A 144,179-nucleotide genomic window follows, 5' to 3' on the forward strand; every position below is an offset into this window, starting at 1 on the left:
TGCCCAATTTAATACATCTTTTTTTCACATTAGTGGTATTTATGGCTCACTCCTGCTCTGTGTTCAGGTATCATTCCTCAGAGGGCTTGAGAACCATATGTATTGCTGGGATCTATTCTGGTCAGCTGTGTGCAAGTGAGTACCTTGCCCACTGTACTATCTTCCAGTCCCAACTTAATGCTCTTTTTATCGTAATTTAAGAAAGCTCATTTTTTGTTTTATTTAGCTCATCTTTTCCCCCCACACATATGAATAAAATCACATGACATTTGTCTTTCTTAATTTGGCCCTTTTCTCTAAGTATAATATCCAAGGATGTTCTAAAACATACAAAGTATATAGTGAAAGAGAAGGATAAACAATTCAAAGATGCATCTAAAGTCAGAGTTCACTTCAGAATTGAATTTTCAGTAAATAAGTGACTCAGGGTCAATAGTTCTGAAGACAGTGCCCAGAAAACTCTGTGCATAGATTTAGAGGGAAGCTTCCATGACTCATCTTTGACTGAGCTCACAAAATGAAGGGTAGCATAATCTGAACCATCATGTCTCTGAAGCAACACTTAAGAAAGCTGTAACACATCATAGGGTATTCAAATTTTCACTCACAATTTCCATTGAATACCATTCCTATTTGTTCAGGCATTTGAGAGTAACACATTTGTGTCAGAAATATACAGCCTCTTGTAAATTAGTCTTGATACTTCCCTAGGGCTGCATGGTCATGGATCAAGGTAAAGGAGAGGCTTCCAGTGGGCTAGGCAGAACAAAAGTTTGTTAGTTATGGACTAAAGGAATATAAAGGAAAACAACTGAAGATGAGTCATGGGGATGGGAAGTTTAATCAGTTTGCAGGGTCCCTGAAGTGCTCCTTCAGGTTTTAGCTTGGGCAGGTGGTGTTATAATTTAGGAAGGAAAGTCAAGCATGTCTTTTCCTCCTTTGGAGGTCACAGAAATAAGTCAGTTGGCTTGAGAGTTCAGCATGTCCAGAGATAGAGCATGTTGTTGATAAACTGGGTATCACTGTATCACTGTATCACTGTCATCCTGTGATCGTCAATTTGCTCGAGTGGGCCCAGTAAGGTCTCCATTTGTCCTAGCCTTGAGATTTTAGCAGCCTCTCTATACTCGTCCTTCCCAACGGTGCCGCATTAGAGGTTCTTCAGGGTCAGGGGAATGAGACCCATCACTGTTACTGTTTTTGGCATATGAATATGATACAAGGAACTTGCCAGGCTCTCCCGTCAGGCAGTAAACTCTCGGTAGTTTTCCAGGTTCTCTGAGAGGGCAAACTAGGCTATAAGATGTCTCTCGGCCTCGAAGTGCGCTTCCGGGAGCTTGGTTTTATAGTCTCTGTATCTTGGCTGTTAGTGGGATTACACGGCGGCACCAGAGGCAGTTTATGTGTGTGACCGCCTAGCTACTGGAAAAAAGGGGGATCTGGGAGGAAGAAGCCCAGTTCCAGTCTGAGTAGGCTTGGAGACCTCAGCCCCAGGTCCTACACACCTGGGTTCCTCTGCTGATTCCTTCATGCATGAGGCTTGTCCAAATGTGTGGAAAGTGGCCTTGCGCATGGCTGTGACTGGGTTCCAGAGCTTTTCCTGGCACTCTGCTCACGGCAGGGAGGAAACTCAACCTGCCCCCTCCGAGGGGCCTTGGTGAAGACTGCCAGGTGAGGGGGCAAGAGACTCTGAGTAGACTCTGAGGGGGCAAGAAATCAAGCTTTTGATGAGTTGATCTATTCAAATTCCATGATTTCTTATTTAAATCCTGAATGTGTTCTTCAATGCCAAAATACTTTTTATTTCAGAAAGGGTATATGTTGCACAATTTCCCAGCAGATTACATGTGGTTCCACTTTATAATTTTATTCAATAAAACAGTGATATTAAAAAACAGTGATATTAATACTTCTAAGATTAAAAATATAAAATAAAATTAAAATAGTTTCATGGTAGTTAACCTTGAAACCAGAGAAAATGCTTTAATTTTAGGAATTTTTGGGTTTTAATCTTGTGAATAAGGGGCTTTGGACTAATACCAGAAAGCCTTGCATTTATGTGAAGGTTGAAGGTCTTGATATTAAAGTCTGTATCTGGAAGCTAAGAACTCATCTACAAGGAAGCTGCTCACATCAATATCTATACTATATATATATATATATATACATACATACACATATATATCTGAAGGTTTTTAAACAAAGCACCAATTATTTTCTTAATTTTATTTTATAATTATAAAGTTGTTCACAATAATTTATTACATTTAATATTCCAACACCAATCCCACCACCATTACACCTTCCCACTACCATTATTTCCAATTTTCTGAACCACCACCAAAACCTGCCCCAATTGCAGACCCTAAATAATATCATTTTTATTCCTTATTATGAATAATTTGTTAAAAATGATCAAAAAATTTCCTTAAAAGAAAGTGTATAGGGCCTGGAGCAATAGCACAGTGGGTAGGGCATTTGCCTTGCACGCAGTCGACCAGGGTTCGATTCCCAGCATCCCATATGGTCCCCTGAACACCGCCAGGAGTAATTCCTGAGTTCAGAGCCAGCAGTAACCCCTGTGCATCGCTGGGTGTGACCCAAAAAGTGGAAAAAAAAGAGAAAGTGTATAAAGATTGTTGTTTCTCACCCTGGAGCCATTAAACCTTTGTATAAGAGATTACTGACATGTTGTAACAGGTTGAGCCTTGTGTTCTAATATAGACTGCCTTCAACTTACATCACATCCAATGTTGTGTGCTACTTCTGGTACATGAGTGGTTACAATATGAGATGTTATGTGGTCGCAAATGCGACTATGTGCTCCAGGAATTCTAAAATTTTAAATAGGGTGATACAGCTAGAGTTAAATTTTTAAGTAGATGGTGACTTTGGGGTTCAGAGGGAGTTTGTGGGTGTGACTGCCAACATCTGGAAGAACAAGGAGATGGGGGGGGTCACCCATCCCCGACTCTATAAGGGCCTGGAGATTTTGGCAAAGCACCAGTTCTTTCAGCTTTCTGTTAATATTTAGGGTTTCAGTTTTTGTTCATCTATTTTTCACTGGACTGAGTTGTTAAGTAACTCTACAATGCCAGATAATTATATTTTATGAGAACGCAACATTGCAAATGTTTCTCTACTTTCTTCACAGATAATGGCAGCTTGACTGAATAGAAAATAGTTATTCACTCTTAAAATACTACAAGACACTATGATTTCTAGACCATATGCACTGCACATATTCTATATATATGCTACATATAGCTGCCATATGTATGTGCATGTGGCACATAGACCATAATGTTGTAGACATTATAAATCATAATGCTATGGTCTATAGAACAAAATGCTATGGACATTATGGTCTAGACAAATGTTATAGACAGTATGATCTTCAGTAGGAAGCTTACCACAAGGGGCATGGGGAAGGGTAAAGGATGTAAGGGGCAATGGGACAATGGTAGAGGGAAATGGTCACCCTGTGTGGAGAGTATGGTGCTGGAATGTTTAAAGCACAAGACCTACCATTAACAATTGCTTAAACCATGGTGCCTAGAATAAAAATATACTATAGGGATTCCCCTACCACATAATAACAATGTATACTTAATTGTACATAATATTGATTTTTGGGATCTTTTTAGATAACTTCTTTCCTTACCTAATGCTTGTTGAATATTTTCACTTAAAAAGTGTTCAGGGTGTGTCCGGTTACTAACTTTGGAACATCATACATTCTTTAGACATACATTTCACTTTTTTGGAGGAGACACAGATTATGCTCAGGGCCTACTTTTGTCTCTGTGCTCAGGGATTACTCCGGGTGGGGCTGAGGACCATATGGGGTGTCAAGAATTGAACTAGTGGGGCTGGAGCAATAGCACAGAGGGTAGAGCATTTGCTTTGCACTCGGCCAACCTGGGTTCAATTCCCAGCATCCCATATGGTCCCCAGAGCACCACCAGGAGTAACCCTTCTGCATCGCTGGGTGTGACCCAAAAAGCAAAAAAAAAAAAAAAAAAGATTTGAACTAGTGTCTGCTGTTTGCAAGGCAAGTAGCCCACCCCACCCCCAACCCCACTCCGTTACTATATCTCCAGCACCAATGTTTTACTCACATATTTTTTCTCTTTGATTTATTTCTCTGCCAATAGTTTTCATTTCTTTTTAAGGGTCTAGCTACAGTTGTTAGTTTGGAGGGTTTTTTCTTTTAAATCTTATCTAATATGCCTGTTCTATTTCTATTATTTACCTGATCTTTGGGCTGGAGCGATAGCGCAGCGGGTAGGGCGTTTGCTTTGCACGCAGCTGACATGGGTTCTATTCCTCTGCCCCTCTCGGAGAGCCCAGCAAGCTACCGAGTGTATCTAACCCGCACGGCAGAGCCTGGCAATTACTGGTGCCCACTCGAGCAAATCGATGAGCAACGGGATGATAGTGATAGTGACCTGATCTTTGCTTTGTGAAAGAACTTTTTGACTTTGTGCTACATATCATTAAGCATTTTCCACCAGAGTAAATTATTTTGGTTTTAGTAGCAAGTTATTGTCCAAAGACTTTTATTCCCACAGATCACACAGAAAAATAGATCTCATGTTGTTCTTGTTCTTCCATGGAGCTAGGTGTCAATCAAAGCCTTTTCTCAGATTTATAGCAGGAAGGTCAGTTAGCGTACTCAGATCTCCTGTTCTATCAGGGAGTTGTCTTGGGAAGCATTGTGAGCAACTGTGATAGTTCCTTTTCCCAAGTCATGTTTCTCTGCTGCTTTGGGACATCTGGGCATACTGACATAGACTTTTATTTGAGCTCATACAATCTTATTCTATTGTGAACATTCACTTGTGAGGAATATGGTTATTTTAGAGTGGCATGCAATTTTTTGACTCCTCCAATATTCTGTTTACATATTTTATTTTTCTTTATTTTGGGGGAACACATTTATTTTAGAGCTTCCTCTTGGATTTGTGCTCAGGGATCACTCCTGGTGGGGCTCAGGGGACTTTTTTGGGTGTTAGATATTAAACTTGTGTGGGCTGTGTTCAAAGAAAGCCCCTTACCTGCAATACTATCTTTCTGGCCTCTTTCTCTTTGAATGTTATTTTGAATGTTCTGTACATGTAAAAATATGATATAGAAAGGAAGGAGGTTGAGGAGAATGCAGGTAGTTCAATAGCATTTTGCTACTTTAATTCCTGCTCTTCTCATTTTTTGGTAGGGGCCAAGTCCAGTGGTACTCAGGGTAACTCTCATCCTACAGGAGCTCTATTTACCTGGTGTAGTGGGGTAGTTGTTGGCTGCATGCAATATCATATCCTTGGAGTATTGGGATGGTATATGATGCCAGGTATCAAAATTAGAACACACTCAAATTTGTGCTCTATCTTGTGTTTTTATCCTTAACTCCAGAATTCAGCACTTTCATAGGAGTAATTTTCTGTGTTGCTGTTTGCTTTATGAGCTATTAATGAAGAGGAACTTTTTAAAATTTTTTCACATAGGAGGGGGCATTATCTTTTTGAGGAGATAAGTGGTTTATTCATTATTATTTTTTTATTATAGTCTCACTCTTTTTCAAACTGCCGTAATAACTTTTTCTTTCTTTAGTTGATTTTGGTATTATTAGTTGTGATCAGGGGTCACTCCTCCTCTCTGCTCAGGGCCCACTGCTGGCAGGGCGCTGAGGACCATATTTAATTCCAGGAATTGAATTGATCACTGCATGCAAAGCAAATACCTTACCTGTGGTAATTTCCCTTTGGCCTCATACTTTAGTAATATGCGAGGCCTTTTAAAGGACCAATTTATCATAGGTTCTAGAATTTACTTAAAGGACTTTTGTGATAGTGTTTCTCAAAATATATAAGCCTAAAAATCAGGTTAAGCCTGTAACTCTCATACACCGCATAAACCAAAACAAAAGAGCAAGTTAATTAACACACTTTTTTAGGAAGATCAATAAAGTAAGACATAATGTGATATCATGCTACCTATAAGGAATGAAACTGAGTGAACAAAATTGAAATCACGAGGCCCAAACTAACAACCAAACTAAGAAGGTGCCTGTCAAGCTGGCAGGCCGAGGAGTAGGAAGCAATAGGAGAGGGAACCTGGGACTACGGGTGGAGGGAAGTTAGACACTGGTGGCAGACTTGATGCGGGATCAGTGTATGTCTAAAACTCAATCATAAATAACTATGTAACTCACAGTAATTTAATAAAATATAATTAAAATTTTATATGAATCTTTTGAGACGCTAAGCTGTTAAAACTACAAAGCTAGGACCTAACTGGCCTCTTCTCTCCATATTGCCAGATTTAGAAAATAAAATTGCATGACTGACTGCTATTTTCTACAGGCTATATTTTAACATTGTAGCATTGTCGTCCCCTTGTTCATCTGTTTGCTCGAGTGAGCACCAGTAACTTCTCCATTGAGAGACTTGTTACTGTTTTTGGCATATCGAATATGCCACAGGTAGCTTGCCATCCTCTGCTGTGTGGGCGGGGTACTCTCAGTAGCTTGCTAGGCTCTCCAAGAGGGATGGACAAATAGAACCCAGGTCGGCCACGTGCAAGGCAAACACCCAACCTGCTGTGCCATTGCTCCAGCCCCAGATCATATTGTAAAAAGTTTTATTAAGGTTATCCCTTTTTCAGCATTGGTCCATCCCCCTTTGGTTTAAGAAAAAATGAAGAAATCAAGGCAAAAATAAAATTTATTATTTATGTTGTAAATGAACTTTGGTGTAGAATAATGAATTTAATAATTTTACATGTCCTGCAACCACAAATAACCTGATTTACTGAACTTAATTTAGCTGAATGAATGAGCTGAGTGTCGAAGCTAGTCTAGTACTTTATCTATGTCTTAGGAGTCATTAAGTTCTGATGTAGAGTGATCATCGAGAAGAGTAGTGTTGCTCTAATGGATCACAGTGAGTGAGGGTGTGCATGTGTGTGTGTGTGTGTGTGTGTGTTCAAGCATGTTTTCTGTCAACATTATATCTAATTATTAGGATGATGGCATAGTGCTCTATATATAACGAGAACTATGGGAATTCAAGCACCAAGCTATGGTGTAGGAAAAGAAATTTATTTGAAGTTATTAGGATTTCCTATTATGAGACCCAGAGAGAATTTTTAGGATGATTAAATTTGTAATATTTGAGTCTCTTGCTTTTGTCCACATACCCAATGTGTAGAACATTCTCCTTTATTTTAAGTTTAAAGTTTATGAATCCTTAAAATGTTTAAACTATGTGAGTTGACCACAAGAAATAAAAAAGTGGAAGAGATGTTGGATTTAGCTTAGAGTTATTCAGCAGCATATGATATAGGTTAGGAGTGGATTATTGAACGATTATCATAGTCTAGGATAAAAGGGCTTTAGGGCCCCTCTGGTCAGTATGGTTATGTTTGTAGTTGGCTCTTAGATTATTCAAGATCTTAGTTTGAGTACTACTGAAAAGTTTTTTAATTCTGTTTCAGTATGAAATCTTCTGAATTCCAGCATTAAATTTATATATTCACTTTTTTTTAAATAGACACATTTATTCAGCGTCATGATCAGACCATTACATTTAACAATCAACAGCATGGGTGCAAAAAAAATCTACATTAAAACACTTTGTTGGAATGCTTTACACTTTCCACAGGAACTAAAATAACCTGTTATATAATTAGTCACAAATACAGTCCTTGAGTGTTTGCCCATACACACGAGTATTGTTTAAAACATGTCTTCTTTGTAGCAGCGAGGCCCTGACACCACTGTGCTTGGCTGAGATTTGAGTTCCCAAATCTGTTGTTGTTGAGATTTGAGTTCACAAATCTGTTGTAACCTGTAGCTTCCCTGTGACTTCTCTGGCTCTCCTCTCCTGCTAAGCTTTGTTTGCTGGCAATTAAAACCTTCTGCCACTGCCATAGCTGCTGGTACTGCTGGAACCAACATAGCCACCTTGGTTTAGTGGTTTAGCAAAATATTGGCCTCTACCACCATAGGGGCCTGAGCTTTGGCCTCCAAAATTTCCTCCCTTCATGGGTCCAAAGAAGACTGATTGTTGTAGTTGCCAAAATCATTGTAACTTCCACCACCTCCAAAATATTGCTTCCATCATTGCCAAATCCATTATAGCCATCCCCACTGCCACCATATCCACCACCCTCTCGGCTGCCACCAAATCCACCTCGCCTACTGAAGTTTTCTCTTTGATCAAAGTTGTCATTTCTACCAAAAACACCTCCAAGACCACCATCAAAGTTTCCAGAGCCATTTCAACCTCTTTGGCTGGATGCATTGGCCATCTCTTGGTTAGACAGGGCTTTTCTTACTTCACAGTTGTAGCTATTGACAGTATGGTACTTCTGAATGACAATCTTGTCCACAGAATCATGGTCATTGAATGAAACAAAAGCAAAGCCTCTCTTCTTGCCACTACCTCGGTCAGTCATTATTTCAATCACCTCAATTTTCCCATACTGTTCAAAATAATCTCTTAGGTGATGATCCGTGTCTTCTTTAATGCCACCGACAAAAATCTTTTCCATAGTTAAGTGGGCATCAGTTCTTTGAGCATCTTCTCTCGAGACAGCCCTCTTTGGTTCCACAACTCTTCCGTCCACCTTGTGTGGCCTTGCATTCATGGCTGCATCCACCTCCTCGATGGTGACGTACGCAGAGTCTCTTGCCCCCGTGCCTGGCTTTCTTCACTGGGGCCCCGTGGAGTGGGGGCAGGTTGAATTTCCCTCCCTGCCCCGAGCAGAGCCCTGGCAGCTGAAGACCAGCCACAGCCATGCTCAAGGCCCCTCTCCACACGCTCAGACGAGCCTCACGCATGATGAAAACAACAGAGGAACCCAGGTGTATGGGACCTGGGGATGAGATCTCCAAGCCTGCTTGGATCGGGACTGGGTCTCTCCACCCAGACCCCCCATTTCCCAGCAGCTAGACAGTCACACCCACAAACTGCCCCTGGTGCCGTGTACTCCCATCAATGGCCAATATCCAGAGACTATCAAAGCTCCCAGAAGCACTCTTGTAGTCTAGTTCTCCCTCTTGGAGAACTTGGCAAATTACCGAGAATATCCTGCTCACACTGCAGAGCCTGGCAAGCTCCTGTGGCGTATTCGATATGCCAAAAACAGTACTATGATGAGTCTCATTCCTCTGGCCCTGAAAGAGCCTGCAATGCAACACTGTTGGGAAGGACGAGTAAAGAGAGGCCTCAAAAACTCAGGGCTAGGACGACTGGAGGCGTTACTGTGCCCGCTCAAGCAAATTAATGAACAATGGGATGACACTGATACAGTGATTCATTTTCAATATTTATTTAGTCCTATTGTGATTAGGCTAAATATGATTTACAAATATTAAGAATGTAGCAGGGAAAATAATAAAACGATGTTTCTAATGGGGTGTGGAGTCTAGATAATAAACATAAAAATAGATATAATTTCTGATAATGAGTAATAAAATGAGAGAGAAAGAATGACAGAGATCATGGTGATGGTAGTTAGGGTAAAACTTCTAAAGGACATTACCCAAAATACTATACAGATTCAATGAAGTCCTTACAAAGCTACCCATGACATTTTAATAATATTCCCCCATACTCTCAGACCAATGAAATAGAATTCAAAGTCCAGAGATAGATCTTCAGGTATAAAGACAATTAATATTTGATAACAGGGCAAGAAATATAAGATGTAACAAGAAAAGCCTCTTCAATAAGTGATGCAGGAAAAAACTATCAGTCATTTGAAAACAAACAAACAAACAAAAAATCTTTGATCTCTTCCTAAGACTATGCACAAAAGTCAAATCAAGTAGATTAAAAATCTTATATCTTACCTGAATTCATAAATTACATTGAGGGAAACATAGGTAAAACACTTCATGACATTTAAGTTAGAGGTTTCTTTAATGATTCAAAACCATTGGCCAAGCATACTGAAACAAAGATAAACAAATGATGCTGTATCAAACAAAGAACTGTAAGCACTATAAAAATGATGGCCAGAAAAAAAAAAGACATCCCACAGACTGGGAGTGGTATTTCCCCACCAATAAAAGCATTGATGATATTCAAGATATACAAAGCACTAGTAGAACTGTACAGTAACTTAAACAACCAACCCCATAAAAAAATGGGAGGCATGAGATGGAAAGAAATGGAAACCCCATGAAAACATTGGTGGCCAAAAGATATATGAAAAAAGTGCTCTGCATCACTTCTCAGGAAAATTGTAAATCAAAACAGCAATGAGATAACATTTCACAATAGTGATACTAGTACTCATCATCACTGTATCACTGTCATCCCATTGATCATCAATTTTCTCAATCGGGTGCCAGTAATATCTCCATTCGTCCTAGCCCTGAGATTTTTAGCAGCCTCTCTATACTCATTTTTCCTAGTGGTGCCACATTAGAGGCTCTTTCAGGGTAAGGGGAATGAGACCCATCATTGTTACTGTATTTGGCATATAGAATACACCACAGAGAGCTTGCCAGGCCCTTCCGTGCAGGCAGGATGCTCTTTTCTCTGCCTTTTCCCTGCTCCTTTGACATATAAGTGGAAGATGCCTTTAAATCGGATGAGGACATGCATCCACAGTTTAGAAGGAAATTTCAAGTGATTCGAGCAGATTTGTATTTGAAGAATTTTGTTTCTGACCACTCTCATATGATAGATGCCAGTGGGAACTGAAGAGAACCTTCTCTGTCCTATCCATGTATCAGAACCAGAGTACTCATAAGGAACAAAAACAACCAATGTTGGAGATATGGGGGAAAAGTAATCCCATTACTGCTGGTGTGATTGTTGACTGGTCTAACCTTTTGGGAAAACAATGTGGACACTTCTCAAAACTAGAAATTGAGCTTCTATATAGTCAGCAATTATGGTTCTGGGTATTTACCCCCAGGGCCTCAAAATTCAATTTAGAAAAGATGTCTTCATTTTTATGTTCATTACAGCAATATTCACAGTAACCTAAATTTAGAAACAACCCAAGAACCCATGATATGATAACTGGATGAAGAAACTATGGTATATATATATATATATATATATATATATATATGCAATAGAATACTACTAGACTTTAAGGAAAAATAAAATAATGCAGTTTGCTGCTATGTAGATAGATCTGGAGAGTATCGACTGAGTGAAGTTTGATTAAGAGAGACACACACTGAATGATCTCTATTATATGACGGATATAAAAATTAATATACGAGAATAATAAATGCCTGAATATCAGTTGGAAGTCATTCTCACAGGAATGAGAAAAAAGGCATTTGTGATACAGAAGGGATCATTAAGTCAATGATGGTGGGAGGGATCATTCAGGATGGGAGAAGTGTGCTGAAAGTAGACAAATGACCAAACATGATAGGATCTCAGTATCTGTAATACAAACCATAATGTTCAAAATTAGAGAGAGAGTGAGAAGGAAAATGTCTGCTATACTGGACAATTGGTGGTGGAAAATGTACACTGGTGGAAAGATGGGTGTTCTATCATTTTATGACTGAAACTCAATCATGAAAGCTTTGTAACTGTATCTCACAGTGATTCAATTAAAAAACAACAAACAAAACACCTATAAATGCCCAAATGAAAGAGAAACAGCTTGTCTTCAGTAGGAAGCTTCACACAGGGGAGTGAGGGGTGGGAGAGAGACACTTGGACAAAAGTGCAGGGAAGCAGACAACTGAGTGTGGTTTTATAATATTTCATGTATTATACCCTATTTATACAGTTTGTAAACCAGAGTTCACAAAATAAAAGCTAAAAAACTTTTAAGCATATTGTTTGCCAATTTTAGTTTTGGGGGAAAGTATTAAAGTTTAGCTTTTTCAAGGTTTTCAGTAGCTACATGAAAAGACTAGAGGGATTGTATCGGCACCTGCTAGGAATTTAATATGGGAATTAACTTGCATTTATTTTCATGATCTGCATTTGAACTGTCTCTGTGTGTGACCTTAATATTAGTTGAAAAACATAAACACTGTTGATGACTTGATCATGTGCTGTGATATAAATAGAGTTAATATTGGAACTCAGATTCTGAATTCTTTGTGACCTCTATTAATTCACACTATTTTGGGGGAATGAGGACTAAGGGAGGGATGGGCCATACCCATCAGTGCTCAGGCCCTTCTCCTAGTTCTGTACTCAGGAATCACTTTTGGTTGGGCTTATGGTGCTGAGGATCAAACCAGTTTCCGTCATGGCAAAGCAATGAAGTCAAGAGCCTTAACTAACCCTTATGCTTTCTCTCTAGCCCAAAGCACTCTTTACTCTTTTCTAAAAAATTTATTTTATTGAATCACCATGTGGAAAGTTACAAAGTTCTCAGGCTTATGTCTCAGTTATACAATACTCAAACTCCCATCCCTTCACCAGTGCCCATATTCCACCACCAAAAACCCCAGTACACCTCCCACCCCGCGCCCCTCACCCCCGCCTGCGTAACTGATAAATTTCACTTCATTTTCTCTTTACCTTGATTACATTCCATATTTCAACACAAACCTCACTATTGTTGTTGGAATTTCCCCCCAAAAAAGACAGCCCTACTGCCAAGGAAGCATTTGATAATAGTTTTCCAGTACTGAGAATGAAGAGGTATGAAGTCCCGCTGTTCCAAGTACATAACTCTTTTTTTTTTTCCTCCTTCCCGCACCACCAAATTTGTGCCTGCTTAATAGTCCTCATAATATGGCTGATGCCACGCCGCCTGACAAAGGGAAAATAACCAAGAAAGAAGGATATTTCCCATCCTTGGCCGGCGTGGGGCTATGGCTTAGTTCACAGTCTAGAGACATGGCTGCAAGCAGTTTCTGGAACCAAAAGTAGACTAGCTGGCCTCAGATTCTGGTAGATCAGCAGCATAGTGTCCACACAAAGTGTGGCCACCCGGGTGGAATCTCGGCGTAGCGTGTGCTGGTATTGGCCCCGAACTGAGACTGCTCAAGTGTCCCCCTGTTCCAAGTACATAATTTTTTTTTCCTTTTTTCCCCTTCCCGCACTACCAAGTTCGTGCCTGCTTAATTAGACCTCATAATATGGCTGACACCATGCCGCGTTTCTCCCCGAAAAGGGAAAAGAACTGAGAAAGAAGGATATTTCCTCTCCTCAGCTGGCGTGGGGCTATGGCTTAGTTCACAGTCTAGAGAAATGGCTGCTACTTTGATTACCTTCAATATTTCAACAAAAAACTCACTATTATTGTTTGGAGTTTTCCCCCAAAGTCAGACCTGCTAAAAAGGAACCGTTTAACATTGCTGACAATTAAGAGATATTAGGTTGCTGTTGCGGCCGCACGGTTTTGGATTTCTGTATAAAGTCCAGGGAAAATTCTGCCAGAAATTGCATCACTGCAAGTTTTACTTCCCTTTTGTGGTCTCATAAGATGAAAAAGCCTGGAGAGAGAAACCCTGCCCCGCTGGCGCTGCATGGGGCAGTGGCTCAGTTCACAGTCTGGAGGCATTTCTGGGAGCTGCTCATGTCCAAAGTAGTTCAGTTGGCCTCTGGGATTGTGCTTGTGCAGCAGCAGCAGAAAAGCACTCTTTATTCTTATTTTTAATGAGGACTTCAAAAGTCGTGTTTTCATCTCTTAGATAATATTATTCTTACATCCTTGTTTAGTTTGTTCATTTTGGTGTCACATCCTGCTGTGTTCTGTTACTCTTGGCTCTGTGCCCAGGGATCACTCCTGGTGGGGCTCAGGGAACTGTATGGGATTCTGGGGATTGAATCCAGGTAGACCTATTGTATTATAGGTCTACCTATAATACTCCAGTCCCTATTCTTTTAATTTTTTTGATATTTATCCTCTGAGCACTGCAAGGAGGATGTGGTGGATGAGATGTGCTGACTTTAGGAGTTCAAAGTGAATACTTTTGTGGCCATACTCTCACAAAAAGTGCTTGACTATTTAAGTTTTTCATGAGAACAAGATAGCAAAGGCTTTTGTCCTAAAGTTAGGAGACATTTTACTTCCACTTCTATCAAGAGGCAGCTCAGAGCTATGAAGTTGGTTTCAATTTCTGAAAAAATGTCTGCTTGTAACTCAAATATTTTATGAGCTGTTAGGATACTGTCATAAGGAATTTATATTTCTACATATTTCTATGTATATATTTCTATGTATATATCTACAAAATTGCATTTTATAATGATGGCATAACTTACATATGGGTTTTTGATATTCATGCTTTGGGACTTTTATACTGTACAGGTTGAACACATGTACCCAAATGTAGCAGGCAGTTTTCATTTTTCTTTCCTTGCTTTAAATCTCAGCACGGTCTTTCCAATCATAATTACCACACATTGTTCTTTTCTATGATATTTCAGTTTGGTTATCATCAATTTCTCTTTTGGTTATGAATTTTCTATTTTCAAGGACTTCTGTCACTATAATCCCGTTGCTCATCGATTTGCTCTAGGGGGCACTGGTAACGTCTCCATGGTGAGACTTGTTACTGTTTTTGGCATATCGAATACGCCATGAATAGCTTGCTAGGCTCTGCTGCGCTGGCAGGAATACTCTCGGTAGCTTGCCCAGCTCTCCGAGAGGGGTGGAGGAATTGAACCTGGGTCAGCTGAGTGCAAGGTAAGCGCCCTACCTCTATGCTATTGCTCAAGCCCCAGGATTTCTAGGAAATCTTTTTCAAAAACTGACAATATCTTGTGTGTCTTTTTGTGTTCTCATAATTGCTCCTTTTTCCTTTCAGAGAGAAAAAAGGAAAATTGGACAGTTAGACTAGAATGAGAAAACTTTCCTCATTTATTTTCAGAATATCTTTTAAGGTGTTGATTAAGAGATTATATAATAATTTTATAGAGATAAAATGCAAGGTGAAGGAAGTAATTATTAAAGCTTATTATTATAAATATTATCTCTTGGTATCAAATCATCTGAGGTAATGAGAGTGACAAATAGCTATTAAAACTTATATTCTAAGAGCTGTAAATATAAGTAAAAACTTTAGAATATAAATATTTTTCTGAAAATTATCTAAGATTCTTAGATAACTGTTTCTGGTTATTTTCCTATAGTTAACAATTATAAATTTTGAATAAAATAGAAAAAAAACAACTATTCTCAGATTTGAGAGATCTCCTTAACCCAGGCAAAAACTAAGATAAGATATAGACTAAGATATGAAGATTTTTAATAATTTAATAATCCTTAGTTGGTAACTGATAGACCAACCAGACTGAAAAATGAGTAAGAAGGCCAGAGAGATTGCATAGAGAGTAGGATTCTTACCTTGCAGTTCACTGACCCACTTCCATTAATGATATGACATATGGTCTTCTGAGCACCACTGGGAGTGATCCCTGAGCACAGGGCTAGAAGTGAAGTTTTGAGCACCATTGGATGTAGTCCCCAAACCAAAAACTTGAGTAAGAATAGGGAAGATCTAAAATAATTATGGGTCAACATGACCTAATTGACATCAGACACTGAATACCAATGATAAAAGTACTGCCTTTTTTCTTTTCCAGAGGTCTTCAGCCACGGGAGCTCTGCTCAAGTAGGGGAGGTCAGAGCTTCCATGGTCGAAGACCTCTGGAACCCAGCCACAGCCATGTTCAAGGTCCCTCTCCACACATTCGGACGAGCCTCATGCATGAAGGTACCGGCAGAGGAACCCAGGTGTGTGTGACCTGGGTCTGAGACCTCTGAGCCTTCTTGGATCGGGATGGGCCTCTTCCGCCCAGATTTCCCATTTTCCAGTAGCTAGGCGGTCACACCCAGGGACTGCCCCCGGCGCCGTGTAATCCCAACAATGGTCAACATCCAATAGTTCAGGTTACATGGTTATTTTAGCATTAATGGATATGTTTTTGGTTTATGAAGTTACTGTACCTCCAGCACTACCAAAGTGCCCCAAGTTCCTCCAATACTCTCTTTATGTGGCTTCTATTCTGCTTCTTCCCCTGTCAACACCTCATCTCTCTACTGCTTGCGAATCTCAGTTCTGTGGTTAAAGTCCAAGGGTTTGTTATCATTATTTACTGTCAGTTCCCTTGTTTTTTAATTATATATACCGCATATGAATGAGATCATTCAGTATTTGCCCTTCTCCCTCTCACTTATTTCACTCTACATGATATACTCTAGCTACATCCTCATTATAGTAGAAGGCGAAATTTAATCTTTCCTTACAGCTATGTAATTCAGTTGTATACAGTATTTTCAAATTCACACGGAAGATTCACCAAGTAAGTAAAATTCTTATCCATAAAATAAATCTAAAAAAAAACCAAACAAATTCCAGTTTAAGAAACTGAAATTTTGGAGTATATTCTATGACCACAATAGTTTACTTTATAAACCAATAGCAATAAGATATTTGGGAAACTCCCAATTAGAAAAACTCAAATAATACTCTTCTTAGTAAACTATAGATGAAACAGAACACAGAATGAATTAAAATGTATTTAAAATTAATTATTATGAAATATATAAATTGTGGGATGCAATTGAGTTACCTCCTTTCATTGCTTTTATATATATAGAGAAAAGTTGTTACCCTTTAAATCTAGAAAAAGAGAAGGTGATGACAACATAGAATGCAAAAAGAAAGATACAAACAAAATTAAAATTCAATAAAATCAAAAGTTGGTTTTTAAAAATATCTGAATAAAATCAATGAATATTTTCAAAATCTATGAAGAAAAATGAACAAATGTATACAGGAATTAAAAAGAAAATTACTGCATATTACTACCCAGATTTCCCATTTTCCAGTAGCTAGGCGGTCACACCCAGGGACTGCCCCCTGTGCCGTGTAAATAATCCCACAATGGCCAGCATCCAGAGACTTAAAACCAAACTCCCTCTGAGAGAATCTGGCAAGCTACTGAGAGTTTCCTGCCCACATGGGAGAGCCTCGCCAACTCCCCATGGTGTATTCATATGCCCAAACTACTAACAATGCTGTGTCTCATTCCCCTGACCCTGAAAGAGCCTCCAATGTGGCACCGTTGGGAAGGACGAGTAAAGAGAGGCTTCTAAAATTTCAGGGTAGGACGAATGGAGACAATACTGAGACCACTCGAGAAATTTGACAATCTATGGAATGATGATGATGATGATGATGATGATGATGATGATGATGATGATGATTACTGCATATATTTCGTGAATTGAAATGATACTAACAGAATATAATATTTTTTGAGGAATATAAATTTCAGTGGCTTTCTGAGATTTGTAGATGATAATTATTTTTTTTGCTTTTTTTTGGGGGGGGGTCATACCCAGCGATGCTCAGGGGTTACTCCTGGCTTTGCACTCAGGAATCACTCCTGGTGGTGTTCAGGGGACCATATGGGATGCCGAGAATCAATCCCAGATCAGCCGCATGCAAGGCAAACGCCCTGCCTGTTGTGCTATTGCTCCAGCCCTGATGATAATTTATTTTTGAAAAATGCCTTATATTTAATACTTTTGAGAATAGAATTCTAAACTGAACAGAGTTTTATAAAAATGAAAGATATTGATCTTCTGTAGGGCTTCTTAAATTCTTTCAACTTGTGACCTTTACTTGCCCCTAAAAGTTTTACATAACCCAGGGGTTATAGGCATATAAAATAGTGATGCCAATCAAACTCTTATTGGTAGTAAATCACAAAGGAAATTTATTCTAAGCACATTTAAAAAAATTACAGTTAATGAGCTAGTTTTTGATTGTTTTGATCTTAAGTAATCTAATACTATTCTGTTTTTGAGTTTTTGCATATTAGTGCTTTTTATCTGGACACTATTCATATCAGGAAGATATTGTAGAAATAAAATTATTAACTGTTGCTCTTCAGCACAAGGTAATCTTTCAGTTTGAAAAGTATAAGTGTAATAATCTTTTATATAGTTAAATTCTGGGAAATTGTCTATTTTGAAAGATTTTTTTCTTTGTTCTTTTTACTCGTGGTTTATCTACCATTCTTATCCCTCCCCTACAATTTCTAAAAGAAACATATGAACTAAAAAATGATTTTTTGCTTTTTATGTGAAATATTAAAATTTTGTCCTTTTTCTCAACTCAAGAATACTTTATTATTCTATGAATTTTATTTTTGAAGTATAGAATCCTGATTCTTTGACTCCAATATACATTTTATTCCTTAGGCAAAACTTGTTTCTTCTTTATCTTTTTGTTTAACTTTTCAAAAAAATTTATTTTATTTTTATAAGGTTGCTCACAATATTTGATTACATTTAATATTCTAACACCAATCCCACCACCGTTAACCTTAACACCACCGTACTTTGAATGTTTCCATCCCAAACCTTATACCCTGCCCTCAAAGCAGAACTGAAATAATTTGTTTTGTATTGCTTGTTATGAATAATCTGCTAAAAATGATCCAAAAATAGTTTCTAGAGAAAAGTGTGTGAATATTTTTGTATTTCACCAAGGAGCCATTAAGCTCTTCTATAAGAGATTAGTAACATGTTGTTAAAGGTTGAGTCTTGTGTGCATATATTATATATGTATATGTATACATATATATGTGCATATATATGTATAAATATATTTTCCCCTAAGTTTGGTTGCCTTATACTTTAAACCCCATCAAATGTGATATGCTCTTCTTGGTACATCAGTGGTGTTAAGTATGGGATGTTGTGCAGTCGAGAAATCCAGGAATATATTGACTCATTTGAGTGTGGAGAGCGGACATGAGCATGGCGGTGGTTGAGTTCTGGAGGTTTTCGGCTGCTGGGCTGGGTCCATTGGGGTGGGGAGGGGATCTCACCTGCCCCGATCTGGGTTGCCCGGAATGAAACAGCCTGGCGAGGGTTCTGGAGGCATATCTATGGCGTATCATTCTGTGCTCTCTTCCTAGAGATTTATTGTTGAGTCTCTGGATCATGGCCATTAATGAGACTATATGGTGACAGGGTGCTTGTGGGCATAACTGCCAAGCTGCTGGGAATGGGGGGAGATGAGGAGAAGTCACCCATTCCCGATTCCATTGAGCCTGGAGTTCTCTTAATTCTGCTTTTAAAACTTTCTTTCTTAGGTCTTTTTTTTTTCTTGTTGATGGCTTTTAGTTTTTAAAGACCGCAGATGTGTGGTTTACTGTCTAGTAAGGCCCAAAGCTGAAGAAGCTTGGTGGATGGACTTGTTGATATCCAAGGAAATGGAAGTTCACATAATGAAGATAGCCAGACTTCATATTAGGCCTTTTCTCTTGAGTTGATTCAATTTTTCAGAAATGAGTTTTAGTTGTCAGTATTCTGGGAGCTGATAGAGAGAAGTGAATCATTGGCTTACTGTTTTCCAGAATACATCACTAACTTCCTGCTGAAATAGGATGGAAGAAGCTGTATGTATGACTTGTTGGAGCTGGGAAAGGATCTGGGAAATAACTGCTCACTGGAGTGATTTTAAGTCTCACTTCTCACAATTTACACTGTGTACTACGAAATCTCAAGATCCTCATGCTTTCTGGAAGACCAACTGGATTATTTCTTATTGGCTTCTCAACTTCATGCATTTGTGTCTAATTTCTCCTGCTTTTCTAAGTAGTTTTCTGTCTTCTAGAACTATTAAATTTCTTGTCTATATTTCTTTTCCTATTTTTTTGTTCTATTGTTATTTTTCTTGTCATTTAGGAGAGAACAGAAGTAGGGACACAAATTTCAGTCAATATGTTTGATGAATAGTTTCTCTAATATGTTGGAAAGACATTAATAGTTCAAAATCTCAAGGATCCATCATCTGAGAATAGATGCTTAACATTTTGCAATACTATGGAGTAGGAATCTTTTTTTATTGCTCATTTAATCTTTCCTTAATTATACATTTTCTGGTACTTCTCCCCACCCACAGATATCCTGGGGACTTTATCATTTTTTATGTGATATTTGTGCTGATAGGATTTGGGGGGCAAACTGCCAAGACAAGCAGTGATGGAGATACTAGATAGTAATAAAATGATATTCTGATCAGATATCAATAAACTATGTTGCCCATGACTGCATCCAGACAATACAATATTTTTGCATATTACAAACTAAGTGTTCTGTCTGAGCACCTTACTTCTTTGTGAGCTTGTTACTTTAACCATCTTTGTTCTATTCATCCAGTTCCTATAACCTTTTATCTTTCTTCCCTGGAACATTCTTCAGTCGTTTGAGGGTCCCCCATTATTTTATGCCCTTCTTTCTAGTTTTCATTTCTTTTAATATAGTGGTATTAAAAGAATGGTATTATTTTTCATAGAGTTTTTTCCCTAAATTCGATTGCATCCTCAATTTCAAGTTTATTTATTTTTTGTTCTTTTTTTGGAAGGGACATTCCTCAGAAAATAAAAAAACTTACTAATGGATCTGTGGTTAGGAATTCTCTTTTCAGAGCTCATGGGACCATATATGGTGCTGAAGATAGAACCAGATCAGCTGCTTGCAGGGCAAATGCTTTACATACTATACTCTCTCTGGACCCAGTTTTCTGGAATTTTAGCAGTTGAATTTATGGTTTATTATACCAGGAGAAAACTTTTTAGCTATTACAACAAAAGCTTTCTTCCTAGATTGCTGTTTGAATTTTTAAATTATTCTACAAAGTGACCAAAAATATATGGGTGTGCACATGTGTATATGTAAACACATATGCATAAATATATGTGTATGATTGCATTTAAATACATATAAAACAGGGAAATACACATATTAGTAATAGAAACATATATGTATTATATTATACCAAAAAGGATAAAGCAACAGCTGAGCTCCTAGAAACATTTTGACTGTTTACATGTTATGAATCATTGATGACCAATATTGTGTTCTTTATCTAAGTCATGTGAATTTTTTAAATACTCAGTAAATCCTTTTTAAAAAAAAATTCTATACCCAGTGGGACTCAGGGTTTACCCTTGTTTCTGTGCTCAGGGATAACTCCCAGAGGACCAAATGTGGTGTCTGGAATAGAACAAGTGTCCTACCACTATACTATCATACTATCATACATCTCCCGTCCTTCCTTCCTTCCTTCCTTCCTTCCTTCCTTCCTTCCTTCCTTCCTTCCTTCCTTCCTTCCTTCCTTCCTTCCTTCCTTCCTTCCTTCCTTCCTTCCTTCCTTCCTTCCTTCCTTCCTTCCTTCCTTCCTTCCTTCCCTCCCTCTTTCCTTCCTTCCCTCCTTCCCTCTGACTCTGGATAATATTACCTCCTGGACATCTGCTCTCTAGACTTAAGCCTCAATTGCCCGTACTTCCTAGATCCTCAAGAGCAGCATCCAGATGAGGGACTGGATAGACTCAGGGCAAGCTGTGAGCTGAAATGAGCCTGGCCAAAGTGCCATAATGCTTAACTATAAATTCAGAGAATAGTCATGGACAAATTCTGTCACAATCCAAAAAGCAACAACTAAATTCAGACCCTGCTGGGGTTAGGAATGATTAATCTGGCCTGAGCACTCTAGTCTAAGTCTGTGGCAAGATGTCCCCAGGAGAATCACCCTACAGGCCTAAAAGTGTCTATTACTGTGTCCATACATAATGGTAAATACTAAGAAGTAGAATTAAAGATGTTAATTAAGTTTCTGTTCTAAGGAGAGGAGAAATATACCTTAAGTGCTGTTTTGCCCTCGTGGGCTGCAGGTGGTCAGGTGGTCAGGAAGACTTGAAAACCATGTTGATTGTGCTTCCCAGTGGAAAGCATGGTTTGGGTGTGTTTAGTGAAGAGATGGTAAAAGTGGAGGCTAAGGAAAGTAGGGGGACAGAGTAAGAAGAGGGAGAGAGATTGGAAAGAAGAGGTAGAGAGTTCGAGAGAGGCAGAGTGAGAGACAGAGTTAGCAATCGAGAGTTGGGGGGAGAGTTGTGAAAGTTGTGGAGAGAGTTGGAATAAATGGCAACTGTTAATCAACCAGCTTGGCCTTCATTCCTCCTTTGTCCGCCCATTGCAATGGCTGTCCTGGGTGAGGAAGAGGTTGAACATCCATTAACATGAGATCCCTCATAGCTCACCTGAGTGGAAAGGAGCTCACACAGCTTCACATATAGGTGATTACACATATGTACATATATTACCGGTGGTTGATTAATTAGAGGGAAAGATTCCATCATTCCTTTTATTCTCAGAAAAAAGTGTCAGCAACATGATTTTAAATATATATATGTGTGTATATATATATGAGCTGGAGCAATAGCACAGCAGCAGGGCGTTTGCCTTGCATGTGGCCGACCTGGGTTCGATTCCTCCACCCCTCTCGGAGAGCTCGGCAAGCTCCCAAGAGTATCTCGCCCGCATGGCAAAGCCTGGCAAGCTACCCGTGGCATATTCGATATGCCAAAAACATTAACAACAAGTCTCAAAATGGAGATGTTACTGGTGCCCGTTCAAGCAAATTGATGAGCAATGGTATAATAGTGACAGTGACAATATATATGTATACATATATACATACATATATAAGTACATATATATATGTATATATATTATATATGCACTTTTTTTCTGGGAATAAGAGGAATGATAGAATCTTTCCCTTATAATGAATCAATCACTGGTAAAAGTATAAAATGAAGAACTTGAATGTTCCTCTAGGTAGCACATAAATGTCTGCAGGAAAGTGCTTGCTATTAAATCAATCTATGAAGTTAGGTCAAGTAATTCACCTTTTAAAAGTTGATTTTGTGACAGAACTTTCATTAAGTTTTGAAGGTGGTATGTAAGTAAGACAAATGAAAGATAAACTTTAATAGGGAAGCATTAAGCATTATGTTTCTTTTATGCAGTTGAATTTTTTTGTTTGTATTGTGTTCTATTCTTATTTGTTCCATATTTGTTTTCTTAAAAATTTTTAGGAAGCTTTTTGAGATAGCTGTTTTGCCATTTCATCTCATCCAAGGCATTTTGTGTTGTGGCAGTTTTTCTGTTGTCAGATGTTAAAGAGTTCTTCATAGTAATAATGATGTTTTCTTATCCAGTTTATATTTATTTTCATATAATTATAATGGATGCAGTTCATGTTAAGTTATCCCAAGTTTTTTATCCTATGTGATTTGTAGTCACTCACATTCAGTGAAGCATGAATGCAATTGTCTTCTGAATTACCCATATCACCCAACAAGGTCAGTTATGATTTTGTAAACAGTGTAGGGTCTATATAGACAACCTTAATACTTGGACCAATAACTTCATTTTGTCCTCTACAACAAGGGGGTTATATTTCACCCAAGCATGGAGCAAGGCTCAAAGCAGATGGAAATATATGATAAAGAACCTGGTGCATGACCCCAGTTGAGCAGGGAGAACTTGTTTGTACTTTACAACATTTGAAGACCAATTTGTTTAACAACAAATCTCTGCCACGTACTGGTTCTGTGACTTTAGGAAAATCCTCTCTGAACTTCATTTTTTCTCTTCTGTAAACAGATATTTTATATATACATATATATGTATATATTGTCTTGGTGAGATTCAGCTGCAGTCCGACCTTTCCACACTCATGGTTGAAGTCAGCTAGCATTCCTGTCAGTTGCCTGATATTTGATGTTATTAAAACAATGTTATCAGCAAAGTGGAGGTGGCTTAGTTCCCACATCTATCTTCACTACCGTTCCTTCTCATTCTAGTCATCACACGATGTTCTCAGGGGTGGCACTGAAGAGTTTCAGTGAAATGGTGTCGCCTTGCCAAACCCTTCTCTTTACATTGATGATCACTTCCTTGTAGAATAGTGAGATCCTGATGGTGAATCTGTAAAACAGTTTGCAGAGGATCCTGATGTACTGAGTTTGAACTCCTTGTTTGGCTAGGGCTTTGATGACCACTTCAGTTTCAACAGGATCAAAGGCCTTCTTTAAATGGATGAATGTTAGACAGAGCAGCATCTTGAACTCTTGCAAAACTGCAATGATCTTGGTCATGGTGTGGATATGGTTGATCGTGCTGAATCCTTTTCGGAACCCGGCTTGCTCATATTGTTTTTGGTCTAGTGTTCTGCCAATGCTATTCAGGATGACTCAGTGAATAACTTGTAGACAACAGACAACAGGCAGATCGGGTGATAGTTGCTGATGTCATGGATATCTCCCTTTTTGTACAACAGGACAGTCTTGCTGATTTTCCACTGGGACAGAACCTTGCATTCAGACAGGTAGTGTGTGAAGAGCTGAGCCAGTGCATTGACAAGTACTGGCAGCAGATTCTTCAGTACTAGTGGACTACTTCTTGATATTCCATTTGCCCTCAACGGAACGAACATCTCTGAATACAGCAGTTATGTGTACCTAGGTCCAGAACTCAACATGACAAACAGCTTGGCACCTGAACTGCGCGGGAGGAAGAGAGCAGTGTGGAACACCTTCAAGAGCGTTGAAGAAGTGGTTAAGAGGACGAAGAATCTCCGGCTCCAGGCACACCTTTTTGACTCCACTGTTCTTCCTGCACTAACACATGCCTCAGAGACCTGGGCCTTAAGAAAACAGGACGAGAATGCTATTCGGGTATCCCAAAGAGGAATTGAAAGAGCTATGCTTGCAATATCACATTTTATTCAAGTGAGAGAAGGAATCCGGAGTTCCAACCTCTGTCGACAATCGAGGATCAGGGACACTGTCTAGTTTGCCAAGGTGTCAAAATTCGGATGTGCTGGACAAGTGACGCAATTTAGATATGACTGCTGGACTAGAGCCATTACTGACTGGATTCCATGGGATGTCAAAAGACTGCATGGCCGCCCACCTACGAGATTCTTTGTCAAGACCCTAAAAGAACGGTTTGAGGCTCTTCATGTTCCTTGAATGAGCAGACACTATTGGGCTACACTAGTATGTGACAGGGAAGAATGGAGACGTTACTGGCACCCGCTTGAGCAAATTGATGAACAACAGGATGACAAGTGATATAAGTGATGTATATATACATATATACTATGGTGATGCTGACCTTACAATAAAAATATGTGTAATGAATAAAATCTACCCAATATACTTGCTCAATAAAAGTGGAATAAGGAGAGTAAGCACTATTTTAATATTTACTATTTTTCATATTTTCACTTGTAATGATAAAAGCACTTTGAAGATATTGACTAACCATGGACTATGCTGTCTAACCAAAAATAAGAAGGTAGTGGGTGGGAGAGAATTGTTCATCAGGTACAATTCTTATCAGCTAAGCTGACAGATCATCTTCAATATTTCAAATTTTTAGTGCTTCTTTGTAAGTCAGATATCTATTATGAAATCATTAGTACTTAAAACATTGTATTAATAAAAAAAAGAAACTGAAAGATTCCAGAGGAAAAAAGTTATTCATGGGTTGACATAAAAGGCATAAAATCTTAAAGTGCATCACATTCAAAAGTTCTCTTTTCACAAATCACTGAAAGGGCTTTTCTTCTGATTAGATGGGCTATTTTTCTTTTGCTGTCTCCATCTCGATCTGGTGTAGCACTTTGTGGGATTCAATGAATATTCATGATGACCAATTTCTTCCCAGTGGTAGCACTGCATGCAGACAGAACGGGTTTTACTGATCACTAACAATCTGTAGACCAGAATTTTAAACCAGCCTGATAAATTAATAAACTAAAAACTAATATGTGCATAAGGCACTTTACTTAGACCATGCAGATCAGCAAATCCCCTGTTTTCTTTCAAGTAACAAGCACATTTTCAGGAAAAAATTTGTGAATAATTAAAGTAGTTTTTATTTCTAAATCTTAAAGTTTGTGAGGACGTTAACCTCATGAAAGAACTGTGCATATATTATTTCTGAACTGGGGACAATAAAAATCTTTGATGAATTTTTCTTTTAGAACTGTTTACACATTAGACATGTATTGAATGTTAAGAACAACCACAGCCGCACCTCTCACAGCCATACCTGTCTGGGGCTCCATTTCCCTGGAGGTGCCCAGGGCTTCCCACCTTGCTGTGGAGGTCTGCAGTACTGAGGCAGCGAGATATGGGCTCCCACAGGTGCCTGGGCCGAGGGCCGGCCCGTTGCACTTCCAGCTGTCCCTGCCATACTCCTTCTCTGCTGCCCCAACGCCTGGACACCCAGCCCTGGGTCCTGACATTGGGAAGATACTGGTGGGTTGTGGTGCACTCCTCTGCCTTCTCCCCTCACCGGTCCCAGTCCTTCCTGTCTAAGCACAAATTCATGAAGGCCACCACATGCAGCCCTAACACCCCAGCTGATCCTGGAGTCAGCGGAGGTCCCCTGGCCACCAGTGAATAAAGTCACCTGGGTGTGTGGTCTATTATTTAAAAGGAAAAAAAAGGATATGGAAAAATTTCATTAATTTCATTATACCAACGCTATTAATAATAGAGCTAAATCAACAGCTCATCACATAAGCCAGCACCTGTCTAACCTGGTTTAGGTTTTACAATAAAAAATTTTTGTAACTGAATTATTTTCATCTGAATTTAAGACATTGCCTTGGATCCAGAATGTTCCAGCCATGGAGAAATTCATCTCTATCATGGTATGACTCAATTCAGACACACTGAATATGAAATAAATGCAAACACAGGGGCTGAAAGGAGCAAAGAAGATCGAGAAAATGTAAATCCAGCTCAGCAGTGTGCATTGATGAGTTGAGATGTAAAAGTCCAGATAATTTCAAATATCTTTGAAAGGTGCTGTTAAAAACTGTTATAAAACAAAGCAAAGAGGTGTGAATTTAAAAATAATTTACAGTTATTTTAACAGCTTTAAAAAGTCTTATGCTTCATGGCTTTTAAATTCTGTTTGTGTATGTATGTTGTCAATAAGTTCCTAGCACTTTAATTAGAGTCAGATCACACCAGAGTAATATGTTTTAATTAGAAATCTGGGACCAGAGATGATTAATTTGGAAATATATTTATTTTTGGTGCTGCAGAACTTATGAAATGTATTATTAGAGAAAACAGTTGAAGGAACAAAGTATGACAGAAGTGTCTAATGAAGAACAGATATTTTGAGTAGGAAGAAAGTTCACAGAAACTTCTCTAAACTTCTCTAAACAATCAATCAAAAGTTGATTGTTGTTTGCAAAATATATCCTGAAAGCAAATCTTGTTAATGTTAGTTTGGAGATTTCAGAGTATTTCTCAGAAAATGTATTACTAGTCTCTTATTAAGATAGTGTAAATTATGGTTGTTTTTATTTTTGTTTTTTGTTTTTATTTCTTATCAGTACTTTGCTCTTGGTCTGAAGCGATAGCACGCAGGGTAGGGCCTTTGTCTTGCAGGTGGCCCACCTGGGTTCAATTCTTATGTCCCTCTCAGAGAGCCCGGCAAGCTACCCATAGTATCTAGCCTGCATGGCAGAGCCTGGCAAGCTACCTGTAAGCATATTCGATATGCCAAAAACATCAACAACAAGTCTCACAATGGAGACGTTACTGGTTCCCTTCTCTAGCAAAACGATGAGTAACGGGATTACAGTGACAGTGACCTTGTTCTTAAAGTTATACATTTTTTTAAAAAAATTTTATTTTATTGAATCAGAGTGAGATAGTTACAAGCTTTCATGTTTGGGTTACAATCTCACAATGATCAAACACCCACCCCCCACCAGTGACATTCCCCACCACTGATATCCCAGGTATACCCCCTTTCTCACCCTCCCCCTGCCTTCGTGGCAGACAATATTCCCCATAGTCTCTCTCTACTTTTGGGCATTATGGCTTGCAACACAGACACTGAGAGGTCATCATGTTTTTTCCGTTATCTACTTTCAGCATGCATCTCCCATCCCAACTGGTAAAGTCATACGGTTTTAAATCTGATTTTGTAAAAATAAAATAGAAAAAGTTCAGGCAATATAGAAAGCAATATTATGCTTATTATTTTATTTTAGGTTATAATTCAATATCATGGCTGATTTGCTTCACATTGTTCTAATTATTATATACTATTCCCTTCTTTGTACTCAGTCTTATTTCTTTGTCTTTACCAATCTGAAGGTGCTATGTGTTACTCACTTATAATTTTATATTTATTTGCTGCTAACAAATAACTATTTTGTTTGTTTAAAAATCTATATTGGCACTATCACAGATGAGTCATACTACAGATCAATATTTTCATTGATTCTGTTTTTAAACTTTTTCTATGTTTATCCATGAGTCATTATTACCCTAAGTGTTGAATATCCCCTTGTATGACTATACCAAAATTTGCACACTTCCTTATTGACAGAAAATTGTTTCACATATCGTAATTATTCCAGAAAATGCTACATTGCAAAATGTTTCTCCTCTTCTACTGTGTTAGAGATTTTTTGGATCTTCTACTGTGCTAGAGATTTTTAAGATCTGTGCCTAGATATGTGAATGCTGTGTCCTAGTATGTAGGCCATTCCAATTTCAGTAGACATATGCACTAGCACTTAAAGGAAGAAAGGCCAATTTCTAATCCACAAACAGGGTTTGGGAGATTGAGAGGGCATCTTACAGTTTATCTTTGCCCAAGCCACCTGGCATTTAGTTAGTAATTTAGATCTAATGTCTTAGTGATAAAATAATTTCCTCACAAAACCTCTATTCTAACAGAAGAGTATTTCTACTATGCAAATTGTAAAAAGGAGGGTGAGGAAAAGCAAGCCATAGGGATAGGATGGGCTGGGTGGGAGTAAGCTTTATTTTGAAGGTGAAGAAAACTTCACTAGACGAAGTGACATTTGGCTAGAAATCTGAATGAAATGAAGGAGAAATCATATGAACTAGTTAACATAGATCCCACTAGAACCACCAGGAGTGATCTCTGAACATAGAGCCAGATGCAAGCCCTGAACATAGTTGGGTGTGGCCAAAAACAAATACAAAAATAGAGATACAGTATCCTGAAATTTCCCTTATTATAAGTCTGTTCTTCATACAGCTTCCCTTTCTGTGTATACTTGACATTTTCCAATTATTCTTCTTGTTTGAAGTTCTTTGGATATTTTGAATATGAATTATTTATAAATTGTAAGCATTACACTCATTAAAAACTTTTACTTCATTGCCTAGGATTTATATTTGAAAACATTTTCAGAAATTTCTTTCTTTTTAAGTTTTCTTTTTAAAAATTTATTTATTCCCCCCCCCAATTTTCCCCTTGTACTCCATATAAATAGCATAACTTACAAAGTTGTTCATGATAATTTTTTAGAGGCATTCAATATTCCAACACCAGTTTCACCGTTATGCCTTCCTTCCACCATTGTCTCCAGTGAATAGGCATAGAAATCTTTAAAAGGTAAACAAGTACAGAACAAAATTTACACTAAAATATAAGTATGGAACAAAAGTAATTACTTGATCATTTCTGGGTGATACATATTATATAATAAATATGAAAGGAAAATGTTTTTGAAAAAAGTATGTGACTTCTTTAGAATATTTTTATTCTCTATGTATGTGTTCATTTTTAATAAAAATGGTCTACTTAGTTATCTTAATTATATTCATTATCATTAAAAAGATTACCATGTTGCTTATATAATTAAAAAATCTCCAATAGCCATATTAAAAAACTATAAGTATTAGTAAGTACATGAAGAAATTGGAGCCCTGTGCACTGGTATTGGGACGATTCATATTATACAAAGGATGGAAGCAACCCATGTGTCCATCAAGAGTAAATGAGTGAAGAAAACAGTGTGGTATTCATTTATGGGGGCTCTTTGTCTTAAGCAGATTTAATATAGCCCATAAAATGAATAAGTTTAAAGGAAGTAAATTTTTTGTCCTTCATGTTTCTTTAAAATACAACCACTAGAGAATCATCAGGAATGAGAGCATGACACTGCACTAGGGGTAGACCTTGAGCCATGAGCCATGGCTCATGTACCCCCCACTACTCAACCCCCCAAGCACATGATCAAATAATTAGACATTATATAATTAAAAATTATATAGACTTGAAGAGAGGAATAATGATAATCATACTTTCTATATTTAAAGATATGTATGTATGTACCTCTATGTATGTATGTATGTATGTATATATCTATATATCTATCTACCCACTAGAAGTGGTTCTGTCCTCTCAGGCTGAAATCTGAAAAGAGCCTGAGACTATTCTGGTGACAAATTAATATAAAGCCCTAGAGTTATATTAAGCTCCAGATAGTTTCAGCTCAGAATACGGAAGTTAGTGGGGATTGAATGATAGAACAGTGGATTAGGGTGCTTGCCTTATATATTACTAACCTAAATTAAATTTACTATACCCCACATAGTCCTCTGAAACCTGCCAGAAGTGGTCCCTGGGTACAAACTCAGGAGAAAGCACAACCAAGATACAAACAAAAAATGTCAGTACATTGCTATCAACAACAAAATAATTAATAGCATATATGATTTCATTTATTTATTTATTTTTATTTTTGTATCACACCCAGTGATGATTAGGGATTACTCTTGAGTGTGAACTCAGGAATTACTCCTGTTGGTGCTCAGGGGACCATGTGGGATGCTGGGAATCGAACCCGGGTTAGATATGTGCAAGGCAAACGTGCTATCCTCTGTGCTATCACTCCAGCCTCACCCATATAATTTTTGCTTACTTTTATGAACTCAATGAGGAGATGGAAAAATTTTAAGATTTTTTAATTGTAAAATTAACATTAATTTTTCAACATTGTATGTTTCAGTTGTGTATCATTGAGAATAAACACTCTATGAAGTTCATCACTAATGTTATATCCTTCACCATATCACTCTCTTTGTCCTGATTTACCTTTCTCTCTGCGTCTTTTCCTTTCAGGAACCAGGATTTTTTTACTGATGAAATTTTATATTTTTTAACTTAGTTTATCCATTTGATTTCTTTATAGAATACATGCTAGCGAAATTATAAAGTTTTTGCCTTTTTTGGGGGGGTGGTAGGTAGAGGGTGGAGTTGGATCATGCTGAGAGGTACTCAGGGCTTGCTCCTTACTCTGTGCTTAGGGATCAATCCTAGAAGGCCAGGAAATCATATATGGTGCCAGAGATTGAACCTGGGTGGCCACATACAAGACAAAGCTAATGCCTTACCGCCTGAACTTTCTCTCTGGCTCCAATGATGTTTAACTTTTTCTGACTTATTTCTCTAAGCATACTACAATCAAGTTCCATACATAGTGGAAGGATTTCATTTTTTTATTAGTTGAGCATTATTCCTACCTATATATTCATACATCTTGTTTGTGTTAGTTTTTATAGTGAGATTTTTTACCTTAATTATAACTATTTAGGAATTGTTCTTTGCTTGGTATGAGCCAGGGAATTATAGATTATACAGAACAGCTGGTCTCTAGGAAATCAACCACATTAAACCGGTACTTTGGTATTAGGCATGCCAACATGTTGATCATCTCATTTTCTAGTGTGGTCAGAATGAATCTAGTACAAATTTGATCTTCTTCTGTGTATGTAATAAAAAATGTGAAGAAGTCTTAAACTATACTTCATGCTAATGTAATATATTAACATAAGGGTTGAAAATCAATTAAAAACTTCAATTTAGCAAATTTCATTATGGGCTATGGATATGCAAATTGCAATTAGTAATTGCTATGATAAGTGATAGCTTGTGTCAACTCAATATAAATGCCAGCAATTAACAGCACATATTATATGTTTCTATCATCTCCGAAGATGACTAGTCCCTATTTGTTTTGAAAATATGTCACTTTTTGAAGATTATTCGGGCAGGACCTATAACTTGTCAGCATCAATCATTTTCAGATTCAAATACACAGACTTTATGTGTCAGATTTTGCAACGATTGCCAAAGTTTAAAAGTATTTTATTTGGTGGCACAAAATTTCAGTCAGATAGATGATTAATAAATATCACGCACCTTTGCTAAATATTTGGGTTTGCCAAGTATTTCCGCTTATATAATCTCATCTTATCTCATTTCTGTACTTGGTAGTTTTAAGTTTCAGCAACAATGTCTGGTTAAATTAAAATTTATTCTTATTTTATGGAAATGTAATCTTTTCACTTTGTTCATGATGGCGTATATAAATGATATTTCCTTACGTGCCCTTTAATTTGTGCAGAGAGATTGAGAAGGTAAAGACTAAGTGTAATCTAAGTGTTGAATCTTCCAGTAGATTAAGCATTGGAACATTAAAAAAATGTATTTGTGCTGTGCTAATAAAAAAGACCTCTACATTTCTTTTACCATGGAGACTATTGAATTACCCTGTTGGAACCCAGACAATTTTGTGAGAAATATTCAATCAAGGCCGTGAAGTTAAAAATATATTTCCTACCTCATTCTTATCTTCTAAAGAGGTCAAAGGAGTAACTAAGTGACAATCCCTAAGAAATTGCAGGGTGGCGTGGGAAGTTACAGAGCTAGTGATTTGATTATCCATTAAGGATTTCTAAAAAATTGAAAAGGTGGAGCATCAGTAAATTTGTTCATGTCCCTCTTCTAATTCAGGACTACTTCCTGATAGAAGCTTTGTTGAAAAAATTGACAGAAGTAACAGACTTCTCTCAGGTGAAATAATTTGAAAGTGAAAACACATATATATTCTGTTTTTTCCATATTCTTAAGAATGGCAGAGTTTTTATGCATAAAGTAAACTTACACAACACTTTTGATTAAATGAACTAAGTTTTGGGAATCCTAAATTTGCTGTCTCTAAGTGTCACATAAATAATTATTTGACCTGACCAATTGTCCTATGACATCAAACATTTCCCATGTTGTTTCACTTGGCTTAAAATATAATTAAAATGGTATAATTTCTGTATATGCCTGTTGAAGGTTAATAGCACTAAATTGGATTCATCAAGCCATTCTTTTAAGTTCTTTTACTTAGAAAGCAATAGAAATTGCTCTCTCTAAGCAAATTTAGTAAATATAAAGTTACAAAGTAAAAATAATTCACTTGGAATATATATTGGCAACTTCACAATTACTCTCTAGTGGCCCAGAGACATTATGTGAAACAGATAACATAAACCCAGTTTTTATTGATCAGCAATTATATTTTCACACTACCCTGAAAAGGGGCAGTAAGAAAATTCAGAATTTTGGTATATTTTTAATAAGTCTATATAGATCAGGTTATGAGAAAATTGAGTGAATAAAAGCTAAGCACTCAGAAAAAAATAACAAAAATGACTATTTTCTCTTATAGCCATTGGGTATTTAATGGCACAAACACAGGCCAGTTTTTTAGTTTGCTTTCAAATTTGAAAACACTGAACAAAACAGTTGTATTTAATGGAGGTGTTTATTTTCAGTCAGATTTGGTGACAGAAAAGTTTCCCCTTAAGAAGCTAACCTTAAGATAGACATTTATATACAGAAAGTTGATTGAGAAATGATCTAGGGATCAACAACTACTGAGTCATGAAGTAAACAATTTTGAGTTGGGGGAAATGTTAAATTCTTATGTAGCTATGTGATGGTAGCATTCATGTATCAACTTGACTAGTTCATAGTTGCCCAAATATCTGGGTAAAAATTATTATTGAATGAGCCTGTGAGGATATTTGCAGAGGTGATAACATTTTAATTTGATGTAAATGAAAATTAAAGTAAAGAAGATTACCTTCTACATAGTGAACAGGCCTCATTGAATCTATGGGTAACCTGAATAGAACAAGAGATGGAGAATCATTATTTTCCTATCTGACTGAGATAGGGTATTGGTCCTATTGTTCTCAGGATCATCAATGCTATCATCAATGCTCATAGCACCTAGGCTTTCATACTCTGAATTATACCACAACTTTTCTGAGTCTCTAGATTGAAGGTGTTGGATTGACAGATGTCTCAGCTACTATAGTTGGTGAATACATTGATAGATGCAAATTTATAACAGGGCTTTCAGTTAATACTCCAAAGAACTCTGGAGTAGGAATGATTCTTTCAAACTGACTCAAATTAGGACACAAAACGAGACCAATATGTTCTCAGGGAGAAGGTATGATTGTGGGTGACACGGCTCTTTTTAATGAAAGTAAGTCTAGGAAAGGGATTCAGCTGAAAGACATGGACCACCAACACTGTAAGTGGCTTGGGGAATAAATATTTTGTTCTTTAGTGAAACTCAAGGCAGTGTCCACTGCTGTAGGCAACCATTTAAAGGTAATCAAACTTCAGTATGTCATCTTTTGCAATCCTATTGCATTTAAAACTTGGCATTTTTAGCAACACAGATTTTTCCTGAGGCTATTTTCAGTATTTTTTGTGTCTTACTTTGTTAGACAATGTGCAATATAGAATTACAATAATGAGATCAAATACCCAAGAGTGTTGAAATGTATTGAGGAAAGTGAATAGAGCTGTTTTCCTTTTTTGATAGTTGGTTGTTAATATTTGGAGTTGATTGACTCAAATATATCTATGTCTGGGCATCCGTCATAATTACTTGATTCAGACTTTGGTTGTTATAGTTTCTAACACCCCCAAAAGTGTGTGTGTGGGGGTTTGCCATGGGTATTGGATGGATGCAGGGCAAGTGGTAAGGCTATCTCAGCATTGAATGGGACAGCCTAGAGAGCATAAAAGCACGGTCTTGATGTAAGCCATTATGATAAAAGAGACAGGACCCTCACAGGGAAGAAAAAAATATCCCTTAGTCTGAGATTTATAGTAAAAACTTTGCTTGCCCTTAGAGCACAGAGAACTAAGTTTTGAAATCTGACTCTCTTACTGTGTTTATCCAACTGCTAGCAAGTATTAGTAAGAAATAAACTAAATTGTTTAATATGTGTTGTTAAAGTAAAAGCAATATAGATGTTACTGGGAGAGAGAGAGTGTCTCCTTGAGTTAACCCTCCAAGAGAATTGCTTCCGTCAAACGCTTTACCTTTGTTAATGGTCAATCATACCTTTGTGTAATCCTCTATCTCTAGCCCTGTCAGATGTTCTATAAGTATGCTAACAGCTCTTCATTAAATGAGCCATTTTTACTATCCATTTGTGAGCCCCTTGTCTCTTTGTTACTCTGCTTGGGAGATCTGGGGAGGCAGTTCTTAACCACCAAACACACCTACACTTGAACTCATATATCTATGGTATAGCACTGAAGTACTGTCTAGTACTGTCATCCTGTGTCGTCCCGTTGTTCATCGATTTGCTCGAGCACGCACCAGTAACGTCTTCATTGAGTAACTTGTTACTGTTTTTGGCATATCGAATATGCCACAGGGAACTTGCCAGGCTCTGTCACTCGGGCGGGAAACTTGTGGTAGCTTGCCAGACTTTCCAAAAGGGATGGGGGAATTGAACTCGGGTCAGCTGCATGCAAGGCAAATGCCCTACCTGCTGTGCTATTGGTATAATAGACAAAATTACTTTCTGTAATTTATGTTTATTTATACATTTATTTTGGGGCCACGGTTGTTGCTGCTTGGGGCTAACTCCTGGCTCTGCACTCAGGGATCTCACCTGGTGGGATTGGGGGACCATATTAGGTGCTGGGGATTGAACCCAGGTCAGCTACATGCAAGGCAAATGCCCAATCTGCTGTGCTAGCTCTCTGCCCCAAATAGCTTACATATTCTTTTAATGAATCTCTATATTTTGTGTTTTGTGTACCAAAGTATAAAATAAATAACTCTTATTCATTAGTCAGAAGCAAGGGTGTGATATAGGCTTTGGAATCAGAATTACATTTGCATCTGAAATCATCATTATCAAGTACAAAAAACTGCTTTACTCTGGTTTTCTGTTTTGTATAGTTTGTATCATAAGAGGACCAAATGAAGTATTTAATGTAAAATCCTTATGCAAGTTATAAAGACAGATGCAAATGATTGTTTTTATGGGTTTATAAATGCAGGGTGTTTCCCAACCCCCTTTCTTCTGCTTTGTTGTATGGACTGGAGCTTACACACACTTGGTTGCTTGCACACTTGATTGTGGTGCCAGTTGGAGGCTTCACACTTTAGCTGTGCTGCTTGCACACAGTTGGTTGCAGTGTGCTGAAGATCACATGCTTGACTGTGGTACCCAAGATTGCAAATAGCAATGTTGTCAGATATTACTAGGTATGGTGGGGGTTGGGATTGAACCTCATGCCATGCCTGTGAGGCAGGTACTCAACCTCTGAACTCTTCCTTCCTGTTTTGTCTTTATGGGGAATTTGGAGCAGCACAAATGACAATTGTTTCCCATTGTTTTAATAGGAAAAATTAAATAAAATTCCTTAAATGATTTCCTTCAAGTCATATTGGTATTATCTATTTCTTATATTTTTCTGGTCTATAGTATAAGAAAGATATCAGAGGAAGTAGCACTGCACTGTAGCACTGTCTTCCCGTTGTTCATTGATTTGCTCGAGCGGGCACCAGTAATGTCTACATTGTAAGACTGGTTGTTACTGTTTTTGGCATATCGAATACGCCATGGGTAGCTTGCCAAGCTCTGCTCTGAGGGTGGAATACTCTCGGTAACTTGCCGGGCTCTAATATAGTATACATATTTTTGTATATAAATGATCAAGCAATCACCTACTCAAGAAGTCTTAGGTGACATTAGTAGTTATTGAACTGGATACTGATCCGTAAGTAGCATTCTTTATGCAGACCATATGATATATATTTCATTTCTGTCTGTTAATAAGTTTATGCTATTTCTAAGTAACTGGATATTGAGTATTATTCAATTAAGAAGTTTGATTCTTCCCTTTAAGTTTCTTATTATTTGGGTCAGAAGCAGATATATAGCTCATTGTTATAGTTTTGTGGGCAAATGGAGCTTATTCATATGTATTTAGCTATTTACTGATTTTACCTCAGCACCATTTTTTAAAAAATATATACTTTATTTTCATAAAGTAGTTCACAATAGTTCATTGCAGATAATATTCAAACACCAATTCCACTACCGAGCACCTTCCCACCACAACAAGAGGGAAGTGTGTTAAGGTTATTGTATTTTGTCCTGGAGCCATTTAAGCCCATAAGAGAATACAAGCAAGTATGTTAAAACCAAACCAGCACCATTTTCAATTCACATTTTCCTCTATCTCCATTTCTTTATTATTTATCTTTTTCTTTTAAAGATTTTTGAAAGTTTAGTGGGTCATAGTTCCCAAATTAATAAATGATACATGAACAAAAGCAAAGTCTCCATTGTAAGACTGGTTGTTACTGTTTTTGGCATATCGAATACGAATACAAATCGAATAAGTTTGACATAACTTCAGTTCATGAAAATGTTGAGACTTTGTTAGTAATTGTGCCTAATGTTAGACAATGTTCATGTATAAGGAATTAAGAAGTTGTTCAGACATGTTGCCCAAAGAGTATTTACAATTATGTGTCTAGAATTAAATTGTTAGCCTAAAAATCCCTTCATAGGAAAAAAATACATTTAAGATAGAAGTTATAAATAAAGTGGCTAATTGCTAGTAACACTATTCTGCAATTTAAATGACTGTTCAAATAGTATAATGAAATTTCACAAAAGAAGAGGTTTTGTCCTATGGTAGGAGATAGTCAAATTTAAGAGCATAAAGCAAACATGGATATATTTGTCAAATTTTTTATGTTTAAACTACTGAGTTTGCCACTTGTGGTTGCCTTAGCAACTGAGCTGTCTATATGAAGTAAGTACCTAAATTTCATTTCTTCTTGGTGTAAAAATAGCAACTGCTAATGGTTCCTCCCTATGTCAAAGCACATCTATTAACATAATAATGTATACCCGTACACATCTTCATGCCAATTGCAAGCCAAAGTGGATGGCCTACAGGGTGACCAGCTTTTCTTTTCTTTTTTTTTTTATTCCTGGGCTTTGAGGCTTCCAACACAGAACAATGCTAATTCTGAAGCCAGAAAAATCCTGGGCAGACTGAAATGACTGATCATTTTACCAGCCCTCCTTAGTAGTTAGATAACATTTTATGTTGCCCAAAGGCACCGCTCATTTTGTATAATAGACTAAGTTTCAAAAAAAAATAAAAAAGAATAGACTCTGTTTTGAGCAGATAAATAATAGGATGAAATGCTATTTGGGAACATGATCTGGAGCTGACAGGAAGAGGGTCTGGGAGGCTGGCTAGAATGTTAGAGCAGGTCTCCAAGTATCAGGTGATCTGAATCAGTAGGAGATTCTCACTTAAAATGCTATATCATGCACTAATGTGTGATGATAAGATAAGGCCGATTTTTCTTTCTCTACCTGGAATTTGGATGGACTGAGTCTCCACTCCTTATCTAGGCTAGTCTTGATCATTTTGATCCCATTGCAGCTCCATTTGTGCCAGAGTCACAGAAATCAATTTCTCCAAATGGGTTCAGAACCAATGTAGGAGATTAGCTTAAGTCAGATATTGTTCCATTCCTCCCAGAGTCCCACCTTTTCTTTCAAAATCTCTAATGAAAATCTCTTCACTCCTTTACGAAGCTGAACCTCTCATGATCATAAGTGAAGGCAAGTAGGCTGGCTGGAGGAGGGAGATGGGAAAGGGAGAAAAGAGATGTTTACAGTCTCTGAGAATAGATCAGCTTTCCAGAAAGGCCTGATTTCAGGAATGTTAGTAAGAGAGAGAGAGTGATTGGTGCTTCTGAGGCAGCAGTACAGGTAGTGTAGGGTGACCTTGGAATGTATATTTGTATTATTTATTTTCAAGAAACAGCCACCTCCTCTTAGTTCACAACTAAATATGACCTGCGATGTGAATCAGGATGCCAAGCAACTAAAGAAATTATTGTCTTCTTTAGCAGAACTAGAAGAGAGAGACTGAAGTCTGGAGAGATAGTAAAATGTGTAGGGCCATTGTGATGCCTTGGGTTCAGACCCTGGCATCACAATGGCCCTCAAACCCTGCCAGGAGTGATGCCTAAACCCAGAAAACCAGGAGTAAGCTCTGAGAGCTGTAATGTATGGCTCAAAAACCAAAAAACAAAACAAAACAAAACAACAACAACAACAACAAAAACCAGAGAGTGAGAGAGAGAGAGAGAGAGAGAGAGAGAGAGAGAAGAGAAGAAATAGTGGCAGTCTGAAACAGGCTTATTCTGCTTCCTTGGTGACAAGTGGGTCTTTGCTTTACTTTATGCATCATGCCTTCCTCTTAAAATGTGTGTTACATCACTGGTGTATTTACTGGCTCCTCTTCTTGTAGAGAAAGTATACATTTTCCTTTCCAGCACAGCCCAAAGCAGGCAGTTCCATGAGGGCAGCTTCTTATTTTTGTTTTATTTTTGTTTTGGGGCCACACCTGGCAGTTTTCAGGGTTTACTTCTGACTCTGACCCAGGAATTACTCCTGGCAATTCAGTACCAGAGATTGAATCAGGGTCTGCAACCTAGTGCCTTGACTATTGTACTATCTCTTTGGCTTGAGGTCAGTTTATATTTCCAGGACTGTGCCTATTGCACAGCGTGTAGGGCATTTGCCTTGCACGCTGCCAATCCGGGTTCAATTCCTCTGTTCCTCTCGGAAAACTCGGCAATCTACTGAGAGTATCCCACCTGCACGGCAGAGCCTAGCAAGCTACTCGTGGCGTATTTGATATGCCAAAATCAGTAACAATAAGTCTCACAATGGAAATGTTAATGGTACCCGCTCGAGCAAATCGATGAACAACAGGACAACAGTACTACAGCGCTATAATCCTTAAGGAAGTAGAGTTTGTATGGTGGCAAAGACCCCAAATGTAGATGACCTGATTTTATACCCTTACTTTCCACTCTTAAGTGAAGCCTCTCTCTGAAAACAGGGCTTAAAAATAGCAACTACTTAATAAATTTTAACTTTTTCTCCTACTAATCTGATGTTAATTTGTTTTCTCAACTAGTCTTCAAAGAATCCAGAAGGGGCAGGAAATTCCTCCAGAGCCCCAACATAATACATTTTCTTCTTACTTATTTTCTACCTGCCTCTGGGGCTGGAGCAGTAGTACAGTGGGTATGGTGCTTGCCTTCTACCTGGCAGACCCAGGTTCAATCTTTGGCACAAGGTATGATCCCTTGAGCCCTGCCAGGAGTAATGCCCGAGTGCAGAGCCAGGAGTCAGCCCTGAGCATCACCGGGTGTGACCCGGAAACAAAACAAACCAAAAAAATCCAGACTCCTCTTGCTCCTAGTGTCACTTTGGAAGCGACACTTTTTTCCACTGCATCTTTGTGTCTAATATTGACAATATTTTGTTGTACTCTCCAGTTTTGGACTGGAGCGACAGCACAGCTGGTAGGGCATTTGCCTTGCACACGGCCAACCTGGGTTCAATTCCTCCTTCCCTCTTGGAGAGCCCGGCAAGCTACCAAGAGTATCCCATCCGGACAGCGGAGCCTGGCAAGCTACCGGTGAAGTATTCGGAATGCCAAAAACAGTAACAAGTCTCACAATAGAGAGTTAACTGATTCTCCCTGGAGCAAATCGATGAACAGTGCTACAGTACTATCTTTGTTTCTTGTTGTTGGAAGTGGGGTGAAAGACAAGTGCGCAACCATTTCAGCAGCAGCCTTCTTGAGAGGAGTTGAGGTCATGCTCCCCACCCAGGATGTGGAAGGAAATACCCCAGTCGGTGGAGCCACTCCCCAAAGATCCAGCCAGGCCTTGGTTGGTTGCACAGATGACACAGCACCCAGGGGTGCCCCAAACTGGCCCAGACTTCCTGAGGACAATCCCGCGCCCTCCCCCCCCCACACACACAGGGGTCACGGGCTTCTTCCTGGGGCCTCTCCCACCCCTGAAGTGTCCCACCCAGGAAGTGCATGTAGTGGAGGGCGCCCCCCCTTCGGGATCACGTGTGCGCTTGGGGCCTTGCGATTGGCTGCGCCTTCTGGGTGGAGCCAATGAGCAGGGCTCATTTTTCCTGTTGGAGTCTCCTTTTCTCTCTCCTCGCTGGGGGTGATGGGGGCTGCCCCCCAACAGAGCTCCGGCTGCCCCTTCCTCCTCCCTTTGTCATCTTTTCCTCCTGCCTCTGTTCCTCGGGTCTCCCTCTCCCGCCAGAGGCCTTCTCTGTCCCTGCCCTCTTGCCCTCTCCTTTGACAACCACGGCGGTCCCACTTGCCCTCCCTGTCGCGTCCCTGCCCACCAGCTCCAGGTACCCCCAGATCTCTCCTGGGCCTTGCTGTTTGTTCTCAGCAGTAGGATGGGGGCAGGCCCGTGCATCCTTTGGTATCTTCTCTGGGCTGTTTCTCCCTGAATGTCACCGCACCCTGGCTGCTATCCGTGCCAGGTTTTCCTTCTGGGAATCTCCGCTCTCTCTATTTCGGGGCACCCGAGGACCTCCTTTTTCTTCCCTGTGCCTCGCTGCCCCTCGTGTGCTCCACTCAAGCGTCGTCCCTACCCGGAGTCCCCCTGGGCCAATCCCACCCCATCACAAACACTTTTTCAGTCTCTCCGTCACCCCCTCATTCTTCTCAGGCCTTGCTTCTCTGGTACCAGTTTCCTGGCCCATTGAGAGTTGCCAGCCGTGCACAGCACCAGGCGAGGCGTCTTCTTAGCCACTGAGGCACCAGACCCCGAGTGACCCACCGGGAAGTGCAGTGCGGGGAGGACCCAGCCCACAGGATCACGTGTGCGCTGGGGCCCTGTGATTGGCTGTGTCTTCTTCAGACACTTAGGATGCCGCTCTACTACTTTACCACTCCGGTGCCACTTTACTACTCTGATTCCCCTGATATCCAGCTATCTCTGTCTTGACTCCTCCGCTTCCTCAAATCTTTGAGGACTGACTGGGACCAGAGAGATCACACAGCAGGGAGGGCATATGCCGTGCATGAGGCCGGCCGGGGTTCGATCCTCGACCTCCAGATGATCCCCTGCGCATTGCCAGGAGTGGTCCCTGAGCGCAGAGCCAGGAATAACCCGAGTTATAGCTGGGTGTGGCCCCGAAACAACACGAAATAAATTAAGGATTCCCCTGGGCTTCAGACCCCCAGAGGGTGTGCCTGTCTCCTGACGATCTGCTTTTCTCTCGAGTGGACGGACAGTACTCTGAGATTACTCCTGGCCCTGCGCCCAAGAATCACTTCTGGCGAGCTCAGCATGTGTGGTGCTGGGAATCAAACCTGGCTTGGCCGCAGGCAAGACAAGCTCTGGCGCCTGCTCTTCCTCTTGCTTGCCCTGCCCAGTCTCCTCAGTCCTGGCCGCAGCCTCTTCTGCCTCCCACACCCCCACCCACCCCCTGCCCCGTCTCCCATAACTGCACGCTCTCATCTTCGCACTTTTTCATTCAAAGCTTTTTCCTGCATGTTTCCGAGGGCAGCCCTGTCACCTCTTCCTTACGCAGGGGCTGCTCAGGAGTTGGCCCGTCTTCGATACTCTTTCATCTTCACCTGAGCGGCACAATCTACTCTACCCCCAACACTCCTGGGTATGGAGGCCAATGAGGACACACAGAAAGCAGGAGGCAGTAGTGTGCTTGGTGTGAAAACACACCCCTCCTCTCTCAGAGCCTTCACCACCATGATCTGGCCAGGGTTCGGATCATCACCAGCTGCAGGTCAGGGTGGAAATACAAGCAGAGCATTTGGTCAAGATTTAGGGAAGTATTCAGTGTTGAGGAATGGAGCGATACCACAGTGCGTAGGGCGTTTGCCTTGTACGCGGCGGATCCGGGTTCGGTTCCTCCATCCCTCTCGGAGTGCCCTGCAAGCTATCGAGAGTATCCCGCTCTGATGGCAGAGCCTGACAAGCTAACCATGGGGTATTCCGTACGCTAAAAATAGTAACAGCAAGTCTCACAGTGGAGCGGTTACTGTTGTCTGCTCCAACCAATCGATGAACAACGGGACAATAGTGCTACAGTGCTCACTTGGAATTTAATTTCTATGGTAGCAAGGATTTTGTCTGCCTTGTTTCCTGAAGTGGTGGGGAATGGGCACTAGTGCAGGGATAGGTAGTCGATCATTGTATGACTGAAATGTAATCATGAAAATTTGTAAGTCTGTAACTATCTCAGGGTGATTCAATACAAAAATATTAAAAAGTTAAAAAAACAAAATAGCAACTACTTAATAGGGAACAGTGATTGTTAAGTAAATTAATACTTATGGAGCAATTGGAACAGTGTCTGGGCATAGTGCTGCATGTTTGAGTAAGCTTGGTCCTCATGTTGCATTGAAGTAAAGGGGAAAAAAACGGAGAAAAATCACTATTGAGAGGTGCTGTACAGGTAATACAGTAGCAGAAAATAGCTGCCTTATAATACTCTGCAGACCAGCCCTTGGACTAGCAAATAAATGTCTTCTTTTGAGTGAGCTCACTGGGGGTATGAGCAGGAATGACTGCAACATTTTCTTGTTGCCCTTTAATTAAAATATATAAATGGTAACCAAGTAAAGAAACCTTCTGTTTTTTTGTCTAATAGCATCATGCTTTAGCATGGGATAAATCAGATAAAAATGCTCAGGTTATTGGGGGCTGAGAATGTGGCTCAAGTGGTTGAGCACATTCTTTGCATGTGTGAAACCCTGGGTTTGATCTCTGGCATGCATGGTTTCTGGACAGCACAGGATATATGATCCCTATAACAATAACATAAAAATGATATAGATCAAATGAAGTAAAAATCTGAGTTTCCCAAATTGAAGTTTGTGTATGAAACTGAAATTAAGGCATCACCTGTCTGTGGGTACAAGCAAAATTCATAGCAATAATAAAATAATATTAACACATTATTTGAATAAAATATTTACTATAATAATATTTATACAGTAAAGTAAAATTAGCACCAATAACTCGTATTGATGTGACAAAGCCCCTTCTGTGCAGGTTATCTAATGCCACGCAAACCAAATTTGTTTCCGAGAATTTTTAGGAGTGTGCCCACAGAGTGCCTTTCATTGGAATTATGAGCAAGTCCCCTCATGTTTTCCTACTCATTAATGTTTGCTGCTCTGAAGGTGTTTGAAGAAATGTTTCACTATTGTTCTTGTCTGCTGTCGTTCCTGAGAAAAGTGTTATTCATTCAGGGATTGTTTTTAGCATTCCTAACACTCAAATGTTGGAGGTTTCAGAACAATCACTCATTTGTTTCTTCTGTCCCTGGGAGAGTGTCACAGAGTGGCCAAAGCAGAGTGGGGAGAAACATTACCATCCATAGATCTGAGGCTGTTTTATAGGGCAGGTAGGGCTAGTAGTCCATGGTCCTGGAGGAGCTCATGATATATTATTATAGCTGTATTCTGCTAGCTTCCTTTCTTTCCCCTTTACTTCAGTGCAGCATGAGGACCAAGCTCATTCAATCAAGAGAGCAAAGAAGGGAATGCAAGGACCAAAGAATGGGCACTTTGACTGTTCCTATCTCTACATCTAATTTAAAGCAATTACATAGCCCTAGTGTTAGAGTCATTACTAGTTCTTGAGTACGTCCATTTGACTTTCTAATTAGTCCCAAGAGGGAGATGTTCATGATAGGCAGACAGCTTTTCTTTTTTCTGCTAACCAATCTGCATTTAATTAAAATATTTTTCTTCTCATTTTTTTCTATTAAAAGTCTTTGTGGTATTTACAGTTCACAGAAAGTGTACTTGTAAGCTGTTCTTTCCTAAGGCAAGTTAAATGTGTTAGATGATGTTACTTTTCACACAACCATCAATTCTCTTTTCCAAATAACTTTTGATGTTTTTGTTGGAGCCGTAGGCAATCTGCCTATACTGAGGTATACCTTCATTTACAAAATAAAAATATTGCTGAAGATTTTGTTCAGAACTTTCAAATTGAATTCTACTGTCCATTGATTGAGGTATAAAATTGGAATTATATTTCTCTGGGGGAAGAGGGAAATCCCATAGTAGTCTTAATTAAAACTTTTGTTAGAGAAAGGGTAAACATTAAGGTTCGTTTCACTGTTGTTGTAATGCAATGTTTCCAGGGATTATTGGTCTCAGTGGTGGTTTATTTTAAGATTTCACAGTGAAATGAGATTGTTTCTGAACATTCCCCATGGCCCTTTGACATAGCAGAATGATTCTGTCTGTCTTTTAAAGATACTTTTAGTCTGTAGGTTGAGCCAGGGATTAGTTGCCAGTAACCTTTAGCCTTTGACCCCAGAGAAAAGGTATGAAGTATGCAGGATACCATTTTTAAATTTTAAACAATGTCACTTTAGCATAATGGTCATACATACCTTATTTTTGGATATTAAATTTTTCCTTCCACTGTCTCCATGTGAATGCTCATTGTTTCTAACAATGTCGTACCAAGGGGTTCTTAGAGATACTAAGAATATAAATGGAAGGTGAGACTACTGAAATGTGAAAACTATTTATTTATGAGTCTTGAGAACATAACTATGATTTCTCCTAATTTTATTGGCATTGATGAAATTTATATCCACACTTGACTGATTTTTGTTACCCAGAAAATTGCCCATTTCTCTTGTGTATTTGTGAAAAGGGAGGAAATAAACTATACACTTGGCATAGGAGGGAAGCAGATGGGAGCTAAACATAACAATTGTTAGGAATGAGGAAGTACTGATTTTAGATAATATTTTTGCTGGAAGTGCTAAATGGAAATAAGAGAAGTGGCTATTAATTTTCTATAAATAGATTTCTGGTCACATTTCTTTATTCCTTATGTAATTCAGTGTTCTGCATCAACAGTATTTTCTTATTGATAGTATTTTTCTGTTTTTCTATTTTTTGATAGATAACTTCTTCATCTAATAAGTAAACTTTCTGGAGGTTGGTTTGGGTTAAGTTGGGTATCATGCACTTTCCTATATTTTGTGTTGTGAGAATATAAAAAGTCTTAACTATATGTTCCTGAGGATGGATAGGAAAATTTCTTAACACCTCTTCTAGGTCTAAGCTGTGGTCATGGATGAAAACGAAAAAGAAATAGCAAAAAGTTAAAGGAATTACATGGACAGGAGAATAGGAACTGAGTGGCAAAACTAAAAAGAAATAATCAAGAAATGTTAGAAGCTTCAAGTTGAGTTGGTCACAAAGATAGTAAGACTTACTCTGAATGACCCCAGAGCAGACTCAAAATAATCTTCACTCCGTTGCCTTGGGACGTTGCATCAAGACAGCTTGTTCCTGTGGTTCATTCCCTGAGTATCCTAATTAAAAATGTAGACTTTCTAACAGGGGCTGGTTTTTACCAGGAAGACATTCATCTTTAAACACATTTTAGCATGAAGTAATATATTAAGTTAATTCCTTTTAGGTAAATAGCAGTGTTCTGGGCACTGAAGGAAATGAAAGCTTGAATAAAATGATCTCATTTTGCCACATGGCTTTAAATACCATTGGTGTGCTAATGAGATTAGCACCTCATTAATCACATTTTATATCTCCAATTCCTACTTTAAACTCTGGACTTCCCATTAGACATTTCATTTGGGTGTTTATTAGTGTCCCAAACTAGACAAGTTTGAGTTAGCCAAGAAGAAGGTACTAAATGGGATGAGATCCCACTGATTAGGAAAGTGCCTATGAGAAAATTTAGGGTAGGAACTGGGAAGACTCAGGGGTGGGGGTGGGGGGCTCAGAAATGAGGCTGGAATTATTTTTATTTTATCTTTATTTTTAAATTTTACATTAAGCATGGGCTGGGATGATAACACAGCAGGTAGGGTGTTTGCCTTGTACGTGGCTGACCCGGATTCAATTCAATTCCTCCACCCCTCTTGGAGAGCCCAGCAAGCTACCGAGAGTATCCCGCCCGCACGGCAGAGTCTGGAAAGCTACGAGTGGTGTATTCAATATGCCAAAAACAGTAACAACAAGTTTCACAATGGAGATGTTTTTGGTGCCCGCTCAAGCAAATTGATGAGCAACGGAATGACAGTGATACAGTGATACAGTGACATTAAGAATGTTAGTAAATTTTTTTTAGCACTGTGATTTATAGCTCTGTTAATAGAGTTTCATGCATAAAACATTCCAGCATCACACTCTCCACCAAAGTGCCCAGATTCCCTCCACCATTGTCTTAGGTTCTCCTTCATATCACTCTATTTCCTCTGAAACCCCTCCTTCCATAAAATAAGTTTTGTGAATAGTTTCACAAGGTGCATGGCCTTTGGCAATAAAATTGCTTTTGATTGTGATGCAGGATTAAGCTTTATTAGAGAGAGAGAAGGAAAGAAGGTTGGGGAGACGTTGTAGATTTTGATATAATTCTAAGGAAGTTTCCACAAGGTAAATGTGGAAACCTTGAGACAAAATTACTCTCAAAAGAGTCTTGGAGCTGTCACAAATGGTCATGACTTATTGGTTTGTCATCAGCTGGGACTATTCTGGAGAAAGTTTGACCATGGTGAAAATTTGGCAATCTGTGTCCATGAGCTTCTTGCAGTTGTTGATTTGAGACATGTTTTACAACTTTCTTGTTTCCCTAGAGAAATGTTGTTTTAATAGGGATCACTCCTGGCTTTTCTCGGTATAGTGGTGGGGACCCAAAGGCTTGGTTCTTGGCCTAGAGTGCTTGGGGATTAATCCTGGAAATGTCTGAGATGTGTGAAGTCTGTAGCCTACAAACTGAGTCATATATCTAACCCTTAAGGTCTTTGTTACTTGATTTAAAACAAATTTTTTAAAATTAAAGAAATATTGATATATGTAACGACGTATATTTTAGTGGCACAATTACACACCTCTCCTAGATATGTGTCTCTACACTACAACCACAACCAAAGTAACAATGTCCCTTAAGCACATTAATTTGAGCCCCCTACCCTCATCAATACTCCCAATTCCTATTCTGATAACCTCAGTTCTGTGGTGAATGTCTGTGACCTGTTTTCCATATGATTTTATTTGTTCCCTTGCTTTACTTTGTATCTCACATGGGGGTGGAGTTATTCAGTATTTGTCTTTCCTCTTCTGACTCACTTTGCTTAGCATGGACCCCATCAGTTCCAGCCACGTTACAGCAAAAGGTAAAATGTTGTTTTCCCTGATCACTTAGCAGAATTCCACTGTGTCTGTTTATCTCATTTTCTGCCTTTTTGCATAGGAGCTACCCACAACAGTAGAGGTGGTAGATGGGGCCACTCCCTACAGTATTAGTCCTTGAGGGGTGGGATAAGATAATGAACATTTTTTATGTGCGTTTTGGCCATTTGAATGTTTTCTTTGCTGGTGTCTCATCTAATTCTTTTGCTTTCATAAGTTACTTAGATTATTTGAACTTTTATATTTGTATTGGGGCAAAAAAGTTTTTATTGTACAATTTTTTTTTGGGGGGGAGGTCATACCCAGTGATGCACAGGGGTTACTCCTGGCTCATGCACTCAGGAATTACTCCTGGTAGTGCTTGGGGGACCATATGGGATGCTGGGAATTGAACCCGGGTTGGCCGCCTACAAGGCAATGTCCTACCCATTGTGCTATTGCTCCAGCCCTGATAGTACCAAGTTTTTGATTGTATTGATGCACCTCTTCCGGCCTGCACTGTGCATGTTTGCAAGCATTCTGGGCTGAAGTGAACCTCATGCATATTATGCTGCCTTTGCTGTTCATTTTCCCATGGCCCATGAGAGCGGGGTTATGAAGGGAAAAAAGACTTCCCCTTCTTGGGATTGTGATAGGAAACGAATGAGAAAAGCAGGTAAACCACACGTGGTGCCTGTACAGATTCAGTGTCAATAAATGCATCCTTCCTCCCCTGCCCTGCTGCACACACCGCCCTCCCCCCCACCCCGTCTACTCCTTTAGTTGTAATTTTATCTCCATTATCTTGAACTATTCTGGGGATGGTAAACACATTTCACAAATCTTTGAACCCCAAGGGTCAGAGAGAAAGCTCAAAGGGTTGGAGAGCATATTTTGCATGTGGAGTCCCAGCTTCAGTCCTCGGCACCTCCTGGTTCACCAGTGACAACAGAAGACATTTTGAGCATCAAAACACTGCTGGTTGTGACCCCAAAATCAAAAACCAAAACCTTTGGGACCTAACGGACTGCAATGGAAATAATAAATAGTAGCAGTGCTTTGGCTAGTCCATCACTGTTTATTGTAAGATAAAAGATCATATAGAACATTGGTGAAAGTGAAACTCATTTGTCTTTAGCTTGTCTCTGTCTCCTGATTCAGCTCCCTGTTTATCTAGTCCTCTGGTATTTACCTCAATTTCCAAGCCTATCTGAACCTCAAAATTTTAATTTCCTTGGTTTCAGAGTTAGTCAAATAGAGACCTGAGTTTCCTACTGCCCAAGAGAACTTTCAGACATGTTTCTTCCTGGAGTTAATGGGCTGCAATTGCCTACATGTTGTTTAAATGAAGAGTGAACGGAGAGAGCTTTGCATCTATTCTCTTCTGTCCCAAAGGTACTTTGTTGCACACAGTTTTCCTAGATCCAAAAATATTCATACTGTGTTTTACTTAATCACTTTGGGATACCCAGGAAAAAAAGGAATTGTATTTTTCTCTTAAAATCCAGGAGAGGGCCTTCTTTAAAAGAAATATACTCTAAAGGGACTGATAACTGATGGCATTTTCTTTGTTCCCTCCAGATATCCTTTAGAATCATCATGCCTCACTCCCCTTCTCTCTCTCTCTCTCCCCATACAGATAGATATCTAGGTATTTGTATGTAGAAATAAAATAAAATAACCCCCAAACACCATATGTGCCTTGGACAATAAGCCAGAGGACCTAACTCATGAAATCAAATGTTTCATTAAAATATTTTTCTTTCTGTATTGCCAGTATCCATTTAATTTCACTGTGAGCTGGTCTGTTGGGGTTTCTGGAGGTCTCAGTTTAATTTGATACTTTGCTGTGGAACCAGATAGCTTAAAAGAGAGCCCAGAACAATGATTGCTCAGCTTTACTAATTATATTTATTGCGGATGTGTTGAGATTGTGGTCAAGCTTCCCTTTGGGAAATGCTTACTTAATGGGGGACTTAACATTTATAGTTGACATTTCTGAATTAACATAACTATGGTTAGAATCATTTTTCTTTTTTATCATTCTTTGCCATGCCTTACTTAGTCACTGAATGCTGTCTGTTCTGAGCAACCTTGATAGATGAAGGACCATGCTTGTAAATAACATATATATATTTGCAGTGCTTGTCAAAGAAAAAGAAATGCATCATTGCCATTGCAATGTAACTGGAACAGATGTCTGAATATTTTAAAACATAGAGATATGAATTAAAATTTTGGTGATTAGAATAAATTAAAATTACTAATTAATAATTTTATGATGTGGTAGAAAATAGTGTTACTCACATGATAGCCTTCTCAACAAGTTACCATTCATCTAGAGAAGATACAGACACTTCTCTCCATTAATTATTTAAATGTTGAAAAAATATGCAATGTGGAAATATTTTGTCTTCACTAGAATGATAAATGAACTCATTAATCAAGTAATATTGACTCTACCATAGACAATGTAAAATTATTTTATAATAACAGAAAATAACAGCCCTTAAATAAATTTTTGTTGTTTCACTAATTGGCTGAATAATGTATAACATGAATGATTTCAAAATATGTTTAAGAATATAACAAGTTGGTAGGATTGGAGGTGATATAGGGATATGGTCATAGGTCCTGGTCAGGATGTTGGTAGTTGGATACAGAAACTTTGTATATCAATGCCATAAACGTTAACATCATTGTAAACATTTTACTTAAAGTCAAATGAAAAAAGAAGAGAATATTCCAAGAAACATTCAAACTTCAAGATAAGGCAGTCTTTTAAAAGAGAGGAAATAGGGGTAAGAGGAAAGAGAATGCCTCACAGTCAAATGAGGCTTTGAGCAAGTGGCACAAATTAAAGCAATCTCTTATCAGTTTCTGCCAGAGGTGAGTTACAAATTGAGCACTAACCTTTTAATAGTCACCTGGTTACTATGTCCACAAGAGGAATATCTAATCTGTTGATTGAAGATGTATGATATTACTTGAAGTTGAGACGAGAGAATTGACCCCAACTGATCCTCTTGAGAGAACATTGCATAATTAGGAACCAAGATTTCACCTTCAGAAATACCCTTACATTAAATACAGGGGAATAATTTCAGTGGACATCTTTGTAAATTATACCTGAAATAGACTCAGGAGTCATCCATGATGATGTGTGGGAACAGTAGAGGGTGCTGGGAGTTGAACCTGGACTTTTACGAGGGAAGCATGCATTCCAGCTCATTGAAGGATCTCTCTGGTCAGTAAGGTGGCCAGTGGTGTGTGTGTGTGTGTGTGTGTGTGTGTGTGTGTGTGTGTGTGTGTGTGTATGTGTGTGTGTCTAAAGAAATGGTACTGGGGATCAAACTCAGGGCTTCACATATACAAGGCAAGTGCTCTAGCTCTATCACTGAACCACAATCCTGGTTGAAGTCCTTATTTTATGCCTTAAACTATTAGAAGAGAAAATTTTCATGCAGAGTAGCATTTTCTTTTTTTCCATGCAGAGTAGTTTTTCATTATTTTCAATCATGCAAAGAATAGAAATGCTTTTCTTGAACCGAGGGCCATGCTTTAGTTTCTTCACTTTCTATAAGGAGAAACTACAATGTATTTTAAAAATTGTTTATTTTTTTGTAATTTGTTTGGCTCTTTATTTTTATTATTATCTTGTTTTCTAAATAATAAAATTATAAACAACCTATAAAGCATCATTTTGGGGAATGGAATTACTTAACAGAAAAGAGGTTATCTTTATAGTATAGTATCAAGATAAACATTCTCTGCCAAGTCTGCCCTGAAGGATCCTAGGATATTTGCAACAAGTTTTTGAGCGGCAGTAATGATCAAAGCCTCACCTGCTAAACCCAGGCTATGATTATCTTTATTTTAAAGAGTGGTGAAATAAGGCAAAAGTATGAATGTATTAGCTAAATAAACATTTTCACCTCAAACATTGCATTATAGTAACAAAGGCCAAAAACAGTAACAATAAGTCTCTCAACGAGAGATGTTACTGGTGCCCGCTCGAACAAATTGGTGAGCAACGGGATGACAGTATGAATCTTTTTAAATATTTAAAAAAATTCCATGAATTTCATTTGCAGAATTTGTGTTGGTTTTATTTTATTTTTTGGTGGGGATCTACACTCGGTATGAATCAGTCCTTATTTCTGGCTCTATACTCAGGGTTCACATTGGCTGTGCTCATAGGGCTGTATGTGGCGTTGGGAATTGAACTGGGTCTGCCACATACAAGTTAAATGCCTGAACCTTGCACTCTCTCAGGTCTTGCTTTCTCTGTTTTGGCTTTTTGATCACACCCGCTGATGCTCAGGGGTTACTCCTGGATCTGCACTCAGGGATTATTCCTGGTGGTTCTCAGGGGACCATATAGGATGTCAGGGATCAATTTGGGTTGACCCTACGTATGCTGTACTATTGCTTTGGTTCCTCTTTTTTTTTTCTTTTAAAAAGTAAAGGAAGTAAGTTGTGGATGAAGAGTCAGATCTTACATGTAAAAGTGTGTGTCAGAAGAATTTTAATCCATCAGAAACTGACTACTTAAAAAAAGTGTTGCCATATATAGCATTTGGAGTTTACTTAGTTTCAATATTATATATCTTTTAGTGTGGTTTTTTAGTAGTCTATGCAAATTTATCCTTGAGCAATAGCACAGCAGGTAGGGCGTTTGCCTTGCACACGACTGACCTGGGTTCAATTCTTCCATCCCTCTCGGAGAGCCCGGCAAGCTATCGAGAGTATCTCTCTCTCTCTCTCTCTCTCTCTCTCTCTCTCTCTCTCTTTCTCTCTCTTTTTAAATTTTATTGAATCACTGTGAGATAGTTATAAAGCTTTCATGTTTGGGTTACAATCACAAATGATCAAATACCCATCCCTCCACCAGTGCACATTCCCCACCACCAATATTCCTGGTATATGCCCCCTTTCCCACCCTCCCCCTGCCTCTATGGCAGACAATATTCTCCATACTCTCTCTCTACTTTTGGGCATTACGTCTTGCAACACAGACACTGAGAGGGCATCATGTTTGGTCCATTATCTACTTTCGGCACACACGTCCCATCCTGACTGGTTCCTCCAGCCATCATTTTCTTAGTGATCCCTTCTCTATTCCATCTGTCTTTTCCCCTCCACTCATGAAGCAGGCTTCCAGCTATGGGGAAATCCTCCTGGCCCTTGTATCTACTGTTTTTGGGTGTCAGCTCATGTGATGTTATTCTATACTCCACAAATGAGTGCAGTCCTTCTATGTCTGTCCCTCTCTTTCTGACTCATTTCACTTAGCATGATTCTCTTCATGTCTATCCATTTATAAGCAAATTTCATGACTTCATCTCTCCTAACAGCTCCATAGTATTCCACTGTGTAGATGTACCAAAGTTTCTTTAACCAGTCATCTGTTCTAGGGCACTTAGGTTGTTTTCAGATTTTGCTATTGTAAACTGCGATGAACATATAGGTACAGATGTCATTTCTACTGTACTTTTTTGCATCCTTGGGATATTTTTTCCAGAGGTGGTATTGTGGGGTCTTATGGAAGCTGAATTTCTAGTTTTTGAAGGGCTGTTCATATTGTTTTCCAGAAAGGCTGGACCAGTCGGCATTCCCTCCAACAGTGAAATAGCGTCCGTTTTCCCCTACATTCACGCCAGCACTGGTTGCTTTTGTTCTTTTGAATGTGTGCCAGTCTCTGTGGTGTGAGATGATATATAATTGTTGTTTTGATTTGCATCTCTTTGATGACTAGCAATGTGGAGCATTTTTTCATGTGCCTTTTGGCCATTTGTATTTCTTTTTTTGAGGAAACTTCTGTTCATTTCTTCTCCCCATTTTTTTGATGGGGTTGGAGGTTTTTTCTTATACAATTCTACTAGTGTTTTGTATATCCTGCCCACATGGGAGAGCCTGGCAAGCTACCTGTGGCGTATTTGATATGCCAAAAACAATAACAACAAGTCTCACAATGGAGATGTTACTGGTGCCCGCTCAAGCAAATCGATGAGCAATGGGATGACAGTGACAGTGACAGTGATGCAATTTTATTACAAGCAAGTTTGTTATCTGTACACATATAGATATGAGCAGCATATTTTTGATAGTTAACACTTAATGAAACTATCAACATTTGAGGAGATAAAAAATCTATCTGGAATATTCTTTGATAATCGACAAAGAATGATGCTAAAACACATCATCTCTCTAAAGTTGCTGAAGAGCTTCCTAAAAGGAATATCGAAACCAGTGGTTTTAGTTTATGGTCAGTAGAGGTCTCTTACTATGTGGTCAGGATTCATGAGTCTATTATGATGCAATTCTTTGTTCAGCATATCTTTGCACTAATCTTTGCACTAAGTATTGTTACTGAAACTGGTGATCCCATCTCTGAATTTCTGGTCTGTTTCTGTTCCTTCTAGATACTGTGCTTTAGAATTTTGTGAAGCAGTGTGTTTATATTTCACATCTGCATGATAATTAATATTGATACTTGTGGATTCATGTTTTACCTAGATTTCAGGAAGGACACCTTGTCTTTTGTCAGCAAGTTTTAATTTCTCCTGGAAAATCTGAAATTTCGGGGCAAATTCATATATATATTATTTTGTTCTGGATATATGTTGATTTTTTTTTGTGGAAGTTGGGTCACTATTTTACTTGAAAAAATGCTTTTGTTGAAAAGGATAAAAACCTCTGCTTTTAAAAAGATATAAATAAGATTTATTGTCATTAAGTAATTTATAATTTTATAAAAGCATTTTATGTTTTGTTATATTTTTAATTACTTAACATTAAGTGCTACTATTGACAAAGGCTATAGCAAATTAGTATACATTTTCTAAGAATATACAGCGTATCTATAATTTGTTAGGCACTGGAAAATCTTTTAGTAATTATTTCTTTTGGAAAAAAGGTCTGAGATTTTAAAAAATGTATGTATGTAATATTAACTTCAAAGTCATTTATATGTAGTCAAATGCTGAATTGTATATTTTAGTAGTTTAGATATTATGTGGTATAACAACTCAGAAAACAATGGTTTGAGTTAAAAGCAATATGTATGTATGGGCCGCCGAGATGTGACCCCAGGGGCCGCACGTGTGTGCAGCCTCTCCGCAGCTGCAGGAGTGTGAATCCAGACCCAGCTAAACTATTTTCGGCATGGGCAGCTCCTCACAGAATGTCTCCAGCCTGAGAACTAAGCCGTGGCCCCATGCCCGCCCAGGAGGGGAAAGGTATTTCTCTCACCTCTTCCTTTCCGGGGACAAAGGGCATGGTGACTGCCATATTATGATGGGGTTTACAAGCCTCCAATAATGCAATATCTGGAAGAAATCTCTCTGGACTTAGTTGTTAAAGTACAGAAATCCAAAACCGCACGACCTCATTTCTCTTCACAACAGGTCTGACTCTAATGGGGTACTCCTAACAATAATAGTGAGGTTTGTGTTGAAATATTGAATGTAACCAAAGTAAACTGATAAGTAAAGTGAAACTTATCAGTTACAAGGCTGGGGGGGGCAGGATGTGAGGTGTACTGTGTGGGTTTTTTTTTTTTTTGGTGGTGGGATATGGGCACTGGTGAAGGAATGGTTGTTTCAGCACTTTATAACTGAGACTTAAGCCTGAAAGCAGTGTAATTTTCCACAGGGTGATTCATTAAAATAAAATTCTTATTAAAAAAAAGCAATATGTATGGTGAAGAGACCAGTTGATTAAGGTGGGGGTGAAATTGGTAGGATTATATAGTGGGTAATGATGGAAAATATATGTGAACTGATGAGGTATTCAGTGACAGGTCAAAGAGTTTGCTTTGGATTTAAAAATAGTAGTAATATATAATTATGGTTTATGAACTACAGACATGACATAAATGACTTTTGAAAGATTTATATCACAATGATGTTCAGAGATAATGTAGAGAGAGAGCATGTAGAAGTAAGGCAAAATTTTAACAATCATCATTCATCAACTTAGTGATCTTTGTAAGATGTGCTCACTTGTCATTTGTTTGAATTGTATATTCAGCTTTATTTAGGGTGGAGCTATTAACTAATCTTGGATGTTTCGGAGTATTATGATTAGATGTATTACTTTGAAAATGAATTAATATCACTAATAATTGCTGGACTGGAGCGATAGACAGCAGGTAGGGTGATTGCCTTGCACGGGGCTAAGCCAGGTTCAATTCCTTCTTGGAGAGCCCGGCAAGCCACTGAGAGTATCCCACCCGAATGGCAGAGCCTGACAAGCTAACTTTGGCGTATTCAATATGCCAAAAACAGTAATAACAAGTCTCACAATGGAGATGCTACTGGTGGCCGCTCGAGCTAATCGATGAACAATGGGAAGACAGTGCTATCGTGCTATTAATAAATGCTAAAGTTGATCTACAATGCTCTTCACTTATCAGCTCTTCAACATATTGTTGAGGCAGGAAAGATAGTATAAGAGGTAAGTTGCTTGCCTTGCATTCAGTTGACCCTAGCTTAGTTCCTGCAATGCACTGGTTCCTTTAGAGCACTGGGGAAGCTCTAGACCTGGACATAAATCAGAATTAGTTCCTGAGCACCCCAGTATGACTCAAACTGCCACCACCCATACAATTTGTTATTTTCCTTGAATTTTTTAAAATCATGCTGATGGGCCTCAGGGCTTATTCCTGGCTCTGTGCTCAAGGATCACTCCCAGTGGTGCCTGAGGGAACCAAAGTCAGTTTATCTGTACTATCTGGCCATTTATTAGGATTAATGTATTAATTATTATTTTAAATTTAATTTTAATTTAGGCATTGTGATTTAAAAGTGCGTCTATCATAGAGTTTCAGGCATACAGTGCTCCCACGTCATTCCCACAGCTAGTGTCCACATCCCTCAACTAATGCTCCAAGGTTTCTTACTATTCTTTATCCACCACCCCTGCCTCCTCTGCAGGCAGATTTTAAGTTAAATTATTGTGGCTTAGATCCTGAGTTTACAGTAGTGATGACTCTATGGTTTAATTATATAGAATTTTAAAGAATTTTAATAGGATTGTTTACTTGGGACTGGATTTCTAGAAATTTCTAGAACCAATAAACACGATATAAACTCAAATAGGCTAAATTTTCCTTAAAAAATCACCAAATTTCAGTGATTTAACAATATAAAAATATATTTCTGGGGATAGAGCTATCTAGTACAGTGGATAGGACATTTGCTTTGCACACAGCCAGCCCGGGTTTGATTCATGATACCTATATGGTCCCTTGAGCACTTTCAGGAATGATCCCAGAGCACAGAGGTAGGAGTAAACCTACCATGTGTGACCAAAAACCACACACACAGAAATTTATTTCTGACTGATATTTATTTATGCAAAAAGTCTATTATGAGATATTGCTATGACTCATGACAGTCAGTTGAAACTATCTCAATGTGTGCTTTTATACTTGCCAAGGCAGGAGAAAGGCACTTGGAAAACTAGAAACTGTCTTTTAAAATTACTTTGATACAGATAATTTTTAGTCACATTCCTTTGGCCAATGAAAATGACCTGGTTATATCTTACTTCAAAGTGACAAAGAAGTGGTAGGTTATCATATGTGTAAAATAAAAGGAAATAGGATATGTGTGAACATCTGAAAGAACCCTATAGGCAAATGGTCCCCTTTCAAAGCACATATGAGTAAAGGTCTAGAAAGAAAAATATCTTTTAAATAAAATCATTTTACAGAGAAATATTTCATCTACTTTTTAAGTCTATGGCTCATAGGCCCAGAGCAAATTAGAATTTTAATATAAATGGACAAGGTGACCCACGATATGATGAGAATATGATTCTTCATTATAAATTGATACATGTGGGGAGTGACTATAAAAACTCTTTGTCACTGAAGTCTAGTGTTAACTTTTCATTTGTGTCCTACGTATTTGAGTATGGGAAGTTCAGATAGTAAATTATTTACTGGCAAGCTACCTTTGGCGTATTCTATATGCCAAAATTATATAATAAGACCCATCTGTACCTTTATAAATAGATCTCAGATGTCTGTGTATAAAGACATATACACAAACTGTAAAGCCGATATGTAAAAAGCTTCATATACATACTTTGTTACTGAAGAATGTATAATTGGTCATGGCTTGTGGTGACTACAGGTCTCTATAAATTAAGCACATATATATCTCCTGTATCCTTTGGGCTGTAGCAATAGCAAAATGGGTAGGGCATTTGCCTTGCACGTGGTGGACCCAGATTCGATTTCTCTGCCCCTTTCAAAGAGCCCCGAAAGCAACCGAGAGTATCTTGCCCACACTGCAGAGCCTTGCAAGCTACCTGTGGCATATTTGATATGCCAAAAACAGTAACAGCAATTCTCGCAATGGAGACATTACTGGTGCCCACTCAAGCAAATTAATGAGCAATGGGATGACAGTGATACAGTGATCCTTTGAGAGCACAGCATTTGGATTTTGACTTTAAGTTATTAATTTGGGTGATGGGGGTGGGGAGGTTTCTAAGTAGTGCCTGGCCAGCCAGGTCAGTGGTTCATTGTGATGGTTAAGGATACTGTGCTACTCAGGCTTTACAGTGCTGAAAATTCCCAGGGTCATCCTAAAACTCTTTGAGGGACCATATGGAGATGAAACTAAGGTAAATTACATGCAAGGTATGCAACCTGGGCCTTGTACTATCTCTCTGGCCCTAGAATATGTATTTCTAAACTTTCAAGCTTCAAGTCAGAGAGTATTGGAGTGGGATCCACATTTATATTTATTCCATGAAATTTTAGTTATATGCAATATACTGATTTTATTGTCACTTGTATCTTGAAAATTCTACCTCTGTGAAAAATTATTTGATTAAGTTATACTGTAACGTAGGGACAGACTCAGAATAATATCTAAGAAGACTTCTTTTCATCTGCATTCTCCGTTGGCAATGTTGACCCCAGATTTCTAATCAGTGATTTGTGTTTCAGCTCTCGTATCATAGAATATAGCTACTTCCCAGAAAGCCCTTGAAACCTTTTGCTAACACAGGCAGTACTCAGGCTTGAGTTTCTGCCATGGGCATAAAGAAATATAATTTTTTTTATTACAGTGATGTATTATATATAGCTTCATATTTATATTGAAAAAATACAAACTTATTTCTTTGATATTACTTTGATATCCCTAAGATATGATTTGGAAGTCTTATATTCTTTTTGTTGAGATTAGCATTTGATAAGAACTATTGTTTGGAGTGGAAAGAAAGCCCCTAGACTTTTGAGGTAGTATATAAAGGTAGTAATTTGTATTATTATTTTAATGTTACTACATTGATATTAAGGATCCTAATTTCAATATGAGTCATTCTATTTTTAACCTATAAGCATATTTGTGTTGCCTGAGATAGTTATCATTTGATAGCGGATAAATATATGTAATAGTAGTACTATAAAGAGGTAATTTTGTATCAAGGTTCAGAAGGAAATTGAAATATAGAGTTGTGAGTGAATAGGTTTTTTAAGGATTAAAGTAAAGGCATTTGATGAGGTGTTTAATATACCTGAGTTTAGCTTTCTTTTTCAAACTGATTGAAAACAATTTTCTGAGTCTTGAGTGGGGACTGACTTCCAAAGCTCATGAAAACTGTAGAGTACTGCAAAGCACCCAGTATTACTTTATTTACTAGTACCATCAGTGTTGTGTTTGATCTGATCAACTCAGCTTCAAACAATTATGCCACTGTTTTCTAGTCTCATTGGATTCTCATAAAGGTGTCAGAAAAATGTATTTTACAGAACTATTTTTATCAATTTGCAGTCATGTTTTTCGGTACATATATTTTTGTGAGACAGACCAGCAGTAGGGATTGCCAAATTAATTAACAAAACTTTCTCTTTGTCTATCTTTGCTTTTCTCCTTGAGATTTTACACTGGCGAATATATCATTTTGCTTTGATAACTTTCATGTAGGCTGAATGGTGTGATCTTCACCCACACCTGTCATTTCTAGTTTACTATTTCAAGACTCATTTATCTAGCTATGATCTTACCTTCTATTTCTCACTTAATTCCCTATCCAGTGTTCTTTCATCTTCTTACAAAACAAGAATTTCCTGGGAAGTTGCTTTATTTTCATTCTCTCTCACTGATGTTACTTACCAGAATACAGCACTATGTACTTTGGTACTTCTGACAATGCGAGTGGGAGGTGAAGCACAGCAGGACTATTTGAGGCACACTGAGTGCTCATAAAAGGATTCCTGTCTGAGGCATTTTAGCCTCTGTCATACATAAAAATCCAGGTGAGATTAGTAAGGGAGAGAGGCAAGGCCTTAAACTCATTGTAGGCGATGTGAAAGTAACCAACAACTTGGGAGTGAAATCAAGATAGTCCAGAATGAGTGTATATTAGAGCATATTTGCCCCATATGTTGGTGATTATATAAATACATCATCTTACTGTATCAGACACTGTAGCACTGTAGCATTGTCATCCCATTGTTCATCAATTTGCTTGAGCAGGCACCAGTAACATCTCCATTGTGAGACTTGTTACTGTTTTCAGCATATCAAATACGCCATGCGTAGCTTGCCAGACTCTGCCATGCGGGCGGAATACTCTGGTAGCTTGCCAGGCTCTCCTAGAGCGATGAAGGACACTATTAAAGACAGTATTAAGATTAATGCTAAGGAATTACATTTTTCACATTGTAACTTGTTATTCAGTGAGTGTCATGTACCTATAATACTCTACTGTATCTTGCTCTAGCTTACAACAACAAGAACAAAAGCAAATAGTTTTTTTCCACAACAAAGAGGAATGGCTGATCATATTCTTAAATAGTCCAAAACCTGTTCGAGGTTGATCCTTCTTAAGTAATTACCTCTAAAATAGTTCAAAATGATGGCAGTTATTATAAATGATTTCAAAATGATGAGAAATGATCAGTACTGATGACTCCTCAGAAAAATTAAGAAGAGAATTTTTCTATGACCCAGTGATCCCTCTTCTTGGGCACTGATCCCAATACCAAATTATTGATCTGCATGAATATTATGACACCTAAGTTTGTTGTAGAATTATTGTTCACAAAAGCCAAGGTCTAGAAGTAATCCATGTGCCCAACAATAGACTGGTGAATAATAAATCTGTGGTGTGTATACACACACACACACACACACAAATGGAATACTGCCCAGATGTGAGAAAAAGTAAATCATGCATCCTCAACTGCATAGAAATGGAGGGAATGTATCAGACACATTGGGGTCAAATTGATTTACTCCCAGTGAGTATTGGGGGATTTATAGAGATAATATAAACCAGAAATAAAAATTCTTACTGTTTATGTGAATTTGGCGGTTTGATTTTTTGACCTTGCTAGAAGTGCTTAGGAGTCCCAGGGGTCACTACTGGTGATACTTGACCAACTGGGTTAGCAGTACCATGCTACGCTTGAGGATCCTGTACTGCTTGGGTTTTGCGGTGCTGGATTCTGCCTGGGCCAACCCAGTGATGCTTGGGAACCTCTAAGGCCACACCTGGTACTTCTAGGGAGCCTCTAGGGGGGTTCAGGTGCCCTAATTCCTATACTATTGCCCTGATCCTATTTTCTTAAAATTGAAGTTACATTGGCTTACTTGCTTATAGGTATAATTTTGTGCTTTTCCAAAATACACATCCCACTACATTCACCATTACATTACCAATATCTTTCTGCCACAGTTTATTGAACCGTATCAACCCTTCAGTTCCACCTCCATCCTCTATAGCTTCAGTAATGTGGTCTGAGTAGTGGGCTAATTTTAATTTGGTTTTGTTTGTTCCCCCTCTTTGTTTCTCATATTCTAAATATGCAAGCCATCTAGTATTTATCTTTCCTTAAAACTTATTTCTCTTAGCATGACTCTCACTTGTCCTATTCATGCTTTTTCAAAAGATACCATTTCTCCTTATGACTGAATTATTTTTCATCTTACAAACACACACAGGATGGACATGCATATTTTTATTTTTATTTTTTTATTTTTTTTTATTTTTTTTTATAATTTATTTATTTTTAATTAGAGAATCACCGTGAGGGTACAGTTACAGATTTATACGCTTTTGTGCTTATACTTCCCTCATACAAAGTTCGGGAACCCATCCCTTCACCAGTGCCCATTCTCCACCACCCGTAAACCCAGTGTCCCTCCCACCCTCCCCACTCCCATCTCCCCCCCACCGCACCCTGCCACTGTGGCAGGGCATTCCCTTCTGTTCTCTCTCTCTAATTAGCTGTTGTGGTTTGCAATAAAGGTGTTGAGTGGCCGCTGTGTTCAGTCTCTAGCCCTCATTCAGCCCGCAACTCCTTTCCCCCACATGGCCTTCAACTACAATGTAGTTGGTGATCGCTTCTCTGAGTTGCCCTTTCCCCGGAACGTGAGGCCAGCCGCGGAGCCATGGGGTCAACCTCCTGGTACTTATTTCTACGGTTCTTGGGTATCAGTCTCCCACTCTGATATTCTATAGACCATAGATGAGTGCAGTCTTTCTATGTCTGTCTCTCTCTTTCTGACTCATTTCACTCAGCATGAAACTTTTCATGCCCATCCACTTAACTACAAAATTCTTGACTTCCTTTTTTCTAACAGCTGCATAGTATTCCATTGTATAGATGTACCAAAGTTTCCTCAACCAGTCATCCGTTTTGGGGCATTCGGGTTTTTTCCAGATTCTGGCTATTGTAAACAGTGCTGCGATGAACATACATGTGCAGATGTTGTTTCGATTGTACTTTTTTGCCTCTCTGGGATATATTCCCAGCAGTGGTATTGCTGGGTCAAATGGGAGCTCAACCTCTAGTTTTCTGAGAGTCGTCCATACTGTTTTCCAAAAGGGCTGAACTAGCCGGCATTCCCACCAGCAGTGTAGAAGGGTCCCTTTCTCCCCACATCCTCTCCAACAGCGGTTGCTTTTGTTCTTTTGGATGTGTGCCAGTCTCTGTGGTGTGAGGTGGTATCTCATGGTTGTTTTGATCTGCATCTCTCTGATGATTAGTGATGCAGAGCACTTTTTCATGTGCCTTTTGGCCATTCGTATTTCTTCCTTGGTAAAGTTTCTGTTCATTTCTTCGCCCCATTTTTTGATGGGGTTGGATGTTTTCTTCTTGTAGAGTTCAACCAGTGCTTTATATACCATTGATATCAACCCCTTATCTGATGGGTATTGTGTAAATATCCTTTCCCATTCTGTGGATAGTCTTTGGATTCTGGTCACTGTATCTCTTGCAGTGCAAAAGCTTTTTAGTTTAATGTAGTCCCATTTGTTGATCTCTGTTTTTACTAGATTGCTTAGTTCCGTGTCACCTTTGAAGATACCTTTATCTTCAATATCGTGGAGGGTTTCGCCGACCTTGTCTTCAATGTACCTTATGGTTTGTGGTCTAATGTTGAGGTCTTTAATCCATTTTGATCTGACTTTTGTGCAGGACATGCATATTTTTAAATTAGTGTTTTTATGTTATTGGGATGGGGTAAATTTACTGAATCATATGGTAGATGCATTTTAATATTTTGAAAAATCTGCATATTGTTTTCTGGAGAGGCTGAGCCAATTTGCATTTCCACCTACAGTGTATGAGAATTCTTTTCAGTCTGTACTCCTGCCAACACTTGTTCCCAACCTTGCTTGATATAGGTCATTCTCACAGGTATGAAATGATATCATTGTTGTTTTGATTTGCTTTTCCCTGATAATAAGTGATAATTAATTTTTTTATGTGCCTGTTGGCCTTTTTTGGTCTTCATTGGTGAAGTATCTGTTCAGATATAATTCCTATTTTTTATGGTATTTATTTTCTCATTGAGTTATGTGAGTTCCTTCTTTATTTATGATATCAGTCCTTTGTCAGATACATATAGAATGAAATTGAATATACTTTTTTTTTTTTGGTGAGGGCACACCCAGAGATGATCAGTGACTGCTTCTGACTCTATGTTGTATATTCACTCCAACTTAGGGGACTGCACGGTTGTGCGTATTTTTGTTTTAGTGTTTTCTTTCCCACTGTTTAGAAGCTTTCTAGCCTGATATCATCCCATTTGTTATTTTTGCTTTTTTTCCCACTGGAGTGAATCAGTCACCACAGCACAGAAGCCAGTATTGTGTTTTCTTCCTGTTTCCCTGGCTTCCTATCTTCCTCAGCTCCCTTTCTTCCTTCTCTGCCCCACCCTTTCCTCCCGTTTATCCTCCCCTGTACTTCTTTCCCCTCTCTTTCCCATTTCCTTCCCTTCTCCTCCCCTTTTCCCTCTTCTTTTCCTTTCTCTCCTCCATTCCCCTCTTCTCTCCTCCCCTTCTTTTCACTTCCCTTCCCTTCTTTTCCTGTATCATGCAGTAACCAGAGATCAAATCTGGGACCTAATACATGCCATGCTTTAGTCTTTTGAGCTAACTTCATGACTCCCACATTTAACTAAATCTTTGATCCACACTGATTGTGCAGGTCCTAGTTTTAGATGGAAAGGACAGGATTTCAGTCTTAAATTAAGAAATGGTATAAGGTGGCTAGGTAACTCCATTGGATAAAGGGAAATTCATTTATCTTTATTGTTTAAATGAAGATCAGTTTCTCAATTAAAAGTCCCCTCCAGTTAAGCCTACAGCTGGATTACTAACCTTCACCCCTGACCTAACCTTCATTCTTTTTTAGGTAGCAAAAGTGATCTCTCTTTGCTTCTTCCTTTAAGGGATAGGTAAAAGCATCTCCTTACTCCCCAAGGATTTCATTGTTCTTAACTTGAAATAATCTTTACTCCAGAACTGGGTGTCTTTTGTTAAAAAACATTTTTTTAATGGAATCACTGTGAGATAGCCCATTACAAAGCTGTTCACGATGGGGTTTCAGTTATATAGTATTCCAATACCCATCCCTCCATCAGTGTACATTTTCCAGAATCAATGTCCCCTGCTTCTCTCCCACACTGACAGAATTGGGTGTCTTACAGGTACCAATTCAAGGAATTTTGAGGACACCATCTCTGAGAATAGTTGGGGAGAGGTTTGAGCATCTTTATATTCAAATCATTCTGCATTTGACTTTGAAAAGAACTTAAGCAAGAAGTTCAGTAAATTTTGCATATTGCCTTATATAATACAATGAATATCTGTAAATTCATTACTTATTTATTAATAAGTCTTATATGCTTTGCTAATGGGTTGGTTGTCTCCTGATACTTAGTATTTTTTTTTTTTGTCATTTTGTACTTTCAGATAAAGAATTAGACGGTGCTAAGAAGGACAAACATATGCATTTACATCAAAGTGAGAAATAATGCTGAGTTCTTGTGAAAGAAGGTGAAGTCATAGGCATATTTAAATATGTGGTCAGTCAGCATTTTAAGCTCCTGACAGACCATTAACCTTTCATTCCCTGCTGTTAAACCTTCCCCTATAACTCACATAGAGGAATAACATTCATAGAGGCTGAAGCAAGTTTTCTATTTCTCAAAGTAAGTATACCTGTGGATAATGTCACATTATCATAGAACAGTAAATGGATTTTGTGAACTATGCTTGAATATCATGCTCCTGGCAGTGCTCGGGGACTATATGGAATGCTGGGAATTGAACCTGGGTCGGCTTCGTGCAAGGCAAACGCCCTACCCACTGTGCTATCACTCCAGCCCCAGAACTGATATGTTTATAATCTTTGATCTTGTGATTATGTGTTATGTGTTTTCTGAGGTTAGGTTTCTAAAATCATATTTTTTTCAAATGTTTATTCTTAGAGTTAAGTCTGTTCACAGGAAACAATTTAGCAGTAGTTGTTTGAATGCTAATGTAGTTCTTTCAGTCAGTTGTTATTAACAAGACTATATACTGCTGACCAGCAAAATGATTTCATATCACAAGTGCTTTGGAATATTACTGTCTTTTAGGGATAGGACACACCCAGAGATGCTCTGAGCATGCTTGCAGGGCCATGTGGAGCCAAGGATCTAATGCAGAGCTTCTGTATGCAAAGCATGCTCAGCTCTGTACTATCTCCCCAGTCCTAGGTACAGACAATTATAAGCTTAAACCTTTATTATTGCCCGGAATATTTGACTAAATTATTATTTAAATATTTTCACCTTAAGCATACCTCAGAAGCCTCTGCCACAGAGAGGAATGGAAAGAAAACAAGAGACATGCTGAGTGATCACTTTTTCTTCTTCTTTCCCTTCTTTCTCCTCCCTCTCCTCCCCTTTTCCTCTCCTCCTCCTCTTCATCCCTTCTCCCTTCACCTTCCTTCTTCGTTCTTCTTCCTCCTCCTCCATTTTTTAGACATCCCATAATGCTCAGGGTTGGTTCTCCTAGTTCTGCCCTCAGGAATTATTCCTGGCAGTGCTTGGGGGACCATATGGGATGCTTGGGGTTGAGTTTGGGTCAGCTATATGCAAGGCAAGCACACAAGCACTCCAGCCCTTCTGGTTTTTTTTTTTTTTGGTCTTTTTGGGTAACACCCAGCCTTGCTCAGAGCCTGGCTCTGCATTCTGGAATTCCTCCTGGCAGTGCTCGGGGGACCATATGGGATGCTGGGGATCAAACCTGGATCAGCCACATGCAAGGCAAATACCCTCTCTGCTGTACTATTGCTCTGTCGCTTGTTAGTTCTTTTATGACACTTTAGTAGCCAATAACTTTCATGTACTACCCTGTTTTTTAAGTAGCTTATCACCTCTGAAGTTTTCTTGCTTATTTAAGCTCCAAGAAACCAGAATCTTATTTCCTTTGATTTCCCAGAACTGAGACCAGGCTTTGTTACACTGAGGATTTTCAAGCAAAGCCCTGTGTCACAAATGACAAAAAAGAACTCTGTGAGTTCTTATATCTGTCTGTATTTATATATGTATATAGGCAGATGTATATCTGAGGTAACACGCAGCTGGAGCTTGGACTAAGCATGGTGAGGCTCATTTTTTTATTAGTGGTGTTGGTGTGAATAATTTAAGGTAAATGGCTTTGAGTTAGAGCATTTATCTGAGAAATCTAATTTAAAAAAACAAACTTTGTGCATACATACAAAAGGGATCAAATTAGTTCTGCTCATATAAAATATCGGAGTTGAAAAAGTACATAAATTAGAGTTGACAAAAAAGAAGTGGTGTTGCTAATCATCAGATAGATGCAGATCAAAACAACTACGAGATACCACCTAACACCACAGAAACTGGCACACATCCCCAAAACAAAAGCAACCGCTGGGTAGATGTGAGGAGAAAGGGATCCTCCTACACTGCTGGTGAGAATGCCGACTCTGGTTCAGCCTTTTGGAAAACAACATGGTAGCTTCTCAAAAAATTAGAAATTGAGCTCCCATTTGACCCAGCATACCACTTCTGGGAATATACCCCGGAGAGGCAAAAAAAATATATAGTCGAAATAACATCTACACTCAAATGTTCATTGCAGCACTGTTTACAATAGCCAGAATCTGGAAAAAACCCAAGTGCCTGAGAACAGATGACTGGTTAAAGAAACTTTGGTACATCTACACAATAGAATACTATGCAGCTGTTAGAAGAGATGAAGTCATGACCTTTGCATATAAGTGGATCAAGATGGAAAGTATCATGCTAAATGAAATAAGTCAAAAAGAGAGAGACAGACATAGAAAGATTGCACTCATCTGTGAAATATAAAGTAACAGGATGGGGGACTAGCACCCAAGAATAGTAGAGATAAGTACCAGGAGGTTGGCTTCACGTCTTGGAAGCTGGCCTCACACGCTGGAGGAAAAGGCAGCTAAGATAGAGAAGGGAGCACCAGGTAAGGTGTGGTTCGAGGCTCCACTGAGGATGGGGGATGCACGCTGAAAGTAGTCTATAGACCAAACATGATGGCCACTCAATGCCTCTACTGCAAACCACAACACCCAAAAGGAGAGAGAGAACAAAAGGGAATGCCCTGCCACAGATGTGGGGTGGGGTGGGGGGGATAGTGTGGGGAGTGGGAGGGAAATTGGGATCATTGGAGTGTTGTTGAAAAAAATTATAGTTCTGTGTGTGTGTGTGTGTGTGTGTGTGTGTTTTGGGTCATACTGGGTGATGCTCAGGGGTTAATCCTGGTTCTGCACTCAGGAATTATTCTTGGCGGTGTTTGGGGAACCATATAGATGCTGGGATTAGAACCCGGGTTGGCCGAATGCAAGGCAAACACCCTACCTGCTGTGCTATTGCTCCAGCCCCTATAGTTCATTTTTAAGCATTTAATATCATTTCCCCCTCTCAGAGAGCCTGGCAACCCTCTCAGAGAGTCTAGCAAGCTACCAAGAGTATCCCGCCCTCATAGCAGAGCCTGGCAAGCTACCCATGGCATACTTAATATGCCAAAAACAGTAACTTCCCCTGACCCTGAAAGAACCCCCAATATGCCATCGTGTTACCCTAGCTTGCAACAGGGACGAATGGAGACATTACTGGCATCTGCTTGAGCAAATCGATGAACAACAGGATGACAGTGATACAGTGATCCTACTCCTTATGCGCTATGTAAAATTCTGCCTTTATTAGCACTTATATGTAAGTGGCTATATTTATTAAGGGGATGTTGTTAAATATGATCCATAGTTGATGACCCAGCAGTTTTGTTCTCAGATATATACAAGTGAAACTCTTGTACATTTCAAGCAGACACAAAATAAAATTTATACTATAGATGCTCCTAAGTACCCTGGTAATGCAAACATATCAAAGAGAGTTAGAGGCAGTTTATTGTAGTCACAGAGTACAAGTTATGTAGCAATCAAAATGAATAAATTATAGCAATATACAACATGAATTCTTTATTTTTAAAAACAGATTTAAATATATTTTTTCAGAGTAGATTAAGTTCAAAACAAAATTGAGCAGAAATTGAGATTTCTGCTGTTCTCACACATGCACTGTCTCACTGTCTCCCCTCATTACCAACATCACTCACCAGAGTGATTCAATTGCTTTTGTTACCAAGAATTAACCTACTTTAACCTTTTAGAATTAACATGTCCCCAGTATCTTGAAGCTTACAACTTAGGCTTCACTATTGATTTAGGGCATTCTATAAATTGGGAGAAATGTATGGTGAAATGTGTATCATTACAATATCATAAAGTATATTTACTAGTGTAAAAACAGTGACCTCTGCCTATGCATCTTTCCTTTCTCCTACAATCTTTGATCTTTTAATTATCTTTATAGGTTCATCTTAGTAAAGATGAATTTTCTTAACATAAAATTAAGAAGAAAATAAGTCTTAATAATTACATACAAAAAGAGTTCTCTTTTAGTAGGGGTTTGGATTATATCTGGCAGTTCTCAAAGGCTCGTCCTGATTTTCTGCTTAGAAATTATCCCTGATGGTGCTTGAGAAAACTTATAAGATGTCATGGAAGAAGCTGATAAAAGAATCCTAGTTTTATAAAGTTAAAAACTATTTAAATAAGAAATTATTTTTACTAATTCACTCGAGTCATCCTGAATAGAATTGGCAAAACATCAGACGAAGGACAATCATGCGAGCAAGCTGGGTTCCAAAAAGGTTTCAGCACGATTGACCATATCAACATGGTGAACAAGCTCATTGAGATTTTGTGAGAGTTCAACATGCCACTCTGTCTAACGTTCATTGATTTAAAGAAGGCCTTTGATTCTGTTGAGACTGAAGTGGTCATCAAAGCCCTAGCCAAACAGGGCATTCAAACTCAATATATCAGGATACTCCGTGAGTTGCATTACGGATTCACCATCAGCATCTTACCATTCTACAAAGAAGTGATCATGGATGTAAAGAGAAGGGTTTGGCAGGGCAACACCATTTCACCGAAACTCTTCAGTGCCACCCTCGAGAACATCATGCAATGACTGGAATGGGAAGGAATGGGAGTGAAGATAGACGGTCGCCAACTACACCACCTCCGCTTCACTGATGACATTGTTCTAATAACACCAAGTATCAGCCAAGTGGCACGGATGCTGACCAACTTCTACCGTGAATGTGGAAACATTGGACTGCAGCTGAATCTCACGAAGACAAGTTCATGAGAAATAGACTAGTTCCTGATGTTCCATTTGCCCATAACAGAACAAACATCTCCGAATGTAGCAGTTATGTGTACCTAGGTCAAGAACTCAACATGACAAACGACCTTGCACCTGAACTGTGCAGGAGGAAGAGAGCAGCATGGAATGCCTTTAAGAGTGTCGAAGAAGTGGTTAAGAGGATGAAGACCTCCAGCTCCAGGCACATCTTTTTGACTCCACCATTCTTCCTGCACTAACATATGCCTCAGAAACCTGGGACCTGTGAAAACAGAATGAGAACGCTATTTGGGTATCCCAAAGAGGAATCGAAAGAGCTATGCTTGGAATATCACATTTCACTCAAGTGAGAGAAGGAATCCGGAGTTCCAATCTCCGTCCGTCGTCCGTCCATGATCAAGAATCAGGGACGCTGTCTCGTTTGCCAAGGCGTCGAAAATCAGATGGGCCAGAAATGTAATGCAGTTCAGAGACGACCACTGGACTAGAGCTGTTACCAACTGGATTCCACGGGATATCAAAAGACCGTGTGGCCGCCCACCTATGAGATGGTCAGACTTCTTCAAGATCCTCAATGAACAGTTTGAGGCTCTTCACGTTCCTGGAGCAAGCAGATGCCATTGGGCTACACTAGCACTCGACAGAGATGAATAAAGACATTTCTGACGCTTGCTTAAACAAATTGAATATCAATGGGATGACAAGTGATACAAATACACATGAATGTAATATATACACATAAGCCTTTGGAAATGGGGAATGTATGATTCAAGATGCAGTTAATTTTGGTAGAAATTAACTGGGGAATTGGCCAGGTTTGGATCCTAGAACTGGTATAGGTAAATATCAAGGTTCTAGATCTGGTGATTGGTAGATTTTCAGATACTCATTGTATTCTTAAGACTAATGAACTAGCTATAAATATTAGAAATGAATAGCATTGTCCACTGTAGCACTGTCCTCCCGTTGTTCATCAATTGCTTGAGCAGGTACCAGTAACATTTTCATTGTGAGACTTGTTGTTACTGTTTTGTGCATATCGAATACGCCACGGGTAGCTTGCCAGGCTCTGCTGTGTGGGCGTGATACTCTTGGTAGCTTGCCGGGCTCTCCGAGAGGGACAGAGGAATCGAACCTGGGTTGGCTGTGTGCAAGGCAAACGCCCTACCCGCTGTGCTATCGCTCCAGTCCAGAAAAGAATAAATCCTTAATTTGGAGCGATATTAAGTTTTGTTTCAAATCTGAAAAAATCTAAGGTTCTCCTGAAAATTATTTTTTCATAATACTGGCTTTGTTTACTCTTTGTACCATACATGGAGGTGCTTAGAGTTACTCCTAGATCTGTGCTCAAGGGATTCAAGAAACCATATGCAGTGCTGGGGATTGAAACAGAGTTAGTAGATGCAAGGCAATAACTTAACCCTTATGCAATCTTTCTGGTTCCGTCATATTGACTTTAAGAGCTTAAGATCTTTGTTGTTGTACAAACAAAAAGTTACTCTGTTCTGAAAGAATTTTTTGGCTTTTGAACCGTGAGTGGTGGTTCTCAGGGCTTATTCCTGGTCCTGTTCTCATGGATCACTCCTGATAGTGATTGGGAGACCATATGTGCTAAGGGTCAAACCCAGGTCAGGTGCTTGCATATCGTGCCCTACCTGCTGTACTGTCTCTGACACCCAGAATTGTTTGTTTCTTTTTTTGGAGCATTTTGTAATTTGTAGGAAATAAAATGGTCATCTTTATTGCTATCAATTTTCAAAAACATGATGATGGAATTTATTAAAATATATATTTTTTGTAATAAATTTTAGTAGTCCTACAGGACTACAGACATGCTATGAAAGTCATCTTATAAGTATATCTAGTTATAAAAGTTGTAAGAGAACAAATTAAACCCTAGTATCAGAAAATATTGTGAGCTATTTATGCTTATATTATTATTATTATTATTGTTATTGATTTTTTGGTCACACCTGGCGATGCACAAGGGTTACTCCTGGCTTTATACTAAGGAATTACTCCTGGTGGTGTTCGGGGGATCATATGGGATGCTAGGAATTGAACCTGGATTGTCTGCTGTATTATACCTCCAGGCCTGCTATTCAAATTTTAAAGAGCTGAAGGTGAGAAGTAAAATGATCTCTTTCTAAGGCAAGCATAAGACAACTAACAAAAGCTAGAACGCAGTTATTGGATCTAATGTTTCTTTTGAGTCTGAATTACTGGTCCATTGACAGCAGACTGTACTATTAAGAGATAGTTTTCCATATAAGCGATGCAATCTAATCAGAAAACTGTCTGGTTTCTGACTTCCCTTCAAAGACACATTTTACTCTTTTTGTATATTAAGATAACCTAGTACTAAATTTTGCACTATGATAAAATAAATTCTATTGTTTTCTCAGACTAGAATGGCACTGTGTCCATTCATTAATGTTATGCTAATAGAACACCCACATAAACAAAACACATGGTATTATAAATATTAAAGTATTAAAGAATAATATGTAAAATTGTGGCAAATGGAAAACTAAGTCAAAACACAAAGCAAATACGCTTGAATTCAATCCATTTTGGGAAAACTGCAGGGGCTATTATATGTCGCATATTTTAAATTAGCTGTATGAAATGGAATGATAGAAGTGTAAGAATAGTGTAGTGGCACTGCAAATATAAAGCAAGAATTTCAATATTATTGCCAGTGATGATACAGCAAAAAATAGAATAAAAAGAACTTTCTAGATTAAGATCCTTTGGTCTGGATGCAGTAGTAAGTGGGGATAATGATATTCTGCTGATTAGACAATTTTACAGTTAAGAACCAAGTAAACACAAAGGTTTCTTTCTCTTAATGCTTATTTCGAAGATGTGTCAACCTCAGAAAACAAAAGTGTATACAGTTCTCTGACTCACCAAACATACCTCACTCACTTCCCTGCAGCCTCTCCACCCCATTCTGCTTTTTAACTTAATCATTGTGAATTATAAGTTATAAAGATATTTATGGTTGAGTTTCAGGCATATATTGTTCCAACAAAAATCCCTTCACCCACTATCCTCCACCTATGTTTCCAATTTCTCTTCTGTCCCTAGCGTGCATCTGTGGCAAGCACTTTTCCCTACCCTTCCATCATTGTCCTAGTGTTCCCTTCCCTAATTTATCACTCCCACCATCCCCACCCAAGTGACAACTTATTTTTAAATTTTTTAAAAAAAATTTTATTTATTTATTTAAAAATTTTTTATTGAATCACCGTGAGATAGTTACAAAGTTTCATGTTTGGGTTACAATCACACAATGATCAAACACCCATCCCTCCACCAGTGCACATCCCTCACCACCAATATCCCCTGTATATGCCCCCTTTCTCGACCTCCCCCTGCCTCCATGGCAGACAATATTCCCCATACTCTCTCTCTACTTTTGGTCATTACATTTTGCAACACAGACATTGAGAGGTCATCTTGTTTGGTCCATTATCTACTTTCAACACATATCTCCCATCCCAACTGGTTCCTCCAGCCATCATTTTCTTAGTGATCCCTTCTCTATTTCATCTGCCTTCTCCCCTCCACTCAGGAAGCAGGCTTCCAGCTATGGGGAAATCCTCCTGGCCCTTGTATCTACTGTTTTTGGGTGTCAGCTCATGTGATGTTATTCTATACTCCACAAATGAGTGCAGTCCTTCTATGTCTGTCCCTCTCTTTCTGACTCATTTCACTTAGCATGATTCTCTTCATGTCTATCCATTTATAAGCAAATTTCATGACTTCATCTCTCCTAACAGTTCCATAGTATTCCATTGTGTGTAGAAGTACCAAAGTTTCTTTAACCAGTCATCTGTTCTAGGGCACTTGGGTTGTTTTTAGATTTTGGCTATTGTAAACTGCAATGAACATATAGGTACAGATATTATTTCTACTTGTGCTTTTTTTCATCCTCGGGCTATATTCCAAGAAGTGGTATTGTGGGGTCTTATGGAAGATGAATTTCTAGTTTTTGAAGAGCTGTCCATATTGTTTTCCAGAAAGGCTGGATCTGTTGGCATTCCCACCAACAGTGAAAGAGCTTCCCTTTTCCCCTACATCCATGCCAGCACTGGTTGCTTTTGTTCTTTTGAATGTGTGCCAGTCTCTGTGGTATGAGATGATATCTCATTGTTGTTTTGATTTGCATCTCCCTGATGACTAGCAATGCGGAGCATTTTTTCATGTATTTTTAAAATTAATTAATTAATTTCATGAGGGTGCAGTTACAGAGTTTCGTGTCTGTGTTACAGTTATACAATACTCAAGTACCCATTCTCCTCCATCGATGGCCACATATGGCCATTTGTATTTCTTTTTTTGAGGAAACTTCTGTTTATTTCTTCTCCCCATGTTTTGATGGGGTTGGAGGTTTCTTTTCTTATATAATTCTACTAGTGTCTTGTATATCCTGGATATTAATTCCTTATCAGATGGGTATTGGGTAAATATTCTTTTCCATTCTGTGGGCTCTTTCTGTATTTTGGTCACTGTTTCTTTTGAAGTGCAGAGGCTTCTTAGTTTGATTAGTCCCATTTGTTTATGTTTGCTTCCACTTGCATGGTCAGTGCTGTTTCATCCTTAAAGATGCGTTTACCTCCAATGTCATGGAGAGTTCTGCCAACATTTTCCTCTATGTACCTTATGGATTCGTGACTGATATTGAGGTCTTTAATTCACTTTGATCTGACTTTTGTGCCTGGCATTAGAGAGAGGTCAGAGCTCATTTTTTTTGCAAGTAGCTATCCAGTTTTCCCAACAACACTTGTTGAAGAGGCTTTCCTTGTTCCCCAAGTGACAACTTTCTATTGAAACCACTTCTGCTTCTCTTCCTTTCTATTTCTATTGCCATTTTATGAAGTTTCTTTATATTGCACATATGGGAGAGATCATTCCAAGTCTTTGTTCCCCTCTCTCTGACTGATTCAACTTAATATAATGCTCTACAGATCCATCCATGTTGCAGCAAATTGCATGACCTTTACTTCTTACTGCTTAGTAGTACTTCATTATATATATATATATGTATATATGTATATACATATATATAACCATAGTTTCTTTATTCAGTCATCTGCAAACAGGTTATTTCCATATTTTGGCTATTATTTGTAGTGCTGCAACAAACATAGGCTAATCTTTTAAACTAGGCTCATGGATAATTTCATTTACTGTCAAAAATTTTTGCTTTCCAGATGCTATAACATTAAAGAGATGACTCAGTTGGTTGGAGCACTTGCTTTGGATACAGGAGGTTTTGGTTTCAATATCTAGCACAGAATGGTGTCCTAAGCACCACCAGGAATGGCCCCAAGTTGGGAGTAGCTGCTGAGCACCACTCCCAGTATGTGGATGTGTCCACAAACTGAAAATAAATGTACCAACAGAAAATATTGTTTTTAGATTATTTGAGAATGCTTTTTTTATAATTTATTTATTTTTAATTAGAGAATCACCGTGAGGGTACAGTTACAGATTTATACACTTTTGTGCTTATACTTCCCTCATACAAAGTTCAGGAACCCATCCCTTCACCAGTGCCCATTCTCCACCACCCGTAAACCCGGCATCCCTCCCACCCTCCCCACTCCCATCTCCCCCCCACCCCACCCTGCCACTGTGGCAGGGCATTCCCTTCTGTTCTCTCTCTCTAATTAGCTGTTGTGGTTTGCAATAAAGGTGTTGAGTGGCCGCTGTGCTCATTCTCTAGCCCTCATTCAGCCCGCAACTCCCTTCCCCCACATGGCCTTCAACTACAATGTAGTTGGTGATCGCTTCTCTGAGTTGGAGAATGCTTTTAATTTTAGATAAAAGACTTGTAAAAATTTGCTAATGATCAGTTATAATCTGGTAATAATTATCGGTTATAATAATGATAATAATCAGCTATAAAAATGATCAGTTATATTCTGTTCATTGAATATGATACCTCTCAAATTGCCAGTAAGTAAAATGCCTCTTGATATATCTTTATAGCCCTGTTTATATTAGACATAAAAAATTCCAAATATTCAATAATTCCAAATATTCAATCATTCCAAATATTCAATAATTTCATGATATGCAAGGCCAGGGAAAACAGGAGCCAAGAGAAGTCGTCAATGAATGGAAATTACCACAAGTGTCTGTGGGATAAAGGTAATTAAGGTAGAGAAGCATCCAGTATGACAAAAATAGTTGAAATGATCATTCTGGACAAGAACTGAGTGTTGAAAGTAGGAATGGGGATATACAGGATAACCTTTCAGTACCTGTATTGCAAATCATAATATCCAAAAGGGGTGTGTCTGAGAGAGAGACATAGACAGAGACAGAGGCAGAGACAGAGACAGAGAGACAGAGAGAGACAGTGAGAGAGGCAGAAAGGGGGGTGGGGGTCTGGGAGGGAAACTGGAGACACTGGCGCCTGGGAACATACACTGGTGGAGACATGGGTGTTGGAACATTGTATGACTGAAACCCAATCATGAACATCTTTATAATGTGCTTTCTCACAATTATTCAATTAACAAAATTAGTTATTTCTTAGTGTGTACCTGGGTGTGAGTTCATAAAATGCAGAGGTGTTCAACGTGTGCATTCTGTGGCTGAGAAACTCCTCCCAGGCCTTCCCAGCAGAGAGACCAAGAGATGGGAGGCCACGGACTGATGGTCAAAATGGCCCACTTAATGCAGAGCTGCTAACATACTTATAAGAACATCTGAAGGGGTTCAAGATATAGGACTGCACGTAGATGTGATTGATCATTTACAGGGGTAAAGCATTTCTGTGGAGGCAATTCTCTTGAGGGGATTAACTCTCCCAGGGACATCTATATTGCTTTTCTTTTTCCCGTTAGTTGCACATATTAAACAATTGAGTTTACTTCTTATTCATACTTGCAGTTATTTGGATAAACACATTAAGAGTTATAGGTCCAAAAGCATTATTCTCTGGGCTCTGAGGGCAAGCAAAGCTTTTACCATAAATTCCGAGACTAACTCCTCAGGCCAGGTCAGCTTGGCCTTCCCTTTGGGTTCTGTCTCTTAAGTCATAGCAGCTTGCAATGAGACTTCTCTTTCATGCTTTCTAGACTCTCCCATTTCTATGCTGGAGTAGCTTTGCCACTCACCCCAGGTCCATCGCAGTCCCACGGCGTGACGTCCCTTTGGGGGTGTTTAGTACTACAGCAACCGGAGCCTGTGTCAAGTAATTATGAAGGATATCTAGAAGTCTATATATTTCAGAGTCAATCAGCTCCCAAATATTAGGAGCATAGCATTAATGGTCTTTCTGTGTGTAAGCAAAGAACATTGCTCTATAGTAAAATACAAAAGGCTGTAGGGAAAATAGAAAAGCAAGTAATTCACTTCAGATACAAAGTCCAGAGTCATTTAAATTTTGGCTTATAAGCAACCAGAACTGACTTGTGATGATGAGAGGTAAAACAACAAAGGAAGGTTAAAGATAAATTCAGGGGATTATGGGTGCTCTTAAGAGCACTGTAAACTTCTCTGGGGAAAGGAAAAGGCAATTCACCAATGAAGCCTAAAACAATTAGGCTTTATGTTCAACATCGGGAAACCCATGGCACTGCTGGATTAACTCCAGAACCACTAGTCTGAGCAGCACTGCCTAACTGGGTTTGAGCACCAGATCAGCATTAGTGGAGACTCCTGAGCACTGCCTAGGAGCACTCTTCAAATAAAATCTGAGACAAGGTAGTGGCAATATGGATAAATCTACACATAAAGGACTAATATACAAAATGTATCAAAAATTCTCCTATATCATGATCTGCATGTAATACTCATTTAAGAAATTCATATTTCTTGACTTGTGATAGTGTTAGATATTCCCATAGACCTATTTGAAGTTGAAGATATTATAAGGTGAAGATTCATTATGTATTCTTAACTTACTGAATATTGTGGTCTGGAGCAATAGCACAAGGGGTGTTTGCCTTGCACGCTGCCGACACAGGTTTGATTCCTTCATCCCTCTCAGAGAGCCCAGCAAGCTACCAAGAGTATCCCCACCTGCAGAGCCTGCCAAGCTACTCATATGCCAAAAACAGTAACAACAAGTCTCACAATGAAGATGTTACTGGTGCCCGCTCTAGCAAATCAATGAGCAACGGGACTACAGTGCTACCTCAGTGCTACCAGTGCTACTGAACATTGTAGCTTAGCCAAACCTATTCTACATGTGCTCTTACTTACTTTGAAATATGAATATTAAGTATATTCCATAATTTAATGAATATTTCTCTGAGAAGTGAACAGACAGAATTCCCTAATTCAAAATTCATAGTTTCTGCTAAGTGTTTATCATTTTCATATATCACAAAGACAAAATATGGTAAAGCAAGTCATCATAAGTTAAGGATTATCTGTAGTTTAGATTTTTTTAAAAATTTAAGAATTGGAGGAATTTATATTAACTTGATGAGCTTAGAAGAATAGACCTCACTTTTATATTCTCTGGAATAGAATTCATCTTGCCAAGTCAATGACTTTATCCATCAATGTCTTATTCTTCATTATCTGCAGGAGAAATAGTATGAATTATTCCAAAATAAATCTCATAGTTAATGTACATCTGAATAGAGGCAGAAAGAAAAGTTTAGTTTATAAAATTGCTAAAATACCTGTGTAATTCCAAGTGAAGATACAGTTAAGAGGAAGGCAGAAGTTTTGGGTCGAAATTAGGGACAGTAGCTTTAATTTTCCACATTATTTTGTGTGCAACCAGGGCCTGAGAATATGGGTTAATAAAAGAGAATGGATTTGAATAAAACACACTTTTTGGAATTAAATAGTCCTTAGATTTTCATCTATTTATTCTGACTTCTACTTGATAAATAGCCCCTTACAGCGTCTGGGCAAAAGGAAGGAGTAAAATTTTACTTCCTAAACCACTCAGAGGCAATAAAATTTGAGTATGTTCTTTGAGCTGATCCTAAAGCTGTTTTACTTTTTGAATCCGGGATGACTCATAAAAGTGTACAGTAACTTTAGATTTGTACTCTCCTGACCTGCCTTTAACTAAACAACTTGATTGCTTTTTAAATTACTTTTTCATGAGTACAGTTCAACAAAGCAGCCATTTTGTTCTCTGTGAGATCACGAAGAAATAGGTTGTATTGATATATGCAACAAATGAACTGTGGAATTGAATCAATTACTGAATAATTGAAGACAATAAGCACTTCCTAAAATATCTGAGTATTTGTAGACAGAGAAGCCCTTTTCTGTTGACATGAATTATCTAAATGATTCTTGTTAATCTTTTGTTTTGTTTGGTGTGCACACACGCAGCTAAATTGTTCACTTAGTTGTTTGCTTCAGTCTTTCAAATACCATTGCTGCCTCACCATTTTTACCTTCAGTGTAGAGGTCATTGTAAACCTAAGAAGCTATGATTTTTGTCACCAATCATAGAATCTATCCAGCACCAGTTATTGAACTCTTAATCTAAACTAAACTTTAATCTTATTTTGTTGTTCCAGGGATATCGATTTGATATTTCACACCTTGCTTCATTTACATAATACATAAATTTAATTAAAAAACCCATCACTCGGGAAAAAGGCATAGAAAGTGTGATAATGAACTATTTACTAAAACCTATTATGTGCAGGGATTTACATGGGTTATCCAAAGCAATTTTCACAGCAGCTTTATGATAGGTATTACTGTCACAATTCTACATTGAGAGCAATGTCTCTCAGCATAAAGACTAATGCGTTTCCTACTTGTTTTTTTTTTTTATGGCATTCTGTGTTCTCAAATACCAACCTATAGCCGTAGCAGGTTCTTGAATCTATGCGGGGTAATGAAACTGGTTTTAAAATGGAGGCTGTGGAGTCAGCTTTATCGAGTTATTTTCTTGAGGAATTTCTGTTTTATCATTCTTCACTCATTGCAGTATATACCCAATAGAGCTAGAAAATCCTTGAAGTGCTTCAGTAGCGAACATGGAAAGATGGTCACTCTGATTATCTTGCTTGCTACTGTAGAAATTTACCTGGTTTTGTGGGATGGAAATTGAAGTATCTGTCTAGCAAGTTGGCGCTGAACAGGAACATTGGCTCTTGCTTTTTCAAAGGATGGAAATCAATAGGAATACCTTCAGGTCTTTCTCACCACTCCTTTCTTTGTAAGATACAGTAGGGATAATATATAATTGGCTTGCAACTTGACATCAAATAGGTTACAAAGGAGTAATCCTATAAACAATCAAAATGCTGTTGAGCTATTTGAGATAATTTTAAAAAGTCAAGTCAAATCAGAAACCCACAAGATGTTTACATTTTTTTTTCTTTTTGTGCTTCAGAGATTATAGCATCAGATAAGATATCTGGAATTTTTGGCAGAATCTCCTGACCTGGGGTCAGGCTGTCTTCACCGGGGCACCTTGGAAGGGGGGTGGGTGGGTTGAATTTCCCTCCCCGCCTCAAGTCGAATACCGGCAGCTGAAAACTTCCAGAACCCAGCCACAGCCATACTCAAGGCCACTCTCCACATGCTCAGTGGAGCTTCACCCATGAAGGAACGGGTAGAGGAACCCAGGTATGCAGGAACATGGCTGAGATCTCCAAGCCTGCTCAGATCGGGACTGGGCCGCCTCCATCCAGCTCCCCAGTTTTCCAGTAGCTTGGCAGTCACACCCACAAACTGCCCCGGCTCCATGTAATCTCATCAATGGCCAAGATCCAGAGACTATAAAATAAAGCTTCTGGAAGAGAGCAATGTCGTATTTCCTGGAGCACACTTCTGCATTCATGGGTGCGCGACCTGACCTCTTATACTCTAGCCCACTGATGTACCTAAAGTAGCACATATTTGTTTGGTTTTAACATACTTGCTCGTATTCTCTTATATACAGGCTTAAGTGGCTCCAGAATGAAATACAAAAACCTTCACACACTTCCTTCTTATTGTGGTGGGAAGATGCTCGCTGGTGGGGTGGGTGTTTGAATATTATTTGTAATGAACTATTGTGAACTATTTTATGAAAATAAAATGTATAAAAATCACAAAAAAGAAATCAGAAAATTTCCTTAATAAAAATGATGGTCTTATTTTCCCTCCCGCCCGCCCTTCCTTCCTCCCTCCCTCCCTCCCTTCTTCCTTCCTCTCTTCCTCCCTCCCTCCCTCCCTCCCTCCCTCCCTCCCTCCCTCCCTCCCTCCCTCCCTCCCTCCCTCCTTCCCTCCCTCCCTTCCTTCCTTCCTTCCCTCCCTCACCCCTCCCTCTCTTTTCCAGGAATGTTTGAGTCACTTTGATTTACAAAACTGTTCGCAATAGAGTTGTTGTATGCATATAACATGCTAATCCCATCACCAATGTCCCCTTACCTTTCCTGTACCAATACCCCCAGGTGTCCTCCTACCCCCAGCCTGCACCCTTGGCCAGCATATAACAAATTTATTTCATATTATTTGGTCCAATAGAACTTAAAGGAATGGCAAATAGAATTGTGAGAAAATAAATCAATAAGTCAGTTAGTGATGATTAATTGCCATATGTTGTAAACTTTTCTTAATCTAGTAGAGGACAACCATATGAACAATTGACTAGTGCCATACTCAATGCCAAATGATTGGAAGTTTTTCCTATCATTGAAAGGAGATCTTTAATACTTCTCACAAAACTGCTTTTAAGGTTTTAAGTTCCCTAAGTTGTTGCTCATCCACAAAACTCTGTATAGTTTCTTCACATCTGAATGATAATCTAGCTGAATAGAGTATTCCTGGTGAGGTGTTATGTGTTGAGTTTTTGTATTATATCCTTCCTTATTTTTTTCTGGCTTGAAGGGTCTCATTTGGTAGACCTGCTGCGTATCTTATGGGCTTTTCTTTATAAGTTACTTTTTTGGTTTTTCTGTATTCAGTATTCAGTTCCTGTCTTTGGATTTTGTCATTTTGGGTATAATGTGTCTTGGAGTTTTCACAATAGAGTTTATTTTTCACAGGGAGCATTTGTATCTCTTGGATCTCTGTGCCTATAATCCTCAATGTTGGGAAGTTTTATCGATGATTTCTTTAACTGTTTTTTTCATCGTATTTGTCTTCCTGTTCTTTAGGGACTATGATGATTTCTTTATTTTTCCTCTTGAACTGATCCCACAGTCTTTAATATGCTGTTTATTTCTTTTCATACTATTTTTCACCTTCTGATGTTTTCTAGAGGTTTTCTTCTTCTCATCTTAGAGCTCCCTGATCTTTTACTGAGCTTCTGTTATTCTGCCACTCAGAACTTGTACTGACATTTTTCAAATATCACCTGCTATTTCTTCATTTCTGTAATTTCTGACTGTAGTAGTTTTTTCATTTCTACTTTCATACTTTCTTGAGCTGTGTTGATTGCTGTGCTATTGTTTCTTTGAATTCTTTGAATATCATTATCGGGTCACTAAAGACACTTTCTGAGGATTTAATGGTGGTGTTCACATCTTTGGTGATAATGTTTCCACTCATGATATTGGTGTATTTCTGTGCCCCATTGGTTTTCTAGTGTTATTGTTGTGTGGGGGTAAGCCTTTGCAGTTACGCATCCTGGAAGAGAAAGATTAAGCTGGACATTCCTTTCTATTTTCTCTGTCCATCCTCATATAGTTACAGGAAGACTATTTGTGAGTAGCATGTAATTCTCTTGAGCACATATGTTATATAGTCATGTGCTTCAGGAGCTGGAGCGTGGGCCCTTAATATGGCTCAAGTTGAGTATAGAGACTTCTGGGACCTACCCTGTAGGGGGTGTTCTGCCTCTTGTTCCAGAATAGGCCCTATAATATCAGTCAGAAGCAAACCTCACTAGGGGTGGTGGAGCAGCAAGTAGGTCAGTATTTCTTTCTTGTCTTCCTTTTGGATCACACCTGTCTCCTATGTTTGGGGCTTACTCCTGCCTCTGAACTCTGATATCACTCCTGGAAGGGCTGGGGGGGACCATATGGAGTACTGAGGATTGAACCTAGGTTAGTGGCATGCAAGACAAGCTCCTTATTCACTATACTATCACACCAGTCCCATGATTTTCTTCTCTTAACAGTAGACACATGGAAATGATGAAAAAGGTTTAATTGGGTATTAAATACATTTGGGTATTCACTTACAAATGGGAAACTCAAAACGAATTCTGAAAAGCATGACCAGAATTTTTACTTAAAAATATTACTTTTTGACAGATTGAAGAGAGTTTATTAGACTAAGATTGGTTGCCCGACCCATAAATCAGAATTGAACTAATACTTAGTTTTAAGTACTTGAAGAGTGGATTAATATTATAAGATATGAAATGTTAACAAGAAATGTCAGTAAGAGAGCACAGAGGGGCTTGGAAGTTTTTGCTTTGTTAAATACATGTATATAGTCTTAGTTTGTTTATTTTGTACCTAAACCTAAATATAATTTTATTATCCACTCAAATATTTGTTATTTCAGTCTGGGTATTTGCTTTAAAATGTTAAAAATGGTAAATGTAATTAAAATAAAATGTACTTGCATTCTCTCAGACAAAATATTTTCTACAGTTTTAAAAATTAAATGTTTCTATTTCCCACATCTACAAAAATGACTCATAATTTTAGCATTGATTCTACATGGTAGCATTTTTATGTAATTAGAAGATTTTAGACTTAGAAGTATTTATAACATATAAATGTGTAACTTATATAACAAGATCTTTGTAACTCTTAATAGAGTAATGGATGCAGAGTTGATAGCTGAAGATGGCTATGAAGAATAAGGAGACCAGACTGCATATTATTTTAGAAGAAACCTGATCATAGATTTCTAGTTGTAAAATTAGAGAGATTAAAAACGATCCTTTAAAACATCTGCAATGTATGTTTTGTGGCTTTATACAGATTCTTCTTATTTAAAAAGGAGAAACCAAGGAACGTTACTTCTACTACTACTAGCTAATCTTCATTGTGTGCTCTGAGCCAGATTTCTTTTGAAGCCATTTATTAATAATCTCTAGACTATAGAAACCATTATTATCCTCACAGATGACACCTACTTGTGAATTCATTATAATTTAGGCTATTTATTGTATAACTTAAATTTATAAACTTAAACTTGAGTTATGTAGAAATGTTTCATTTAGCTTTGCATTCCCTACCCTTGTGAGGAGGTTTCCCTGCTAACAGTTTTGTATGATCTTGGTTTCAAATGCTGATTTTTATTTTTATTGTCATGTCCTTTTTGGCTTCTCTTCTGACCAGGTTTCTCTTCTTTCTTTGCTGGTCACCAAGGAGAGGGTGTGAATTTATCTTTTACTGGGATGCTGTGATGTGACTCCAGCAGACTTCATAGTAAAGCATAGTAGAATATTCACTGGCAAGCTTATAGGCTCTGCCAACTCTCATGAATAGTAATATGACCTTCTCATCTGAATCAAGGATGTGAATATGATCCTAAATAATCCTCTACAATATCTTTTTTTTCCACTCTAGGAATTGAACCCAAGTCTTATTCCTAAAGGCATACGCTTTACATATGAGCAACATCTCTGGTCCCTAGATAGCACCATGTTTTTTCGTTTTGTTTTGTTTTTTAATTTGGTTTTGTTTGTTTGTTTGATTGTTTGTTTTCAGACTATAATGCAGTTGTGCTCAGGGCTTACTCCTGACTCTGATCAGTGATCACTTCTGGTGGGTTCCAGGAATTCTGTGTTGCTGGTGCTGGTCTAACCAGGTTGGTCTTATGCAAGGCAAATGCCCTGTTTCTTTATTTTTATTCCTTATCCAGATCAAACTTTAAGGCTTGCTATGTGCGTATAGTAAATAAAATTTGCAAAAGCTTGAGATGGTTTCTGGGAATAAAGAGAAATCAGTGTTAAGAGAGAACTTCCTTCGCTGATAATTTATTGATAATCAAAAGAGATGCTTGTTCCTCCAAGGGCAGAAGGTGCCCTCTGAATATAGTAGTGATCAAATAAATATCAAATATTTCCTGTAACCCACCGACCCATGCTATGAGGAAGGCAGATTAATGATTGGAATTTCTATGCAAGGAGAAAAAAATGACACTTAGAACCCACTAATGAAAATAGGTATGGTGATCCATCTGAAAATATGACTTGTGTACAGGAGAATCACTTGGGTTTAGCAATATAGAGGGATTATTTATAGGCTTTTCTTACAGGAGTAAGTTCTTACAGGCTTGCAAGTGACTATATCTGTCTGCCATTTAAACTGCAAGTTCATTGGATCCATATTTTTATGAGAGTAAATGTTAAGCCAACTATGATTAATAGCAAACTTACATAAAAAGTAATTTTGCATCCATTTGATGATTACCTTTATGTTGAAAGATATTTTTGTTATGATTCAAAGTGCTAAGACATATTTGATTACCCCTTTTCAGAACTCTTCTTAGTGAAGATTTTGTTCCGTGTAATTCAGTATCTCAGCCATTTGAAATCAATGAAATGTCTTGTCTCTGCAGGGAGAAGAGGAGCAATTCTCTAAAACTGGTATAAATTCTGAAACTAAAGGACACCTTTTGAAAGGTGTCAATTCTGCCCCAGAAGTGGTGGTGTGCAGATGGGATAGACAAGCATAATTTAATTGAAAGTCTGAAAATTCTCTGTAGGAAAACTATATCCCAGGTGGAAGTTAAAGAGGTAAAACACTTGGTGGTAGAAAGCTATCTCAGTGGTGACTCAGGTTTGTTTTTGTAATTAGTTGTGAGAAAATATGTCAGGTAGCCTCTCTGAGTTCTATTTTTGAAAAAGTGATAATATTTCTCCTATTTCAAAGGTTTGTTTTGAGGACCAAATAGGATGTTAATTTGTAAAGGAGTATTGAAATACTTTCTCATTAAATTTCACACACATGGGATTGTGCAAAGTGTTTTGGGCAATGAAATATGAAAAACACTTGGACTGCCACCTCTAGCTAATCAGGTAGATAAAATAAACATCTAAATAAGCATAAAAATGGATTTAAAACACCCAGTGCATTGTTTCATATAATTTTGAGAGGCTCTCACCATTTCAAATGGGATGTTTCTGGAGCAGGGGCTTTCAAATGTGGTTTTGTGTGAGGATTTTCAGAGAACTTTTGAAATATAAAATCATCCTGCCTCAGGCCCAGAGATTTTTGTATTTGATTAGTAGGATATTTTTCACCTTCCTCCCTTGCACATTCTCATTTTAAAAAAAGAAATGCCCCCAGGTTTTAAAATACTCTTTGCAATTCAAACTTTAATTTTATCAGAATCACCTAGAGCTCTATAGCCCATTTTGTTGGGCACCCTCCTTAGCATATTTTGATTTACTGGAGGTGGCGGGAGGCACAGGAATTTACATTTCTTGTACTTTCTTAAGTGATACCAATTGTCCGCAAATCATTCTTCAATGTCAATATGTGCCTTTAAATTTACCATTAATCTAGTCATCAATTTTATTTACATAAATGGCTAAATATTATTTATTTTAATAAATAAGTGGGGCCAGAATAGCTCGGTGAGCTGAGTGAATGCTTGGCAAGCAGGAGGCCCTGGTTTCAATTATCAGCATCACAGAATCCTCAGAGCATCATGAGGAATGATCCCTGAGCATAGAGCCCAGTAGTAACTCCCAGTACGACTGAGTGTCCCCCTTTAACCATATATTTATATGTTCATGTGCAATAGCCATTCTAAATAAATAGTCCAAAATATATATGTTTTCAGGCTAATTAAAGCAGATAGATACAAAAAGAGTCTGCTGTTTGCCAGAGTAGCTATAGTACTTGCTGTTCTAGTTTGGGGAAATCAACACTGTCTGACCAAACAAGCTTATTATCACTTGATTAAAGACATAGACCTGCTAACAGAATAAAAGTCTTTAAAGAAAAAAACTATGCTTGCTTACAAGTGTGCTAGTTTGAAATTATCGTCTTAGAAGAGATGGCATAATTTAGGGACTGTGTTGTATGCAACACAGTATATTATGAAAGAAAGTATTAGAGTGGGAAGGGAATCCCTTTTCTCTGGAACTATCTCCCTCAGCAATAGAACACATGATTTACTTTTTCAAAGCTTTGGTATCAGAGTAGCTAAAGCAACATAGTATAATTTTCAGAAATAGATACCTATTAAACTTTCACAGCTCATGTAAGATGCCAGTGAGAAAATAGGCAAAATTGATCATCATGTCTTTATTACCTAGAGAAGGATAGAAGGGCATTCAAGGTTGATTTGAGTGTTAAAGTGTATGAATTGTCTTTTTCCCAGAGTATAAATCCTAAATGTTCATGAATAGCAGTTATAGGAGACTCTAGGGCTTTAGTCACCTTGGAATTAGGAAAATGAGAAGCTTGCCTTGCTGATTTCTTCCTGAGGGTGGATAGTTGAGAACTGAGACTTTGCAAATGTGTGGAGAGAATAACAGCAGTGGCTGGGAAGAGCATATACTGTCTTATTTTATCACCTCTTTTCACATAAATATATTTTATGAATAAGAGATAGGAGGTTCCTTCCAGGGCAACTGTTTTTTTTTTCTTTTCTCTTTTTGGCATGCCTCACCAATTACAGATTAACTAGGAAAGAAAGGTTTTTAAAAATCACATTAAAGCAACAATAAGGGAAATTTTTAGTAGGAAAAAATATCCTATTTGGTGAACTTAGTTTTATACATAAATGCAAAACTAAAAGTGTATGAACTTGCCCTTGTCTTCCAAAAAGATAGACAAAATTTACAAGTCTATTTTGACATTCATTTAGATTTTGTAGGTGGGGCAGTTATAGTCTTTCTTGATCTGAATCATATTGGTTCAATATGACACCATTTAAGGCAAAAAATATTAAGATTGGGGATTGCTCGACAGGATACAAGTAAATATGTCATATTATAAAGTAAGCATTTAAATACTTAACTATAAATAGATCAAATCATTTTTATTGACGTTTGTTTTAATTTTTTGATTTTAGGGTCACAGCAGGGTGTTCAGGGATTATTCCTGGTTCTATGCTCAGGAATCACTCCTGGCAGCCTTGGAGGATCATGTGAGATCTTTGGAATTGAACATGGGTTCAATGCATGCAAAGCAATAGCTCTACCTGTTTATCTCTGGGTAAAACCACCTTTTTATATTAAAATGTCTTTTTAAGAGGATATGCTTAAATTAAGGGATTTTAAAAAAAGGATAACACAATTTGTATACAAATACTAAAGTGACATCACAGATAATTATATTTTCTCTTTATCAAATTTATGATGAAAGAGAATTCACGGGAACAAGGTTATTATTTAAATTAGGACTTTGAAAATACCTGTCAGCATCTTTTTCAGGGATGGTTGAATAAAGTCAGACAAGTTGATGAAAAGGAAGCATACATGTGAAATTAGGTATTCTCTAGTAAATATTCCTGCAACATCATGGAAATCATTCTCTTCTACATTTCCTTTCAGATGCTCTTACCTTGTGCAATCTGCAGGACCCTATTCATCCATAACATCATTTCTTTTATTCTGTGCATGTTCCCTTCAGTTATTCTCAGATCATTTGAATGACAATATTTGTGTTGATGACTCACAAACTATAGCCCAGACCCAGGTCATTTTCTGAAACCCTCCATATGACTCACCTGGCTAGTGGCTAGAGATCTCTATTTTGTGGGTACTTTAATTCAGTGCTTCAACACTCAATTTTCATACATCTTTTCCCTTCAAATGGCCATTAGCTTTTGTTAGATACTTCTCAAATGCACTTTAGAACTATTATCATAACTTTTTTTCTTGAAAAGGTTTTGTTAAAATTTAAAAAGTAAGAAAAGTACAAGGAAGAAAAAAGAATTACCCATTTTATCTTATTTTATCTTGTTCCCACTCTCAACCATTTTCACTGCCTCTACCCTAGTCCTCTATTGTTCCAGGAACCTGATTACATTCTCTTTGTTTCGTGCCCTGCTTCCTGATGGCTGGTCTCTACACTATAGGGAGTTGATTTTAAAATATGTCCAGGTCAAATTATTCTTTGCTACAAAACTCTCTCTTAGCATCTTATTCTCAGAGTAAAAGACATACTGATTATAAGAACCCGCAGGACCATTCATGACATTTTACTCTCCCCCTCCTTTTTCCCTACCTTCTCTGAACTTACCTTCTCTGGCCTTCCTTCTGGGTCTCTTTGTGATCTTGACTGATGCTACATACCTTGCAGTCTTTACCCCTTGCTGCATCTTTTGCCTAGTGTATTTTTAGTTCATGGCTTCTTCCCTTGTCCCTATCACTTTCCTGCTCAATTGTTACCTTATCATGAGGACTTATAAGGACTCTCTCTCTGTCACCTGTAGATTATCATTGGTTTGTCCTTTTTCCCTTGCCCCAAGGAGCTTAGGTTTATCGGGTTACACCAATCACAGTGCTCCCAAGTCACTACCATTCCTTTGTTAATCTGTAACCACTTGTCTATGTTCTCTTCCCCAACAAGTTAATCAGCTTTTTCTGCTAATCAGACTCTGTTAATTTGTAAGTTCAGATCTTTCTAGGACACTGAACTTGTATTGTAAGTTAATATTGCCTTTCTCCTCTCCTTATGTCTTTTGAATAGTTTACTTTAAAGCAATGTCCTTTTTGTATGGACAGAGGAAGACAGTTAATATTATGCTTTTGTAACTCGGGATTTAATTGGCTTTGAATATTATTCATTCCCAGGCATCTGCTTTCTCGACTTAAGCCTCAGTAGCCCTTAGTTCCTAGCACCCCAAAGGAACCGAAAGGACCCAGGGCAAGCTGTGAGCTAGACTGGCATCAAAATGGGCCAGGCCAAAGTGCCACAATTCTTAACTATAAGTTAGGAGCTTGATCATGGACAAATTCTGTCATGATCAAAAAGTAACGACAAGGTAAGGACCCTGCTAGGGATAGGAAAAACTAATCGGGCCTGAGCACTGTAGTCTGAGATCGAGATGACCCCAGGAGAGCAATTCTATAAGCTTAATGTATCTCTTACTGTGTCCATACAAAATGATTAATATTGTGAATGCTTATATGTTTGTTGGAGAAGGAGAGGAGAAACACACCCATGGGATTGTGACCACACCTATGTGTAAGCCCCAACCCCTCATGCTTGGGATTTATCTAGGCTGTAAGAGTGGGCTGGGGGTTCCAGATCAAGAGCCAGGAGGAGAAGGAGAATGAGAGAGCCAGAAGGAGATTGATGAGAGATTGAAAAGGAGAATGAAGTAGCATGGGGGAGGAAGAAGCAGGAGGAGAATCAGAGGAGAATGGAGATAGGAAAGGAATAAACTGCAACTGAGACCAACTAGCCTGGCTCCCATTCCTTCCTTCACCTGCCCATTGCCATTGACCTCCCCAGGGTGGGGAAAGCGGTGTGAGACTATCGAACTCGGGCGGGGGGAGATAGAGCGCCACTGCCCCTTTTTGTGTTTACACAGTCACCCACATATAATCTGTCATCCTTAATAGAATACATAATTTTTTTTTTATTGAATCAACATGAGATACAGTTACAAAGATTTCATGACTTTCAGTCATAGAATGCTCGAACACCCATCCCTCCACCAGTGCACATTTTCACATTTTCTACCACCAATGTTCCCAGTATCCCTCCTGCCACCCCCATCTCATCACATACCCCCTGCCTCTTTGGCAGGCACCTTCCTTTTTACTCTCTTTCTATTTTGGGGCACTATGGTTTTCAATACAGATACTGAGAGACCATCAATTTAGTTCAGCAAGACAGAACAAAGAACAATCCAGGCACAGATATGAGAAAGATAAAGGGGAATAAAATGCTGTAATCTGCACGAAGATGGTGTCTTTCGATAGTGACAACTCCTTTGGGTTTGTTTCAATTATCTCCATAGGAATTTCTCATGATGTTTCCATACCATTCTCACTCTGGGAACTGTCTGTTTGGGCCAGTTCTCAAGACCAACTCTGGAGCTCTACCCAGAAACTGAGAGTAGAACTCAGTGCCTTTCACTCCTCATCTGCCCCCACAAATGGGTACTTAATAAATATTTAGATAGCAAATGAATAAATATGTTCATATAGTTAAACATTCAGAACTGGACACTGCAAACATCTTGGTATATTGTCTTCATTCTTTGTAAAATCTGATAAGCATGCATCAAAATAAGTGCTGGGAGTGCAAAAAGTGCACCGTAAAATGAAATACATAGACATCCCAATTTAGTCAGCCTAATTCTAATTATTTTTCATGTAGATAGATAGAACATAAAAATATAGAACTATCTATATTTAGATATAATGGAAATATATTAAAATTGGTATTACATGTACATATACCATGGAAATATCTTTAAATAAACAAAAAATTAAAAACATTTGATATCTTAATTGTTCATAATAGTTTGAATTAAGCATCAGAAATTAATAAGCATAGTATGTACATTTTTAATAAATGTTTTTATATTTTAATGCTTATTTATTTATTCCCTTCCCTATTCTATTTTACCACTTCATCCTCTCCTTAGGAGTTTTATTATTTTGCTGTTTATGAATGGAACAGATATGTACAGTTCCACAGTTCTTTTGGGACTTTAAAAATATTAAGTTGATTTAATTTCACTACCAGTATTTTAATTAAAGTTTACATATTCTCATTATCTCTATTAATTCATGTATTGATTAGTTGAATATCACTCACAAACTCAAACAAATGCTCATGGCTGCTGTATTATTTGATTTATATTTGGGAGTTATATGTTTTTATTGAACTTCAACAGTATTTCTTACCTTCTGTCAATTCATGTCTGGAAACAAAATCTTATTCTTTTCCTTTAGAAAGTTGATCTACCTCTATTCTTTGCTTGACCCTGAAAGATTTTTTCCTTTGGAATTCAAAGATGCAACTAAATTTGTTTTAGATTTAAGTGTTTTTACTTTTAAAACTTTTTTAGTGCATAGTGTGCTCTTTATGTCTTCAGACTCATTTGTTTTTTCATTTCTAGGAAATTTTCTTTTTTGGACACATTTTTTGTTTTCTTTGACAAATTTTATTCCAACATATTCTTTTTATAGATATTATTTTTATTACATTCCCACAAGGAAAGTACAGGAGTTCTAATTTCTCCACCTCCTTAACAACATGAGTTATTTTTTGTTTGCTTGCTTTAAAAGATACCAAATATAACCTTAAACCTAAAGAGTATGACTTCATATGTCATTGTGGTAGTTTCAATTTGAATTTCTCTTTGACTATTGGTGTTAAGCTTCATTTCTTATGCTTATTGTACATTTGTATATCTTCTTTAGACAATTGGTTATTCAAGTCCTTTGCCCATTTTGGGGTGGGGGTTAAGTGTTCATGTCTTAATCCCGGCTCTGGACTCAGTGGTGATTCTGGGCAGTGCTTGGGGGAACATGCATAGTGCTGAGGGTTGAACTAGGGTGATTATGTACAAGGCAAATGTTTTACCTCCTACACGATCTCTTCAGACTCCTTTGCTCGTTTTTGAACTTTCAGTTTTGTTACAAATATGAACCACAACTTAAAAAAAAAACTTGTCCTCAACCCCATTCTCTATTTTTAGTCAATGCTATTTTCATTTTGTATTTTATTTCTATTAATTTTTGCCTGTCACTTTATTCTCTTCTTTGAAGTCTGTGGTTATCTTATGTCTTTTTCTATGTTAATATGATTTTCAGCAATTTCTAATCCACTCCTTGTTGTCCTGTTCTATTATATCCTATTAGCTAGTTTTGAGGCTTTAAATTTTTGAAGTGATATTTTTAAGTTGTTCTGCAGTATGAAACACTCAGTTACAGGTTTTTCTTTATTTCTTTAGGTTAATGTTTTTCTTATAGCTTAATTTCTTTTTCTTGCATTGTCATTCATATTTCTTGCTGTAATATGTCTGCATAATAATCATTTAATTTATGTTTTGGTTTTTGTCTTAATTTATGTTTTATCCTGCTTTATCATGGGAGCTTTGAGTAGGTGATTTATTTACCCTAATATTGATGTAGGCAGACAGGAAAGGGTGTCTATAGCAAGCAATGAAATTTCTAGAATATAATAAAACCACCTAGCCCTAAGGTTATCAGGGCCTCCTTGTAGACAGGAACTAAGGTATGATAAGATTCTCACCTGGTGCTAGTAAAAGACCCAAAGAAGGCTGAACTCCCCTCCGAATGAACCTCCAGCAGGAAAAGAAGCCCAAGGAAAGGAATTTCAAAAAGCCCATTGACCACTCCCAACTCTATTCCCTTGACAACTATCCTAGCAACTGAACTTTTACCTAGGTAGAAGTTCCACATAGGGACAGATTGGAAAAACCCTGTAAAAGTCACCTTAAACAAAGGAAGTGTGCACATATGCTGCCCAAGCCCATTTTCTGCTTGTGTCCATGTGGCCAAGGACATGTAGTGCTCCAGCACATGTGTTGCTTGTCCTCTTTTGAAATGTGTGCTGGGTCTCTCTGCCTCTCGAGAAGCCCGTGTTCTCTCTTGAGCACATTACTCTCTCCCACTTTCTCTCCCAAAAACTCTGAGAATAAAATCTGTTTTACTTCACTGCTTGTCTACTCCTGAAATTCTTTTCTGCAAGATAGTACACAGTACTCTTCTCTCCTAAAAACCCTGGGTAAAGCCTAGGACTGACTTTCTTTCCTGCAAAGAGCAATTTTTTGCTCCAACCAGAATCCCTGGCTCCTTGAGAAATTGGGTTGTGGGGATCAACTCCATGCTGAGAAGACCAAGCAGACTGTCAGGTGTGGCTTGATAGTCACCTGGTGGGAATGGCGGTGTGAGGGGTGGGGTGGGGCTCTTGCCTGTGGTGTACTAGGGTTCATTGCAGATTTTATCAATCCTATCCTTCTTATCCAGTCCTGGTGTGGCAGGAGTGGAGTGGGGAAAGTGACCTTCTCTCTTCTCTCCACCTCACACAAGCCACCCATCTGAACCCACTGACTTCAGTATGGTATGGTTATATGGATGGCTTGATCATCTTCCCAAAATATCTTGAAAGAATTTTTTCCCCTTCCCAAGATACATTAGAGGGGTAGCATTTTATTCTATCTATTTTTCTCTATACTGGGGGAATGGCAAGAAAGGAAAAGAATTTATCATTCTTAATATGAGCTCTTTTCTCCTAAAAGGACATTAATTAAGCCTAGAAACAAAATACTTCAATCTGGGATTACTTTTACAATTTAGTGAGTTTTAAAAGCACATTAGGCCCAGTTGTAACATTACCAGTTTGTTTGTTTACCTCAGCAATGATTCTTTAAATTTTTTTTAATTGAATCACCATGATATTCAGTTACAAAGCTTTCATGTTTGAGTTTCAGTCATACAATGATCGAATGCCCATCCCTCTACCAGTGCACATTTTACACCACCAATGTCCCCAGTATCCCCCTCATTACAACCCTCTCCCTGCCTCTATTGGAACACAATTTCCCCCATACTCTGTCTACTTTTGGACATTATGGTTTGAAATATATATACTGAGAGGCTATCACATTTGGTCCTTTAATTTACTTTCGGTATACATCTCTTATCTGGAATGATCCTTCCAACCATCATCGACTTCGTGATCCCTTCTCTATTCCAGCTGCCTTCTCTCCCAGCTCATGAGGCAGGTTGACAACTATGGAGCAACATTCCCTTGTGTCTAGTGTCCTTGGGTATCAGCCTCATATTATGTTATTTTATATTCTACAAATGAGGGCAGTCTTTCTATGTCTGTCTTTCTTTCTCAGAAGTGATTCTTATATCTTATACAAAGAATAAGGTACAAAGTCTTGTGTAAAAGAAACCCATTTGCTCCACTATCCTTAATTTATGATTACAATGAAGATGTAATCTATGAAACATCAAACTTATTTTAGAAAATGTATTAGTCTTTTTTTAGGGAAGGCACTGTGATTTCCAAAATTATTCATAGGGGCCAGCAAGATAGCACATTGGACAGGGTGCTTGACTTGCATGAGACACATTTGGCACTACATATGGTCCCAGGAACACCAGTAGGGATGATCCCTAAATGAAGAGCCAGGAATAAGCTCTGAATACTGCCAGGTGTGGCCACCAAATAAAGAAACAACAAAAAAGGGGAAAATGTTTAAAATTATTAGTTGTTATTCAGTTGAATCATTAATAGTTGAATTTCAGACATATAATGTTTCAATGCCAGCTCCACCTCCCCCCAAGTGTCAACTCCCCTTCATCAATGGCTGCATGTTCCCTCCTACCCTCCTGATGAGCACATTTTAAAATTTGGTATTGTATCTTGCATAAACATCAATTTTCTTACAGGAGCCAATTGGTCTGTGTCTAGTTGTTAAAACCCCATGTCTCCACAAATTATTTTCCTTCTGCCTAAAGATTCTTTCATTCTCTCCCTTTGTTCTTTTCTTTTCCATTTCTCTTTCTCAGAAGAGAACTTTAACATATGTAATATCATACCTAAAGCACAACACTTTCTTGACAGCTAAATGCTTTCCTCCTTGCATTCTCATAGAAGTAAAATTTGAATTTTATAAAATGGCTATTATAATTTGTATATTCTTTCTTATTTTGGCACTTCACTCTTTACTGAAAATGTACCTTGTGTAGTAGGTCAACAAATACCTGTCAGAAGAGCTAGCAGAGTGGAAATTTTTTGTCTTAAGTACTGGAATATACATTTTATAAAGCAAGAGCACAGCTAAATATAACTTATCAGACAAAAATCACTAAAAGTTTATTTAAAATAGGATAATTAGTATAAAGTATCTTCAATGTAAAAGTACTTAAAATCTGATGACATAATTTAGTTCTTATCTATCAAGTGGTAAATGTGATCTTAGTTTATATATCTCATTCTGAATCAATACCAGCAGACAATAGTATGACTTTTAATTCAATGTAAACTAAACATTTTATAGAAGGCAATAAATTAAAAGCTAATGCATTTGTATGATTTATATTAGAGCAGTAGATTTAGAATAAAATCATGTGCTTCCCATGATAAAATGAATTAGAGCTGTATTTGTTTCTTTGTATGCTTTATTGTATATGAGAAGTAAAGTAGTAAAAATTAGCTATGGGTTTGAGGTACAAACTTAGATTGCTAAATGGATTAGATAAGTATTTATCAAACTTGATTCAAATTCTTATTTCTTTTGGGTATGGAAACAACTAAGATCAAAGTGGATGAATGTATTGATTAAGGCAGTTATATAATGATATTTGGAGCAATTTTTCCTTCAACAGTATAAAAACACTTGAAGATATTTTCTGGTTATGTAATATGTCTAAGTGCCACACAAAAATTATAATTAATTTGTTTTTAGAGATCACTTTGGGCTACCTTCAGTATACGATTAAGCAAGATTGATTCATAAGTTATTTATTTTGTTTTTTGTTTTAGCTATTTTTAGGCTGTCAAATAATATGCTACTTGATATTCAACACACCTATTTACACTTTAGTCCTCAGGAAGCAGGAAAATTTATCAATGGCTCTCTTTTCTCTAGAGCTTCCTCACACTAATACCAAAATTTTATTTACGGTAGTGGTTCCTGCTGACTAATAATTCTGCTGTTAGCAACAGACATGAATATGAACTTGCAAATCTTCAGAAAACCTATATTGATTATGCAGTAAAATGCCTCTTGGTGTCATTTAAGTGAATTTCCATTTGAAGATTGGATTTTTAAACATTTTTTAATTCACTTTACTAGTTCAGGACTATTTCTGTTTTTAATGAGAAAGATTCATGCTCTTTTGGTATTGTGTGTCGTATACTAAATAGCTTTCAGTTTAGCCATTTTTAGAATTGAAATAAATAAGAAATATGTTCCTGCAGAAACAATTTGCAACTAAAGAAGCTTGCTGGACCTTAAAAACACCAAGTTTCTTCTGTAACCAGCATTGTGCTTCTGTATGAATGTCATATTATTCATCCTAGATGTGTCATTTGCTGCTCAAAATCTGATTTATGCATCTATGGAAATGGGGCAATTCCCTTTGCAGCCATGAATAACAAAATTTTGAAAATTAGCCAATAGCATCAAGTTTTTGGGTTATATAAGTGAGGATACAATAGAGTCAGAAACAAGTAAGTGAAGTGTTTTATTTTTACATTAAATATGTATGCTGTAGTATAAAACATCTCAAGGTTTTTTAATGGAAGTTTTTAAAGGCCTGGAAGACATCTCTTTTCATAGTCCAAAACCTCATAAAATTTATCTGACCAAGGAATATACATGTTCTCTTTGAGGTCCAGAGAGAAAAGTGAGTGTAAAGCCATGTATTATATGCACATTTTTTTCTTCAAAGTACTGCTCTCTGAAGTAGTTCATCTTAATGACTACCCTTATTATGTAATTATTACTTTCCTTAATGGATCAGAATGACAATGAGAGATGCTCTGAGAAGGATGACAACTTTTTTACAATATAGTTAAATAAATGTAGAAACTTCCATTTGATCAGAGAATTGCTTTTATGCCCTGTGTACATATTCAGATAAATCTAATAATTTTATTTTGATAAGGTTATATAGTGAAATTGGATATTCATCCTTATTCTAACACACTAAATTGTGGAGCACACTGTGTGAAAAGACATAGATTTCTTTCTTTGTGTTTAGATGAAATATTGGTCTACCAATGATATCAAGCAATGTTCATATAGCAATTTATGCATAAGAATGGTTTATAGACAACTTATTTTGTATATCAGATGAAATCTGATACTTATTCACTAATATTACTTTTATCTAGGTTGAAATGAAGAATTTTAGTTATAAACAATAGGGATTAGTGAAAATAGACTTAGTCAAAATGTTCTGTACAACTGCTTACTACAAAATTCAATCACCTGAGATAGAACATTATCTATTTGTGTAACAATGATGGAGGAAACTAGTCACTCTTGGGAGGGTGTGAGTGAAGAGCTTCTTCTCATGAGAAGAAAGTAAAAAAAAGATGTGTTGTTTATTTTTTTTCTGAAAGTTGCATTGATTTTCCCCTAATCCTGCAGCATGTCTAATTCTATGATTATTCATAAATAGGAGTAAAGTGAAAATAATAATTAAAGTGTAAAAGATAGTAATAAAGTATATCTATAAGAAAACATGCAAAAGTTTTTATTGATGCTTTTTCTCAATAATGTCTGATGACCAACCTGAGTGACTAATTGCCCTTTTTCTCTGGACCTGGTCCCAGAAACTTAGTTTGCCAAGCTTGAACTATTGTTTTCTGCGTAAACAATGCCTGTGAGGATGTTAATATTGGAGGAAATTTAATGACTCCTGCCAATCTTAACATTTTATATACACATATGTGCATTTATAGACAGCATATTGAACTGGTTTGCCTCTGCTCTGAATTAACAAACAGGGAAAATACATACATGCATGTATTAAGGCACAGAGTTATTTGTGACTGCATTTTAGGTATACAATATTCCAACACTAATATGATCACCAATGTCCACTTTTCTCCACCATTATCCCATTTTCTCTCTATCTCTCTCACACCCACACCTATCTCAGCCCATACTTTAAATATTTTTTGTTTTTAGCCACTGTTGTTTACAATGGTAATCGGGTTTCAAGCTGGCACAATCCAGTTCCACACCCTCCACAGAGTGACCAGTTGCCTCCAACATTGTTGCACGGTCACTACTCTTTGTCCTATGTTCTTCCCTATCCTGTGGTCTGAATTCTTCTGAAAAGCCATATTCTTTTCATTATCTATCTATCTATCTATCTATCTATCTATCTATCTATCTATCTATCTATCTATCTATCTATCTATCTATCTATCTACCTATCTATCTATCATCTATCACTCTTTTTCAGAGAATGAGCTGAAAAAAAAGCCAGAGCAGGTTTTCTGGAAACAGTGCCAAAATTCCTATTTCATTCTGACATTGTCTATGTAATACAGCAAATGCTATGTTTGGTTATTCCATTGCAGAAAAGAATCACATTGCTAGAAAGAAGCAGATAACATACCACAACTGGCTTTGGCATAATGTTCTATGCAAATCTGATCATCCTGCCTGTTCCCACTCTAGAATCTTTAGTTTTCCTCTCACCTCTAATTTGGGCTCCATAATGCACCATCTAATATTGTGAAGTCTGGTCATTTTTCTCCTTTGACAACCAGTTTGTATTAACCAGTTTTCACATCCTTACCGTGGCAAGATTTGTTCTTCCCATTCTGCACCAAAGTAAGCTCAGAGACTTTTTACGCTTTCTTTGACCTTGCTATTTCCATTTTTTATGACATTTGAATTCTTACCCTCAAGTGTTAAGTAACAGTAACTTAGAGTTATGTAACATTAGCTATCAAAGTATTTTGGATTCAGGTAGCTTAGTGCATATCTTTCTTTCCAAATCTTTAATATAAGACAAGCTTAAGTGTGAGTGACAGAAAGTCAAACCAAGAGAAAGAAAGAAGCAGATGAAATACATTGGATGAATCTGAGGCACCAAATGGGACACTTGGCATACTGCATGTGATTAACAAATGTTGATTTTTACGGTGACCTAAAATAATTAATTCAACTGTAAGGTTTATTTTGAAGGTTTGTATTGTCCTATAGATCTGGCTTGAATTTAGGTTAATAAAGAAGGAACAGAAAATGCATTTTGTTTAAGCTAATAAACAGGGAATTGCTTTCTGTATCATTGCTCTTCCCCCTTAATGCACTGTAGCGCTACCGTCCCATTGCTCATTGATTTGCTCCAGCGGGCACCAGTAACATCTCCATTGTGAGACTTGTTACTATTTTTGGCATATCGAATATGCCAGGGGGAGCTTGCCAGCCTCTCTCTGTGGGCAGGATACTCTCGGTACTTTGCCAGGCTCTCCGAGAGGAACGGAGGAATCAAACCTGGGTCAGCTGCATGCAAGGCAAACGCTTTGCTATTGTTCCAGTTCTTACTATTTGAAGTAAATAGGTCCAAGGGCACTGCTTGTCCCAGTCTAAGAGCACTGACTGGGTGAGCAGCAGGCATGGCAGTGAAGAAGGAAGCTGAATTCATAGTGAATAGAGAGCAGGAGCATGACAAAGCCACTGATGGCAGATCCTGCTCTTTTTTTGGGGAAAAAAAGGTTTCTGAGAAAGAGAATTAGATAAGGATCATTTGCTAATTTTCCTTCCCAAAACGTATGAGGGGTAGAAGACATACACTAAATACAATTTATTTCACTCATATTCAGTAATTTATTCCTTAAAGAACAAATATCATCTGGGACCTAGTATAAAAAATGAATTCATTTCCATAACTATCACAAAATTTGTTATAATTACATACTTTCCAAGTGACCTTTAAGTTATGATAATGTTTGAAGTTGGCTTTCCCAATGGATGAGTTGCAATTATAAGGCAATAGTTATAACAGTTCAGGTCACAGGTGGAATTATTGAATATCATTAACAATGACATTTGATTATGTCTCTTCATTTTATCGGTTGATATGTCAAATTTCTCATGAAATCTGAGCCCATGGGTATTAATTACCGCTAGAGTTGATAGTACTGTGATTCTATAACCATCTGATAAATTGATATTTAATACTGAGACATTTCATCTTACACTCAGAAAGTTGTTTTGTTATTAAAATTTTTTTCAAGGAGAAGCAAAAGAAATCATTCAAAAAAGAAGGAAATAAGTTCTATCCAAGTAAGATCTTGGTTCTTTGTATTCATTGATTTGTCAGAATATCATTCTGTGGTAAAAATAGAGATGAATTGTAAAAATACAATGGAATCAAAGTCATCTTGACTTCATCAAGTGTGTATCTCACTATTTCTAGCTGTTTCACAGAGTTCTCTCTACATTATGATTATCATTGTTCTCTTGTAGCTCATTTTTCCACTCTAAAGAAGTTGCAAATACATTATATATAGAAACAGGATTTTGTTAGACATATAGATTTGACAAAGCAACACCCAAGGGAAACATTTATTACATTTTTTATTCAATATGAATGATAACACTTGGATATTACTTTATTAGGCAAACATGGTTTAAGGGTAGGACCTTAATGATCTCTTATCATTAAATTTCCTTAAAATTTGGTTTGTTTTTTTTGGTCCTACCCAGAAAGCCTCAAAAACAACTATTGTTTTCAGTGCTTAGACTCACTCATGGCTGTACTCAGGGAATCATGTAATATTGGGGATCACACTGGGGTCACCCACATATAAAACATGCTTTCTAGTTCATTTGGCTATTTTTCCAACCCTTTTGTTATTTATATTTATTTATTTGTGTATTTATTCATTTATTTCTGAGTACACCCCATGCTCAGAACTTACTCCTGGCTCTGCATTTGGGGATCACTACTGGCAAGGCCTTGGGAACCATTTGGGTGCCAGAGATTGAACCAGGTTGGTTGCATGCAAAGAAAAGGTCCTGCCTGGTGTACTTTCTTTCTACCCCCAATCCTTTTGTATTTAGAAATAATAATTAAGCTTATAGTTTGACATAATATTGTTAGAATTAAAGGTTTTGGCTTTCTTCTTAATTTATCGGGGAAATGTATTAGGGGTATCATTTTTATGTAAAATGAAAGAAACAAGTGACTCAGTTACAAGTAGCTAGAATATAAATGTGTGTATGTTTATTAATTTTCAGCATTATCTGAAAGTTCTAGAGTTCAATCTTAATGAAACATTTACATCTCTGGGTTTATGGAAACAATTATAGAATTCTTTGAATTTTGTTAAAATATACTTTACTTAGAGTATTTTAGTTTCCAATCTTTCACAGAATATTTTTATCTCCTTTAGAAAATGTAAAAGATAAATTTGACTACATCAAATATGTAATTGAATATATAATGTGATATTTTTCATTTTATTTATTGGCATTGAGTCCTTTGAAAAAGGTACTTAATTTGCTATTAAAAAGTGGACTATTTACAAAACCACTACAGCATTGTATTATATTGATGTGGTTTTATTGTTGTCTTATTAAAACAGTATATTAGAAAAGTTATATTGCCCATGGAAATGTCAGCTGCGATGTTGTGTGATCTCATGAATGTTTACTATTCTAAATATTTTTCAATGATTGCTTTAAAATTTATGTATGCTTGTTTTGTTTTGGCAATGCTCAGAACTTATACCTGGCTCTATGCACAGGGTCACTCCTAGTGGTGTCTGGGGAAACATACAGGGTGCTAGGGATCAAAACCGGCTTGGCCATATACAAGGCCAATGGCCTATTTGATGTTTTTTTTTTTTCACCTCTTTGGCCTCATGAGCTTATCTTTAATATCATCAAAACAGGGGTCAGCTATAATAACTCAGAAGTCTAGTACTAGCATATGCACATTTTTGGTTCAATCCCCAGTACACCCCATCAAAATAATATAAAAAACAAAAAACTCATTCCTAATTAGATAGAAACTCCTTGAATTTTCGAAGCTGAGGACATTCTTGTTTAATGGTTCACATTTAAAGTTTTTATGTCAAACAGATTCAGTTCTATTGACTGCTACATTCAAACCAGTTAACTATAATGAATTTTTGTTTTATTTTCTTGGGGCCATATCTGGCTGTGCCCAGGCTTACGCCTGGTTCTTTGCATGGAAGGCAAGTGACTTATCTGCTATACTACCTCTATGGATCCAATTATATTAATTTTTACCCATATACTAATCCAGAATCTGACTTCTAGGTACCTATAAAATCTTGCTCCTTATCCCACATGCTCACAATTCACCACCACACTGGTCTCCCATAAACATCCCAAGCTGATTCTTTTTTAGGATTTTTTTACTTAGAATGGTTCAATATAAGCAAGTCAATTAATGTAGCACAGCATATCAATACAAAGAAAAATAAATGCAATAAAATAAAAATATATTATTATATCACTAGGTGCACAGAAAGGTTTTGACAAGATTCAACATTCATTCATGACAAAAACTCTTAATAAAATGTAGATAGATGGAATTTCCCTCAATATAGTATGTCATTTATCATGAGACAGAGTTAACGTCTTATTCAATGGTGAAAAATTAAAAACCTTCCTCTTAACATCAGGCACAAGACGAGGCTGCCCAATGTCACTGATCAATATAATATTGGAAATGCTGTCTATAGCAATTAGTCAATAAAGAGATATTGAAGGCCTCCTGATTGGAAAAGAATGTCAGACTATCACTATTTGAGATGAAACGGTGCTATACTCAGAATTCTAAAGAATCTCGATGAGTTTGTTGTTTCTACTAGTATTTTTACAGATAGTAATGTGTCAGATTACAATATCATCACTCAGGTATCTATGTCATTTATATATATGCAAATAAAATAGAAAAGAAAGAAATAAAAAGCAGTAGTCCCATTCCCAATTGTGCATCAAAAAATAAAATAAATAAAAATAAAATAATCAAGCACTTGGGAACCAGCACAATAAAAGAAGAAAAAGTCTTATATAAGGAAACTATAATTTTCTACTAAAATAAATAAAAGACATAGGGAAATGAAAAAATATCTCCTGTTCATGCATGAATTGAAAGAAATAATACCGTCAACATGACAATTCTTCCCAAAGCAATATATGTATTCAATGCAGTTAATATAAAAATACCCACCACATTTTTAAAGTCACAGACCATATATGCTGAAATTTTTATTCATTAATAATTCCGCCCTCCCCCATCCCACCGTTGAATAGTCAAGGTGATCCTAGGAAAAAGAAGATGGGAATGTCTTCTTTTTTCCAATTTTATACTATAAAGCATCAGTTATTAAGATGGTATGATACTGGAATTAGGACAGACTTTCAGACCAAAGAAATAGAATTAAGATCACAGAGGAAGATCCTAAAGTATATGTTCATTTAGTCTTTGATAGATGCAGAGTATGAGGTGGAGCAAAGAAAGCCTAGTTAACAAACACTGGGTTGTGATGGTCACATGCTTAGTTATGATACTATAGTTGTGGTGCTTACTGGTGGCTGCACATCAGGCTGAGGTACTAGTATACTTGGCTGTGTTGCTCACCTGAGGACACACACACTGTTTAGGTGTGGTGGTAGGTGAGTGTTTCTGGGCAACATGCTTTTTCATCCTATCATTTTTGAGTTGTAGTGCTTGTTGTGCTCTTTAGTAGTGGTGCTCACATACACCTGCCATGTTGCTAGAAATACTTGCTTATAAGTGGATAGACATGGAGAGTATCATGATAAGTGAAATGAGTCAGAAAGAGAGGGACAGACATAGAAGGACTGCACTCATTTGTGGAGCATTAGAATAACATCACATGAGGCTGACACCACCCACGGACAGTAGATACAAGGGCCAGGAGGATTGCCCCATAGTTAGAAGCCTGCTTTATGAGCAGAGGAGAGAAAGCAGATGGACTAGAGAAGAGATCACTAAGAAAATGATGGCTGGAGGAATCAGTTGGGATGGGAGATACATGCTGAAAGTAGATAATGGACCAAACATGATAACCTCTGAGTGTCAGTGTTGCAAGCCATGATGTCCAAAAGTAGAGAGAGAGTATGGGGAATATTGTCTGCCATGGAGGCAGGAGGAGGGTGGAAAAGGGGGGGTATACCATGGATATTGGTGGTGGGGAATGTGCACTGGTGGAGGGATGGGTGTTTGATCATTGTGTGATTGTAACCCAAACATGAAAGCTTGTAACTATCTCATGGTGATACAATACAATTAAAAAAAATCTCATGATAACTGTGAATCATATAAAATTAACATAAAGTAATATTTTATTAGAAATAATTTTTAGCATTTTTTGGGGGGGAGGGGTCACACTTGATGGTGCTCAGGGCTTACTCTTGACTATGTGCTCAGAAGATTATCCTGATCAAACCCAGATCGGCATTATGCAAGACAAGTGCTCTACCTTCGGTACTATCTTTCCAATCCTTTTAAATTATTTTTTTAAAGAAGTCTCTATACCATTTTCCATAGAAGCTACAATAATTTACATTTCTACTAACAGTGTCTAGACCCACAACAACATTTGTTTTTTTCTCTTAGAAATTTTAGCATTTTGATAAAATTTCTCTTTCTTTCTATTACTTTTCTATTGCTAAACCACTTGAATGTACATTGCGGACACTATGACACTTCACTCTCAAATACGTTAGCATCCATTTATACATTCCATAACATCTTTGTCATATATAAGGTGATCAATACTAATTCAGTAAAATTACCTAATAGACATTTATATCAAAATTTTTGTAATTGTTCCTGGAGTATCTTCTAGAGCTGCCAAAAATATCTTGCTGTAATATTTTGTCAAGGGAATCAGTTCTCCAATCTATATGTCATAATTATGTTTTCTCTATACAGTCCTTGGCAATTGGGTTTCCATGGCCCCAAACTGCCAACCTAACTGACTAGAGCAATTTGCTGGAATGAGAAGGCTAACTGCCAGAGCTCAAAGAATGATAATCAGCAACAAGGATGACTATGATTTCCAAGGTGCTAATCACTTGGAAAAATTGCTTCTCATTGGCTCAGACTATAGGTAGTTTTTAATTGAAAAGCATCTAGAATAATAATAAGGTGTGTTAGCATGTTAATAGGTCTTTATGCTCAAAGGCTTTGGATTATAAATTATGAATTCTGCATTAGCCAGATGGACAGGATTAATTAGCATGCCCGAGTTACGTGGCATTCTATGGTCATTGAGGGTAAACAAAGTGGCCATAATCATTTTGGCATTGTTTAATTGTCATTATATTGCTAATGCTTGCTTGTTAGGAATAGGATTTCAGTTCATTGTTAAAGCACTGAGTCAGTTTTGTACCTTAGTTAAAATGAATCTTCATGTGCTTTTATTTTTCTCCCTCTTGAATAAATAAAATGGGAAGAGCATTTAATTTCTTTTCTACTTGGTTTCCTCATGTGATCTAAAGAGACTGAAATAGATATTTCTAAGATACTTTCTAGATTTGAGACTTTATGGAATTGCATAAAGTGATGGAGCAATAGCACAGTGAGTAGGTTGTTTGCCTTGCACACGGCCGACCTGGGTTCAATTCCTTCGACCCTCTCAGAGAGGCTGGCAAGCTACCGAGAATATCCTGCCCGCAGGGCAGAGCCTGAAAAGCTACCCGTGGCGTATTCGATATGCCAAAAACAGTAACAACAAATCTCACAATGGAGACGTTACTGGTGCCAGCTCAAGCAAATTGATTAGCAATGGGATGACAGTGATGACAATGACAGTGATGCAATGATGGAATTGCATAGGTTTAGTCCTGGTAATTGAGCTAGAGTGGGGGGAAGAGTAGGCTCAAAGCAAGTGTTTCAGTAGAGCAATTGAAATTATCATTTCCAAATGAAAGCAACCTATAAAAATATATTAGGGTTGATAGTTTATTTCCCAAATCATGCAGGCTACTTTATTGGAGTCCTATGTTGTTGTCCTTACCAGGTGAGTAAGTGATTCTTTGGTTTATTCTTTACTGGATTCGTCACTTCTGCACAGACACCTTAGGTCTGCAGGGAAGGAAGGAGAGATTCTCAGGTCAGCTTATCTGGGGACATATACACTCTCTTGAGCTTAAAAGGAAGAAGTGATACCACTTCCATTTAAAAAATCCTAATGGTTTCAGTCGTTGGAGTAAACTTTCTGCTGCAGTTGTGATGTGCAATCTAGCCTGTGTTGTGAATTTTTACCCTTTGTGATGGTTATATAACTAAGTGCCTTATTAATATGTTAGAGTGAATTTTCACAAAATACTATGACAGTAGACTCAACTCTAAAGGGTAAAAAAAATTAAAGTTTAGGTCGCTCAACTAAGGGGAGAGACAAAGTTGGAATTTAAACGCAGGGCATGTTCCCAAAATGCTCACTGATGAAAATTATTATTTCAACACACAATTTTGAAGGAAAAACAAATATACAATTAAGGATATCTTATTAGTAGTTACTAATAATAATAATTCTAATAACAAGTTATCAATTATCTCTTCCTAAATATTCTATAAGTATTTCCTCTGTTAATCTTCAAATAACCTGATGAGGTACTTATGTTGAGTTTTAAATATGCCGTAGGATGTGAGAGATATATCAGAGGGCTGGCACACAATGCCTTGCATGTAGGAGACCTGGGTTTAATCCCAGGCATTAGATGTAGCCTGAAAACTATGAAGAGTGAACTCCAGAGCACTACTTGGAGTATCCACAAAAAAAAAAAATCAGTCCTTAAATTTATAAAGCGATGGTTTTTTACTGTTTGAAATTTATTGTTCAAAAATATTTTAAACAGTAAGGGACTTCAATAACAACTTTGCATGTTATTTCTCTCTACTCTAAATTCTACTCTCTCTTTTTGGAGTAAATACCTTTTCATTATTTTGTATTAGTTGGGTAATTATATTTAAAATTTAGGTATAGGCTAATTCTTCTTTTAGCATGTCCAGAATAGACAAAATCATATGAGCAGAAAGCAGTGTAGATAAGGGGGAAGTAAATGTATATGGTGTTTCTTTTGAGTGTTAAAAATATTCTAGAATTAGCATATGGGTCCCATAACAATTGTGTGTGTTTTAAAAGCTATTGAAGTGTATGTTTAAAAATAATTCAAATAGTAAATTTTATATTATGTAAGTTTCACCGGGGCTGGAGTGATAGCATAGAGGGTAGGGCATTTGCCTTGCACACAGCCGATCAGGGTTCGATTCCTCCATGCCTCTCAGAGAGCCCAGCAAGCTACCGAGAGTATCTGCCTGCATGGCAGAGCCTGGCAATCTACCGCTGGCATATTTGATATGCCAAAAACAGTAGCAACAAGTCTCATAATGGAGACGTTACTGGTGCCTACTCGAGCAAATCGATGAACAACGGGACAACAGTGCTACAGTGCTATAGTAAGTTTCACCTAAAACATTAGCTTTTAGGTGAAAACACCTACTTTCTAAAAAACACCTCTTTTATTTTTTAATTAGCAGTGTTTTAAAATTTATAGGTGAAGTTATTTTTAGCGCTCTGTTTTTTGAGTTGTTGATACTGAGATTAAAAGGATTAATTTCCCCAAGATCACTAAAATAGTAAACCAGGGATTTGACCCCAAGTTGCATTTAATTTTTTTAGGACTATCAAAGTGGAACCAACCAAGTTTGGTACATGAAGGGCTATAGTAGCTTTGCTCTAGTGTTCATTTAAAGATCTGAAATGAGAATTAAACAGTGACAAGTTGCTTTTAACATTCATGCATAACCCTTGACTGCTAATTATATGAGTCAACTGCATTCCATTAGTGATCTTAGCAGCAAAGATGTGTAATTGATTGCTGGTGTTGATTAAACATGTCTAAGAAGCAGCTGGAAGTAAAAAGTCTCTGTTCAGTTTCCAAAAGTGATAGAAATAGCCTCCTTTATCATTGCTAAGGAAGGGTGGGAGAGAAGAGAACCACCCTTCCCTCCCACGACCAGTGAAACAATGCTAGGAAATGGTGGTCCGTGATGCCAAAGTCCTGAGTATTTAAAGAAGCCATGAATACAGTGTCTCAGAAAGGGAATGCTTTTCAAAAAGGTCCTTAAAATCCTGCTCTGTTCTATGTTTTGATGCTTTTTTAGACATTCAGTAAATCAATAAGCAAACTTTTAAAAAAAATTTAAATTTTTTAATCAAATCACTGTGAGATAGACCTTTACAAAGCTGTTCATGATTGTATTTTAGCCATATAGTATTCCAGGATTCATCCCTCCACTAGTGTACATTTCTCAGCACCAGTATCCCCAGGTTCCCTCCTATCACCCCCCCCGCCTCCCACCCCCTGCCTTCTTGTATGGCAGGCACTTTTCTTCTCTCTCTCTCTCTCTCTCTCTCTCTCTTTCTCTTTCCCCCTCTCTCTTCTTTTGGGCATTGTGGTTTGCAGTATTGATACTGAATGGTTATCAAGAATATCCCAGAGGACAGGTCAATGGTTTGAACAACCACAAGTATGTTGGGGCTGTGGATAGGTAAGAGAGAGAAGAGACCAGTATGACAATGATAGCTGGGAATGATTGTGCTGGATGAGATCTGAGGGTTAAAAGCAAACACTATTAAGCAAAACTTTGATGCCTATGCTAAAAACCACTGAGCTAAATTTCATAAACATGTAGAACATACCTTTGAGAAATTTTTAATTTAACTTTGCTTTTTGGGCCATAGCTGGCAGTGCTCAGGGCTTACTCCTGGCTCTGTGCAGGCTCAGGAGACCATATGGGTGTTGAAGATCCAACCCAGATTAACTACATGCAAGGCAAGCTCGTGAACCACTGTGCTTCCACTCCAGGCTTACAATCTTTAAGAAAGTAATAGCTATCATATTGTCAGGCAAGGTAATCCATGAAGCATGAAACTCCTTGGGTTCTCTGATTCAGGATAGAATATAACTGTTCTTTGTATTCTTATATGCATGTGCTAATAGGCTCTAGAAACAGAATTCTTCTTTTGTTAAATTTTACAGTTGTTGTTATTTTTAGGGCCACATCTGGCAGTGCTCAGGACTTACTCCTGACTCTCTGATCAGGAGTCAGGGAGAACCAAGTGGAATACTGGGATAGGACCCAAGTCAACCATATGCAAAGTAAGTGCCTTACTAGCTGTACGATCTCTCTGGTCCCCTTATGCAAACACATCTTTGAAAAGAGTTTGTGGTATTGCTTTTTAAGAATATGAACTTTGGGTCATGAAGTCTGGGTCTATGTGCTGTCTATTACCAACTCTTGAAACAGTAAACTGTACCAGCAAACCACAACTTTTATTTTTGTCAAATAGAAGAAAATGAAAGAAATGCCAGTAACGTCTCCATTTGTCCTTGTTGAGTGCTAGTATAACCCAATGATATCTGCTCATTCCAGGGACAGGAAGTGCCTCAATTCGTGCATTCAGGGTTTTGACAAAGAAGTCTGACCATCTCATTGGTGGGTGGCCATGCAGTCTTTTGACATCCCGTGGAATCCAGTCGGTAACAGCTCTAGTCCAGAGGTCATCTCTGAATCGCATCGCATGGGGGCTCAAAACACACAGCAGAAACACCATCTGCATGTCTGTATTCATTGCAGTACTATTCAAAATAGCCAGGATCTGGAAACAACCTGAGTGCCCAAGAACAGAAGAATGGATAAAGAAACTATGGCACATCTACACAATGGAATACTATGCAGCTGTCGGGAAAATGAAGTCATGAAATTTACCTATGAATGGATGGACATGGAGAGTATCATGCTGAGTGAAATGAGTCAGAAACAGAGGGATGGGTATAGAAAGACTGCATTCGTTTGTGGTATATCACTGTATCACTGTCATCCCGTTGTTCATCGGTTTGCTTAAATGGGTGCCAGTAACGTCTCCACTAGTCCCTGTCACATGCTAGTGTAGCCCTATGGTATATTGGGGGCTCTTTCAGGGTCAGAGGAATGAGGACTGTCAGTCATTGTTACTATTTTTGGCATATCAAGTACGCCACAGGTAGCTTGCCAGGCTCCACCGTGCGAACAGGATATAAAAATATATATAATGGAAGACTAATATCCGTGGCCATGGAAAAAAGGGGCTGGGGGACTGGTCAATGGCTGGAATCAACCACAAGTGTACATAGGATAGAGGGTTGGTAGGATAGAGAAGAGACCAGTATGACAATAATAGCTGGGAATGATCATGCTGGACAAGAACTGAGTGTTAAAAGTAGGTAAGGTGGTATTCCTGGTAACATTTCAGTATCAATATTACAAACCACAATGTCCAAAAGGAAAGAGAGACAGAGAGACAGAGACAGATACAGCGAGGCAGAGACAGAGAAGAAAAGTGCTGCCATAGAAGCAGGCCCAAGGGTAAGGGGTGATGGGAGGGAACCTGGGGACATTGTTACTAGGAAATGTACACTGGTGACGGGATGGGTGTTGGAACACTGTACAACTGAAACCTAACCATAAACAGCTTTCTAAAGGTTTCTCTCATAGTAATTCAATAAAAAAATTGTTAAAAAATAAACAAAAACCAAAAAGAACACTGCTTAATCAATCATAATCACTAAGTGATATTTTTTGTTATTTTTCATTCTTTTGCTTTTGGGCTTGGGTTGTACTCAGGTCTTACTTCTGTTTTTGTGCTCAGGGATCTCACTCCTGGTAAGCTCAGGGTACCATGTGCAGTACCAGGGGTCAAACCAAGGTCAGTCGCATGCAAGTCACAGCAACCCTGAATTATTCCTAGTTTTAATTATTTTTGATAATCATAACACTGAAGAAATTCTTTAAAATAGATACATAGTATTCCTAATCTTAATCATATTGTAAACCATAGTATCTAAATTTAAAAAAAAACACAGCAAATTACTCTTGGGACTGGAGTGATAGTACAGCAGGTAGGCATTTGCTTGCATGTGGCCTACTCAGGCTCCATCTCCAACATGCCATTTGGTCCGAACACCACAAGGAGTGATCCTTGAGTGTAGAGCCAGAAATAACCCCTGAGCATTGCTGGGTGTGACCCCCAAAAGCAAGCAAACAGAAGCAAATTACTCTTAAATATAACCTTCAAACTCTACATTTGATATCTTTTACGTATTTGATGATCAATTAATTCCTAAAAATATAATCTCTCCATTAGCTTGAAGAGTTAATCTGGCTGTGAGCAAAATTTTGTTTTTCCAATTGATTTATTTGTTGATAAAATAAATATTGTCTTGTCTCTGTCTTCCATTAGTTACTTTAGCTGACTCCAGCCTTTCATAAGTAAACTTGGGAGTTTCCCACACTGGGCACCAGATAGTCTGTAAACTGTGCAATTGAACTTTGGTGCCCGCCACATTTCTACACTTCACTTGTTAAGGTCATCTCACCTTGCTTAGCCCCAATTCTGAAGGACACTTCCAGTCCTTACCTTCTTCGTTTTGAAGATATTTTGGGTGCCGTTATTGTCTCCTCTAGGAACACATTCTCCAGGTTCTCCTGTTTTCTTTCCTGCCTACAGTCTTCTCCATATCTGTCTCTACCTCTGGTGTAGTGAGGGACTATAATGAGCTGAATTGTCTTCTTGTACCTTGAAGTCTTAACCCCCAATACTTGAGAACTTGAATGGATTTAGAAATAGGTCTGTAAAGACATAGCTAGTATAGTTGGGTCCTAAACAAGGGTCCTAAACTTGTTTAAGTCTGTAAAGAAATAGGTCTGTAAAGACATAGCTAGTATAGTTGGGTCCTAAACAAGTCTGACTGGTGTTTATATAAGAGGAGATTAGGACAAGACTTGTACAGAGCAAAAAGACCACATGAAGATACAGGGAGAAGATGACTTCCCATAAGGCAGGCTAGAGGGTCTCAGAAGAAACCAACTCTGGATGCGTTTCTCCTAGGTTTCTATTTTCCAGAGCTGTGAAAAGATAAATTTCTGTTGTTTAATCTGTCCCAGCTGTGGTCCTTTGTTATGGTGGCACCATCAGATGGATGCAATGAAGTCCAGAGAGCAAATCTAAATGTGACATGCTATGGCTTAAAACACTTATCATTAAGCTGTGGATCAATACCAGAGCTCTTTCAATAGCATGCTTGCATTCCAGGTCTGGGCCCTTATTTCCTACCATCTGCTGTCCTTCTTAGTGTTCCAGCCATCTCTTGGTGCTTTCTTTCCCCATGAGAAACTCCTTCTCATCCCACACCTTCCACAAAAACTCTGTATGTTTCAGGGATCTTCTTGGAGACTATTTGCTTCCATTCGGCACTTATCACACAGCTCTAATTGCCTGCATTTATATTTTCTATCCCCATACTCAGGTCTTTAGCTTTTTTAAATCAGGAAAAACTTTGGCTTTAAAAGTTAAGGCTGCATACCCTTCAAATGGTTCTGTTTATTAGGAATCACTGCGGGACTCTAGAGAAATAATTTTATAACTGGCCATGAGGTAGAGTGTGTAATATCTCATCCAATATTGATTAACATGTTAATCATTAAAGCTGATTTTCTCTAACAGCAGAGATGCAGTAGATTGTTTCTGGTTGTAATTGTTTTAAATCTCCAAGCACCTTCAACATTTACAGTTTTTAAAGCATTTTATACACTGAGGATATTCATGAGCATCCAACTAAAAATAATTAGAATTAGAACTTGGCGAATTGTGCAGGTCACTGGCACAAAATTTTAAATGAAAAAGAGACCCTCCCCAGTTAAAATATATGTTAGCACAAGTCATTCTATAATTCCTAAAAATAACAATTCAGAAGTCAGGGTGGAGGTGGGGGCAGAGAAACAGTACAGTGGGTATTGCAGTTGCTTTGCAAGCGTCTGGTCCAGGTTTGATCCCTGGCACCATATATGGTGCCACAAACACCATATATGGTGCCTTTCAAGGCTGATTTCTGAACACAGAGACAGGAGTAAGCCTTGAGCACCACCACTGTGACCAAAAAAAAAAAAATAAAGAAAAAAGGGGAAAGAAAGGACTACAAATGGGTTCTCTTCAATGTGAAATGTAGGGCACAAATGAAATCATCCTGAATATTTCTGTCTTCTTCAGAAGCCGAACAAATAAACAAATGAGCATGAGCCTGATTGTAGCACTGTAGCACTGTAGTCCTGTTGTTCATCAATTGCCTCGAGCAGGCATCAGTAAAGTCTCCATTGTGAGACTTGTTGTTACTGTTTTTGGCATATTGAATACAGCACGGGTAGCTTGCCAGGCTCTGCCGTGTGGGCGGGATACTCTCGGTAGCTTGCCAGGCTCTCTGAGAGGGATGAAGGAATCGAACCCAGGCTGGCCACATGCAAGGCAAACGCCCTACCCACTGTGCTATCGCTCAAGTGCTTGAGCCTGATTAATAAGAAAAATTATAAGGGGAAATTTATTACTAACATATATGTTTCTTGTATAATATAATGATTGGAAATAGCCTGGGATCCTTAGCTAAGAAAAAGGTTGGGACAGAAAGGAAAAGGCCAGATAAATTGGTTTCCAAGGAAAGGTAAAGTAAAACAAAGCCACACAATTAAAATTCCCATAATTAGGGTAGGTTTTCTTTGGGACAGTAAGTATAGGCTCAAGAAAGAGGATAATGCATAGGTGATCATTTCTTTCAAAGGTACATTTGTTCTGCCTTTGGCAATCTTTCAACGAAACTAACCTTTTGCCAAAAACATATTTTGCAGTGGCATGTATTTGCCTCACCTATAGAAATTAAAGATAAAAATGAAAGCAGCAATCTCTAAAAGCTCTTAAGGGCTGGTAACCTATCTGAGTGATTTAGAGCCTGCCTTGCAAGTTCAAAGTCAAGTTCAATCACTATGGCACCACACGTGCCCAGCAAGTTTCTGACAGCCATGATGTTTGTTTGATCCTGGCAGCTCTGCTGTCTGTGAACCTCAGCACAGTTAGGCAACATCTAACCTGACCATAGTCATGTACATGTTAGGTTCAACTCTTAGTGAGCACCATTAAAAGATGTGCAAGCATCAGGTCTGTAAACTGTAACTTCTGGTTAGCCCTTGTATGAACTCCCCAGCAACCCCAGCAATCATTAGAACTAGTAAATGTATGAGGAGCACAACTAAAGGGTGTGTTTCCTGGGAAAGCATGTGTGCAAACACCATAGTAAAAGGAATGAAACTCTAGGTTACTTTGGTAAATTAAAATTTCTTACATTAAATTATTTTTAGGGGCCAGAACAATAGTACAGTAGGTAAGGGCATTTTCCTTGCCCCTGGCCAACCCAGGTTTGATCTCCAGCATCCCATATTGTCCCCCAAAACCACAAGGATAATTCCTGAGTGCAGAGCCAAGAATAACCCCTGAGCATTGCTGGGTGAGACTCAACAAAGGACAAAAAAATTAGACTATTATGGCACTGTGATTTATACAGTGATTCATAGTTGAGTTTCAGGTATATGTTCCACCACCAATCCTACCACTACCAGTGTGATTTCCCCACACCAATATTCCCAAGTTCCTTCCCTTCCCCCAGGTCACCTCTTTGACAGGCACATTTTTAAAAGTTTACATTAAAAAAAGTTATTAAGGAACCATGATTTACAAAGCTATTGATAGTTGGGTTTTAGACATATAATGTCCTAGTGCCAGTCCTATCAGTGTCAACTTCCTGCCGTCCTCCTCCCCCAACCCTCTAAGCCTGCCACCTTGATATATTGTAAAGCTTGGTGATTGTAGTTTGGATCTCCTATTTTCAGTGTTGTTGAGTCTGTGATTTGTATATATACCTCTACCACTCTTCCATCTTACCAATGTACCTGAGGCTCCTGAGCGCTGCTCTCTCATTAGTTCCCTCTCATTTTCTTCCTTTCTCTCTCAATTTCTTTCCTTCCCTTTAACAGGCACATTTTAAAGTTTGGTTGTTGGAGAAATTCTTAGTGAGCAAAGCAGCCAAATGTCTAACACTACAGTCTAATGTGTTACTTCTTTTGCAAGCATCACAACTTAAAAAATGTGCAAAGTCCACAGCCAGGCATGTGTACACCCCTGTCATTTCAGCAACAGCACTGGCAGCAAAAGGTGAATGGATGGGGGAGGGGGAGATAAAATTAAAAGCTATTAAAAATACCTTTCTATTTAGTTATTTTTAATAAGGCCAATTAAATCTTCTTTGACTTTTTTGTTGACTATGCTTGACTTTTGGTATCTGTAAAAAACTGATGCATGCTTTGGTGTCTGTATATTCCCAGAGCAGAATTATATCAGGCCCCGATGCTACAGTGCTCCATAGTTACTATTATCAAATGCTGAATCTCATTTTAGCTATGATAAAAGATCCCTAGTATTAAAAACACTGGGTTTATAGATGCTAGATGAAAAATGTATTTTTCAAATCATGGCCTTTGTGGTAGAACATGACTTGCTTACTATGGAAATATCTCCAGCTGCCTAGAAACGTTGCCTAGCAACTCCTGGAAACACAGAAAACCTAATATCATCTCCGAGTTGCTTGTGGGTAAAGGGATTATTAAAAATATCAGTTAAAAAAAAAGAACTACAAAGTTTGTTCTTGGGCACCACAACAGCTAATACTTGCGAGTTTGATCATGCCTCTGTGCCCTTTCCCGCAGAATTTCAAGTGCTTTGTGTGTGTTCCCCCATGAGTGCTCAAGTCTCAACAGTGCAGAAAAGAGGGTGATTTGCAAAGGTCATACCCTTGCTGTCGGAGTGTTCAGCTCCCTTTCCCCAGCCTACACGGCATGCTGCTCTTGGCTTTGGTGAACTGCAGTCAGTGGCAGACTGCTTTGATGGCTGCCGAGTGCCACAACTGCCGGCTTCCTTCAGAACAGCAGTTTCTGGATGGACTGCAAATGATTTGTAGTTGGCTGCTGCCCTGTTCTGCTGAGGGCCGAAGCAATCAACAGCTTGTTGCTGGAAGATCATTCTGTACTCCTACCCTCTGAGGCTCTTGCCGCTGCCCACACCTGACCAAGTGATCCTGCAAAGCTGGGGTCTTCCTTTATTTCAGATATAAGGAGAGTTTATAAGGCGGATGGAGATCTGACTTTTCTCTATTCAAAGTCTTAATTTTGTTCATAGGATTAGAAAATGATTTAGCTGAACAAATACCTTAATGGATTTTTTCTGTGTGTTACACGATGAATCTTCCGGAAATAATTGAAACTAATGAGTTGTAGCCAAGCTGAAACTGAGCAAATTCTTTAGTGACTATGTACTGGTTAACTGTCAAATCCATCTCTGCCAGATTTTGGAACACTCTTTGTATTAATTGTAATAGCAACGCCAATAACAAAAGCAGCACCTTAAACATCCATAGTATCACATAGAAGTCAGACATCGCTATTTGCCTTTCCTTTGATCTGCAGGAATGCCTTTGAGTGGAGAAAGTGCCATCTCCATTTTATAGCTGGAGAAGGGTTGTTCCAAGAGCTAGGGGGTCTTGTTCATGTTCATTTGCTAGTAAGTGGAAAGAATGTTCTGGAACTTAGTTTTTTGGGCTCCAGTGCAGTGTGGTTGGAAACAGGCATTTGGTTTGAAGACTGTCAATAGGAAAAAGTGCGCAAGCAAACAGGGAAAAGTTTCCATCATTTTCAGAGCACTGGACTGCAATCTCATGTGATTTGGAAGAAATCATAAGGTCTTTGAGAAAATGGACTTCCACATCTATTATGTTATGACTTAGACCAAATTATTTTCAGAATCTTAGACTTCTCGATGAAGAATTGATATGGCATGGGAAATGCCAAAATTTTGTTACTATTGCTCAAATTGTGAAAAACTTCAGAAGTGTGATAGCACAGATGGTTGATTAAGGAGGCAATTCTTGATTCCACACTGTCTTCCTTTAATTTTCTTTCTTCTGAAGGATGAGTTTACTTTTCTAGAAAAATCCTTAAGGAATGAAAGCATCAATCCTATTGTCCACTTCCTTAAATGTTAGTTAAATGATTCCTGTGACTGTACCCTGCGATTAAACACATCTCTTGCATTATCTAATCATTTTGCCTCCCTAAGAAGAAACAGATCTTATATGTCCGTTTAATAAAAGTTGCTCAACTACTTGTGTGACAGAGTTTTTCCAGAATTATACACTAATGAAGTTCAGAACTACATTTGAAGCAAGAGAGATAGAATACCACATAGGACTTCTAATCATAGCATTTCACTATATCCAGGGTATGCTTGTGATGGGACATACATACATACTTACACATATACATCATGTGTGCATACACATATGTATATAATATGTTGATATTTCTCTTGTATAATAAATTGAAAGCATGCATAACAAAAATACATTGGTAAGGAAGGCAATTTATGGTTTGTGAAGATGTGATTTTCTTATTTCTCTCTCATATCTCTTTCTCTCCCTCTCTCTTTCTCTCTCTCTCTCTGACACACACACACATAAAACTAAACTGGCTTTTCTTCAGGCAGCCCAGTCAGCCATGTTGTATCCAAGGAGGGGCTGAGCAGATGTGGCCTTGTAGTTGGGAGACTGAGGGATTGAGTAAATAAGTAAACATAATGAGGATAATGTAAGCCAGGCATTTCATTGATTAAGTGAAAATATGGGAGAATCTTAATAATTTTAATGTTTCTCCAGGAAGGTAACTACATAGAGCTATGAATGTATCTATAACATATGATAGATGTTCTTATGCATATATTCACGTGTGTATGTTATATATGCTTGCAAAATTTTCCTTTCTCTGTCCACTAAGAAGGCCTAGAAATAGTAAAATAACAGCAGCAGTAAAGCATACTATACACAACGGTTGACATTTAAGCGTTAGTCCTTCATTAAACAGAGATAATAGGACTAGGACAAATAGATAACTCTAGGGTTGCTGAAGCTAGGGAAAAAATGTACCTATAACTTTTTGGTTCACCAGCTGTAGAAAGTTGCCCTTGTCCAAATCTATATCAATTTGAGCCTGAAAAAATAAATAATGATTATATTGGGTTATAATTTTTGCAGGCAGGCAGTCATAGGATTTCAGTAATTTGGTCTGCGTTGCTAAGCAAAACCAGCTCAAAGGCATAAAGCTTTTAAAATAAAGTACCCATCCGAGGACCCTGGAAAACCTTTGAGATACAGAATTTCGGCCCAGAGCATCAGCTGGAAACCCTGGTAATGGAGTTTCCATGTCAGAAATACCCTCCTAAGAATATCAAAGGAAACCATCAACAGTTTTAAGCTCACTTGGCAGCACACTTAAAGCGGACTTTGGGGGACAGTTTGGGAAAATGATACAAAAATGAACTTTGCAGAGAGAAAGATATGTATTTCCCCATCCTGGATGTTTCTTCACCTATGCCTAAGTTGTATAATTCCTTTCTTTTACTTTATGGTGTGCACTGTCCATCATGGGGATTCACCCTCACATCTCCTTTAAGATGTATACTTTCCTCTCCATTCTGGGAAGCCAATATTCTCTCTTGAGCATGTAATATTCTTCTCTCTCTTTTGGGCCACACCTGCAGTGTTCAGGGCTGTTACTTCTGGTTCTGTACTCAGAAATCCTGACAATGCTTGGGGAACTGTATGTGGTTTGAGGATTGAGCCCAATAACACAAGACAAGTGCCTTACCTTCTGTACTATTACTCTGGTTTCTTAACTTTTTTTGGACCCCTTGTACTTCCCAAATAAACATATATTACTTTATTTGTCTCTTTTCTTAAATTCTTTTCTACAATTGCTCACAACAAACCAAAGAAAACTCAGTAGAGGTCAGGACTTTTTTCTTTTCTTGTAAAGAGCAAATTCCTTAGTCTGGCCTGAGTTCTATGGCTAGTCAAAAAAATTGAGGGATGAGGATTATTTCCCACTTATAAAGATCAAGTGAAACCCAGGCACTGTCTGAAGACTTCTCTATGGAGCTGGTGAGATGTAAGCATCTTTGCTACGAAGGATGAATGTGTCAGATATATCATACTTTATTAACCATAACCCTCCAGGAACATCCTTGGTGACAGAAGTGGGTAAAGAGGAAGGCAGTGGACTCTTCTCTCAAAGTACTACCTCTCTACTCTCAACTTCACATAAATAATGTGCATCTTAATTTATTGAATAAGCTGTAATTCTTTGAGTACACACTGATATCAACACCCATATATACATGCATACATAAACATATGTGTCCTTATATTTAACTTTCTTACATACTGTAGAGTGTAAAATAGTAGATGATGGAAAAAAATACCATTTGGCATCTATAAGAGTAAAAATTAATTTAGGCAAGAAAGATCCTAACTGAATGCTAAAACTGATTAGTCAATGTCGGATGAGTAACTAGATTTTTTTTTCGTAGTCTCTATTTGTCTCTCCACAAAAATACAAATTATCACAAAAGTGTAGAAAGGTAATTTTGTTGTCGAGAAATCCAGAAGACATCATCCTGATGTAGTGGTCAAAGTAAACCACCAGAAATGAAACTAGCATACAAGCAATGAATTAGGATGAAATGAAGAACAGAGAAGTACTTTCATGAAATTAGGACCAGATATTCTGAGTCTTATCAGAGTAAATATCAAAGAAACTCAAAAATGGCTTGTAATCTTCTAAACTCTTCAAGGTCATGAGAAGCCACAAGAGGAATAGAGTTGATGTGGGTTGTTGAATTGAGCAATTTGAACAGTAAAGTTCTTGATTTTTCATTGGTTTTTGTTGTTTGTTTTGGGGCCACACCTGGCAATGCTCAGGGGTTACTCCTGGCTCTGCACTCAGGAATCATTCCTGGTGGTGCTCAGGGGACTATATGGGATGTCAGATACTGAAGCCAGGTTGGTCTTTGCAAGATAATTGCCTTATCTGCTATACTGTTTCTCTGGCCCTTAATGTCCTTGATTATATCCTACTGTTATAAAGTTAAATAAAGTGGAGTCTAAGAAAGGAAATTTGCAAGCTATTTATATAACTTAACTTTTTATATAAAATGAAATTATTGCTGAATAAAATTTGTAAAATAAGGCACTGAGTAAAGGCATCTTAAGGGCAGTCTAAACAAATAGAGTGGGGTTCAGAAGATGGACAATCACATCATTATGGCAATGGACTTTTTTGTCTTCATTGCTGTTTTATTATGAGGGCCCATACAATAAACATTCAATTGGCATGTGTTGGAATAATGAATTGGTTAAATCAGTAGGGAGAATGAGAGACATCAATCAGGAAATACTTCATGAAAGAAGGGTTATTTTAAGCATAGGGAACAATATGAGGGAGGTCATACAGATGAGAAGTGTATAGCTTATGAAGTAGCGTGACAGGAGTGAAGAGAATGTTCAAAACACAGAAAAGGGGATGATTGAAATGTAGTAGTATAACATGATATCAAATTGTCAGATGAGATTAAAATGCATGCCTGAATTAAATAGGCAATTGGAAAAACTTATTAACCTTTACTAAGCAAAGTCAGCTGAACATTTCTTTTTCCAGTCTTCCCTCAAAAATGTGAGGTAATACCAAGTAACTGATCTAAAATAGAGGAAAACAAACAACTATTAAGACAAAAAACCTAGTTCTTCAACTTCATTATTTAAGATTATTCTACAGGGTTATGTCCCACAGTGCCCTTTGTAATTAAGTGTTTCATGCTATAATAACTGAAGATTAATGTAAAATTACTATATTTCTTCCTAACTCCTAACCAAGATGCTCCAGAAGAGAATATGCAATGTATCTCAAGCTGACCTCTGAACTCTTCTTTATACCTGACCTATCCACCATGAGAGCATAATAGAATTCTGAAAGCACACTGAAATTTCTTTCTTGCTAGTGTTTGTGAACAGCCAACTGAACCCTCTATGGTATGAGGATTTTGAGTGAAACCACGAATGAAGTCAAAGAATCTAAATGAAGTCGAAGGAGCAGGGCACTGAACATACTTTCTTCTCTTTGGCTCTGAAAACTTTTATTTGAACAGAAATAAATAGAGATTATATTACATAGAAAGCCAAATCGCCAAATCCATCCTAGGCTTCTTATGAGCTGACCTTTTTCTGGTACTTATAGCCATGGTCTGGTTACCATGGATAGCAGAAGAGTTAGAGTAAGCATGCAAAAAAGAGCTCATTCTTAGATGAGTAAAGGTAATTTTTGTAGGAACTCGGGAGAGAAATAAAGGGTAAAATGAATAAAGAAATATTGAGAGGTTAGCTGACAGAAGTTCAAAGCACCACTGTATTCCACCTAGCAACACAGAAAGGAACACATTGTTTGAGTGAAAACATTCAAGGTCTAGGTGACTTTTACTGATAGAGATGCAAACATATATTTCAAAAAAAGAAAGGACTGATAATTATCAAGGAACTGAAATTCAACATTGTATGAAGTATATCCAGAATCTCTTCAACGTTCATATTGGCCAATTACCAGATAAAAAATTGTGGAGCAATGCCACAGCGGATATGGCGTTTGCCTTGCACTATGAATGACCTGGGTTAGATTCCTCCGTCCCTCTTGGAGATCCCGGCAAGCTACCAAGAGTATCCTGCTCACACAGCAGAGCCTGGCAAGCTACCCGTGCTGTATTCAATATGCCAAAAACAGTAACAACAAGTTTCACAATGGAGATGTTACTGGTGCCCACTTGAACAAATAGATGAACAATGAGTCGGGTTGACAGTGCTACAATGCTATGAGTCTTGTGTAAAATGGAAAATATTCAAGGAGCAAATGGCTTTCTTGAATAGATGTGGTTCTTTCTCATGAAATGAGGTAAAGAGATAGTAAGAAGTAGCATGAGCATAAAGAAAAGATATATAATATAAGAAAAAATGGAGGGCAGCAGCCTTTAAAGTTTTTTTTTCCTTCTTAGACATTGAAGCTAAAGGCATCTTCAAAGATGAAAAACCACTGACCAAGCAAGTGGAAGCAAAGATAAACAAATGGAACTACGTGAAACTAAGAAGCTTTTGTACCTCAAAAGAAACTGTGACTAAGATACAAAGACAGCCCATAAATGGGAAAAAATTATTTACCCAATATCCATCTAACAAATGGTTAATAACAAAGTTATGTAAGACACTGGCAGAACTGAACAGGAGAAAAATATCCAACCCCATCAAAAAATGGAGAGAGGAAATGAAGAGAAATTTCCTCAAAGAAGAAATCTAAGTGGACAAAAGGCACAAGATAAAATGCTCTACATAACTAATAATCAGAGAGATGCAAATCAAAACAACAATGAGATATCATCTTGTATCAGAGTCTGGCACTCATCCAAAAGAACAACAGCAACCAGTACTAGTGCACTTTGTCACTTCTGCTTATAGTTTTCTCATTTTTACTCTCATTTATTGTGCATTTCTGGCTATCTGTGTCATTATGTTTTTTTTTGTTTTTTTTTTTTTTTAATTTTTTATTGTGGAAAGTTACAAAGTTACAAAGTTTTCAGGTTTAAATCTCAGTTATACAATGCTCGAATACCCATCCCTTCACCAGTGCTCATATTCCACCACCAAGAATCCCAGTATAGCTCCACCCCGCCCCCTCACACCCCAAACACCCCCACGCCCCTAGCCCCCCCACCCTAAGCCCCCCCGCCTGTGTAACTAATAAATTTCACTTTACTTTCACTTTGATTGCATACAATATTTCAACAAAACTCACTATTATTGTTTGGAAAGTCTCTCCCCTAAAGTCAGACCTGCTGAAAAGGAAGCATTAGGTAATTTGTTTTCCATTGCTGAGGATGAAGAAGTGTGAGGTCGAGTGACCACACTTAGCGGCCTCTCAGTTTTGGGTTTCTGTCATTTAGTATTTTAGTAACTAAGTCCAGAGAGATATCTGCCAGAAGTTGCATCGTTGCCAACTTGTACTTCTCAGTTACATTATATTCCACATATGAGTGCAATCTTTCTATGTCTGTCTCTTTCTTTCTGACTCATTTCACTCAACATGATACTTTCCATGTTGATCCACTTGTATGCAAATTTCATGACTTCATGTTTCCTGACAGCTACATAGTATTCCATTGTGTAAATATACCAGAGTTTCTTTAGCCAATCATCTGTTTTCGGGCACTCTGGTTTTTTCCATATTGTGGCTATTGTGAACAGAGCGGCAATGAACATGGAAATGCAGATGTCATCTCTACTATACCTTTTTGCCTCTCCGGGATATATTCCCAGGAGTGGTATTGCTGGGTCAAATGGGAGCTCAATTTCTAACTTTTTGAGAATCGTCCATATTGTTTTCCAAAAGGGCTGAACCAGTCGGCATTCCCACCAGCAGTGAAGGAGAGTCCCTTTCTCCCCACATCCACGCCAACACCGGTTGCTTTTGTTTTTGGGGATGTGGGCCAGTCTCTGTGGTGTGAGATGATATCTCATTGTTGTTTTGATCTGCATTTCCCTGATGATTAGTGATGTTGAACATTTTCTCATGTGCCTCTTAGCCATTCGGATTTCTTCTTTGGAAAAGTTTCTGTTCATTTCATCAGCCCATTTTTTGATCGGGTTGGCAGTTTTCTTCTTGTGGAGTTCAACCAGTGCATTGTATATCCTTGTTATCAACCCTTTATCGGATGGGTACTGCATAAATATCCTTTCCCATTCTGTAGACTGTCTTTGTATTTTGGTCACTGTTTCTTTTGAGTTGCAGAAGCTCCTTAGTTTGAGATAGTCCCATTTATTTATCTTTGTTTTCACTAGCTTAGCCAGTGGCGTGTCAGCTTTGAAGATACCTTTGGCTTCAATGTCGTGGAGGGTTTTGCCGACCTTATCTTCAATGTACCTTAGGGATTCTGGTCTGATGTTGAGGTCTTTAATCCAGTTTGATCTGATTTTTGTACATGGTGATAGATGGAGGTCTAAGCCCATTTTTTTGCATGTAGCCGTCCAGTTTTGCCAGCACAATTTGTTAAACATGCTTTCCTTGCTCCACTTCACATTTCTTGCTCCCTTATCAAAGATTAGATGATCATATATTTGGGGGTGTATGTCAGAGTATTCAACCCTGTTCCATTGGTCTGCCGCTCTGCCTTTGTTCCAGTACCATGCTGTTTTAATGACTACCGCTTTGTAGTAGAGTTGGAAGTTGGGGAGGTTGATTCCTCCCATTTTCTTTTTCCCAAGGATTGCTTTAGCTATTCGTGGGGGCTTATTTTTCCATATGAATTTCAGGAGCGCTTGCTCCATTTCTTTGAAGAATGTCAAGGGTATCCCTATAGGGATCGCATTGAATTTGTACAATGCTTTGGGGAGAATTGCCATTTTGACAATATTAATTCTTCCAATCCATGAGCAGGGGATGTCTTTCCATTTCCTCGTGTCCTCTTTTATTTCCTGAAGTAGTGTTTTATAGTTTTCATTATACAAGTCCTTTACCTCCTTTGTTAAGCTGATTCCGAGGTATTTGATTTTTTGAGGCGCAATTGTGAATGGGATTGCTTTTCTCAGGTCACTTTCTTCTCTCTCATTATTTGCATATAGGAAAGCCACGGACTTTTGGGTATTGATTCTATAGCCTGCAACTTTACTGTACGAGTCTATTGTTTCTAGGAGTTTCTTGGTAGAGGTTTTAGGGTTCTCTAAGTATAGTATCATATCATCTGCGAATAGTGAGAGCTTGATTTCTTCCTTTCCTACCTGAATGCCCTTAATATCTTTTTCTTGCCTAATCGCTATTGCAAGTACTTCCAGTACTATATTGAACAGAAGTGGAGAGAGTGGGCATCCTTGTCTCGTCCCTGTTCTCAGAGGGAAGGCTCTTAGTTTTTCCCCATTGAGGACAATGCTTGCCATAGGCTTGTGATAAATGGCTTTGACTATATTGAGGAAGGTCCCTTCTATACCTATTTTGGCTAGTGTTTTCATCATAAACGGATGCTGGATCTTGTCAAATGCTTTCTCTGCATCTATTGATATGATTATATGATTTTTATCTTTTCTTTTGTTGATATGGTGGATTATGTTGATTGATTTCCGGATGTTAAACCATCCTTGCATCCCCGGGATGAATCCCACTTGGTCGTGGTGTATGATCTTTTTGATAAGTTGTTGAATTCTATTTGCTAATATTTTGTTGTGAATTTTTGCATCTGTGTTCATCAGGGATATTGGCCTGTAGTTTTCTTTTTTTGTGGTGTCTTTGTTTGCTTTTGGTATTAGGGAGATATGAGCCTCATAGAAACTGTTAGGGAGGGTTTCTGTTTCTTCAATTTCCTGGAAGAGCTTGAGAAGGACTGGCAAAAGGTCCTCTTTAAATGTTTGGAAGAACTCGCTAGTGAATCCGTCTGGACCTGGGCTTTTGTTTTTGGGGAGACTTTTGATTACCATTTCAATTTCCTTGATGTTAATTGGACTATTCAGGTACTCCAGGTCTTCTTGGTTCAGCCTTGGGAGATTATAGGAGTCGAGGAATTTATCCATTTCTTCTAGATTCTCTTGTTTCGTGGCATAGAGATTTTCAAAGTAGTCTCTGATGATCTTTTGAATTTCATTGGTTTCTGTCGTGATGTCCCCCTTTTCATTTCTGATTCGGCTTATAAGGGTTCTCTCTCTCTCTTTCTTTGTGAGTCTTGCTAGTGGTTTATCAATCTTGTTTATTTTCTCGAAGAACCAGCTCTTGGTTTCATTGATCTTCCGGATTGTCTTTTGGGTTTCCATGTCATTAATTTCTGCTCTAAGTTTTATTATCTCTTTCCTTCTGCCTGGTTTTGGCTCCTTTTGTTGGTCCTTTTCTAAGGTCTTGAGCTGTGAAGTCAAGTTATTTATGTGGGCCCTTTCTTCCTTCCTGAGATATGCTTGCAGAGCTATAAATTTTCCCCTTAAAACGGCTTTAGCTGCGTCCCACAGGTTCTGGTAGCTCGTGTCTTCATTCTCATTTGTTTCTAGGTACCTTTTGATTTCTTCCTTGATTTCCTTCCTGACCCACTCATTGTTCAATATCGAGCTATTTAATTTCCAGGTGTTTGATTTGGTTTTCTGCATCTGTCCACAGTTAAGTTTTATCTTCAGTGCATCATGGTCTGAAAAGATAGCTGGTACAATGTCTATCTTGTTGATTCTGTTGAGGTATGTTGTGTGGCCCAGCGCATGGTCTATTCTGGAAAATGTTCCATGTGCACTGGAAAAGAATGTGTATTCCTTTTTTTGGGGATATAAAGCCCTGTATAGATCTATTAGCCCTCTCTCTTCTATTTCTTCCTTCAAAGCCAGTATTTCATTGGTGAGTTTTAATCTTCTAGATCTGTCCAGAGGAGACAGTGCAGTGTTGAAGTCTCCAACTACTATTGTGTTGCTCGAGATGTCCTTCTCGAGGTCTCTTAGCAGCTGTTGTAGGTATTTAGCTGGTCCCTCATTGGGTGCGTAGACATTCAGGAGTGTGATTTCTTCCTGATGTACACATCCCTTGATTAATAAAAAGTGGCCTTCACTATCCCTTCTAATCTTTTTCAACCTGAAGTCTATGTTGTCCGATACTAGTAAAGCCACTCCGGCTTTCTTGAGGGAGTTGTTTGCTTGCAGGATTGTTTTCCATCCTTTGACTTTGAGTCTGTGTTTGTTCTGGCTATTCAGATGTGTTTCTTGCAGGCAACAGAAGGTTGGGTTGAGTCTCTGAATCCATTTTGCCAGTCTGTGTCTCTTAATTGGTGAATTCAGACCATTGACATTAAGGGAGATTATTGTTATGGGATTTTGTGCCGTCTTTGTGCAAGGGTTTGTTGTGCTTGTAGAGGTTGTTCTTGTCTTACAATAGCCCCTTTAGTGCTTCTTTTAGGTTTGGTTTTGAGTCTATGAAGTTCCTGAGCTGTTGTTTATCCCCAAAGTAGTGTATGATTCCTTCTAGTTTGAATGAGAGTTTAGCCGGATAAAGTATTCTTGGTGAAGCGTTGATTTCATTGAGTTTTTTCACTATATCCCACCATTGCCTTCGAGCTTGGAGGGTTTCCTCTGATAGATCTGCTGTGAGCCTAAGGGGTGCTCCTTTGTATGTGATTTCCTTCTTGGACCTTGCTGCTTGGAGTATTGTGTCTCTCTGGAAGATGTCCATCATTGTAACTATGATATGTCTTGGGGTTTTTCTGTTAGGATCTCTTTTAGCTGGCACTCTCCGGGCGCCTTGAATCTGGATGCCTGCATTGTCCAGCTGTGGGAAGTTTTCCGCAATGATTTGTTTGACTGTGTCTTTTTCGTTGGGGTTGGTTCCCTGTGGTTCTGGTAGTCCTATGATTCTAATGTTGTTCCTCTTGAATTCATCCCCTAGGACTCTGATTCTGGCTAGAGCTATTTTGAGGTCTCTTGCCATGGTTTGATGTTGCCTGTAGGCCTCTTGCAGCTCATCTTCAAGCATACTGATTCTGTCTTCGGCTGCAGTCATCCTATTGTTGAGGGCAGTCAGAGAGTTTTTGATTTCATGTACGGAATCCTTCATTTCTTTTTGAAGGTTTTTTATTTCTGCTCTCATTTCTTCCCGTATTTTGTCGGCTGTCTGTTGTATTGTTTCCGCCAGGTCTTCCTTGAAGTTGTCCATCTTTGCATTGAGTTGATTGAACATGTTGAGGATTTCAAGTCTGAATTCTTTCTCAGAGAGGTCAAGTTTGTAGGAGGCGCCCATTGAGGTTTCCGGATTCCTTTGATCGTCCTCTGGTTGCAATGGGGATTTTCGCTGTTTCTTCATGTTGTTTGTGGTGATATGAAAGAGGGCTCTTGATGATGAGTGTCCCTGTTTCCTTTTGTTGTGAAAAAGGATTGTGGATAGGCTCAGTTAATAGTGGTTGGCTTTTTACTTGCCGGTGTAGAACCTGGTCTCCTACTGAGATGTTCTTATGTGAAGTCTTGTGTTTTATTGTCCTACTGCTTGCGAATAGCTAGGATGTTAGTCTTGGATAGGATGTTGAGAAAACTACTTTCCGCCGCGTGAGCTTTGGCCACCGGTAATGAGGCCACGCCCACTTTTCTTAGGCCACGCCCCCTGGTGGTTAGGCCACGCCCCTTTCCCACAGACCTTTGCGGGAAGACAGGACGGCGGCGGCGCTTGGGGTCGGCGTGCCGGCCACTCGGCCGGCAGTCCGGAGGGGAGGGAAGCCTGTGTCATTATGTTTTTGATTTCATTAAATACTCATGTCATAGTGTCACTGAAGTTAATATCTGAGCATTTACAGAGCTGTTTGGCACTGATAGAGTCTACTATGCTATTGTTTCCAAAGAATTTAAATTTTTATTATCTATTTACAAATAGACAATTCTCCCAGTGACACTAGAAAAGTTTAAGTGAAAAGTGAAGTTAATTTAGCAAAAATAACAAACTCACATGCAAAAATTATAGGAAATTAGTGGTACCCATCAAGCATTTTAGAAGAGAACTTGAGGAAAAGAGAATAAAAAAAGTAGAGTAGGTTTAAGATAGTCACTGTTTTCCTTCCTCCCTGGTTTTGATGGCCAGGCAAAAAGAATCATCTCTTCTGGGCCTCCCTTCAAACTTTTATGAGGGATGCTCTAGGATTGGCATCCTAAAGCTTAATGAACATACAAAAGCAAAACACAACAAAACCCCCTCAAAATAGAAGTCTCCAGTGTGCTGTGTAGAGTACTATGTCATAAGTAACTGGTTGACTTAAAGTTCCTCTGTTTTCAGTTCAACAGAAGTTTCAGCAAAATCAAACTGATGTCTTCAACAAGCTTCATTTTATTGTTTCAAAATAGAAAAGCTTTCCATGATTATTTAATTCACAAATAAGATACAGATCATTTATAATTGTAATAGCATTAAGATTACACTTAAAGTTAAAATATGCAATTTTAGTCAAACTGCTGCCTGATAATTTTAAGAACCTTCCAGAGCATTTCTTTGTTGTGCTATAGTTTAAACCCTGAATAATAAGTCTTTGAGATTTGATATGTATCCTAACATTAACATTGATAATATTTAAAACATATAACTTGTTATTAAAAAGCTTATGAATCAGAGCTTGAACAATAGCACAGTGGGTAGGGCATTTGCCTTGTATGCAGCCGACCCGGGTTTGATGTGACCCAGAAAGAAAAAAAAAAAGCTATGACTCAACGTAATCTACTTAAGGTCACACTTCTAATTAAGCCTGCTGTGGATTCAGGAGGAATTTGGTCAGTATCTTCATGGTATCAGAAAGTCAGATTTCTACTATGTCCTCTACAGCTCAATGGTTTCATTTCAACCCAATAAACAGCAACTTAGATGTATAGTATAGTGATCAGACTGAGAAAAGTGTGCTTGGCCAATAAAGAATAAATTCATTGCTATCTTTATTCCTGGAATCCATGCTATATCTCATTTACTTTTAGTAAAAAATATTTAATTTTGGTTAATATTTCACTGTAGTTAACTAGTGCATGCATTTTTTTTACACTAGAAGTAGACTATTCAAGTATAAACTATATATTTGAGAAGAGTAAAAACGGAAAAATGCCACAGCCAGGAATTTAAGAGAAGACACTATTTTGGGGACCAGAATGATAACTCCAGTGACTGAGTGGTTTTGATTTTTGGCAACACATAGTCCCTTGAGTACCACTAGGAGTAACCCCTGAGCAGAGAATTAGGAGCAGTCCCTAAGCATCACCAAGTGTGTCCCAAAGTAGCAGTGTAGCACTGTCAAAGTAAAATTTAAAATAATGCATTTTGAGAAGCAGTTGGTAAACAAAAATGGAGCAGATAGAACTTTGAATGTGAAGGTTAAGGAAAACTACATATTGGTGAGGTTTCTCAAACCCTTGAGAAATGTTAGAAGAAAGGTGATTTGAAAAAGTATTAGGGACTGGAGAAGTATTAGCAGGTAGGGTTCTTGTGTTGCATGCAGCTAACCTGGGTTTGATCCTCGGCATCTCATATGGTTCGCCTGAGTACTACCAGAAGTGATTCGTGAATGCAGAGCCAGGAGTAACCCCTGAGAAAAGAAAAATAAAAGTCATTTGAGAAGTATGATTCATTATTTTAAATTTTTTTTCACTTAATTAAAGAACCGTGATTTTCTTTTCTTTTTGCTTTTTGGGTCACACCCGGCGATGCACAGGGGTTACTCCTGGCTCTGCACTCAGGAATTACCCCTGGCGGTGCTCAGGGGACCATATGGGATGCTGGGAATCAAACCTGGGTCGGCTTCGTGCAAGGCAAACGCCCTCCCCACTGTGCTATTGCTCCAGCTCCCTGATTCATTATTTTAAATGAATGTGAGGATGGTGGTGACTGATCAGGATGGGAATATAAAGGTATGAACAGAGTCACCTGGCATGTAGACAATTTTGTGAATGTAAGAGTGCAGTGTTGCTGGGAGAATAAAAGAACAGCAGTAGCTTCAAGGAGTCTTGAATATTAGAGCTGCAATATTAGAGTTCTTTCATGCCTGAAGGCTCAAAACTGTGAAAGAAAAGATAAAAGAGTCTGAGAAGGTAATAGATATAAAAATGAAATCATCTCAAAGAAATGACTGGATCTTATTTTATATCTAGGGGAGAGCAGATAGAGGATCACAGCATAGGACTAGAAGTCAATATGGACAGCCCTGAGCAGACTCTACCCTTCCTTAGCAGAAACACTTCATGTGGACTCTAAATCAGTGTTTCCCACAGTGGGTGATAGCAGTCCTAGGGGGATACTGAATTGTTTGTGGTGGGTTGGTAGTGAGATTGGATGCAATTGGGGTACTTTCAATGAATTTTCTTAAAGAAAGTGAATTTCTGGAGGTGGAGTTGCTGAATAATATTTTTTAAAACCTGAAAAAAGGATGGTAGGTCAAATAAGTTTGAGAACCAATCTGATCTAAAATAACAGAAAAGAGTTGTCAAAGTACTAAGTTATAGACATTTCCCGAGGATGGAGCTGTTTCTTTATGTACATCATCATGTCAAATTCTTCTGCACAACTAGAATAAATGCCTCAATCATAATGAGTACCTAAAATGGTGACTAGGTACCATTGATCCTAGGCTCTCAACAATGAGTCACTACCTTTCCCACCATAACTATTTTACTCTTTCATTCTAAAGGGCAAATGAGTTCTGAGAGTATTATGCTCTGTTTGGATTAAGTAATTGAGATTTTGGCCTTTTTCTCTAGTCGCCTGTTCTTTTACTTAAAATTAATTTGTTACAAGGCACAGTGAGTTAATTAGTATGATTAGCTCCCTTGTCTCCATGCATGCATTTTTAAGAGCCTAAAAGTCATGGTACTGCTTACACAACGATTATTTGCAGAAAGTTAATTCTTGAGTTATTGTCTTGGGATACCCATTATCATATTAGTCTTTTAAATTTCTTGATTCTGTAGGAAGAAGTATCTTACATTTATATCCATTTTTTAACTTTTGTCACCAACAATTATTGACAAAAGGTTTTTGTTCTGTCAACATCTTTGTGTTATATCTTTAAAGACATGAGATTTTGTTTTCCAAAATAATTGATTTCCTTTACATAAGTTTAGGGAGGTGGAAATTATTATCTTTTTAATTCCGGATTGCGTTATCATAATGAATAATTAATGAGTTTTAAACATGTACTGCTGCAAATTTGAAGCCACACAGCAAATTGTACCACTAGGGGCCACTCTGATCTTAAAACATCAACTAACAGAATCACTGAAACAATGACAATGATACTGAGATATTTTCATGGTAAAATGGTGGTGATTTGTGTGAGTATATTCTAAATTTGGGGCATCAAGTTTCAGGCATATGAGAAACAATTTTCTTTGATTTTTTTCAGATACTATACAAATAATTTGTATTAGTTGTCATCATTAAGTCATTCTCTCAAACAGGAAATTTGCTGTTATCCCATTGTTAGCATACTGCTGCTAACTTTCAAAAAGGAGATGGGTGTAGTTTGGAATCTCTGATAAGGGAATGAATTCAGAAGTAATTGTCAACTTTTTTCTATCACCCCAAGTAAACTATTTTATGTCCTTGCACATAAATGTAAACCACAATGCCCAAAAGAAGAGAGAGAGAGAGAGAGAGAGAGAGACAGAGACAGAGACAGAGACAGAAAGAGACAGGCAGAGAGAGAGAGAGAGAGAAAAAGAGAGAGAGAGAGAGAGAAGTATATGCCATAGAGACAGGAGGCTAGGGTCTGGAGGAGCAAGGGTGGCAGAAGAGATACAAATACATTTGGTGGTGGGAAATGTACACTGGTGGAGGATGGGTACTTGATCATTGTATAACTGAAACCTAATCATGAACAGCTTTGTAAGGGTCTATCTCACAGTGATTCAATAAAAATAAATAAGTAAAAAATAATTACACATAAAGAGTTAATACCGCTAATACCTTTATTTGCCTTTCAGGACTTTTCTAAATGAGAAGTGGTTAAAGTGTTTAGTGTCCTGATAGAAGTAGATTAAAAATATTATATTAGACAGTATAGTGATACAAAATTAGTGAAATATTTGCCTGAAGGAGTTTAGCAATCAAATTACAAATTAAAACATTAGTAATGTATGGTAAGTGAAAGTTATCTTACTATAGAGTATTTCTATAAAAAGAAGACATAAAATGTCAACAAATTGTTGGTATTCGTACCTAATGATAGTGTTGTGAGCATTCTCTTATAGCCCTGGAATATTTTGCTGTGGGGATGTTAAGTAACTCTTGAAGTTGTCAGAAAGACCTAAGTATATTTACATACATACATATGTGAAGCTCAAGCAAGTACGGACATTTGGAAATCTATACTTTTCATAAGCATCTCAAATAAATTTTTCTCAAATTTATACAGCCAAGTCAACTACTGATCCAGTAGTTCAATCAGTTTGCGGATCAAAACTTCTGCTTTAGACCCTCTCCTCTCAGTTGAGGCACTTCTTTTGCCTGCTGGGCTAGATGACTAAGCATTGCCTCTCTTAATTTGTTCTTCTATTATGAGCAGCATTATTGGATCTGTATCATCTTTGGTACCTAATTATTTTCCCATCTCATAACCTGCACTGTCATAACCAGTTTTTTAAACATAAATGAAGGCACAGTTTTGCTGTGATTTTGCTATTTATATTGTATATTATTTACTTTTAATTTAAAAATTATAGGCTGGAGCGATAGCAGAGTGGGTAGTGCGTTTGCCTTGCATGCGGCCAACCCAGGTTTGATTCCTCCATTCCTCTTGGAGAGCCCAGCAAGCTACCAAGAGTATCCTCCCACACAGATGAGCCTGGCAAGCTACCCATGACGTATTCGATATGCCCAAAACAGTAACAAGTCTCACAATGGAGACATTACTGGTGCCTGCTTGAGCAAATCGATGAACAACGGGATGACAGTGCTACAGTTTCTGCACTTCACCACCACCAAAGTGTCCAAGACTTTCCACCACTGTCTCTGTCCCTATACAACTCTAGTCCATCTCTTCACCCCCCATCAGACTTCCTTCTTGGTAATCTGAGTCTTGTAATCCAATGTCAAGGTTTAACATCATTTGATAGCACACATTCCCATGTTTTGTCTTTATACCATAATAAGTGAGATCATCTGATATTTGTCTTCCTTTTGACTAATTTTTTAAATAAAAATGTAAGATGTTACAACAAAAATAAGTAAACATCACACATCAAATTATCACTTAAGAATATATATCTACTTTAATAAGTACTCAGAATACTAAGTACTTATAGGGAAAGGAAAATAATCATAACAGAAATACGTTAAATTAACATAAGCAGGTATTGTTCTAAGATCTTTATATATTAATCTAATATTTAGTATAAACCTATGTAGAAGATGGGTAAGCTCGCTATATAACTGCCATATATTTCAATATTTTTTAGAAGAAAAGGTTGAAAGATGCAAGTATTTTGCTCTGTATTTTGGAATCACACTTTAATTTTGAGTTGATGCATTTCCTTATTTAGAGTCTAACATTAAAATATTCTAAGTTTGAAACTGTCAGTTTAGAGCTGACAACTGTTTCACCTGGTATGACAGCCAGATACAGAAAATAACATAATTTTAAAAGATTTTCCTAAAAAAATCTGGTAGGCTTTAGGCAAACTTCCACACCTGGAATAGCATTTTTCTAATGAGTATAGAGAGGAGTATTGAGAGGCTTTATGGGGAAAAAAATGAGACAAGTGCACAAATTAATACAACTAACTCTGAAATAGGAAAAATCTATTTATGGAGTTGATATATATGGCATTCATACAATGGCCATGAACTAAAATAGAAAATATGTGAGCAGAGAATTGGTTTGGTATGGGGAGATTAGGAGCTCAGGTTTGAAGATGCTTAATTTAAGAGTTTCAGTAAAGAGAAGATACTGAGCCTTGGGTAGGATATACAAATTAGAGTTTTGGGAAAAACCCAGACAAAGACATAAACAAGAAAAGTCTTTCCTCCAAATTGTTTTATTTCTCTTTCTTACATGGTTAAAATTAGACGTTTATACTCACGGTAGCTGATTTATTAAAATCAGAAAAAACAAGGTTTTTTTTTTTTTTTTTCTGCATCACACACGGAGATGCACAAGGATTAGTCCTGGCTCGTGCACTCAGGAATTACTCCTGATGGTGCTTGGGGGACCACATGGGATGCTGGGAATCAAACCTGGGTCGGCCTTATGCAACACCTTACCTGCTGTGCTATCACTCCAGCCCCAGTACAGAAGTGATATGTGTTAATTCTGGGTAAATGCTTGCCCGTTTTATCCAGCAAAATTCTGGTGATGCCATGCCATCTTGGGGCTCCAGTCACGGGACCTGTGCCTTTGGCTCCTGGGTTCTGACTGCACATTTCTGCTGCCATGTTATCACTGATCTTCATCTCTCTAGTAGTGTCAGGATTCCCCCTGCTATATCAGGGCTGGCAGCAGTCTGCCACTCCCAGTGCTCCCACGTGGCTCTGTGTTCTCCCTGCTCTCTCCTCCAGGTGCCCTGTCTTAGGACTTAACACTTTGTCCCAGAAGTACAAAAAGCATCAACTCCCCTGCCGTCTCCAAGGTCTCTGCAGTCTCAAATGGCTGCAGCTCTCCTAGCAGCAGCTGGCTCCTACCTACTCTAGCTAGCTAGTGTAGTGCTAGCTCACCGCTGGCAGCCTTTACCTAACAGCAAGTAAAGGAGCTTCTCTCTTGGTCTCAGGGCTCTTTCCAGGGATAAGACTAAGTGCTCTCTCTCTCTCTCTCTCTCTCTCTCTCTCTCTCTCTCTCTCTCTCTCTCTCTCTCTCTCTCTCCCCCTCCTCTGCCTTTGGCCATTACTGACTCATCTTGGTAATGAGAAGGAGGCAACAGCGGGATGGCACCCCTTTGCTGTGTCCCCCACTCCCCTAGTCTCAGAGCACTCTTGTTATTTTGGGGGGCCACACCCTGCTGTAATAGAGGCTAATTCCTGACTCTATTTAGGGATCACTTCTGAGAGTGTGTGGAGAATCATATGCATATTTAATCATACTTAATCATATCCGTAACTCACTAGGGATCAGAGTTAGGCTAGCTGTGTGCAAGGCAAGTGCCTTATCTGCAATCTTATTTCTCCAGTCACTCCAGATCACTCATAAGAAAGGGAATAAAACCTGCATGATGCCAAGGCCTTTTGCATTTATACCAACAAATATTCAAGGGCCCAACTGTCTTCCTAGATCCTGTCTTTAATGTTTCACTGTTTTGCCTAAGCCAAACATTCCCTTCCTGGCCTCCCAAACCATGCTAGCAGGCATGTAGCCCTTTCAGACAGAAGATCTAACTGGCTCATTGTACGGAGAAAAGCCCAACACTTCTCCATAAGCCACACAATGCTTTAGCCCTTAACGTACACTTTGTCACACTCATTTCTGCTAAAGCACTGGTCATGTTTCAAAAGGTAACTATGCCAGCAACTATGCCTTGTATTCCAGAGAGAACAAGAATGGCAGAGTCCCCAGAAAACCCATACTTTACAAATAATATAAATGAGCACCTTAACTAAGCTACTGATGTTTGGGAGGTTTTATTACCATAGCTACCTAGACTGACCAGTATGAGTCATAATAGTAGATTGCTTGTCACTTGTCACTTGTCATCCTGTTGATCTTCAAATTGCTTGAGCGGGAGCCAATAATGTCTCCATTCATCCCTGTTGCGTGCTAGTGTAGCCCAATGGCATCTGCGCACTCCAAGAACAGGAAGAGCCTCAAACTGTTCGTTCAGGGTTTTGATGAAGAAATCTGACCATCTCGTAGGTGTGCAGCCATGCATTCTTTGGACATCCCTTGGAATCCAGTTGGTAACAGCTCTAGTCCAGCGGTCATCTCTAAATCAAATTACATGTCCAGACCATCTGATTTTCGACACCTTGCAAATGAGACAAGGTTCCTGATTCTTGGTAGTCGACAGAGGTCAGAACTCCGGATTCCTTCTGTCACTTGAGTGAAACTTGATACTCCAAGCATAGCTCTTTCAATTTCTCTTTGGGTGACCCGAATAGTATTCTCGTCCTGTTTTCATAGGGCCCAGGTCTCTGAGGCATACATTAGTGCAGGAAGAACGGTAGAGTCGAAAAGATGTGCCTGGATCCAGAGGTTCTTCATCCTTTTAACAACTTCTTCCACGCTCTTGAAGGTGTTCACATTGCTCGCACGAGTGTGGAAAGGTCGGACTGCAGCTGAATCTCACTAAGACAATGTTCATGAAAAACAAACTAGTCACTGACGTTCCATTTGCTCTCAATGGAACGAACATCTCCGAATGCAGCAGCTATGTGTACCTGGATCAAGAACTCAACATGAGGAACGACTTGGCACCAGAACTGCACAGGAGGAAGAGAGCAGTGGAACACCTTCAAAAGCGTCAAAGAAGTTGTTAAGAGTACATTGCTAGAAGTAGATATTGATATAATAATAAGAAAAGAGAAGTCTAGGGCAGGTAAGCCTGTGAAAACTTCAAGATTAGCAGGTTAGGAAATGAGAAGGAACCAGTCAAATGACTGAGAAGCAGCGTTTATTAAAATGTGGTATTCTTGAATTTAAGAGTTTCAATGAAACACTTCAACCACTGTCAAAGTATATTAAGTAAGAAAAAGAGTCCAAATTTCCATTGTGGAGATCATTAGAGAGCTTGGCAAGAGACACTTTGATGTAGTAAGCAGGCGAAAGTATAATCTGAAGTGGTTTAAGTAAAAAACAGGAAGAGAGAAATTGGACAGCACAAGCATATTCATCTGTTTCTGGGTGTTGAAATGGGGCCATGGAAGGAGAGCAAAATGAGATCATGTCATAATTGCTTTTTTCCTGCTGAAGATGAAAAAAAATATTTTCTAACAAGTAGCACTGCACTGCTGGGGTCAATTCCCAGTATCCCATATGGTCCCCCAAGCACTGCCAGGAGTAATTGCTGAGTGCATGAGCCAGGAGTAACCCCTGTGCATCGCTGGGTGTGACCCAAAAAGCAAAAAATTTAAAAAATCCTATATATATTGTCTAGTTCTCCCTCTAGGAGAACCCGACAAGCTACCAAGAGTATCCTGCCCACACAGCAGAGCCTGGCAAGCTCCCCATGGTGTATTAGATATGCCAAAAAACAGTAACAATAATGGGTCTCATTCCTCCTAACCCTAAAAGAGTGACATTGTTGGGAAAGATGAGTAAAGAGGGGCTACTAAAATATCAGGGCTAGGATGAATGGAGACATTATTGGTGCCCACTTGAGCAAATTGATGAACAAAGGGATAACAGTGATACAGTGATACAGCACTGCACTGTAACACTGTCGTCCCATTTTTCATTGATTTGCTCAAGTGGGCACCAGTAACATCTCCATTGTGAGACTTGTTGCTGTTTTTGGCATATCAAATATGCCGCAGGGAGCTTGCCAGGCTCTGCTGTGAGGAAAGGATGCTCTCAGTAGCTTGCCAGGCTCTCCCAAAGGGACGGAGGAATTGAACCCGGGTCAGCCGCATACAAGGCAAATGCTCTACCCTCTGTGCTATTGCTCCAGTCCAGATGGAAAATCCAAGATGAAGGAGGGAAAAATGATTTCTAGAACAGTATCCTAGAGCAAGGAAGATCGAATTGCCTCCAGTATTCAAATGGAAGAGTGAGCTTTGTTATTCTTCAATTTGAAAGCTACTTCTGATTTCATTTCTTTTTTATGAGATTGATGATTTTTAAAAAACTGGGTCACATCCAGCTGTGTTCATGGCTTTCTTCTGGCTCTGTGTTTAGGGGTCACTTTTGGTAGGGTTTGGGAGACCATATGTGGTATTGAGAATCTAACCTTGTTGAGCAAAGGAGTGTCAGACAAATTATCCACTGCACTTAGGACCCAGAAATTGATGACCATGAATTTAAAAATGAGTTCAACCAGGACAGTTGTGTGTTTTTCTCTTGACATACCTTTGTGAATTAAAGTGGGGAGAGACATTCAAATAGAATTAAAGTGATGATTTTTGTATAAAAATAAAAAGAAAAGGCGCGGGCGAGGGAAGGGACGCCTCACCGCACCGAGCCAGGCACAGGGCCTAGGGCAGCAGCTGTCTCTCCCGCCACCCGAGTTCGGTAGCCTCCGGCCACTTCCCCCACCCCAGGGAGGTTGATGGCGAAGATGTGGCAGGCGAAGGAAGGAACGAAGCCATGATGGTTGGTCTCACTTGCAGTTTATTCCAGTCTTCCCTCTATACACTCTCCGTCCTCTCTACACCTTTCCACGCTCTATACACTTTCTGCCCCCCTACACTTTTCCCACCTCTATCCACTTTCCACCCCCTCACCTTCTCTCCGAACCCCTTTTATTGATCATGGCCCTTCCAAAGGGCGCAACACATTGACATCACCAAAAGCACCAAAAGATCTTACAGGAAGAACATTGAGGCAACATAATTCTCTTGTATCTGCAGGCCGCTAATCTAGGCCCCCCGGAAAGAAGATACAAAACCAAAACCGAAGCCCTCTTTGGGCTGAAAGCACTCGGATTTACATCCCAAAGTCCAGGCTGGGCTGCAGCCTGGAATCTACAATGTCAAATCAAAGCCTGGCTAGCACCTTAGATCTGTGGGGTCAAAGATCAGCTAGGTTTCTGTGACAAAAGGTTTCTGTGACAAAACTCCAGAAGGCAGCTGGAAAAGGGGAAATATTCCAACAGATTTTAATTATAGAATTATAACCACTTTAATGTCTATTTGTTTGTTATTTATATTTGTGGTATATAAAACAAAAGAATTTTAATAAACCCAAACCATTTGACCAAACACCTCTCTGTCTTAAAATCATTTTATCTAGGACAAAAACTGAAACATTTACATGGGAAGAGCGAGCGAGTGAGCGAGAGAGAGAGAGAGAGAGAGAGAGAGAGAGAGAGAGAGAGAGAGAGAGAGAGAGAGAGAGAGAGAGCAGGGGTTAAAGTGCATGCTTAGCATGTGGAAAACCCTGGTTAAGTCCATAGCACCAGATGGTGTAGCATTGAGGCTCCCCAAGTATTGTTGAATGTGGTCCTGAGGACCTGGGAATTAGCACTGTGTCCTTAGTTTTTTACAGCTTGGGAGACACTCCAATATATAAAGCAATAGTTCAATGGGCTGAATGCATACTCTTTTTTTAAAAGAAAATTATTAGTGAATCACCATGAGGTACAGTTACAGACTTACAAACTTTCGTGCTTGCATCTCAGTTATACAGTGGTCAAGTGCTCGTCCCTCTACCAGTGCTCATTTTCCACTACCAGTGGTCCCAGAATGCATACTCTTTATGCAGGAAACCTGGGTTTGATCCCTGGCACCATATGGTTCCATAAACACTGAGCTGGGAGTAGCTTCTTAGTATTACTGTGTGTGTATCCCCATCCAAAGGAACAGCAACTACAAAACAACTACAAAAATGATCATTACAGTTCATTCCTGAAAGATGGTTTCTTCCCTGCTGATCTTTGATGAGAATAGAATTTGATCAGAATCTGTTATAGACCCTTAGATAAAGAAAAGTAAGTAACTTTGATAACTCAAAATCTCTAGCAATTATTGATTTAAAATAGTTGTGTCTTAACCTCAAAGAAATGGATTAATTCCTGGACTTCTATAATCTCTCAAAGCTGACCCAAGAAGACTTGGAATACCTGAACAGACCTAACACTATCCAGGAAATTGAAACAGTAATCAAAAGTCTCCCAAAAAACAAAAGCCCTGGCCCAGATGGATTCACTAGAGAAGTTTTCCAAACCTTCAAAGAGAACCTACTCTCAATCCTGTTCAAGTTCTTCCAAGAAATTGAATAAATACTTCCTATGAAAAAACCTCCAACCCCATCAAAAAGTGGGGAGAAGAAATGAACAGAAACCTCCTCAAAAAAGAAATCAAAATGGCCAAAAGGCACATGAAAAAATGTTCTACATTGCTAATCATCAGAGAGATGCAAATCAAAACAACAATGGGAGATCATCTTACACCACAGAAACTGGCCCACAAGAACAACCAGTGCTGGGGAAGATACTGAGAGAAAGGGACTGTCATTCATTGTTGGCGAGAATACCGATTGGTTCAGCCTGTTTGGAAAACAATATGGACATCCCTGCAAAAACTAGAAATTGAACTCTCATATGACCCAGCATTACCACTTCTAGGAATATATCCCAGAGCTGCAAAAATATACAGTAGAAATGACATCTGTACTTGTATGTTTATTGCAGCATTGTTTACAATCACCAGGATCTGGAAAAAATCTGAGTGCCCAAGAACAGACAAGTGGTTAAAGAAACTTTCATACATCTATGTAATGGAATACTATGCAATTGTTTGAAAAGTTGAAATCATGAACTTTGCATATTAGTGTATCAACATGCAGAGTGTTATGCTAAGTGAAATTAGGCAGAAAGGGAGGGAGACATAGAATGACTGCACTCATTTGTGGAATATAAAATAACATGAGACTAATACCTAAGGACAGTAGAGATAAGGGCCGGGGGATCACACCATGGTTTGGAAGCTGGCCTCACATGCTGGGGGAAAAGACAGCTGGGATAGAGAAGGGACCACTAAGTAAATGATTGGAAGAATTGCTTGGGATGGGAAATGTGTGCTGAAAGCAAACTATGGACCAAACATGATGGCCTCTTAGTATCTGTATCGCAAACCATAATACCCACAAGGAGAAAGAGTAAGAGGGAATGGGTCTGACACAGAGACAGTGAGTGGGAAGGGGTGGGGGTGGTGGGAGGGATACTGGGAACATTGGTGCTGGAGAATGGGCACTGGTAAATCGGTGGGTGCTCGATCATCATTGTATGACTGAAACGTAATCATGAAAGTTTGTAAGTCTGTAACTCTATCTCATAGGGATTCAATAAAAAAGTAATAAAAGTTTAGAGGACTGGAGCAAGAACACAGGGGGTATGACATTTGCCTTGAACGAGGTCAACATGGGTTTGATTTCTCCGTCTCTCTTGGAGAGCCCAGCAAGCTACCCAGAGTATCCCGCCTGCACAGCAGAGCCTGGCAAGCTACCTGTGGTGTATTCGATATGCCAAAAACAGCAACAACAAGTCTCACAATGGAGACGTAACTGGCGCCCATTTGAGCAAACCCATGAACAATAGGATGACAGTGCCACAGTGCTACCGTGAGATAAAAAACAAATAGTTGTGTATTAGTTTCATTTTAATCCACACCTTCCCCAGAATATTTAATTACCTTTTGTCGATAGCCTCTTAAGACAGTACAATGTAATGAGATAACAATATAAGCAAAGGGTTTTTGAGCCTCAAACCAGCTTGTTATTGGCATAGATTTTATATGGCATATGTATGGGAAATCTATAATGAGTGAGATTAAGGCAATGAAGTGAGAAAATGAAAACATCTAGCAAGTGAATATCCATGGTCAAATCACCAAAGTTTATGTACATACATAACAATTTAGCACCAATGATTTTGTTGCAGCAGTTATGACAAATTTTGGCAAGAAATTTATTTTAGAAGTGGATTTGAGTTTATTGTAAACCAGTCATGCTGTTTTGCTGTTTGCCGGGGTTTCATCTAGAATACCAAGTCAACCATTGTAATCAAGAGGAAGATACATGACTGAAATGAGGAAACCTGGGTCTGTTGACTGATCTAAACCAAAGTCTGAGAAGTCAGCTGTGCCACACCTGTTCTGAATGATGGGCTATTTATATGAGAAAATACTAAGTGAAGAACTCTGGGAGAAAATTATGCAAAGCCAAGTTTTAAAAGTATCTTTGAAAGTTACTAATTGTATAATGACAAAAAATTCTTGTAATGGTATGCAAAGTGAAAAATTCAGATAGAAATTTTATGTATAGCATGCTTTATGTTATTTTTCAAAGGCATAGGAAAAAAGGTTTGAATGAAATGCATGTTAATAGTGCTTTTCTCTGTGTGGGTGGAACTGGCACATTTATGTCTAAAAGATAAAATATTGAAACAAATATTGGTCAGAATATTTAGGAGTATTAAAATTAAAAATTATCTCTATGTAGTTGGTTTTTATTTCCTTTTTGATCACATATTTTATATAATTGGTACACATGTATCCTGTTTAATAATATGTAATATATGACTACTTTCCCTGGTACTATATGAGTAATGGTAGGATATACTTTTATATATAAATTATGTCTTTGGGGCCAAAGTGGGCAGAATGCTTGCCTTCCATGCAACAGACTGGGGTTCAATCACTAGCTACCCATATGCTCTCCTGAGTCCACCAGGAGTGACCCCTGTTGCAGAGTCAAGTGTAAGCCCTGAGTATCACCAGGTGTGGCTGAAACACACACACAATTATGTATGTATGTATGTATGTGTGAATATATGTATATAAATATATATAAATCTTTATATAACAACTGTTATATGTTACATACTCCATTAGACAGTAGGGCATTTGCAGTTTCTGAAACAATAACTAATCTCATAGAGAGTTTTATCTAGTGGAGATAATATTAGTTTTTTATGACAGCTCAAGACATTATGATAAAATTGGTTACTTAAAACAGCACACATATTTAGCTCATCACTTCTATAATACCAGACATAGCTTAGTATGTTTGTTCAGAGTCTGAGATGGCTGCAATCAATATATCAGCAAGACTGTATTATATAGGGGCTCATCTAGGGAAGAATTTGCTTTCAAGATCACGTAGTTTGTAGGTAGGTAGCATCCATTTCTTGATACTCTGTGTAAGGGCTTTGATATCTTGCTGGCTGATTACTGGACACCTTGCTCAATTTGTAGAGGTAATCCCCAACTTCTTGACATTCGAGTCTCATAAAATGACCATTTACCTTTATTTTTTAATTTATTTTTATTTATTTATTTTTTAAATTGATTTTATTGAATCACCAAGTGGAAAGTTACAAAGTTCTCAGGCTTATATCTCAGTTACACAATGCTCAAACACCCATCCCTTCACCAGTGCCCATATTCCACCACCAATAAAAACAAAAACAAAAGCAAAAACAAAACAAACAAACAACAAAAAAAAAACAGTATACATCCCACCCCTCACCCCCCAACCCACCCCGTACGTGAGTGATAATTTCACGTCCTATTCTCTTTACCTTGATTACATTCCAGATTTCAACACATAACTCACTATTGTTGTTAGAGTTTCAAAACAGACTCACTATTTTTGTTGGAATTTATCCCCGAAGAATACAGCTCTATTAACAGGGAAATATTTGATAATAAGTTTTCCACTGATGAGAATGAAGAGATAAAATGAAGAGATAAAATGAAGAGATAAAATGCCGGCTACCGCGGCCGCGCGGTTTACAATTTCTGTATTATAGTAATTAAGTCCGCAAGATTTAAGTTTGAAAATGAATCATTTCCCTTCCTGGAATAGCATGTAGCCAAAGTTAGTTCACAGTCTCCATACATGGGTGCAAGAACTTGCTGGAACCCCAATTCCTAAAGCTGTCTCTGGTTCCCGCTCGTTCCACATCCACCAGTTCTGCAGAGGCATGGGCACCCGGGCCGAAAACCCGGCCGGCTGGAGCCGAGCACCAGCCCCGGCTGGGGTTGCCCCGGTATCCCACGGCTGTTTCAAGTTCAAAGCACACATTTTTTTTTTTTTCCGCGCCAAAAGTTCATACCTTCTCAACGGATCCACAAAATGTCGGACACCA

The 144,179-nt window shown here is 38.2% G+C and overlaps 1 pseudogene; it reads right to left on the reverse strand.

The window, feature by feature from the left end:
• Positions 1-7,904: 7,904 nt before the first annotated feature.
• Positions 7,905-116,083, reverse strand: LOC101547870 (heterogeneous nuclear ribonucleoprotein A1-like 3; annotated as a pseudogene).
• Between the last annotated feature and the right edge of the window lie 28,096 nt (positions 116,084-144,179).

Source organism: Sorex araneus, chromosome 3 (assembly GCF_027595985.1).
Source record: "Sorex araneus isolate mSorAra2 chromosome 3, mSorAra2.pri, whole genome shotgun sequence".
Lineage (NCBI taxonomy): Eukaryota > Metazoa > Chordata > Mammalia > Eulipotyphla > Soricidae > Sorex > Sorex araneus.